The 101,432-nt window shown below is 44.6% G+C and overlaps 2 protein-coding genes across 3 annotated transcripts; both read right to left on the bottom strand.

Annotated features, from left to right (window-relative positions):
• Positions 1–42,923: 42,923 nt before the first annotated feature.
• Positions 42,924–48,644, bottom strand: RPS21 (ribosomal protein S21). 2 transcript variants are annotated; one of them, XM_054045628.1, is made up of 6 exons: positions 48,565–48,644; positions 46,822–46,918; positions 45,479–45,542; positions 44,343–44,414; positions 43,181–43,236; positions 42,924–42,989 (listed from the first exon to the last, which is right to left on the bottom strand). In XM_054045628.1, the coding sequence occupies exons 2-6, from the start codon at positions 46,869–46,871 to the stop codon at positions 42,980–42,982; spliced, it is 252 nt and encodes an 83-aa protein (XP_053901603.1). In that variant the 5' UTR covers positions 46,872–46,918; positions 48,565–48,644; the 3' UTR covers positions 42,924–42,979. The 2 variants fall into 2 exon arrangements, with proteins under 2 accessions (XP_053901603.1, XP_053901602.1); XM_054045627.1 differs by having other exon boundaries at positions 48,558–48,632.
• A 2,509-nt stretch (positions 48,645–51,153) lies between these two features.
• Positions 51,154–101,199, bottom strand: CABLES2 (Cdk5 and Abl enzyme substrate 2). The gene is made up of 9 exons (XM_054045894.1): positions 100,733–101,199; positions 68,840–68,932; positions 66,233–66,310; positions 62,544–62,652; positions 61,650–61,815; positions 58,891–58,994; positions 56,971–57,077; positions 55,082–55,286; positions 51,154–54,614 (listed from the first exon to the last, which is right to left on the bottom strand). The coding sequence occupies exons 1-9, from the start codon at positions 101,197–101,199 to the stop codon at positions 54,474–54,476; spliced, it is 1,470 nt and encodes a 489-aa protein (XP_053901869.1). The 3' UTR covers positions 51,154–54,473.
• Between the last annotated feature and the right edge of the window lie 233 nt (positions 101,200–101,432).

Below are 101,432 nucleotides of genomic sequence, written 5' to 3'. Positions count from 1 at the left end.
AATATTTGGAACTGCCAACACTCCCATGCCACCTCCCTGTGAGGAGTTAATCTGTACTTCAGGTTTTTTCCTTCTCCCATTTCCAGAGGCAGATACTTAGATGTGACACACAGAGGACAGTTTTGGGAAAAGAGTGTTTCAGGAATACGTCAAGACTGTAGTCCTCCACATCTAAGAGATAATCAGTCAAATTGACCCATTCCCTACTGCAACTCCTCTGAAAGCCAACGGAGTGCCCCTAAGAATGAGTTTGGCCCTATACTCTTTAGGGGCAATGGTGCAGCCTGGAATTGAAACCAGCGTTCCATCCTACTGAGTGAGCCAGCAAAACCAGGTGCATGCAAATGGCTGTTTGTGCATAAATGGCCTCCACCTGCTTTGTGGACACAAGCAAAGTGTCACAACACTGCTGATTGGACGCTCTCTGTCTCTTTAGGGTTGCTTCTCTCAAAACTGGGACACAAGCTGCAACATTGCTCTTGAGTAATCAACCCTTGCTTCCCTGAAATGAACCCTGTCACTAATAAACACATGCTATCACATTCCTCATGATATCTAGACACCACATTTCATCTTCGTCCGACCCTCCTACCTAACACCAAGTTTATTTCCAGGAGGACCCTGTCTTCATCGCCAGTGCCAAGTTCCAGGAGAAGGATTATGCTGGGGCAATGGCTGATGGATTTCCTGACACTATGTGGAAAGTCATCACCTCCAGTCATTTGCTTCCTTCCCAGACACTGAGGAATGTGATGCAACATTAACAAGACTGCAGGGTTATCTGCATGACTCCAAGTGCTTCAGGAACAGGTCTTTTTGTAGCTTGGCAAGTAACAAAAGAGGGCTGAAGCTACCATGGGCAAAGAGACTGTGGGTGTTTTTTATATCTTCATCCCGAGCAGAGATGGGGCTGGAGCAGCTCACCAAGTTTGAACCCCTTCAAACTTTGGGAAGCATTCAGAGCTGATCCTCCTCGGAGCAGCAGAGCTTGGGACCCTCGCTCGTACCAAGTAGCACTTGTTGAATCCAGACCATGGGTTCTTGTTCTTGTTGAATCCACACAGTGGCAGTCATAATGGAAAGGGAGAAGAATTCAGCCTGAGATTTTCAAAGCCATCTCCTGGAGATGGATGCTCAGTTCCCAATCATTTTAGTAGGGTTTGGGTGTCCATATACATCCCTTAGGCAAATCTCAGCGTGTTTTAAGTTTATTTGCTTCCGCCTTTGTCACGAGGCTTAATTTAAGACAGGGAGATTCGAAGGCGAATGGTGAATCCTTAGTGTCCCTGAGGCCAAAGGACTCTTCCCTCAACCTCGCTGCTATCCTCCCTCCCTGCTGCCAGCAGAGGGGGAAATGAACTGACCAGGTCTCCCTTCGCAGACAGTTCCCACTACTCTTCAATCAGGTGGGGCAGCTGCTGAGTGATGTGAAGCACACCGTCATTTCAAGGGTGGCATGCTGATCCCTGCCAGCCCATGGATCCGGGAGCCAGACTGGAGAGAGGGATCCCAGGTTTCCAGTTCTCGTGATTTTGTCCTGAGTATCATGATAATTGTTTTCCTTAAAGTCCCAGCTCCAGGGGTCAAGTGGAGATGTGATGACCTCAGCCTTCATTCTTGAAGAAAAAGTAAGTTTCTAGCCCTCGTGGCTGTGGAGAGCGCTTCAAAATGGGACCCCAGTGCACCCTAAAGGCTCACAAAGCAGAAGGCAACTAAAAAGAACACCCAATCTATTACTTTGACACAGTCTCCTGGTTTTAAAGCCAATCTCATGATTTTTGGGGAGCCTGATGTGATTTTTGAATATTTTCACTTGGCACTACTGGGTTACACTAGCACCAGCTCACCAACACTATTAGCCAATAGTCCTGAGCGAGGCAAGGGCAGTCAGTGCCTCTTAGGGTGACCAGATGTCGTGATTTTATAGGGACAGTCTCGATTTTTGGGTCTTTTTCTTATATAGGCTCCTATTACCCCCCACCCCCCGTCCCGATTTTTCACACTTGCTGTCTGGTCACCCTGGTGCCTCTACCTTACTGACAATGGTGCTCAGCTCATGGCTTAGCAGTGCACAGGTGACATGTGACATTCATAACTCCTTGCCTTGCCTTCCTGGTGAATCCTTCCCAGACCGGACTGTAATAATAGCCTTCGTTCTTCGCCATAGATCCTTTCAAAAGGCAGGTAAGTAACACGATCCCCATTTGACAGATGGGAAAAAACCAAGCCACAGAGAGAGGAAGCGCCTTGCTCAGTTCACACAGTAGGTCAGTGGTAGGAGGCCTGGATTCTGTTCCCAGCTCTGTCTCCCGTCCAGTGCTCTATCCACTAGACCACACTGCCTGTAGCCTGCTGGGGACTTTTTGGTCATGAGGAAACAAAAGCTGTTTGGCCAGGAAACAAACACAGGCCATAACACAAGAGCAGGGTCTCTCCTGAGCTTGGAGAGTTTGATGGATGTTTTGGTTCTATACTGCAGTAAGTCTCCCGGGGAAAATACCACATCACAGAAGAGAATATCCCTCTTTCCACTGAGCGGTGTTATCAGTAGCTACCGGTGTGGTGCTCTGCTCTTGTTCGATGATGATAACAGTCGGCTGCATGCGTGTTCCCTCTGTGTGCTGCCCCAGCTCTGGCGGATCGCTGACACAGCAGACCCCAAGAGAACCCCCAAAGCCCACAGACTCTCGTAAGGTACGAAGGAACCCGAGCCAGGTTTATTGTCAAACGAAGCACAGTAATAGTTTCCCATAGACTCTACAAGACATACTACGAATTTGTGCTCCCTGGCAATGGACCGGCTCAGTCAGTGGCGGGACTTTCCACTGCCCCCTCGGCCAGACAAAGATGTGCACTCCGAGACCTACTTTTATACAGTTACAGGACAGATTACTCATCCCTACTGACGTATTGAGGTACAGTTCCTTGGCTCATTAGGGTGCTGTCTCCTCCTTTGATCGTGTTGTTTCAAACAGATCTATCATCATGCTGTCCTTTTGACCCTGTCTTTAAGATGCACCTGCCTGTTCCTTGTTATCTCTGTGGGGTGTTCTGATGCCATCTTGGCACAAGTTCCTCTTATTAGCACTTATGTGTGGATGCACCTGCTTCTAGCAACCCTCTTCTCACCAACTTCTGTGAGTGGGGCCTGCCTCTGGCTCACAGCCCAGCTTTGTTTAGCAATGCCTGGAAGTACTTTGGTTCAGGCTTCAGGCCTCAGACTGGGCCTCTGACAAAAGAGTTTATGTTTCAGGGCCTCATCTTCATACAAGCGGAAGCATCAACTGCATCCCGAGGCTTGGTCAACACTACTAGCTTATGTCAGTATAACTCCGTCGCTCAGGGGTGTGGAAAATTTCCACCCTGAGCGATGCAATTATATTGACCTAACTCCATTGTAGACAATGATATGTCAATGGGAGGGCTTCACCTGTTGACATACCTACCATCTCTCAGGGAGATGGAGTACTTACGCCAACAGGAGAAGGTCTCCTGTTGGCATAGGCAGCATCTTCACTACAGCTGTACTGCGGTTAGTGTAGACAAGCCCCCAGTCTATTTCAAATGGCATAGGAAGGCAGCACACATTAGTCTCCTTATTTCAGCGCCTGACCAGCCTGAAGTAACCTGCCCACTAGATTCTGGCACTGTTTGGGGCTCCTCTTGGTGGATGAGGGACTTATACCCTCCATTAGCATCAATCCCCCGGGTGCAGCTACAGGAGTTGAGCCATCAGTACCATAGTTTTCACTTGTATTGGTGATAAGCCCCAGCTGCATTTGGTCTCCACACCAGGAAAGGATTTTACTTATTTCTATTGTCAACCAAGTTAATGTGAGATCTAAATGACTTCCTATTTGGGGAAGCATCAGAGCTTTTCCACCCAGACTTGTTTTTGCAGTAGCTTAGTATGAAATACTGGGTGTTCTGTATGGAAAAATAACCCAAACAAATGGGGAAAAAAACCCCAGAGAAAATTGGAAAATAGAATCTTTTCCCAGGGCAGAAGAGCTATTGGTCAGTGGCTACAAGAGGAGAACATGAAGAGAAAGGAAGGAAGGTCCAGTGTTAGAACACTTGCCTGGGACTGGGATTCAATTCCCTGCTCTGCCACAGACCCCCAAGTCACAGTCGCCCCGTGCCTCAGTTTCCCACTTGCACAATGGAGATAACAGCACTGCCCTGCTTCACAGGGGTTTGTGAAAATAAATACATTAAAGGTTATGAGGTGCTCAGATACTACAATGAACCATGTAATTACCTAAGCTACATTCTTAATCTGTTCAAAAATAGATCTCAACAGAATGGAAACTAGTCTTCAACCTAGACAGTAGATCGAATAAACCTCAGTCCACATCAGCCTCTCAGATATACTTTTTTCCAATCTTGGCCGGCACAAAACTGACTGGTTTGTCAGCATCTGGATGAGTTCAGAGATGTTGGGATCTCTCAGTTTCAGATGCTGACCAATGAAATCATCAGCTCTTATGCAATAAGAATATTTCATAGTTAGTGTGAGATTCCAACCCATATAGAGAGAGCGATAAAAAATACTGCAGTATTCTACAGGCCTAGCGCTAAACAGTGCAATGTCAGAGCTGTAAATTGGAGTGTCTAGGGCCATTATTGCACTACAGTTGTCTAAGGGAACACAACAGAAATGATCCTGTATATTTTGCATGAACAATATGCAAACAGTGATGTGTTCGGTAGTCTCACCCCTGAGGATGCAATGTGATGCTGTCATGTCTGCAGCAGTGCAACCTCAGGCTGTGGTTTCAGCAGACGAGAAAGACCAGACCTGGCTTGTAGATGTCTGAGCCCTACAAGGAAATCCCAGGTGCTGCAGAAGTGGTGTCGATGACTGAGCCAGGAGACACTCGTCCCGGCTATCTGGCACAGAACCGATGCCCCCCCATAGTGCTGGAGGGCGCGGTGTTACCCAAGGTGCAGTTCTTTTGATTAGAGGTCAAACCAAGCCACTGGCCATTTGGGGCCAACAGCACTTCTCAACTATGTCCTGGCCAAATAACAAATCAGGTAATTACCTGGGAAAACCAGACACAGCATGGTCGGATGGCTTACCTGAGCCAGAGGCAAAACCTAGATTAAAACCCACCTGTTTCTGTCTTCCAGTCTCACGTCTTATCCAAGTCGCTAGACTTATTCCTGCCATTTCAAGCTGGTAAATTTTTCTTCACTTCCTCTCCCCATTGTGTGGTGTTGCAAAATGGCTGGTGCGTTGCAGTGCTGGAGGACAGCAACCCCTGTTTATTCACTTTGGGATCCTTTGGTGTGAAAGGTGCTATACAAAACAAGGTTAGTGCTGTATGGACATAGTGCTTCCATTATGGTAGCTGGCAGTGCACTGGGCCCAGCACTGGAGTTGATTCTCCTCCTGGGATTTCGTCTCTGCCTACCTTAGCCTGCAGTTTCCCTAGCGCCTTTAAGAAAGGTTTATTACCTCATAGGATATCTCCCACCATGTAACCAAAAAACCCCCAACCCATTCTTAAAGCCTGAAATGACTGATCTGCCCCTGTTTGATGTGGTTACTGCATTTAATTACTGTGCATGAACGTGAAGAATGATATTTACATTGAAAACACCCAGAACGACAGTTGAGCTGTTCGTGGGAGGTTCCCCACCCCCATTATAAAAGTTAATTGAAAAGTTGGCAAGGAACAAAAGCTACTTTACCTACTTCAGAGAGGCGGGGGGGGGGAATAGGTACTTTGTGGATTAGAAGATTAAAATTAAGAATTCATTGTCTAGTAATTTTACAGTAATTAAAGCCATTCACGTCCACGTATGTGGAATTAGAGGATGAAAGGAATCCGCTGTGGACTGATCCATAACCCGCAACTTTAAGGATTCTGAAGATGAAAGCCATTTGGAAAATTCCTGAGTGATTTATATATAAAGTGACTGGCATCCTCTTCTTCATGCTCCGGGATTTATTTCTTCCCGAGTGAGGTGAAGGTCAGACACGCTGCTCTCCCTCTGGAAGCAGAGAGGGAATGGGTGTGTGCCCATTGGCATTCTTGCCTGGAGCTTCACACTGCAAGGCTGAGGGAAGCATAAAGGAATTTAATTAGTTCCAGCTTGCTTCTATTAAACCGCTTTAGAGGGAGGGACAGGAGAGAGAGTGTAATAAAGAGGGTATGTGATCAGCTTGCTAATAAAGACACGTGATCTTTTTCTTTGGACAAGACTGAACTCGATCCCAAGATCAGAACTTTATTCCACTATAAGCCTGCCCCACACAGCACCACGAGGCTTTCTAGTTAATTACAGTCTGTTGTGTTTTGGGTGTTTACTATGTTTTGCATTCTTTTCCACATTCTGCAGCAAAGATCAGGTCTTTACCAAACCCTCCCTACTACATGCACTTGATTGATGCGTAAGAAGAAACATAGTTATTGTTCCCTATTTGTTCCGTGCAGTAAAGGAGCGGAGGAGACATACTCTCTCCCACCAAGGGATAACTAAGATGATGGGCAAAAATAGTATTTTGTCCTTACATACCCCTTGTCAGCCCAGGCTCTTAAAACCCTTCACAGAGGTGGGTAGTATCCTCATTTAACATCTGGGGAAACTGAGGCACACAAAGGGGAAGCAACTGGCTCCCACTTACAGACTGAGTCAGTAGAAGAGCTAGGAATCAAACCCAGGTCTCCCAATTCACAGCCTACACTGGCTCACAAGACAAAGCACTGAGACCATGTGATCCAGATATATAACAGCACAGCTGTTTTTTCCTGAGTGGGTGGAACACAGGTAAGCAGAAGCTATCTGAAAGAGAAGGGGGTTGGATCTTGCTGCACTAGCAGAGAGAGGCTATTCCCAATATAAAGAGCAGTACTGAGGAGTGAAATATTTCCAGACTCCATTGGATCAGTGGTTCATCTTGTCTACTATCCTCGTCTCCACCAGTACCAGCGACTTCAGAGGAAGGGTAGAACACGCGTCTTAGGTAAAGGTACAGGAAATGGAACCTTTTTTGCACATCTGTCTGCTAACAGCCCCTCTCTCCTGGAAAAAAACATCCACAGTGACATGACCTTGAAAATCTTGCCATCTTCAATAGGGCAGCATCCTGAAGGTTTGCTAAAACGAGCTTCCAGTCCAGTTCAGCTGGAGTTTTGCTTAATAGACGGTACTTGTTTGGCCTTTCAAAAGCTGAACCTGTTTTATTCAGGCACCAGCAGAGAGAGGAGAGGAAAGATGATCAGTGGGTAGGCTGGTAGCCTGGCACGTGGGAGACAGAATTCAACTCCCTGCTCTGCCACAGACTTCCTTTGCGATCCTGGGCAAGTCATGTAGCCTCTCTGGGCCCCAGATCCTATCTGTCAACTGGGGCTAATAGCACTGCAGTACCTCACCAGGGTGATGTGAGCATGAATACAATAAACACGGTGAGGTGTGTGGTATCTTGGGTAGAGAAGATGGGTGAACCCTACTGGGAATCCAAAACATGCCTGGGAAGCCTTTCAGCCAGAACCCTGCTCCTGGCATTGCTGGGATGCAGGCAGTTCATTGAGAGCTCATCCCAGCAGTACCTTTCCCCTGCTGAGTGCACAGTGCAGCTTTGCAGGTGGGAAGAAATGCAGAAAGGACAGGACGGCCCAGCATGTGCCCAAGGCATCAGAGAAATAATGGCCCTGGTGTGGAGAGCCATCTCCTGAAGGAAAGATCCGGCTAAAGGCCTCACCTGACAAGAAGCACCCTGGAAGCAGTAGCCCGGACACACTGACATTAAGGGGATTGTTGGGCTAGATTCTGGATGTACAGTTTACATTCCCAGAGAGAGAGCAGGGTGGTCTGTGATACAGCTCAGACTGTTAATGCTGCAATAAAACTCCACAGCCACAGCATACCACAAGCGCCTTCCTACCGAATAAAGCTCAACCTCACCCGTTCAGCTTGTTGCGCTATCGGACACGGCTGTTCTGAGCGATTTACCAGGGGTGCTGGAAAAATTACAGGCACAAAGTTAAAGTTGCAGAGGCTGTAATTTTAAGGCCTCATCCCCGCCCCCGAAGAAAGTAAGTTTCCAACTTACTTTTCACAAAGAGCCTTCAGAGTCTGATCCACGCACGGCTGCTTGGCTAGGCCAGCATAGAGGAAATAGGCTCCGGTTAAACAATTGCAACAGCGAGACCGAAATGTCCACCTCCCACTGCCTCATTCACATCAAGACAGGCATTGACTTAAAAGGCTATGTGGGATCCTTTTAAGTGCTAAGACTAAGCATGGACAAAGCCACTCCACAGGAGTGAAGGCACTTTTACAACTGTGGGCCAAGTGTGACCCTGACTTCAGTGGGGTTGCACCGGCAGTATGTCTGGGCAGATTTGGTCCATTGTTTTGCAGGGAGGAAAAGGGAGGACAGTTTTCAGGGAAGAGCTCCTGACTGATTTATTCTTTCCAAGTGGGACTCTCCTGCCACGCTGTACCTCTGGAAGCCCCTAGTAATCAGGACCTGGCACTCACTTCCCCCTCCGTCCTGGAGGGTGAGCACATGGCTGTCTTGTTGAGCCGTCGTACAAACTTCCTGGTAATGGGGGCTGTGGAGTGACACACCTTGTGAATTAATGCTGGCGACTCGCCAAATACCTCTGCACTGCTTGGCCTCTGCCATGCCCAGGGTCCAGATGGGCGTTTAGCTCTCCCACTTTACCATCTGCTGTTGCATTAATGGTTAGACATAAACCTGCTAATACACCATTAGGGATGGAGCTCAAGCTTTGGAATGTCACGATCTGCAGGTCTGGGGCAAAACTCAAGAGAATTTGTAAGCATTTCCCTTTTTCCTTCCTCAGCTGCTGTTATGATTGTCATATTCGAGGGAAGCCTTTGTCACATAACATTTGTCATGTATGTCGTGGGCCAGATTTTCAAAGATCCCCAGCATCCGCAACTGGCACCAGATTTCCAAGAATGCTCAGCTCTTTTGAAGATCTAGCCTTCCATCCCAGAGTATTTCACTAACTATATAACATAGATAAGATTTGCCAAGAGTGGCAAGTGATTTGGGATGCCTCAAGTTCTGGGTGCCCGGCTTGGGACTGAGCATCCACCTTTTGAAAATCAGCCTCCTTTAAAGGAGTGTCAAGCTGGGCACCCAAAATTACTGGTTGCTTTTGAAAAATCTTGGGCTGTACAAAGAGCTGGACAGAATGGATCAGACCTGGGAGGAGTGAAAAGAGGCTGCTTTATGCACACACGGATGGTATTCTGTGTGTGTAACAAATTAACTTTACCTGTACGCTGCCTTCCATCAGAGGATCGCGAGCATCTTACAAACCACCCCATAAGCCTTAATACTCCCTGAGAGGTAGGCAAGGCTCATTGTCCTCAGTTTACAACTGGGGAAACTGAGGCAAAGGGCAGCTGTGTCATTTACATAAGGGACTCCCTTCAAATAATTGCCAGTCCTCTGTGAACGGATCTGCTGTCTTTACAGTCAGACAATAAGCGAGAAAGGAGATGAACTGTGGAACAGTGCGGGCTACGCTGTATAAAAGGCATCCCCGCAGCGTTCCTCAGGAATGCAGAAAATCTTTACAATTCTTACCAATATTTTCCCACTGCCCTCGGTGCTCACTAATCTTTATGGAGTTTACATTCCCTATATCATATTTATGACCAGAGATCAGGCGGGGATTAGAACCAGGGCTTGGGAGCTATTCACACAAGGCCTATGCTTATCTGAGCTAACAGAGCAGCTCCCCCACTGCGACCACGTAAGTGCTGTATCCCTGGCACCCAGGCTACCATTTAGCACGCCTGCTGGAAGTCAATGCACGGCCCTGCAGTAAAACGCATTTATGTGCTGTCCTTCACGTCACAAGAAGCCTCACGCTAAGAGCACCATTGAGAGGATCATTAACCAAGAGCAGTTATGGCAGCAAACGTATTTCTATAAGTTCACTTCTCCACTCCTTTCATTTTTCCTGGTACTTAACCTTCTCGTTTGCATTGGTGGCTCTGACAGAAGGTTTCTCAGACCGCGGGTTGTGACCCAAAATTGAGTTGCCAGAATGTTTCCAAGGGTTGTGTCTCGGCTCCGGTCCCACAGGGCTGGCTGGGCTCAGCTACCTGCTCCAGGTGTTGAAACCTCAGGTTTGGCCCAGCCGCCCCTCCGACATGACAAATTGACCGGGCTCAATTTGAGTGCATGGCCCGGTGATCCCATGTGACAGGTCGCATCCCTACTCACATAAATTTGGCCCAACTGGTCCCCCATGAGGAGGGCAGAGCCAAACCTGAGCAGCACTCCAACCCCGGAGGTCACCATGCCCGGAGCAGGGTGCAGACCCCAGCCAGCCCCCTGTGACGGAACCACCACTGCACGGCGGGCAGGGCCGGCTCTAGGATTTTTGCCGCCCAAAGCAAAAACAATTTTGGCCGCCCCCCGTCCCCGTTCTTTAATTACCCCACCCCCCAGCCCCGCCTCAACTCCGCCCCTTCCCCAAATCCCCAGCCCTGCCTCCTCCCCCCAGGCTCTCAAGCCTAGGAGGGAGGGAGGGGGATAAGCGGCGCCCGCGCCATGGCCACTCGGAGTCTCCCCCCCTCCCAGGTTTGAGAGCCTGGGAGGGAGGGGGAGACTCTGAGTGGTTGCGGCGCGGGTGCCGCTTCTCCCCCTGCCTCCCAGGTTCTCAAGCCTGGGAGGGAGGGGGAGCAGCGGCGTGCGAAACGGCTGCTTGGGATCTCCCCCTCCCTCCCAGGTTTGAGAGCCTGGGAGGGAGGGCGAGTAGCGGCGCGCGAATCAGCTGTTTCGCGCGCCCTGGCAGCAGCAGCGGAGGTGAGCTAGGGCGGCCGGGGCACATTTTTAGGGGCGGCATTCTGGCTTCCCACTCCCACGGGGCAGGGCAGGACCCGACTCCTCCTCCGGCTCCAGGGTCTCCGACTACCCTGGAGGCAGGACCAAAACCTCCCTCCCAGCCTATTTATTGGATTGCAATAGGCCATCCTCCACCTTAAGGGCAGGTCCCAAGAACCCCCCTTTCCTGAATACCTCCCCCCTGCTTGACCCTCCCCCCCTGACCTCTTGGCTGGGTTGCGACAGGCCATCAACATACCCTTACGCTTACCGCTCTAACTTACACTTCAGATCGAATTGTTCCCCAATTCTTCATTACTCATCCCATCTAGTGATTGACCAACGGCACAATAATCTTACATCATTGAATCTGGTTTACCTAATCTGCCGTGCAGGTTACACTGGATGCAATATATATTTAGAGGTGGCTATGGTTCAGTGGTGGTGCCCACTGGGATCCTCCAGGATGAAATGTGCTCTCGCTCTGAGAAATATTACAGCTCCTCTCTCAAATCAGACAATCGCATTAACCACAAACAGCAAGGGTGACATCCCAAAGGAGGCAATCAGCTCATTTTGGATCCTTTGTTGGGGGGGAAAAAAAAGCTCCCAAGTGAGAAAATGCCGTGTATGTGTGACAGTAAACAGACGTAAACATTCCGGGTAATGTGCAGTGAGCAAAGCAAAGCATTTTGCTGAAGATCAGAAAGAAGAGACCCCACCACATGGTTGCCTAGAAAAAGTTGTAAATACATTTAATGTGAACAAAGCAATTGCTGCAGTGAATGTAAAGGCGTTCAGGTGACTTGCTGGAAGAGGAGGGGAATCCAGGATATAGTGAAAAAGCAGGAAGTAGGATTAAAATTAACCAGTTTATACGGTTAAACTTTCCAGAGCAGGAGATCCTGTCTGTTTGTAAAGCACCCGACAGTGCTGTGAGCAGTATATAAATTATACAGTAACCACAATAGGGGTGGGGCAGGCTGGTTCTATGGCCTTGGCCTGTTCTGAAACTGGTTTATGTTACGCCTTGACCTTGATTTTAAAGAGAATTCTCTCAGTACATTTACTGCTAACATGACATCAAAGGACTTCTGGAATCCTACCTGCTCCTGAGGGACACGGTATAATGTCACACACTGACCCCTCTGTGTTTATTACATCTTGGATTGTCCCAGCTTGACTCTTCTGGAACAGGGCCATTGAAGAGTAACCTAGTGCCATGGATATGAGAGGTCCTATGGAACAGACTTTGTACATGCATGTAGGGGAGCTAAGTTACAGTGTTTTAAGAAATCAAGGGTCAGTCCTAGGACCAATCCTATTCAATTTATTCATAAATGATCTGGAGAAAGGGGTAAACAGTGAGGTGGCAAAGTTTGCAGATAATACTAAACTGCTCAAGATAGTTAAGACCGAAACAGACTGTGAAAAACTTCAAAAACATCTCACAAAACTATGTGATTGGGCAACAAAATGGCAAATTAAATTTGATGTGGATAATTGTAAAGTAATGCACATTGGGAAAAATAACCCCAACTATACATACAATATGATGGGGGCTAATTTAGCTACAACTAATCAGGAAAGAGATCTTGGAGTCATCATGGATAGTTCTAGGAAGACGTCCACGCAGTGTGCAGCGGCAGTCAAAAAAGCAAACAGGATGTTAGGTATCATTAAAAAAGGGATAGAGAATAAGATGGAGAATATCTTATTGCCCTTATATAAATCCATGGTACGCCCACATCTTGAATACTGTGTACAGATGTGGTCTCCTCATCTCAAAAAAGATATACTGACATTAGAAAAGGTTCAGAGAAGGGCAACTAAAATGATTAGGAGTTTGGAACGGGTCCCATATGAGGGGAGATTAAAGAGGCTAGGACTTTTCAGCTTGGAAAAGAGGAGACTAAGAGGGGATATGATAGAGGTATATAAAATCATGAGTGATGTGGAGAAAGTGGATAAGGAAAAGTTATTTACTTGTTCCCATAACATAAGAACTAGGGGCCACCAAATGAAATTAATGGGCAGCAGGCTTAAAACAAATAAAAGGAAGTTCTTCTTCACACAGCGCACAGTCAACCCGTGGAACTCCTTGCCTGAGGAGGTTGTGAAGGCTAGGACTATAACAGGGTTTAAAAGAGAACTGGATAAATTCATGGAGGTTAAGTCCATTAATGGCTAATAGCCGGGATGGGTAAGGAATGGTGTCCCCAGCCTCTGTTTGTCAGAAGGTGGGGATGGATGGCAGGAGAGAGATCACTTGATGATTACCTGTTAGGTTCACTCCCTCTGGGACACCTGGCATTGGTCAATGTCAGTAGACAGGATACTGGCTAGATGGACCTTTGGTCTGACCCAGTATGGCCATTCTTATGTAGGTCAGACACACAGTGGCCATGATAGTACAATTGATATGGCAGTATTCTCCATGTAGAGCGTCTTTCCAGTGCTTGGAGTCTGCTGGAGGCAGCTACCATTTTGTGAGGCATAATGAATGCAGCATGTTAGCGAGGAGACATGCTCTGTGCTCTCTTATGGAGGCTTTTCTTTTGTTCTTTCTTGCTGGCACCACCTAACTGCGTAAGCCATTCAAACAGTTGGGGTGGTGTATAGAAAAAACACTAATTTTTAAAACATCAGACCCAGTATCTCTGGATTTATCAGGCAGTGCTCCTTGGTTTGATGGGGATAGTGTTAAACTAAAATAAAACTGAACAGTCCAATGTCTACTAGGCAAGGGCTGATTGTTTACAGTACCGTCAGCTGCTGGTGTTCTACTGTCTAAAGGCAGTGGGTTAGGATGGCTCAGCCAATCGAATGCTGAGAACAAACAGATTAGCATTCATTGCTTGTGGTGAGGGTATCTACAGTACGTATATTTCTCAACTCTTTCCTGCCATTGGTAACACAGGTCCTGCTCAACCAGTGTGGGGAGCCCCAGTGTAGACAGGCTGCCGTCTTCAGCCTTTGCTGCTTGGATATGAAAGCTGCTGCGATGGAGAACAGAAAGGGGCGTGGACATTTCCCAGCATGCTTTCTTTTCAAAATTTGCTCCCCTCCCCCTTCCAGGTATAAGCAGCTATTACAACCCACAATGCCCTCTCCCTCTCCTCCCCCTCCCACCCAGGCTATTGTTTCATTTGTAGCAGGAAAGCAATGGGGACAGCTGCAAACAATTCTTCAGTGTAAAGGTTACAGGTGTGCCCTGACATTCCCCCTCCGCCCCTCCCAGCACGAGAGCTGATGTCGGCAAAAAAGGCCTCCAGGCCCTCAGGTGACAGACTGATGAATGACTTGCCCCATCAGGGCTGGCAGATCCTTTGCCCGGGAGGCAGCAATGAGAATCACATGCATTTTTGTGCTCTGAAATTACTCCTCCAACCTGGCTGCCACCAATGGCCCTGCAGCTCATGTTTTCCTAATAAACCACATTGTAAAGATGGGGGTATCAGGAAAGGACCCCTCCCCCGCCCTCGCTTTCTGTGTCTCTCCAAGATAAGGTGCATCAGACTCACCATGGAATTTCTTATTTCACGCCCAGAGGACTGGCACGTTTCCCAGCTATTTCCTGGTGTTATGAGCTAGTCGTTCAGGGGGGAGGAAGAAAATTGTCAAGTAGGAGTGGGAGCCCCTGGAATTAGTCACCGCTGCAGTCACAGATCCTGTGCAAGGCTGAGATAATAGCTCTTCTTTTTGCCTCAAACACACCTCAGAGGACTAAGTCCTGCAAGGTTGCTGAGCATCCTCCAGTCCTCAAAAAGTCAGTGGGTGGGGACAGCACCTGGCACCTGGCAGAACTGAGCTGCAAAAGCCCAAGGCCATGTCTGTATGTACAGCGCTCCATACAGACATGGTGAAGCTGCCCTGTGCCAATGGGAGAGAGTTTTCCAGTCAGCATAAAAAAAAAGCACCTCGGCAAGTGGCAGAAGGAATGTCGGCAGGAGATGCTCTCCTGATGCCATCGCGCTGTGCACACGAGCGCTTATGCCAGCATCATTCGTGTTGCTCCGGGGGATGGTTTATTCACCCCCTTGAATGGCATAAATGATGCCGGCATACGCTGCAGTGTAGACATTCCCATACCTCAAGCAGGGCTGAACCATCGAGTCCTCTCCCGTCTGAGTCCACTTGTAGATTGTAAACTACCCTTTGCTTAAAATAAAGGGGGCCTGATCCAGAGCGCACTGAAGTTGGGGGAGTCCTTCCAATAACTTCACAGTAGCGGGAGTATGGAGGTCCAATGATTTGAGCGTGGCTCTCGAGTTCTTTAAGCTATGCAGCCTTTTGTCCGTTTTCTCAGAAAAGAGAGCCGAACCCTCGAATGGGAGATCCTGAATAGTCTGTTGGACCTCATATGGCAGGCCCAAGACCCGGAGCCAGGAGCCCTTTCTGGTGACTCTGCCCGTAGCCAACATGTGGGTAGCCGCATCTGCTCCATCCAGTGTGGCTTGTAGTGAAGCTCACGAAATGAGCTTCCCCTCCTCCACCAGAGCCGAAAACTCGGTGCGGGCGTCCTGCGGCATCAGCTCCGCAAACTTTGCCACTGCCCCGCATGTGTTGTAGCAGTACCTGCTGACAATGGCCTGCTGATTAGAGATGCGGAGCTGCAATCCGCCAGTGGAATAGACCTTTCTCCCGTAAAGGTCGAGTTGTTTTGCCTCCTGATTCTTCCTGGAAGCCCCGGTGTTCACATTGGTTGAGGGATGGGTATACAAATGCTCGTAGCCCCTGGACGGTGCAAATTAGCACCTTTTGTTGCGCTTAGCCATAGGGGGCAATGAGGCTGGGGTCTGCCACAAAGTTTTTGTGGTGTCAGAGATGGTCTTTATAAGCGGCAAGGCAATTCCTGCAGGTCCGGAGCGGGCAAGGATGTCTACCATTGGATCTGCGTCCTCCACTACCTCCTCCGCCTGAATGCCCAGGCCCTGGGCAACCCACCGCAGCAATTGCTGTAGATCCCTGCTGTCCTCCAGGGCTGGGGTCGTCGCTGTGCCCACCAGCGTGGGCCACGGTGCTGGGTAAGGGTGCCAGTCCCATGCTGACGCGGACCGTCGGCTCCTACTCCTACGGGACTGATCGGAGTCCGACTCCGAAGTGTCTGAAAAAGAGGACCATGCAGAAGCGGTATTTCTAGGCACTGACCGTTCATGCCAAGGGCTCGGGGACTGGCGTGGCTGCTGAGTCTGTTCCGGTGTTGAAGAGTGGCGCACCGGGGTCGGAGATCGGCGGGGCATCATGGTGGGCTTTCCCCTTGAAGGTGCATGGGGAGCGACCGGTGCTGGTGACCTGTTCCGTCTAGGAGAGGAGAATGGTGCCTTGAGATGGAGCAGTTCTTGGGCTGCCTTGAACACCTCCGGTGTCAAAGGGAGGTGCAGCTTCCAGCTTGGCCTCAGCGAATGAGGAGGGTCCAAACTCAACCGCCCTTCCACGTGGGCAGGAGTCAGTGTGACCGTCACCGGTGGTGGAGCAGAAGTAGTGTGGCCCAACTTGGGTCTCACAACAGCTGGCTCCTTGGGCCTAACAGGGGGAGAACGACCCCTCTCCACCCTCTTCTTCTTCTGTGGCACCGGTGATTGAGAACGGTGCCGGCGTGCAAGCTGCAAGTGGAGCCAGGACGATGCCGTGAGTCCTTGTCCTTACTCGGTGCCAGTGCTCGTGCTGACAGTGCTGGAGTGCTCCGCACCGAGAAAGAGGAACTCCGCACAGGGGTTGGACTGGGGGTGGAGTGCAGCCTCCATTAACAGGACCTTCAGGCTCTGATCTCTATCCTTTAATGTCCTGGGCTGAAAGGTCTTGCAGGTGACACAACGATCCTTCTGATGGCTCTCTCCTAAACACTTCAAACACCAAGTGTGAGGATCACTTCTGGGCATACACTTGCCACAGGCTTTGAAGCCTGGAGACCCCAGCATGCCCCAGCGTTGAGAGAGGAACCCCCCTCCCAAAGGAAACTTAATAGAACACTAAGGGATACTAACTACTAACTATTTAATTAACACTACAGAGCTAATGAAAACTATGTATATAGATTGCTAAATGTGCTTGCCTGGACAAGAGCACAGGGAAGTCCTAGCTAACCGTCACTGGGGGTAAGAAGGATCTGAGGGGGTGGTGGGTTGGCAGGGCTCTATATTCAGGGGCGGCTCCAGGCACCAGCGCAGCAAGCGCGTGCCTGGGGCGGCAAGCCCGGGGGGCGGCCTGCCGGTCGCTCTGAGGGCGGCAGTCAGGCTGCCTTTGGCGGCGTTTGTGCGGGAGGTCCACCGGTCTTGCGGTTTCGGCGGAAATTCGGTGGTGAGTACGCCGAAGGCGCGGGATCGGTAGATCACCCGCAGAACCGCCGCCGAATCCGCGTGACCGGCGGACCTCCTGCAGAAACGCCGCCAAAGGCTGCCTGACTGCCGCGCTTGGGGCGGCAAAAAACATAGAGCCGCCCCTGTCTATACTGAGCACCATGAAGGCACGACTCCAGAGGGTGCCCGGACCAACCCGACGGACGCTGCTATGGGAAAATCTTCCGGCCACTGTGCACACACCTGCTTGGAATGAACATGAACAAAGCACTCGAAGAAGAACATCATTTCCTATCTGGCTGCGACTGCAGTTGCTTCTAGTCACTGGCAGCGGATGGTGATAGAAACACCACAGAAGAGACTAAAAACCTGTAGCTACAGAACACTGCCCACTGGCTGCATCCGTAGCAGGGGCCTACAGAGCATGGAAAGGTGCAGCCTGCTTTCCCTTCTGGTAAGGGATGACGCCCTTCCCCCTCTGCCATTTGCAGAAGGTTCCAGGGGATGCCTGTCCCACGTTTGGACAAAATGAGGCATGGATTTCTGCAGCTGGCAAGCTAGTGCTGTTCCTGCAGCTTCATGAGAGTGCATCGTATCTTGGCCCACAATGACATAAGCGGCACTTTAGCAATATGCTAAACTGGTCACGTTAAAGCCTATGGGGAGCACAAGCTTTAATTAACTCGCCCAGTTTAGCATGCATTAAAGTCTGCACTGCCCGGTCTACGCTAGACTTCTCAAGCGTGTTGGTTAGAATGCACGAGTGACACGTTCTAAAAGTCCCACCTTTAAACCCTAGGCAAACAAGACTAAGGAGTGCACAAATTGCCCCCTTGCGTGTTGTACGAGTGACATTTATTTTTTGCTTATGCACATGACAGTTTATCTTAACCACCATGCAAGACACTGGAAATATGACTCTAAAACACAGCTAGAGTAGATCACATCTCTGATGGTGCTTCTTGGGAAAGGGTTTAAATGAGTCCAAAACAGAGCAGCAACGATATTTGAATGTGCTGCCAGTTTTCAGTAAACCCCCACAATAAAAATCCCTCATGTTGTAAGGAGAATGCTAACTGGCTACAATGTTAGCTCATGACTCAAGCAGAATTTTAGAATTATTTTAAAAATAATAAAGTAAAAGACTTTAATTTCGTGGTTGATAAAGTGGAGATAGCACTTTTAGATTAACGAGGTAAAGTTTAAAGTGCTACCGAAAAGAGAAGTTGTCCTATAGAAAACAGCATTCTGTATGCTTAGATAACAGCTGGCACCATAAGACAAATACAGGACGGAGCAGATTCCCTGGTACTCGTGGGTTTTTGTGATGGCTCCAGGAGACAGGAGAGTGTAATGAGACATCACATGGGAAGACATCACATTAGGGCACAGATGAAAATTAATTGGGAGAAAAAACCCATTGAGTCAACATCTTGAAGAACTGTATATATAAATACATCATTGTGTACGTTAGTACCTCATCCTGAGCTTCATGCCTTAGGTATGTGACACGAATAGGAACGGAGAAGGGCTGAACCATGTGCCAAGTTCTATCAACTGCTGAGAAAACACAAGTTCTCCTTAATCCCTTTGAGAGCAAGCAAGCTAATAGGAGCCATTGTGGCATTTGCTCTGTCCTGTTCAGATAGATTGATGACCAAGACAAGACACTTCCTCTTCTGCCATCAAGTTTTAGACCTGAAATTATATTTTTTTTAAAACAGCTAATTTGGGTTTTGTTATATAAACTTTTCAGAGCCTGGGAGTTTTTAATTTTAAACAGAGGGCCACAGGCTCGGCTGGTATAATGGGTGTAGCTCCACTATTCCAATGGAGATAGCTGGGGAAAACTGAGGGTCTGCCCCCTTATCTGGATTTAAACATTTCCCCGTCCGGACAAGAAAACCTTTGGTTAGGACATGAGAACCAGAAAATGACACTGACTGCTCTATTTTCCTTCTCCAAATGGAGTGAAGCACAATCCAAACAAAATCTCCAGAATAAATAGTGAAAAGGAAGTTAGGTTTTTAGACCTTTCCATTTTAATACTTTCGATGTGTTCCTAGGAATAGGCAAGGATTTTTGCAAAAAATTGTAATTTTTAACCTAATTTTATCCTTTTAATGCAAATACAGCACAAAATGGGAAACAATTCCATTACACACATACCCTTTGTGTTAACTAATAGGGTTGGATTATGTTAACCCAGTGGCAGTGAATAAAGAAAGCTTGCCTTGTTTACTGATTGTCAATGTGGCAAAGGATAGGTCCTATTCAAAGGTCCTTACTCAGACAGTGGGAGTTTTGCCTGAGTAGGGATTATATGGTCAGGGATTAAATAAAGAATAGTTATTTTAACAGAAAGTCCTTTAGAGTCTTGGAAAAACCCTGGTTCTCTGTTTGTCCCAGATGAGTTTGGTCATTTTATAAATGTCACTGCTGTAATAAAGAATGAGACACTTCATTGAGTGGGTTAGTTGTTATTTCAAACAGTTATAAACATGCATAAGAGGCTAAAACATGCCTTGCATTAGAGGATCCTGGTTACCTCCCAGCATTGGAGACGTTCTATCCCAAGGTTTAAAAATGAGTTTCTATCCCCACAGGATCCTGGTTTAATCTTTTCAACAATGAATCTGCCCGGCTGGCAGTGGTGGCGAGGATTAGGTATTATGAGACATTTATGAATGGGGACGATTAGTCAGACAGCTACCAGAATGACTTTACATAGGATTATTAGGGCAATATCTAGGAATGGAGGAAACCAGGAAAAGCCAGATGCTATACACAGTAACATATTTAACAAAGCAAAACAACCTGCAAGCAAATAATGACCCATCATATGCTTGCAGAACAATGAAGAAATAGATAAACACCACTGTCCTGATTATGTTTTAATAGAATCATTAGAAATAATGGACCTGATTTTTCCTCTCAATGCCACTGCTTTTACACCAGTATAAGTCCATCGGCTTCAGTGCAGTCCCTCCAGGTTTACACTCGTGTAAGCAAGTGCAGAATCAGGCCCATGAAGCAATAAGGATCATTGTTGCTACTGTAATCACTTCAAGCTGTTTCAGTGGTTAGAGGAATTGTACTTGAGCAATAAGCTGTGTAAGAGTCTGTACCATACGGTTGCTTTTCTGCATATGCACTTCCTACAAGCATTGCAAATGGGAGATAGCGTCAGGGCCGGCTCCAGGCACCAGACGAGAAAGCACGTGCCTGGGGCGGCATATTGTAAGGGGCGGCATTCTGGCCAATTTTGGGGCGGCCAGCCGAGCCCTGCAGGGGCACGAACTAGCGATCCCCGCCGCTCACTGTGCCGCCGGGCTCCCTGGAATGCGCCACTCCCCACCTCCTGCACCGGCCTCCGCCTCCCGCAGCCTTTTTTTTGGCTTCGGCAGTCCGGCTGCCGTTTTTTTTTTTTTGCCTGGGGTGGCAAAAGAACTAGAGCCAGCCCTGGGTATAGTGCATTGTGCAACAATCTCTCAAGTAAGATGTGGCCTGTACTGGAAAGAGGGTGAGAACCCCGATCTCAAATATTTGAAAATGGTGTCCCCCAGATTGGACTGATCTGGACAGGAATTCTTGGGGGTACCTTCATCCCAGATTAGCTCCATGACAGTAACTTGTATTGAAACAGAGAGAACACCCAGGGTTGTCTTTGAGAAGGCAGGACTGAAATGATCACAGATGTTGCAAACAGGATGTTCCCAGTTGCCTTTGTGCGGAATGTGTGTCACGGCAGCATGAACACACAGGCATGTGAATGGGAATAAAGTGGGTGGACTCCGGCAGCCTCTATCTGTCATCAGCAGAGCAAATGACCCCTACAATTAAGAGCACAGAATCTGTCTAGTTTTGGCATCACTCATTCCTAATGGCTGCTGCCACACTGAGTATACAGACGTAGGTGAAATAAAACCTGCACTCAGCGTGATATATTATTTTATCCAAACTGCTGATTTGAGAGGTATGCTGCACTGGAATGTGACAATGGAAGTATCGCCCCTGTAAATCTTCAAAAGCTTTGGCAGTTGGAATGAGACTGGGTTAGGGTTTTTTTTAAGTAATGAAAATAGCTTTAGAGGGTGAGCAATAAAGATAGCCACAGCTCAGATGGCTAAGCAGCCAAACTCTTGGGTCCTTATCTAGACCTCTTCATCCTGCAAAGCTGGGCCAGCAATCCTGCAAGAACTGCTACGTGTAATATTGTAGCAGATCTGGGCCTGGTCCTAGGAGATCAGAGACGAAAGAAAACGGAGAGTGAAAAAAAACCCGATCTGAATAAGTTCAGGTCTAAAAATTTGGCAAAGGTTTGTTTGTTCGTTTTATACAGAGGAAGAGGAGCTCTTATTTTATCCAGTCTCAGTGGGTCTCTCCACTATGGGTCATGGAAAGAGCTGGCCTCCTCCAGATATATGCAGCCCTCATTAGCGTAGTACCCGAGCACCTCCCATTACTCACAAATCAGTCTCTTCCCTCCTCGACACCAGCTCCTTCAGACGTGGGCCTTGCAAATAATAGGTGGTGGGAGATATTTCAGTCACACCGCAAAAAATAATTATCCCCGCCCCCTGGCCTAGAACATTCATCCTAACAGGGTTTCCAGGAGTCTGAGCACAGGGGGCTTTTTAAAATTTAAATGTGTGTCACAGGGTCCCGCATCCAAGGACAGGATGAAAGTGGGACCAAAAGAAAGCATCCCGGGAGCACCATCTACATGTGCAAATACAGGAAAAGTATTCCCTAGTCACGTGTCCTGTAGCTGTAGGCAGAGAGTCCTGCAAAGAGCCTATTCTCCACTCCCCCCCGCACCTGGTTACTCCTTTGACACAGCATTTAATCAATCATAGATAGGAAGCAAATCAACCCCCTTTGCTGAAGCCCTGCAAGTGGACGAGATTATTCACACACCCGGTTTGCATTTACTGTGCTAGAATTAGGGCCAGACTCGCCTCTCGTTTACTTCTAAATTAGAGTTGCACCAGACCAGCGTAACTGAGAGAATAACTTGGCCCTCAGCGTACATTATTGGCAGCTGTGTCTTGCCCCACTTCCAGACACATGTATTAGGCCAAATTCCCTGGTGAAGGCACCAAGCAGCAGCTCTATTTACTTCAGTGACATTGAGCCTCTTATACTGTGAGCTATTAAGGAAAGCTGCAGATATCCAAAGTCCTTAGATGGCCCACACTACTGTAATATCCCATAGCCTTTAATGGATTTAAACACAAGGGAAGTGCTATTAGATGCATTTTAGAGATTGACTGTGGAGGTACAGCAAGAACTGAGCTGCCCAAGGCAACACAAGGTGTCTGTGGCAAAGAAGAGCATTGAACCTGGGTCTCCCGCGTCGCACGTGGGTACCCTAATCAATGAACCACCCTTCTTCTGTCATCCTGCTCTAATATATGCCCATGACAGCAGGGGCACGGAGTCCAGCAGATTAAACACTATACTAGGAGCCTGGAGGCCTTTATTATTTGTTAAGCACTTACAGTGGGCTTAGTCCCAGACACTCTGAACCCAGAAAGCTTCCAGTGCAGAGGAGACAGAACCCAGCAGTGTTCTTGGGCACGTCACTGCAGCTCCCCGCACCCCAGTTTTGCTATCTGATGCTTACTCACCTTTGGGATGTGCTTGGAGATCTGCAGATGAAGGGCTCTACATAAGTGCTACGTACAATTTGATATGATTTTGTTCGGCCATCTTGTCAAATCTCTATTAGCCCACCAGCATCAAAACATCTCAATGGCTCCTCAGACCCAGGCCAGTTCTCGGCAAGACTTAAAGAAAGGATTTATCGTCTTATCAGATTTATCGGAGGAGCCGGTTCGGAACCTCGGCTTGGCTTTACAAATGGCCTCAGGCAACCCAGAGTGGGCTGAATCACCAGCATCCCAAAACCTACAATGGGATCTAGATCAGCACAGGGGCAGAATTCCAAAACACACAACCGCACTCAAAATCAGTTAATATCATGGGAAAATACACCACTGAGTCCTGTGGGAATAGTGAGCTCATGTCCCTAGCAGGAGGCACAAAATAGATTCATCACACTTAAAAGTATCTCAAAGGATGCCTTCTTTGGTACTAAGAAAAGGAGTACTTGTGGCACCTTAGAGACTAACAAATTTATTAGAGCATAAGCTTTCGTGGACTACAGCCTTCTTCTTCGTAGTCCACGAAAGCTTATGCTCTAATAAATTTGTTAGTCTCTAAGGTGCCACAAGTACTCCTGTTCTTTTTGCGGATACAGACTAACACGGCTGCTACTCTGAAACCTGTTCTTTGGTACTGAAGATACTTAATTACTGAGGCTCTGAAATGTTTAAGACAAATGTCTGACCATAACAATGCAACATATTACACTGATCCTAATCATCAATAAATATACACTAACAGCCGGCTGTTTAATTAACCTACAGCACTCCTTGTGCCAAAGCTGGTTTTGTATCATCTCGTTCCCTCCTGCTCTATGTAAGCGCCTACAGGGCATTCCTGGTCAGCCTGGGGATGGAAAGGAGTGCTCTGCTCTGGTAATCCTAGGTGGGTGTCATGGTCTCTAGGGGAACACTGCAGCTGGGACGTCTGTGAACACAATATTCATATTATCATAGGACCACTTCAAAAATGACATCCGAGGTGCAGGACCGCTCTCTCATTTATAGTACTGCCACCCCAAAGCGCTAAAAAAAATCACGACTTGAGTACCCAAAAGTCATCAGATTGGCTTAAGAATCATGATTAAAAACCAAAACTCTGGAGCCTTTTTATTTACCTTTTGGTTTTTGAGCTTTAGGGTGCACTCTGGTCATGTTTTCAAGCTTTTCTCCACAACCGTGAGGACTTGAAACTTTCTTTTTAAAAATGGAAGCTGAGAGGCTCATATAATCACAGGCATCCAGGAGCTGGGGCTTTAAAAAAAAAAAGACAAATCCCAAATATCGCAAGATATGTGATAAAATCACAAGCATTGGCACCACTGGCAGGCTGCCCCCCTCTTCCTTTGCTCATCAGTTGAGCCTAAGCCTCCTTGTGAATTAGCTTTTGTTCACTACAGATTCACTCTAGTGCTTTCTCACACCAAAAATTAAACCCGATTTGGCCGTAGGGCCTTTGGCTCCTGGCCAGGACATGCATAGTGTTTCTCCTTCATTCACTCGTCCTTTCTCTGTTTCCCTCCCCTCAGGGAGAGCCGGCTGTTCCTTTTTTCTTTTAATCCTAGATTTTACTGATTACAATCATCTTCTTTCAAGTTGTTACATTGTGGCCTTAGGGATCAGAGAAAAGTACAAATTATTTTAGATTTAAGAGCGCGGGGATGGCTGGGGTGGGGAGGGACATTTTAAGGTGCTTTTGTTCTATTGAGACATGCGAAGCAAGATTAGCCTGGCAAGGACTTGGAGGGTGGGGGACGAGGGGGAATTGATATTTGGATACAATGGGTAGGGCCCTACCAAATTCATGGTCCATTTTGGTCAATTTCACAGTCATAGGATTAAAAAAATCGTAAATTACATTATTTCAGCTATTTAAACCTGAAATTTCAGGGTGTTGTAACTTTAGGGGTCTTGACCCCAAAAGAAGTTCTGGGCAGATCACAAGGTTACTGTAGCGGGGGTTGTGGTACTGCTCCCCTTACTTCTGCACTGCTGCTGGCGGTGGTGCTGCCTTCAGAGCTGGGCAGCTGGAAAGCAGCGGCTGCTGGCTGGGAGTCCAGCTCTGAAGGCAGCGCCGCCACCAGCAGCAGCGCAGAAGTAGGGAAATGCGTGGCATGGTATTGCCACCCTTACTTCTGCACTGCTGCCTGCAGAGCTGGGCCCTCAGTCAGCAGCTGCCACTCTCCGGCAGAAGGCAGCAACGCAGAAATAAGGGTGGCATGGTATGGTATTGCCAATCTTCCTTCTGTGCTGCTGCTGGCGGGGCGCTGTCTTCAGAGCTGGGTGCCCGGCCAACAGCCGCTGCTCTCCGGTCGCCCAGCTCTGAAGGCAGCACAGAAGCAAGGGTGGCAATACCGTAACCCCCCCTAAAATAACCTTGCAACCCCCCTGCAACTCCTTTTGGGTCAGGACACCCAATTTGAGAAACGCTGGTCTCCCCCGTGAAATCTGGTCTTTTGTGTGCTTTTACCCTATGCTATACAGATTTCACGGTCCATGGCACGTTTTTCATGGCTGTGAATTGGGTAGGGCCCTAACAATAGGAAAGCCCATGATTTTGGAGTCTAGGCTGAGTCCCGGGCAGGTGCCATAGTGCTATCTGAGGGGTTGATAGTGTAAGCGACCCCACAGCAGGGACAGGCTGTGAGGGCTATGGGACACCAGGCCCTACATGGCAGGTATGGGGCTGGGCATGCCATACACTCAGAGGCTGTGCTGTGAGTGCTCCATACATTAGGCCCTTCTCCCACTAGCTCCGAGCGGGGTCCCATCAACGCTCTCAGGGTGGCATGACTGACTAACTGTTGCTGTGCTCAGGCTGCTAGAAACAACCAGTGCAACTACCCTCAGCAGGGTGGCTTCAAAGATACTAACTAAGAGATAAACCCAACCCATGGGCAAGCCCAGGCAGGGGCATGGGGCTGTTCATAAATTACACAGTGCAGTAGGGGGTGGGTAGGTGGGTCCTTAATTCTGCATGTTTGTTTCACTGTTACCAGGGCAGATGTGTCTTGAAAATCACCCTAAAGTGTGTGATGTAATTTATGGGCAACCCCTATGAAGGTGGGGCTTTTCAGGCCTAGGGCCGGGGATAAACACTCTAAACCACCCCTTCCCCGGAGGCCATAGCATGCCGGCACGCAGCTCCACAGCTAGAGTCCAGTCCCTTTGGCCAGCACCCATCTCCTTCAGGCCAATCCACATGGTCCCCCTATTTGCAGGCCACTCCTGGCTATCACCTTGCTGCAGGAGGCTGCTTCCCAGCCCAATTCTCAGTCTCTGCACCAGTTCCTAAACTGCCTGGCCTCCACTCCACAACCATCCCCTGGGCTGCTGGGCATCCCCCTCCAGTCCTCACTTCCCTTCCTGTGCTGGGGATTATGGAGCTCTCTGCTAGCTGGCTGTTAACACCGTACCCAGTAAAGAGTCTGTCAGCTGGAAACGGTCCACTCTGGATCACCAGAGCCAATCCCCCCACGGCCCCATCTTGGCCTCGAACCAGAACTAGGTGTCTGAATACTGCCCAGCGCTGGGGAATTTTGGATTGAGATTGAAATCCACCCCTGAACTCCACAGCGTGGGCCTTTGTCTATACAAGGAGCTCCTGGCACCCTGAGCTCTGCTGAGATGAAAGACATTTCTGGTGACTAAAGGGACAGGTGTTAATGCTTACCCATTACAGGGGTTGATGGAGAAGAGGTTACGGTACCCAGACCTACCATCACAGGACTGGCTTCTCAAATCATTTAGGGCATATCTACATGACAATAAACAACCCATGGCTGGCCCGTGTCAGCTAACTCAAGCTGTGGGGCTATAACATTGCAGTGTAGATGGTCAGGCTTGGGCTGGGCCCCAGGCTCTGGGACCCTCCCCACTTCCAGGGTCTCAGAGCCCAGGTTCCAGCCTGACCCCAACCGTCTACACTGCAATTTTATAGCCCCACAGCCTGAATCAGCTAACACAGGCCAGCCGCTGGTGTTTGATTGCGGCATAGACACGCCCTTTATGTCCCCCAGCTGAAAACGATTCAGCTCTTCGGCCCTGGTCTGACTCTTGTGCAGCTTTTGGTTGGTATTTGCTCTTGAGCCTGTTACGCCGGGTTTACATGGCGGGGAGGGAATCCGTGCTGCCATGCGGGCAGCTGGCAATGGAGGAATGTCAGAATGTTTGGTACAGCTTGGAAGACCACACCAAGGTTTAAAGTCTCCCTTCCCATCTTCCTCTCATCCTTTCACCTCCATTTCTATTTGCTCAGTCACCAAAAGCCACCCACTGCACCTTCAAATTCTCTCTTGATCTCTAAGAGACCCCAGCGCCCCTCGCTCCCAATCTGCCAGCTCTGAGGGACAGCTAGGGATGGGGTCAGCACAGCTGAGTAGCCAACTGGCAAGAGATCGGGGGTCAGGGAAAAACCCATTCCCAAGGATGTGTATTTACACTATTCGTGTTCTCTAGTGATTCACATCCGGAAGAGTCTCATAGATCCAAGACACAGACCATATTCCCACTCTCCATACAAATGAAAATACACATCGTAGCCAGAACGCTCCCCATAAATCACCGACCTTCCTCCTCAAGCTCCTAGGAGCCTCTCAGGCGAGGCCCTGCGTTCTGCTTGTTACCAAGTCCAGTCACGGCTTCTTTACATTGTACCTACATTGATGTCTACTAAGGCCCCTGCCCAACGTAAATGAGTCGCCCCAAAACCTCAGCCCTTTTCCTTGAAAAGCTGGCAAGGGAGGAACTCCTTCCTACCTACCCACTCACCCTTCAGGAGTTCTGCTCCCGGGGAACCAACAGATCCACTGCCCAAGGATGCCTCATGGACCCTGTTGGTTTCTGGGAGCTGGCCAGTAACCTGTAAACACCCTAGTATATTTTACAGGAGGTCTGACCCCCTATCGAACACCCCCTTCTCAGTCTCACCTCCAGCAAGCAGCAGGAATCTCACGGCTGGTGCTAGCTCCAACAGACTCTGATTTGACTTTTTCAAATCGCACGACTTCAGGTCCCCGGCTGGGCGGCAGGCCCCAGAACACATTGCTCTCCCCTAACCTAGCGAAAGGCCTGGAACTTGTGGCATTTGGTAACAGCCCAGCATAAATAGCCCCGCTTGTGAAGACTCCAAGATAAATCTCAGCAGAGAAGAGAAGACAGATCTGCAGGGGTGGATGGGAGGCAGATAGAGGAACAGAGTTACTTTTGCAAACCTAAAGGCTTGGGTTCAGTGTTATTTGGGCTGAAGCATGTCCCATTTCTCCCCCGATCACATCCATGAACTGTGAAATCTGGTCTTTTGTGTGCTATTCCTAATCACAGGGAACACTTCCTGACCCCAGTACATTTCCTGGTCCCATGGAGGCTGTGGAATGGTCTTCTCTCCACCACTGCTGCTGTGGCACATTACTGCGTGATTTATCACAGCAGAATATGCCTGGGGAAGGATCCCCCGTGACTAGGGTTTATTAGGGCCAATTAAACAAAACCAACTTTTCCAACAAAGGAGAGGAGATTAAAAAGTGGTGTGATGACTCCGAACGACTCCTTTTCCTTCCTGTCTGTGCCTGCCAGTCCCTCAGGAGCTCTCTGCATTATTAACAGAGACGCCCAATTAGAGCCGCTTGGAAAAAAACAAACCAAAACAATAATCATTTTACAAAAGTTGTCTCCCTGTTTTGCAGTGACCTTTCACTGCACTGGACATTTTCTGACTAGCTCGGCTGTTAAGCCTTAAAGCTAACCTCCATAGGAAGTTGTCCTGAATGGGAGTTCTTACCCAAGGGATTCCAACGCTCCGTTCAGAGCAGCTGATTCGGCTTCTGCGTTGGTTTAGTTCATGCATTAAGTCTGAGATTTGTTCTTTGAAATTTACCACTGCTGGTTAACAAAAACGATGGCCCCGATGTTCAAAGTTTCATACGCATTCACTATGATTGCGTGCGCATTTACAACTTACAGGTGGAAGTGCACATCTATTGGTGCTTGCATAATTGCTTGCACACTGTTCTGAAAGTCTGGACCACAGAGTATAAATATTCTACCCATGTAGAAACATCTAAAGCTTTCATAAGACAGGTTTCAGAGGACGCCGCTACAGAGATGACTTTAGTTAGCCAGTCTGTAAAGCTGGTTCGCATCCTTCTCCCGCTGTACTCCATGGCTGGGCAACCCAGCGTGCATCCTCCCCATCAGTGGCAGCCAGCCTTGGGCAAGACAGCTGGCATTTTCACTGCACTCAGGACCAGGAGATAATTGGAAGAAATTTAGGGACTGTTCTCTCCTCCCTCCCAAGCCTCCAAATCAATCATCACTGGTTCCCAGAGGAGATGGATTGTGATGTGACAGTCAAACCATGTTCAAAATTGCCTTCTTGACGGGGTTCTAAAAGTCTCCGTGAACTCATTCCATCTGTCCTTATATTCCCCTACATCCCAGTCTGCGCTCCCAACTACCTTCCTCTCCATCCCCTCCCAGGGACTCCCCACGATAGGCAGGCTCTCTTTCAGCCGGCGACAATTCCTCTCTCCGATCCCAGCGTACCCTTCCTTGGAAATTTAGCCTACAGCAGTTCCCAACACCACTGATCATCCCCTTTCCCCCATTACTGCCATCTCCCACTCCACTCCAGAAACCAGTCTGCAAGAATGTTTCCATCTTTGCTGCTTTTCTACTTCTACAAAGGTGGAGCATCATCCCTCAGGCCACAAACAGAGAAACCGAGGCACAGGTTGGTTAACTGACTTGCCCAAGGACATGCAGCAAATCAGCAGCACAAGTGGGACTAGGCCTCCAGCCTCTACCCATCTACTGGAACACATCTCTTCAAATCTCACCGCTCTTGTGTACTATTATTGTCCTGCCCCTTTCTGGCTACAAAAAGAGGGCTATATCCAGCCCATAGAGCGTCCCCTCTTCTTCTCTTCCCACAGTGTGTTTTGATACCGTGGAGGAAGCTCAGCAGATCACAGCGCACTTTGGATTACACGACTCCAGGACCACGTGAAAGGAAGATCGCACGCTCAGCGTTTACGGACGCAGTTCAGTGCAGGCTGGTGAGGAGGGTTGTTATCTGACCCACCCCTCACCCCGATCTCAGCACTGAGAGCATTTCTCTCCGCTGCTTCCTTTCAAAGAGCCAGGACGTTTTACAACATTAACCCCCCCGCCCCCTCTGCCAAGGTCAATCATTCTTTCCCCTTCATCACAGTTCCCATCAACCCCTCCCTCCCCCGAAACCCAGTTGGCCGGTGCTGCAGCATTCCTGTTAGCATAGAACTGTGCTGTAAAATTGGGTCGCTGTTTACAGCCCTTCTCCAAATCGGTCTTAAAAAGTGCAAGCACAGAGCAGGCACAACTAGTGCAAACTGGCTCCCCCAGCCAGGAAGCCAGGGACCCAGTCTGATACACTTCTGAAAGTTGGGAATGGGTGTCACTTAGGGTCGTCATGGCTGTCACGGGACTAATGCCCCCTGGTAGCCCGGTGCCAAAGGAGCAGTCTCCCTTGACATCACATTGGAAGATTAGATATGAGCCTCTCTGTGGGGTGAGGCCAGGGTCTCGTTGTATGGGCTCCTCCGGAATGTCATGTCCTACGGAGTTAATCCCAGCATCCTGTTCTGTGCAATTATCCCAGCAGCCTGTGACATGGTGTTTTCCCAATGCCGTATTTTATGGGGTCATTCCATCAACTGGCCCTTGTTCTACGGGGTCATCCGAAAGTCAGGATTTAGAGGGTCTCATCCTGTCATCCTGCTCCAGTTGTTGGGCTGGAAACAGCAGTATCTCTAATGGACAAGAGAGGAGACAAAACTCAGCTTCAGTAAATACAAAGCAGGTTCTTCCTTGTGGCTGCGGGACAACGGCACATGTTGTGATTGTCCCTGCCTCTCTAGCTTGCAACCTGACACACTATCTGTTGCTTAGTGTCCCCACGCAGGCATTCCTATGTCCTGGCCTAGACACCATGCTGCTGGAACAGACGGCTGACCACAATACAAGAACCACGCAGATTCATTTCCCTTTCACCTGGCTGAGAGAAGCTGGCTACTGTTTGCCCTCTTTCCAAACAGTGGAAACACCAGGGAGGGAGAGGAATTGTTTAGGGGATTAACACAAGGGTAACAGTCATGGGATGAAAACTTTAAGCAGAAGATTTTGCTTGAATATCAGGGAAAGCTTCATAACAAGGTAATCTGTGTGTGCAGAATTAGCCTCCCAAAGGAAACGACTTTGCTTTGGCCATGTAAACGTATACTGGACAATGCACAAGAAGAGAGATGGTGGGGTGTGGGGAGCAGAACAATTCTGCAGTGGCCAAGGGAAGAGGGTGGGGGAAGGTGGACTAGGTCCTTTAATTAGCCTTTCCCATCCCTCACTGTTTTTTTGACAGAAAATAGGGTTCTTGATTAACATTTGTTCATGAAATGTAAGATTTTAGCCTAAACCAGGAATATTTCCTTTTGTGTATGCCCGTGTGGTGCCTTATGGGAGTTGTAGTTCAGTTGCCTCAAATCTCCATTCTCTGCTATGGGCTGGGCTCCACAGCTGAACTTCATCTCCCATGGTGCACATAGGATGTGGGACTCTGATGATGCACTGCTTCCCCTCAGAGAGGGAGATCATGATGCATCATGGGAGATGTAGTCTGACCCTATAGAGAATGGGAGCATGAGGCACCTGCTCTGCAGCTCCCACCAGGCACCACAGCAGTGGTTTCCAGCTGATGTATGATGATCTTTGATTTTTCAGTTAAAAAAAAAAAAAAATCAAAATTTTTCTTGGGGGAACAACCACCATTTTTCTGGCCAGCTCACTTATCTGATTCATTTTGTTTTATTCATTAAATCGATTCTTTCCTCCTCCAAGTGCTGCCAAGCAGTATCTAGGGAGTCTGTTTGTCAGTACAACATGTTTCACCACTGTTTACAAAGGCAGCGGCAAAGCTTGGAGTCAGCACCCGGCGAAACGATGCAGGAAATGGTGTCTTTTGCAAACCTGAGTTGTCGGGAATGGAATGGAAGCCGTTGATCCAAGCAAGCAGCTGTGGTTCCTTGAAGGACTCCGAAGCTACATCTGATGCAGAAATGGATGCTGCGTGACACTGTTTAAATCTGGTGGGATTTATGAGGGTCTCCAATAAAGATTTTATCTCCAGTTAAAATCAGTTACCACCCCCTTTGCTGGAATTTCACTTGGGTTGGTCTGGCTGTTCCCAGCTTTGTTTGCTTCTGGATGGTTTATGGGGTGGCTTTGGTACAGTGTTTTGTAAACATGTGGAGATGGGAATCTTTAGGGTCTAATGTTATCTTGTTAATTTATGTTTAAAACTCCACTGAATTGAGAGGGGCTGGTAACTCCCTAGCAGGGGCTACGGCTAGGAAGGAACAAGCAAAGAATAAGGCATTAGCCTTCTCCCCCACTGCCGTCACTAGCAAGGATGCCACTCTAGCAGTGGTAGCAATGGTGGTAGCACCAGTGTAGGCAATCACTCCAGGTAGCCACCACTGTGTGCTCTAGATACTTAAAGTTACATCATATCAAGTCCTTTCCTTTGGGCTTGGTTAGTTGTCAGTCACAGATTTCCAACATGGGTTCCAGCTATTTTAATATCAACTAAGGGTATGTCCATGCTACCCACCGCATCGGCGGGCAGCGATCGATCCAGCGGGGGTCGATTTATCGCATCTAGTCTAGACATGATAAATCGACCCCCGAGCGCTCTCCCGTCGACTCCTGTACTCCACCGCCGTGAGAGGCGCAAAGTCGACGGGGGAGCGGCAGCAGTTGATTCACCGCGCTGAAGACACCATAGTAAGTCGATCTAAGTACATCGACTTCAGCTCCGTTATTCACGTAGCTGAAGTTGCATAACTTAGATCAAACACCCCCACACCCCAGTGTAGACCAGGCCAAAGAAATAAAGGCATTGAAAATAGAGCAAGCGCATATTCCCCATTAGTACAATTAATTCCACATAGGATTTTCAAAATATCAGAGGCACTTCCTCCAGCTCTGTGAATTGTATATTGACCATAGAAACACAGGCCCTGTCACTTCCAGTGGGTTGTTCCTTCCAGCACAAATAATTCTGATATGACCATATACACACCATTCGTTTCTCTTTCATTGCCTATCCCATCTCAGCAAGCAAAAAAATCTCCGCAAGAAGGGAAAAAACAACAGATTATTTTACGCATGTGTCCAGCAGTTCAAAAATAGTGTAATCGCCAGTAACATCCTGATGGGCATATAATGAATTATTTACGGTTCAGTCAATACAAAGGCGCAGAATATAAATGGCTAAATAAGTGACTCAGGACCCTGGCCATGCCTGGTGCTACTCCACTGACTTCATGACAGTTACAGAAGAATCAGATTCATCCCAGATTTTGACTTTATCAATCCATTTCTTGTCCAGGTAATAATCTAAACAACAGCAGCTCTCTCTTATATAGAACTTTCTGACCACAGATCTCAAAGTGCTTTTCAAAGGAGGCAAATATAACTCCGATTTTACAGAATGGGAAACTTCAGCACAGGGAGTCACAATGAAGTGGCCAGGCCAGTTCAGTTCCTGCCTCTTCAGGATTGCGGTGAAATTTATTTAAAGGGCCAGCATGCCAAGGAACAGCTCTTGAATCAGGAGAAAGCGACAGCACCTTTTAAAGAAGTCAGCCATCAAACTAGATGAAGGCTGGACAATGGAACAAACAACATGCATTCAGTTAAGCGATACTGTGTGAAGATTTTACATTAGCATGTACAAAAAGAGTTCTACGTATCAGTTTATCAGCAATGCTTTAAATTAAAGGTTTCCAATTGCATTGTCTGTGTATTGGGACATGATAGTGATGGCACACTGCAAGTTACTTCCAACTGACTGTTCAGAACTGAGGATTAACCCTTTGAGCTAGGGCTTGTTGCCCATACCAACTATTGGGAAAGTAGTGCACAGGTCTCTGCGGACAGGAATCAAAACACTGCAACAATGGTGCCAAGCAACTGTAGCCTAAATCAGGATAAGCCAGGCCCTGCCATAGCCAAGATCACGTTGCGGTGACTGCCAAGACATTACGGACATACCCAAGCACACCTCTCTAGCAGCTGACAGATCTCTGGGACCACTCGGTGGCCAAGATGAATAACGCAAAGCTGAGTGCATTTGGGAAGAGAAGAACTGGAAATTCCAAAGGGGCAAAGCTGCTACTGGAAAGTGGATCACCCTCTCCGTGACTGAGCAGGACTCTGCGCTAGGTGCATCTTTGGGGAATATATTCAGTCATTGCCATTCACACCTTTCACCAAGACAGACCGAAAATATTAGGGTTTTTTGGACTTAATATAGATATGCTAGTATTGTTTGCACAGAAATTACAGAGCAGATGACCTAACTGGGGGGAACGCTAGTCCATCTCCCTCATTGCAGGTCATTCCCTACACTGTGAGCCAAGTAGAGGCTAGTGGACTCAGCTTCCTTTTGTGTTGGGGGTGGGGAATTAATCCTCATATGAAATGGACAGGGGACTGGCTCATCCATCCAAACCCACCCCTGTCCCAAGATGCTTCCAAGGTTGTAGAACTCCCTCAACAGCCTTGCTTCCAAGATCCATCAGCAGTCCGCTACCCCAGCCGCCCCTTGCTGGGGGCGTCACGAGGCACATGCTGGGTTAGGCTCCCCTTTGCTCCCTTTCAGGAGGGGAGTATGGGATTTCAGATTCTCTGAAGTGCTTGGGGTGGCCCAGGTAGAAACAATTCAGAGCATGAGGTTTCCCCTGCTCTTATCATGGTGGATTTCTAACATTTTGGAGAGCAGGTACAACCAAGTGAGAGGGGAAATGACCCATGGGAAGACAGTGAAGATAACTGCAGAGTCAGCTTTTTTACGGTCTGTTCATCAACACAAAGGATCTCTGGGGCTGTACAGTCAGATCTGGCTGCTGGGCAGGGCTGAGTAATCCAGCACAAATGCGCCTATTCTCCTACAAATGCTCAGGGAGTTAGTCACGTACTTGGGTCCCATTAGTCAGAATGGAGTCATGTGTATCGGCCTCCCTGAGAACTAAATGCACCACCTTTGCTTGCCCTTACCCAGGAGTGAAGAGGGGAAGACTGCGAAGGAAGCAGAGATGGAGGAGGAGAATGATTTGCTGCAACTCTCAAGGGAGCTGCTGGATTTATTTTTAAAAGCGCTTTTTATTAAACGATAAAGACATGAATCCCTTTTCTCGCAGCATAAAATATCCCATTTCCCCGTTTAAGAAAGATTCAGGGCTGTCAATCTCCACAAGCGAAGAGCTGTGCTAAATATTAACAGATTTTATGCAAAGCCTGCAAATTCTCACTGGTTTTGCTCAATGCCGATTGAGTGGCCATAGACACTGTTGCTCACTGAACGTGCCAACCGCCATGTTTTCTAATGGGAGTCGTGCTAAGATCATGTTTTTTTTTTTTTACGTGAAACTCATAGACTCATAGACTTTAAGGTCAGAAGGGACCATTATGATCATCTGGTCTGACCCCCTGCATGCTGCAGGCCATAAAACCTAGTTTGCTGTAGTGTGAAATTTCACAGAAAAGATAAAACTTTACAGCCAATACAGATATGGCAAAAGCGATCCTGAAAGTACCTGTTAGTGCAGCTCTCGTACACAACATCAGTAACAGTTTCCCCTACTGATAAGGTTTGGGAGATAAAACGAAACCAGGGCTCCCCTTCTAGGGCTTGATCCGATGCCCATTGCAGCTGGTGGAAAGACTCCCATTGATTTCAATGAGTGGAGGATCAGACCCTTATACAGGGAGCAGCCTCTGTTTCACAGAATCTGGCACGTTTCAGCTCTCAGCTTCTGATCAACACATCAAGATTGCAAGATGAAAAGTGAGACTTTTTTTTAATCCTCCAGTGGTTTACAACCCACTTTTCTCTCTACTCAGATGACAGTCTCAGATCTACACCCTGCATTCTTAGACCTAGTCTACACCAGCATTTTCCCTAAAACTTGTCTTAAAGGGGAGGCAGTGGACTCAGGAGACCTGGCTTCTAATCCTGACTCTGCTACTAGCCTGCTGGGTGACCTTGAGCATGTCACCGCACCTGTGCACCTCAGTTTCCCCATTTTACAAATGGAGATAATGATATTCACCTCCTTTGTAAATCCCTTTAAGATCTACTGATGAAAAGCACTAGATGAGATGGGTAATATTATTAGAATCTCCCACAAGTGCTAGCAGCGGTAGAAGTGCTAGTGTAGACAAGGCACAGGTGGCAACTGATATTTTTACCACCATGTCACACACACCTCTTGAGCAGAGTTAGAGGGTAAAAATCAGTGGAGTCCTGTCTACATTAGAGCTCCCAGATGTTGCCACCACTACTGGGGGATTTGCAAAGTAAGGGCTAGTGTAGACAAAGCCTGAGAAAAACCCTTCTTTCTGCCCCTAGCCTCCACCAACAATACACCTATACCCTGGATATCCAGCTACAAACACAGAGAGCGCACAATCACTATTCACAGTCCCAAACTCAGACCTCCAAATTATTGTGGAAGAAGCAGAAAAGTAATAAATAAGACATCAGAACAAAATGTCCAGAAAGACTAGAGTGCTACCGTGTGCCCTGGAAAATAATATTCAGTTATAACTCAGTCTCTTCACATTTGCTTGATTTCCTAATAGCCACGATCATCGGATGCCACAGTGATTAAAAACGGCCATTTCTTTCCAATATGTGTAAAAACCTCCCGTTGATCTTGCTAATAGCCCTCTTATTCAGCTCAGTGTTTATAGTTCCGCTTGGGGATTTAGGCAGGGGGAACTCCTGCCTGCTATTAAACAATAGTTTACTTCCTAGCAGGAAACGGTGGTAATTGGTTTGCCATTGTTTACTCTTGGCTGATTAGTCCTACATGGAAGTGGGTCGCCTGTTCTCCCTGGGATGCTAAAAGGCAAGCTGTTTCCATCACTAGTGGATTCACTGAATCCCCTAACTTGCCACCCAGACGTGAAGGATGCCCAGGAACTGGGAATGTTCTCCCCTTGGTGTGCTGGGATTAACGCTGCTGAGAATTACACACATGGGACAGGCAGCTTTCCCAGCTGGCAGAAAGAAAAACAAAAACCACTGCCAGGCCAAGCTTAATGGTTTGGTTCAAATACCTACCTAGATAGCCAATGACTTCATCTCCACTGTAGCTGTGGGCCTCAACATGCACTCAGAAGCTTCCTGAACTATCCCAACCTCCTGAGACTATTGGAAGTGCCACAAAAACACCCTCCCTCCTGAGATTCCTGTTACATCCTGCTTTCAGGTGGGCCAGAAATGCCAACAGAACAGCCACTGCCATATTTCTGCACCTCTGCTCCGTACCCCAGAGTTGTGTCCCTTTCTACGCCTTCCTCCCCCAACCCTAACTCAGCTGCAGCTACTAAAACCGCAGTATCCTCCTGAATCTGTCCCTCTGACCACAGAGCATTTATGGCCATGATCCTCCCAGCAGCTCTTCCACACAAATCACACTGTCACAAACTGGGAGAGTAACAAGCTCCTAGCAAGGAACGAGGTGTGTTAAAACGTGAGCAGCTACCGTCTGCCCGGGCAGAAACATTTTGGCCACAGATCCTGAAGTAGCCTCAGTTAACGCAGATGTCTTTAGGATGCCACTGCCAAGTCCTTGTAAGTAACAGCAAAGAATTTCACAACTTGGTGCAATGTAACCATGTAAGGGCAACACTGTCCATCTTGTACAGTACAAGTACAGTTCATTCCCTTTCATGGCTCTGTGGGATCTGAACTATTCTTGTCACAAGACAACAGAGGGCATTTTACTCTATACTGATACTAGAAAGTGCCTTAAGATGTGTCTCTAAAGGGACGCTGTCAAGTACTTAAGGCCCCATATTATGGTTCCGCAGAATAAAATTTTACAAGACCTGATACTAACCAATGTCGTCCCCAAACAAAAAGCTTGTTAGCGAATGAAGTTTGGATTTAAACATCTCTCTGTCCTAGTTGCAGAGTTGTGCTACTGTTGTAAGTTTCACTTCCTGGTTCTGATTAGAAACAAAAGTGAAAATGATTTGTCTGGTTTCATCATGGGATCTGAGGAAATGCAACATACAGAAACCAGCAAACAGCATAAGTAGTGGAGAATAAATTCCAAGAAATGTCAGTTTTAGTAATCTCGGATATTAAGAGAGGAAAGGACATATTTGAAAGCACGCATTTCAATTAATACAGATACAGATAGCGGAGAGCCCATGGTCTCCCTCACATGTACAATTCACAAAGCCATGTGTATAAAGGAGATGACAATGGGGCTTGTTTCCAGTAGTCTGTTGCAGTGAGCTACGTTGCTGTTTGTACATGTTCCCTAAAGCTTATGCACAGAGCTGCCCCCTCAACCCCCCCTCAGGGCAAAGCCACCTCATTGTTACCCCATCTAGCCGCTATTCCCACCTCTGGTCAGCTGTCACATTCCAACTGCCACAGAACCTCTGGACTCTGTCTGGTTCCCTGAGGGCCCAGCACTGATTGAAGTTGGGGATATTCGAAACAAAAAGGACTCTCAGCCATGCTCGTAGCTGTTTCCATCACTTTGCACTGACTCAGACGTGATAGGTTTCAAGATAGGGTTGCCAATTTTGGTTGCATGTATTCCTGGATGTTTCATCTCATGACATATTTAATTAAAAATAACCCTGGAGGGTTGGCAACCCTACTTCAAGGTGAGAACAATCCTGGAAGATTTGTGTTGAGTTGTGTGGGTGGCAAATGAGGGGGTGGTGGTGTCGTGAGGGGCTGTGCGCTTGGGGTTATTGTGCATGCTAGCTGTGCTGTTCCTGGGTTCTGTTGCGCTGGGAAAGTTGTGCAGGTGGCAAATGAGGGGTGTGTGCTGTAGTGAGGGGCTGGGATTGTGTATACAGATTGTGTTGATTTGTGTCTGGGGGGTTGTGTTGGGAGATTTGTGCAGGTGGCAGCTGGGCCAAGCATTCCACCATTTGTGCAGTTGCCCTTATAAGACCAATGAAATTGTTGCATGCAAACTATCTGTAGAATTAGGGTGGCGATTGGCTGAGTTACCTATGATATCACAATAGTCTAGGACTCCTGGCATGGCATAGATACATGCCTTGCTGTAGTTGCACACCATACACGTGTAATTCGTAAAGCTAAAATGACTGAGAACTTCAAAATTGGACAGTAACAGACCACGAAACCCAGCAATGAATTAATATGGTGATATTTTGAACATGCTTGTAGCTGCTTCCATTGCTTCACACTGGCTGTATGGACATTTTAGGCTTTGATACAGAGTGACATTCCTGGGATCTTATAGATTAATTAAAATATTTTTATCTGCTTTCAAAAGATGACATATAGGAGACCTCAAGTCTGTCTTGGGCTTTTATGTGTCCAGTTCATTTTCTGGGGGGCGTGGGGGTTCCCCACAGAAATCCATGTGGCTGACTACCTTAGCTGACTAGAGACAACTAAGTAAGATTTGGACTCTTTGGTACACTAGACATTTATCATCTCTAAACATTTCCTGATGCTGTTCTAACTTTTATCCTAATGCCAAGCCAGGAGTAACTAATTTAGGAGATCCCAGTAATCAGGAGAGATTCTCAGTGGATTAAAATTTATCTCGCTCTTATTCGGTACAAAAGAAAGTTGTTAATGAAGACTGGAATGGGCCAAGACTAAATCGGGCCAAGACTAAATCTTTGCTTCTGAGACTATTTGTCTTTCTGAAGAGTGATTTCTGAAATTTGACTGCTGGAGTATCTTAAAAAAATATGTGAGATGAAAGACTATTTGAGCTCAAGGTTCATGCTGTGTACTTTCATACATCCATGCAATAGCATATTCTGGGGATCCTATCACATTTCAGTGAGTTCAAAGATCAGATTGAATATACAGTATACCATTAGGGTCCGGTAACTAAACAATCTGCTTTACCTTACTTAGTATGAGTCCCCCACTTCAATTGGAGTCTCTGACCGCTATTATAAATGCAAGTAAAAAAGTATCCGACACAAAAAAACAACAACCCCATGCCATTTCAGGCTTTCTAAAAAATACAGATGAGGAGCAAGATATCCCGTATATTCTGCCAATAAAGACAATCCTTTACAAACAAAACAACGAGACAAGTTCCTTTCTCCAGATTGCCTGAGAAGAGTCCTAGGCTTCAGTTTCCCACACCCACATGAATCCTCAGCAATCTACAAACACACAAGCAGTCTCAATATACAGCTAGATACTAAATGTAAACAGCAGAACACCCCTAGAGAGCTGCTTATAAAACCTGGGAAAACTGCAAACATATAGTTTTGAATGGCATGATGTGTAGAATCAACATTCTGAAGCACAAAGGGTGCAAGTCTAAAGGAAACACTTAAAAATCCCACACGCTATAAAAAATACATCGAAATCTAACTATACTGGGAAATGCACAAAACAGGAGGTGATCCACGTAGGATCTGGATGTGTTCCACCATAATTTCTGGAAATATACTCAGGACAACAGGAGCCTTAATGGAACCTGAAATACCCGGTAATAATGAAGTTAATGTCTCCACTTACACACACTACATTGGTAGAAGATGGCAAACAATGGATTAAAAAAACACCTATAATGCCAAATATGACAACAGGGGAAATTATTGCAATACCAACCATCAAAAAACGGATGGCAAACAACTTCTGTATAGCACTTCTCACTGTTGTAACTGACCTATAGTAATATGATTATTGTTATGCAACACCAGATTGAAAGTTGAGAGACATTTTGTCCATAGGATTTTAAACCTTCCACTCAGTAACATAAGAGGACATCTGCAAATGTTGGTATAGCTATTTCTTTCTGATCCCCTTCTGCAAGTTCATTTCTTTTTCTTGTTGCAAGGGACAAGCCTCGCTGGTAAAGAGATATTCAACTGCTATACCAGCTTTTGTGCTTATAGCTTCCTATGGGGTTATAGCCAAAGTAAACCAGAGTCCAGACATCAGATTTTTCAGTACATTTGATATTCACTTTAGGTGGATATTCTTCAGCTATTGAATTACCCAAGCCACACACAGATTCCTTGGCCCAATTCACCTTCTAACCCGGTTCCCAGCACTCTAGCTCGAGATTTGAGACATGTGGTATTTGAAAGGAAGTAGGCCACTTTTAATCCCCATTATCCCGCCCCCTTCCTAATTCATCCACATCCTTCATTCCTTTCAGTGGCTTCTTTTGTAGTAACCATCTAGCTTGGTATAGTTCAGTGTTTCTCAAACTTGTCAGGTTGCTGAAGTCAACATTTTGTATGACCCCCCCTTACATTTAAAAGGTTTCAATGATAAACAATCTAATTTATCTGTATGTTTCATGGGACTGACTGAATATGGATCCTGAAGGGGAAGAGTGTACAAGTAATGGAGGAGCAAGATTTTCTTTCCTTTAGAAGCTAATCAAATTTTCCATGCCTCACAACTCCTTGATTGCTTTTCATAACCCCCCACCGCCCCTTCTCGGGGTTGAGAAACTGATGTAGTTTATTCGCTGTGAGGGCTCATGTTCTACAAGACAGGGTATGAAACTTGCTTTTTTAGGAACACTGACAAAAGTATTGGCTACTATTTTGATACCAGCATTACAGATACTAGTGAGTAGGGCCAGAATCTAGACGGATTTACTTTCTGTTTGGGATTTCATTTCTTTACCATCCTGTGTGACAATAGCACTTCACAGATAATTACCATACCAAGGCCTTATCCCCCAGATCTTAAAAATTAAGATTTTCTGAATCAGTAGGAGAAAGTAAAGTTGTATCTAATAATTAAAAAGTGCAGTGCATTAAGGAAGAGGAGGCTGAAGCAACTTCAGACACCTGAGAACCATGGCTGTCTTGTAAAACTGCATTTATCTTAGTGTATAAAGCGGTTTTGCTGTATTTCTACGATTTCAGATTTGCAGAACATTAGAAACTAGACTGGAAGTAGGGTTTTGCTTGTAGCCTAATACCCCACCCCTCTAGCTTGGACCCAAACTGCAAAGTCTGCTTCTATATCCATCGGATATTTGTACAGTCTGAACCTCAGTCAGCCAATCTCCCTTCACAAAGCCCATTTCATCAATTGAGTATTGAGTTTGCATGCTCTCCAGCCATTTACCATTGAAATAAAACACCTGAAGTAGGACAGATAAAACTTGGAAACAATTCTTCCAAAACCTAAAGGCAAGAACAGCTGTGAGCTTCAGGTCAAAAGTGCGATGTGGTGGATATTAGCCAGAGACAGGGAACTGACAGATAACAGAGGCAGTGTCAGCATGTGTATTCTCATTCCAACTGGCTGCACTCCCTATGGGCTCTGGTAGTGAGATAGCTAAAAATAACATGTCAGCAGGTAAAAAGTTTAATAGGCCATTAAAGGACCCGTAAGCTATGTATTAAAATATTGTTTAGATATTTTAAATGAGTTTCTCAGACAGCATAATGCCCTACTTTTTACCATCTGAGGTCATATGAAAAGTGAAGTTTTCCTGAATATTTTGTCTCTTGCAGAGTAATTAATATGGGTAAAGCATGTTAAGAAAATGTAAGCATTTCCTATAATGACACACGATAAGCTTTCAATAGACGAGCCAAGAGCGTGAGTGCATCGATGGCAAACACATACGGCACTGATATTAGCAGAAGAAAGCTGAGCCTATACTTTAATAGTCCCAGTCAAATTAACCCACAAGGACATATCCTACGTAAGCTTTCCTTCTCAAACACATTTCAATGGAACAGGCAGAATCAAACAATTTCTACGTGTTTCCAGATTCCTATACCTGCAAAACATTCAACTCTTGATCTATGCTGTAGAGAATTGAAGCAAGGGTAATACAAAGAGCTAAATTTGCAACATATACTAAATGTGGATGAGAAAGTTTGAAGTTAACAAAAATGCAGACCCAGGTTTTCAAACGAGGCATAGTTCTATATATTGGGTTATCAAAAGGTTTCATCTCTAGGTCCTCAGAATTAGTCAGTTCTGTAACTTTCCTGCACAAACATCTGAAGATATTTAGAGAACTTTAAAACTCACTGGCATTTATGGTTCTGAACTAAAATAAAACAGTGCACATCAAATATGTTCGAGCTGTTTATTTTACAACAAAACGTTCCATATCAGAGGGCAACTTCAGTTAGAAATTCCTGGAAAAGAAAACCAAACAAAATCGTTACAAACTCATAATCTGTTTCAGCAGCTTTAATAAATATTTTTGTAAAACTTCATAAACAGCCTGTAAATTCACAATACATGTTTTCATCAAGACCTAAAACTCTGGAACCTGGAAAGGAAATCACATTGATAACCTTTGCAAAGAGGAGATAAACATACTTACTTGGAAACAATCCCATCATTTTTTGCCAGACGCAGAATAGAATCATCAGATTCACCCTTAAATAGAAAAAAATGGAGTGCTGAAACACAGTCTGTAATCCCTGGTTTCTCATTTTTAAATGTAAAATAAGAGATGTGAGGTGCCCAGCTACCTAAAGACATTTTTGGAAGCATCAACGGCTTAGAGATGTATATAAATCTGTTGATAGAATGCTATTTGTGTGAATTAGCTTTTCCAAAAGTATTCATCAAATTCTTGGCCATCTTGCAGTACCAGAAAGTGTTTTTAACTTCATATGTTATGTCACTTGATGCTCCATGATATATCTTGTTATTACAAAGACACAGCACCCTGATGAAAGTGCAGAAAAAGCACCACACTGAGTTGGTTTAAAGAAATCTTAAAAGCTGGATTTTTGTGTTGCTTACAAACACCACAGATCCAACACTGCTCTAGAAATTGGTCACTCGGTATACTGGTTCACACACACACAGACACACACTTCAGCTATTTCTTGTACTGATTTCATTACTACAGATTTTTGGACAATTCAATTATACATGTTTTAACCAGAAAAAAAAATCAGAATAAATAAGTGGAGAAGTTGATTTGGTAATGGAATTTGTTCATGAAATTCACCTCTCAAATCTAAACAGAATGAATACAAGCTAGCTTTTTGTTTTACATTTAAAACTGATTAAGGTCTCATGAAAGGTACTGAATTGAGAACTTTAGAAACAGAAATCCTCTATCCAGTGAGCATGTAGAGTAGCACAGGAAGCAACAATACTAACATCCTTACATTCCTCTGACAGTGTGCCTCAGATATGTTCTGGAGGAAGAACAACTTGTGGATAAAGAACAGCAGTGTTTCTATGATGGACTGGCCCTGTACAAACTCCCACTAAAGTCAGCAGAGTTTTTCCATTTAAAGAGAAGTTGGATAGGGTTCACTGTCTTTGTTCCCTTTACTACTGAGTCTGCCAAATAGTGTGCCAGAGGAGAGGTATGGTTTTTGTGATAGACACACTAGTCCACTGGGAGCTGGACTGAGATCACAAACTTTTCACAAAGGCCAAACATGCATCACACGGGGATAAACAGTCCAACCAATCTAAGGTGGAGTAAACACATTTCCTAATTTTCAAGGAAACATTCTTACCATCCTACGAATTGCTCCACAAATGGCATAAGTTTTGAACTGGCCATTGACTCTGCCTGTGACCTTGTCAACCTACAATTATAATGAGAACATTTTGAGTAAGTAGACATGTTGGTAAACACACAATTCTTGTAATACGTTACCCTCTAAAAAATATCAAGTTTGCAAAGAAGAGGCTCAAAAGGTAAATTGTTTGCAGAGAAATGGGTCCTATGGTCAGACTATCACGAATCACAAAACCTAAGCCAAATGTCCACATTAAAAATGACAGGTTAGTTTCTTCACATACATAAAAGGACCATGGAGTCTGATGGATTTAGGATCAGACAACATAACAGGAATACAATTAACCAGTAACAAACTGGTGTATTAACAAAGGCCTGGGTAGAAGATAAAGTCGAAGTCTCTTTTGGGACACAAGTACATATCCAATTTAAAAGTCTGTGGATTTAGCTGCCTTAATGACAAGCGCACTTGTCTGGATTTAGGACTGTATCGAAATTTGGAAGAAGCAGTCTTGTTCGGTGGGCCACTAAATGCACAAGAAAAAGGACACAAATTATCTCACTTTTTCAAGTTGTAGGGAAGTTTCCCAGAAAGAGAACATTGAGCAGTGTAAGATTAAACCCCGCAGCGGCCCGTAAAATAGCACAAGGATTTGTTTTTCATTTCTGCTGATCCCCAATCCTTGAATAATGAAATATGGTAAGCAAGAGAATTTTTCTTAACATTAAAAGGGAAATAAAATCACTTAAAAAATGTGCATATTATGGTGATGTAAAAAGGATGAAGTAATTTGCCCAAATCCACACAGTAAGCAAATTGCAGAGACAAAATTGCAAGACTTCCAATTATCAGTCCCATACCTTAACTACGAAGCCACATTCCCTCCATGAATATTAAAAAATTACAAATCCTGTACACAGCACAACAAAGGCAGATTTGCCAAAGCAAGCTGCCAACATAAATTACATCCAATGCTGTTGAGATGGTATTAGACTTATTTGGAGATGTAATACAACATTCACGCTGACATATTGAGCACTTCATAAACGTTAGTGAAACTGAAGGTTCTAAACTTCACAAATAGTTACAACTCTCTAATTAAATCTACATCTGTCATGAGTTATACTTACCTCAGAAATATTCATTTGAATGGAAGCATGGTCCTTAGCACCGATTATTCGGTTGCTAGCAGAGCTGAGGAAAGAGGTAATATGAATTTAAAGTAAGAAGCATACAAGGAGGGTATTATACTAACCGAACAAAGCCTATTAAAGGCCTACCCACAGTATGAATACAGCTGGGCTAGCAGTTTGATGGTGATAGTCAAGGCATCAGAGAGCTCAATGACCATACAGTTAAAAGTAGGCCTGACACCAGATTTAAACCTGGCTCTTATTTGGCAGTATTACACTTAGCTATGGCAGCAAATTATCTTAATGTTGACCTATTTCATTATTTTTAGACTATGTTCACTGCACGTAAATGAAGATAACTCGCACCGGAAATATGCATTCCTATCTGCTCTGGAAAGCAACTATAAGAAACTGGAATGTAGCTACCTACTATGTCTGAGAGGAATGCTACTTATTTAGTAACAGAGCAGTGGTAGTGACTGAGTAGAATCAACTGGCCCTTCCAATAGCACCTCACACAAAATTATTTTTGCCTGCACTTCACATAGTTTATTTAAGGGGTTTACCGGGTTTATCTGAATTTCTTATAAAAAAACTCCCGGTATGTCTATTTAATTCTTTGCCTATCTTAATCCCAGGACTGCGACTTTTAGACTAAACATTGTGAATCCAGATGCAGTGAGAAATCATGAGTTCATTGTAAAAACTCCTAAGAACCCAGAAGGAGCTCACGAAACTGCTCCTGCAGGAAATAAACACATACTCACAAATGAGCAGTTCATTTTATAAGTTTTTGTTCCCCCTTGAAGAAGGTCGGAACAAAATGACTCCCAACACCAATCTGGCCACTTGCTAACGCCTATGTGCTTTTGTGAAAGTTGTGTTTTTCTCTTAACAGTGAAGGTAACTAACTACTGGAACACTTTATCAATTGTCATGGTGAAATTTCCATCAGTGACAAGTTTGAAGTCAAGAGTGGGTGTGTTTCTAGTTCAATAAAGGAATTATTTTGGAGAAGTTTTATGGCCTGTGTTACCCAGGTCAGATCAGATGATCACAATGGTCCTTTCTGGCCTTGGAATCTAAGAGGAAGTAGTAATGCAACTAAATTAATCCCATCATAGAATATAGTGAACTGGTGCTTTGGTTACCAAGTTTCATGCTTCAGGGCATAAACTGATCCTCACACAGGAACTGCCTTTCACACACCAGGGAGGTTTATTATGGGGACACTGACACTGCTGGATGCAGGAGGCTGCACAAGACTGACCACCTGAGTCAGCCTGGAAGACCCATACCCCTATATAATAGCACCAAGCACACCAAGGAAAGGCACTCACCATTTACGAGGCACATACAGGTCCACAAATTCCCCAGCGTCGTTCTGCATCTTATTTTTCTATGTGGTACCACACAGGGATGTGCAAGAGGAGATACCTAAGGGGACATAAATCACAGGGTCATACCCCACTAACCAAGTACTCAGATACATGTTCTAACAGCCCAGCCCACTGAGAATTGTCCTGCTCAGCTTAAGCACACCTCAGTCTATTAGGGTTACCATACGTCCGGATTTCCCCGGACATGTCCGGCTTTTTGGTGCTCAAATCCCCGTCCGGGGGGAATTTCCAAAGAGCCGGACATGTCCGGGGAAATAGGGAGGCATAAGCCAGGGTCCACGCAGCACGATCCGCCGGGTCCGCAGCGCAGCCCAGCTGCCCCAGCTACAATGCTCAGGCGGGGTACGGGGAGGCTCGGGCTTCCCTCGTGGGCGGGGACCCCCAGGCCACTGGGGGACCCTTCCTGTGGCCCCGTTGCCCCGTGCAGCTTGGAACCCAGCGCCACGGGAGCTGTTTCCGGCGGCGACAGACAGGCCGGGGAACATGCTCGGCGGCAGGAAGGAAGCTGTGGCCGGGGCTGCAGGGACGCGCGCTGCCGAGTGTCTGAAGCCCCCAGCAGGCAGAGGCTGCTGGGTGAGCGGGGGAGCAGGGCAGGCGGGGGCATAGAGGCTGCAGGGCGAGTGGGGAGCAGGGGTCACAGAGGCTGCAGGGGCGGGAGGGGTGCAGGGGCAAGGCAGGCGGGGGCGCAGAGGCTGCAGGGGCAGGGGGTGCAGGGCGAGTGGGGAGCAGGGAAGCACTTAGCAACCCCCAACCAAGATCAGAGCGGGAGGGAGGAGGGGGAATGCGGGGTGCTCATAGGAGGGGGCAGAGTTGGGGCAGGGGCGGAGTTGGGGGTGGGGAAGGGGCCAGGCCCCCGTGGAGTGTCCTCTTTTTTCAGTGTTGAAATATGGTAACCCTACAGTCTATCCACCTTAAATTTTATCCTGTAGTATCTCTGTGCCTTCCGCATAAAACCAATAGCCATAACCAAGTCCCTTGTGAGCTTAATGGAGTCTCTGGCATTTCTCCCTTTTCGCAACACACACAACTCTGCTTGTGGTCAAGTCTTTGTTGCTGGAGGATTTTGCTAGTTTTGGTGGGGATGGATTTCGGAGTACAGGGGCATGTCAGCGTTGTGTGATTTTTATGGTGGAAAGGCCTTTTCGAAAGGGAAGGTTTTGCAGCGTGGCCTAGAGACAAGCAGGCAGATTTGCCTGATCTAACCACCAGGGCCCCAGGACAAATGCTTCGCCCTCAACCCTCGTGTGCTGCGTCCTGGGCTGTGATCGGCGCGGTCCCAAACGTCACCCTCACGCACCGGGCCGGATTCTGATGTAACTGGGGCTGGAGCCATTAAACCCCAAACCCAAACCTGGGACTAACGGGCCCAAACGCGGCCCCGGCCCCGCGCGCTGCCGGAAACGCCTGGCCGCCCCGCACGTGGCGGGGATCGGGACGGGAAGACAAGCTCCCCCCGGCACAAGGGAGAAGAACCGGGGCTTGCTCCGCTGACGGCCGGCCCGGCGCGTGGGACCAGGCGGGAGAACCGAGGCCGGGCCAGGGGGGCAGAAGGAGGCCGGGCCCAGCCCGCCCCACTGCCCCCCCGGGGCCGGGAACCCGGCGCCGCCTCCCCCCCGGTGTCTCCCCAGCCCTAGCGGCCTGCAGCCCCCAGCCCCGCCAGCCCGGCCGCCCCTCGCCTCCTACCTCGCCGCCAGCCCAGACCGGAAAGGGCGTCACCCGCCACCCGGAAGCGATAAAACAAAGACGGGGAAAGACGCGAGCGCTTCCGGGGCAGCGGCCCTGACGTCACCGGCGGGCGGGGGCGGGAAGGTTCTTCTGCGCCTTGGCCTCGGGCTGCGGTCCGAGCCCAGGGGTCTCACGCGCCCCCCTAACAACAAACCCCTGCACGGCCCCGGGGCGGGGCCAAGCCTGGGCCCCAGGGCTTCAGCCCCGCCCCCAGCAAGGCTAAGCCCGCCCTGGCGGCCCCAGCTAGGGTGACCAGACAGCACGTGTGAAACATTGGGACGGGGGTGGGGGGTAATAGGAGCCTATATAAGAAAAAGACCCAAAAATCGGGACTGTCCCTATAAAATGGGGACATCTGGTCACCCTCGTTGTGGCCCACTTTGGGCTCCCAACCCACAGTGGGAGAACCGCTGTCCTAGCCCAGCACTGCAGCGGTTCGTCTACAGCCCACCTAGTTCAACGCCCTGGTACGAGGACATTTACTCCAACTGGAATGGGAGGGCTCCTGCCACTGCCCCTCCCCCGGCTCCCTCCCTCGGGGTTGGGAGAAAGCCTGGACGTGGTCTTGAAAAGCGGCGGCACATAAAGCAATAGGAATTGCGGGTGCTCAGCACCCCTGTGGCTCCGTGACGGCTCGCCCTTACCTAACTCTCCCCCACCCCTTTTCGTATGGAGAACAGTGTCTTCTTGGGAGTAGGTTGATACTGGTACAGCCTTTTAACTAAGCTAAAAAATGGGTCACTGTAGCAACAGAAAACAAGAGTGGGGGAAGGCCTTAGGTGGACATTCGCCTGGGTCAGATGCATGGTCCAGTGCCAATGGGCCAGGACTGGGACTTGGGCACACTTGTTTTAATCCCATTTCCATCAGTAACTTGACTTATGATCTTGTGAAATCACAACTTTCTGCCCCTCATTTCCTTTCCATCTGTAGAACATACTTTGTAAAGTGCTTTGAGATGCTGCACTTTTATATGAATGACAAGAGTGTCTCAGCTTTCTTGCTGGACAGCATGAATGCCTTAGCTTTTGGCCTTTACCTGGAGTCCTCACACTTGTACTTCACTCAGTGGATAAGAAACAAAATTAAAATGAAGGGGTAGCTGTTCTGAGCCTTGGCCTGTCTGTCTGATTCCCACACCTACGTTTCTCAGAGAACATGGTCTATTGTAACTCGCTTTAATCAAAGCAAAAATCCATATGGGATGAAGGAAAAGGGTAGGTTGGAACAGCTGCTGCACTCTACAAATAGTAATGAATGCATCAGAAGTCTAGAGGAAACTGACTTGTGTGCCCTCTCTCCCCCCGTTGGGCTGAAGCATAACTGGATACGGATTACTTTTTTTGCTTGATTGGGCTGTGATCCAAAAAAGGCTGCAGCATAGAAATCTCACTTCCTGACACTTTAGGATTCATTCTTTTTAAATGTGAGCTGCTATTAAAAGTAAGGCATTGAAACAAGTGTCTAGTTTGAACTGATTAGATTTGGAACTTCACTTTGGAGCCATTTGTGGATTGTTTCAGCACAATTGGTGATCAGCTGGCAGAGAACCAGGTTTTTTTGCCTTCCTCTGAAGCATGGGGCATGGGTCAGTTGCAGGTTGAAATTAGTGTAAATAGTGGATTCTCTGTAACTTGTCTTTAAAGCACAATTTGAGGACTTCAGTAACTGAGCCAGAGATTATGGGTCTATTACAGGAGAGGGTGGGCAAGGTTCTGTGGCCTGCAATGAGTAGGTCAGACTAGATCAGTGGTTCTCAACTAGGGGTCCAGGGCCCCTGGGGGGCTGCCAGCAGGCTTCCTGGGGTCCACTAAGCAGGGCCTGCATTAGATTTGCGGGGACCCAGGGCAGAAAGCTGAAGCCTCATTGTCTGGGGCTGAAGCCCAGGGCCCTGAGCTCTGCCACCCGAGGCTGAAGCTTGAGCAACTTAGCTACATGGTGGCCCCTGGGCAGGTGCCCTGCTTGCTACCCCCTAACTCTGGCCCTGGCTTTTATATGCAGAAAAATAGTTGCGACACAAGGGGGCTGTGGAGTTTTTACAGGAAAGAAAAAGGTTGAGAACCCCTGGACTAATGATCAGGATGGGCCCTTCTGGCCTTAAAGTCTATGAGGTAGTAAGTATCTGCCTTGTTAAATGAGCCTGTCCTAGAGTTAAAAAGATATATTAAATGAACAGTCTGCCATATAATCACATTTCAGTATGAAATTTTCCTGTGATTGCTGTAACTGAAAGACTAAATTACACAGCACTAGTTCCCATGTATGTTTAGTCAGTTTCTCCAGTTTGTGGTTCTGTCACAGTAATTTTTTTTTTTTTTTTTTAAATAGGGCATTATTGAAAACCCACAAACATGGGTTAAGGATTCAGGGGCAAGTGTAGTACATGAAACTATCAAGAATAGTTTTTTTTGAAAATTGACTTGGATTACCTCTTTCTGCCAGGTATTTAGAAGGAGGCAAAGGAAAGGCTCATACAGCTAGAGTGTTCTTAAAAGGAATATTTTCCAGACACAAGCCAAAGTATGTCAAACTTGATTGGTTACAAAATATGTATCAAAACAAATTTTATTTCACAGCTTCTCAATCCCACAATTTCATCAAAAGAATATTAGACAAATTACAAACAAGAGACTTTAATTTAATTTACTAAGACACAAAACTATAACAGTTTACATAAAAATGTACAAGCTCCTATCAAGAGTCTTTTCGTTGCGCTGAATCTAAGCAGCACCATATTTACATGTGATACATAATTAAACCACACCCCCAAATGTAAAGAGACCAGCATTTCTCTTTAAAGGAAAAAAGATTTTGTTTTTGCATGAAAAAGTGTAACCTCTCTCTCAGAATGTTATGTTGGGTCCCATTTTGGTTTAGACATTGATAACATTGCAGTAATAATTTTCTACCACACAGTGGCAGCTTTTCTATAACAAGATAAATACATCACAATGAGGCTTAACTGAAATAGGACTCTAAGCCAATTTAGGGTAGAGAATGCTAACTCCTATAAAACATTACACACACACACACTACTGCCTTTGCCAACAGGATCACCATTTCTGTACAGATAAGTCACAGAAAAAGGTACTCAACATACAAGTTGTAGACGGTTGGTTAAAATGACAATTTGGGATCAATAACCCATCTTCAGACTTGAAACAAGATTTCTATGGTGTTACAGAAGAGTTTCCTTCCATTTCTTATAGAAATTTACACACAGTGAACACTGTATATAAATAGACCATTCCCATGATACAATTTTCACCCATAATATCTAGGGCTTTAGAGCTTTGGATGTTCACAAACCGAGCTTTAAAATGAGCACCTATTACAGTAAAGCCTTTACTTAAAACACTGCTCTGAAGAATACATGCTTTATCTTAGGAAGGTGTAATTCTACATTTTGCTGGAAGAATAAACCCAACTTGCCCATTTACACACTGAAGCAACAACCTGCATCCTTACTCAGGCACAGCTTCCATTGCAGTCCATGTCTGATGAAGGATTGCAGGATTAGACTTTAAGGTTTACATTTCAGTCAGAGCATCTTTTCTCCGTTACATATTAGTTTAAAGCAATTTAACTCCTATAATTAACAGCAGGAGCACAAGTTGACTTGGAGCACTACAGTTTTAGACATTTATAGTAACATGACAAATGATCTTACATTTTTTGGACAAAAACTGTGAGAAGTTTTACTTTTACCACTTCCCCAAACACTAAAGTTCCATATTAAGTTTGTCAATATTTAGATAAAGAAAAGGTATTGACTGATTTGGAGAAAGCTGTAGCAGATAATGGTCCATTATAAATTGAGTGCACTGCATTAATTAAAAAAAAAAAAGTAAGTTGGCAACCCACAAGTGTTAGTCTAATACTTTAGTAAAATAGAACTTATAAAACTGGCACTAATTATTCAGTATAGAACTTTAGCAAACAACCGACAATTTTCTAACCTTTCTTTTGGAAAATAAATTCAGTTGGCAAGTTGGATGTTAGCTATCTTCCAATTTAGAAAGTTTGTAAAATTCTCCCAGATTAAGAAATTATCATGCATGTTAAACTTTACAGAGAAGCAGCTTTCTAAAATTCATGTCCTGCGCATTGACGAGAAGGTGCATATTTACTTGCACTCAAGTTGTTAAATAGAGCTACTAGGTTTAGGACTTGAGTAGTATTACTGAAGTTAGATGTATAAAATACCTTTCAAGTGCTGCTTAAAAAGAAAGGCTCTACTAAGTTTGCTTCAGTTTCACTGAAGTCAAACTGGACTTAGGTAAAATGTAGTTGAATAGCAAGACTTCAGTTTTATGTTTGTTCTTATTTAGTGGCCACCACAAACGCAGGTGGTGAACAAAGGAGTTGAAATTTACAGTACTCCATGTATCAGAGACCAGGTAGCCTTTTTACCTCAGGAAGAGATCTAGTATCTAAGTTAGTCACAAACAAATACTTGGACATTGAGAAATTGTGTATTATTTTTGTCCCTTGCAAACACATACGCAAACATTTATTTGTATCATAATATTGCTTAGAAAAAAACCCCAAGAGCAACTAACTGTATCGCTAAAGGTACAACATGTTTCAGAATTGTTTAAACCAAATGTCTGGGCAACAGTGGAAGAAGTTATTTAACCCTTGCATAAACAGAGTGCTGCTGAACATTAACCTCTAACTGAATGGCTGATCAAACAAATGTGCAACAAATGCCAGTTTCATAAGGCCCATCACAGTGGCACAATGTGTGGAAGAACTGAGTAAAAAGTAACAATTTAACAACTGGACATACTTTGTTTCATTGGCTTGGTTTGGAAGTGATAGCAGTACTGGCTGAAACACTTGTGTACAGAGCAGAGAAAGATCACTCATGATAGACATGGTCATGTTTAAAAAGGTGCTTAGTTTCAGACTATAGTAAACAGTGGCATAAATCAAAATTATAAACGATAATATGGTGATTTCCTCTCACCTGTAAGTCAATTTCTTATCTCCAATTGAACAATGAACTACAAGAATGAACTCCAAGCTGCTTTGCTGCAGCTAATGTGTTCAACAAGTGATATTTCATGACAGATTTCCAATCTCTTTCCTTTTTTAAAATAAAACCTTTATTCACATATTAATAGTTAAAGAAGTTGAACTAGAATAGTTTCAGACTTGCTACCTATAGATCTATAATACAAATCCCCTCTGTAATATTAGTGCAGATATACTGGAATTGTTTTCACTATATGCAAGGCAAATGCAGGTAAAGGATACATTGCTATTTAAATTCAGGATTCACTATTATGCAACGTAAGTAACTTGAAAAGTACTGGTACCAGACCAGTCAATTTTAGGCACATCTTTAAAAAAATAAAGTATGCATTTTATTAATGTAAAAATGCAAGAAAATTCTCAGATACACTATTTGAAGTTTATGATTTCTTTGAATGGAAGTGTTGCTCCCTTTAGTTTCAAGGAAGAAAATAAAGGTCGAAGCAATCTAAGAGAACAATAGCGTAGCATCCTTTGTAGGGAAGAACTGACCATTTCCTAGTAAAATTGAAAAGGAAAATACAGAATAACCAGCAGCCACAAAGGCAGCTAGTTTGTGAATCATTTGTGCTTTAATGTCCAAAGGAAAATAAAGTTCAAGACAACCCTTTCTGTACCATCTCCTGATACAGACTTGGTACCTGTATCGTTAATGTACATCTTGACTGTTTAAAAATCATGCTGCAGTCTTCAAACTAGCTGTAGGCATGAGCTGATGCACATTGTGACAGAGAAGGTCAGTGGCAAGTGTCAAATTCAGGAGCAAAATGTTCAGTAATGCTGTTAATCCCCAGAGCCACTGGTGAGCAGCTGGAATGTAGCTTTGGTCAGGCTTGCTGTGTGAGACGTCTATAATGAGGTAAAACTTGGTTTTCAGGAAGGTAGAGGACCAGCTCCAAAGCTACAAGCACTGTAAATTCAAATCCAATGAGATCTCGTCTGTTGAATCTGAATCTTTCTTCTAGTTTCTGCAATGGCATTTTTTGGGAGGGGGAAAAAGAGAAGAAGAGGAGAAAATTGGATCAGCAGTTTTCCTCAGGAGTGCTACTAGATTGTCACAGATCATACCAGCATAAGAAAGAAATCACGTTATGGCTTGAGCTGTACATACATACAGGATCAAATATGCAGTTGGCCTGCAAAACTAGAAACAATTTATGGGTTCCGCTCTGGTAACTGGGAGCCAAATTACCCAATTTGCATGCAAACAGTTTTTTGCATGCCCAAAAGTTTTAGGGGTGCGGTTTGGAGATCAAATAAAAACACAGGCCATTCCCCCCCCAAAAACAGGTGCCTAATTTTAGGATTGGAGCCTAAATTTGGTTACTCATTTTTGAAAAAGTCTTGGTCTTAGCTCATAAAATATAAGACTGCAACATTAATAAAAAGACAGCTTATTTATGACAGTGAATGAAAGAATTCAAACTATACTTACATCAATAAGGTGTTTAACTTCATGTTTCCTGAGATCACTGCTGATCTTGGCTGCAAGAAGCACACAAGCACCAGCGCACAGTTTGCGGTTCTGTTTGTTGAGCTTGCCTTGGAGAACAAGCTTCTCGAAGTAAACATATGCCATTGACACAGTAACTGGCTCTAGATTGCACTCTTCACTCAGGTTCCACATCTCTCTTTTTAAGCTGTGAGGGGACAAAATACCTTTATCACATGAAATGGTTTCTAAAAAAACATTGGAAACTCTGCAGTGTGAAGGAAGCAAGGATTGGTAAAGGGACTGAAGCCCTGAATTTATTAATCTGGTTCATATCTAATCCAGACTAGTTCTCAACAATGCTGTTACCATCTGAAGGCTGTTTGGTGGCACATGAAGTGAACTGGTATTCTCAGTACAGTTCCCAGTGGACAGGCCTCCACAATGCAGAAACTACATGATGGCTGGCATTAACTAGCACTTTCAGAGACCAAGGACACTGAAAACCTCCTTGTCATATGGAGGTGATCCCTCTATATCAGTTTTAAGGCAAACTGGCAGGGCAGTGTTGCAAACTCATAGTGCTATTGGTCATGCTGTATCTCTGAAAGCTCTCTCTAAACATGCAAGAGTAGGGAGTGGGAGCAGTTGAGGAGAAGAGGGGAACAGGACTTCAGGGCATGGTGTCTGCATGCAAATAAAGAACTACATTTTTCAAATTTAACATCTACGTCTGTAGTTCTCCACATACAAGACACTGTATATTAAACAAAAATTGATGTAATATCTCTGATTGTAAATATCTACAGTGGTTGTGCTAAGAAGATTAAGTCCCTAAAAAAATATTCAGTATGTAACTATAAGAATTAATAGCCAAACAGGAAACTGCCATTTTGACAGCTTCACGAAACAGATTAGGGCTGAGAAAATAAGAATTCAAGTCCCAATAAAACTCAGTTCCAAATTTTTTGAAGTGAACTGAAAACGCTGTTAAAGTTACTAAACTGATTTTCAGCGATTTCAAGTGGGGTCTGAATTTCCACAGGGCTCGATCCTGCCTACCCGCCATTCATGGGACTCCTATTGAAATTTATGCTCATGCACAGTCCCATTGAAGCGAATAGGATTAAAGCGCCTAAGGGTTTGCAGAGTCAGGGCCGAAGTTTGCTATTCACAGACGACAGTCTTCCCACTGGGACGTACAGTTCTGTATCATCAAGACAATGCCCCTCCCTGAAGACAGAAGTTAATGTGTTTATAGGGTATTTCTAAAAAGATCTGAAATTATATTTTGAATAAATTGTATTTCTTATGGGTATTTATTTTACTAAAAAGTACTATAAAAAAATCACTCTAGTTTTCTTTAAAGATAATATTGTGGCACAGAAAGGTGAAGTTGCCTGGATTTTTTTATTTAATTCTGCAGTTTCCTATAACAATCCAAGACGACAGGATATTTTCTTGTTACTCAAATAGAAATAGATAGCCATGTGGTCCCAGATGGAGGCACAGACTGCTTATAGGAAAGGTAGAGCACACTGTAGGCTGTGAAGTCCACTTATGTTTTGTTCCATAGTTTGCAGAAGGATTGTTGATTGTAATTTGCTAACATTATATTAGTACTAAGTCAACAAGAAAGCAGTATTAGTCTGAAAATAACTACTTTTAGGCTGAGTTATATGAGGACCATTCCCAGCATCCTAAGCATTCCTGTAATGGCTGCCATCCCACAGCCAGCTTAACTGGTAACAAGAGATTATCAGTATTTAATCATATATACTATTAATAGAATTAATACTTAATTCCATACAAGTGTTCGAGGAAGCGGCTTGTACAAGAGGCTTAAAGGACATTCACTCTCCCCTTTCTGTTCACAAGTGCTTGTTTCTTACCTTCTAATTTTGCTCAGCGTTAGCTTGATGTGAGGAAACTTCTCTTTAAAAGTTTCATTCATATCCTTTTTAAGGTCTGAGGGTTTCACATATTCGATTACTGTGGTCTGAAACACAAGAGGCAAATTTTCTATAACATTTGTGGTTTCACAGTCTACAATGCATTATAGGTGCCCTTCAAGCATACCCTCTGTTTGATACAAAGGCAAGACAGACATGTCTTCAATAATATTTTGCACTCCTGTAGTGCACACCCAGTACTTACAAAATATTAAAATAATCTCAGCAATTTGCAAGACAGACAATTATCCCCATTTTACAGACCGCAAAACTGAAACGGGGAGAGTCAGCAACTTGCCCAATAGATCAGGCTCCCTTTCTAGTATAAGCTTCTCAGAGCCTGACATACAGGCTTCATTAGCTACCCAATGCTTCACCTTTAACAAACACAGGGCAGTGTGGGGACACTCTTGTGAAGCTAGAGCTCAGCTGTCAGTGACACTGCTCTTCGTGAGAACTTCCCTACTAAACTATCATGATAGAGTCGTGCAAGCGACCAGTATGGAATGTTAGGTACTGTTATAGATGCCTGTTGTAGGCCACAACGCCAGTAGTCTGCTGTTAGTCTGTCCACATCTTCAGAGCATTATAAAGCTTGTGTATTCAAGTGCCAAGTATTATTTCATGGCCTATATGATGAGAGGGGAAAGAGTTCACTTCTTCCCCAAAACGTTAAGGGTCAATAAAGACGTGTGAGCAGGGCTATATGGTCTCATGACAAAGAGGTGCCAGAGAATGAAGTTTGTGCAGGGTAAAGTAAGCCTTCTGGCCTTAAGAGTGGTAACCTGCTATTACAAACATCAGCATTACCTGTTGAGGCACATAAGTTAGTGGAGTAGAGTAACCGCTAGACAAACAGTTGAAATAAGGCCATGTCAAGGGAAAGCTGTAGTAATCCCAATCTCACTGGGATGCTTTGGAAAAAAAAAAAAATAAATAAAAGGAGCCAAAGTGTGGCAAAATGAAGAAATCCTAATTCTCAGACATGGAGTAGACTATAGTTCCCAAATGAACCAAATACTGTCTTGCTGCTTTGAGTCAGTTTCTTCTGAGAGAAGTGGCAGGGAATCCTACAACTTCAGCTGACAGCGTTCCTGGGAACAGACATCAACAATCCTGAAATCAGCGCTCTCTTTGGTTGCTGGATCTACTCTCTGACCTTTATGCTGTTTCTCTCTGTGTAACTAGCAGCCATTGTTTTGCAAGATTTCCATGCTCTAAGAGTGCCTTCAAATTTAATAAAATAGGAGTTCACTCCTGGAACAAACTGTCAGGAAGACTAATTGCTTTAATGTGTTAAGCAAAGTAGCTGTGCATAAACTAATCCCAGAGGCTCATAAAATTAACTTTTTGTAGCTGCCACTGATCAGTGGTTATAGATAACAGACAAAATGTTGTTCTAAATTGACTGGATATCAGTCATCTCCACACAGTTCTAATAGACAAGCTTTTGCTGCAACATCTTTAAAACGTGCCTTTGTCCATAATATTATTTAGGAATACATTAACTAATTTATGCACTACTGAACATATATTCCTTGCATATTCACTACAATAGAGTCTACGCTTAATTGGGTCATCACCATCGAATCTCAGACAGAAGTTTAATCTCCCTGAGGACAGAAGGTCCTTAGCGCTCTCTGGTAATCTATTACTAATGTAGTGTTTGGCACTTCTCTCTAACTCAGTAGTGCTCAAGTTCAATGCACAACTATGTCTGTTTATAGTTTTCCCAATAAGTACTCAAACAGGGCACATTTTATCCAAGGTAGTTCTTTACTGACACTGAGCATCCATGCGCTGAGTACGTATGCACAGGGAGCCAGACAGCTGCTCAGTTAAAATATACCAATTTCTTACCATGTAAGATGCAAAGATGAGAACACGCTTGTGTTTCCCACAAGGCCATTGAGGATCATCCAGGAGATTCGGATTATACTCTGATGACTCACCAACTTCGTTTCCTGGATGAATGGGAGAAGTAAATACAGCATGAGTTGTAAGATGAACAAAAAAAATGAGCTTTAAGAAAGAGATTCCTGATGCATCTCTAAGATTAGAGACAATCTGCAAATGGGAGGATAAAATTCATTTAACTAAGAGAATTTTTCACTTGACCAGAGCTCAAAGAGAATGCCCCAAATTCTTGGATCTGCAAACTCTGAAGCTGTAGGTCACCTACTCATGCTCCAGGAAACACTATAGTACAGAATATACACCGACCACAAAGATAGTACTTGGAAGGCAGTGACAACAGGAGACAAAAGACAAGTGTTTTTTTTTTTAAATAAGCACATTATTGGTTTGCAATTTTTTTTTTGCTGCTTAAAAATAGTAATACATTGTATGTGACATACAGCATGTGAAAAAGCATGTAAGATCTACCAAGAACTCATCCATAATGCAAACTGAAAAGGAGGATGAAGCACTCACACATTGTTTTTAAATATTACAATACCCCATGATCTGAATCGAAAAATACTCAGTCCAGGGATATTACAAGGGTTCTAGTGAGAAGAACAATCTTATCTCCGACTGTCGAAGTCAAAGATTTCAATGGGATCAGGATCTCTCTTTGCACCTCCCATATTCTGGCTTCAACCAGGGACCTGCCTTGCACTTAGCGCAGTCTTGGAGCTGCTTTATGTTGTACTGGCTTGTAACAACCTCTTAGTGGCTATTACACCAGATGAGCATAGCTGGACTGCACAATATTCTGGCCACACCCTTTCCTTCCTATTTATGCTAGGGCAGGGGCGTAGTAGAAACAGAGGAGAAAAGAATTCTGCACTATCTAGGAACATGTTACACCAGGATTATTCTGCAAAGGCCACTTCCAGAGTGGCATAAAGGGGCTGGAGCACAAGAAAGAAGCTGGCTCCCTCTCTACATTTAGAAAGAACGTGAACAGTTGTGTGGATAGAGGAGTCAGCGGGATGTTTTCGTCATTAGTCCTTACACTGCTGAGTTAAAAGGATCCAGTTATTTTTGCCTACTGGCATTCTGCTGCACCTGGTGTTCTATTGTCATGCTACTTATGTTCCACTGAAGTCAGCAGACTGTCAGAGAACACCTCTGGTACATCAGCAGCACAGCAGGTTCATTCTAGCTGGAACATTCAAGCAGCAGAGGTAAAAGCCTGAAAGGAAGTTCTTTTTGTAAAAAAATGTTATTTATGGGTGTTGTGTAAGGATGCCAGAAATGGCACAGCATTGGAGGGTCTAGTTTAGTGGAGGGCGAGAGTAAAGTGGTTACATATGTTGGCCAGATACACAAAAGTCTATTTTATGTTCTCCCGTTAGAATATTGTTTTCAAGTGTGATTATAATCTGAAAAGTGACTAAAAATGATATCCATATGATTCCATATTTATATCTTTCCATGGTTCCAAATGTGCTTTTTGCAAGCAGAAAGATGAACACTTCAATAGCCAGTCATGCAGCTTTAAATCTGGATCTGAATGTTCAACTGAGTTCTTGCCAGCTCATGCATTACCACATGTGATAAAAGATTCTGCACTTCGAATCACTGATGCATGAGCCAAGCTCACTTTCACAAAGATGTATTGACTCTACAGTATGAACAAAAAGAACACATTTGTTTTGTAAAGTACATGCAGGTAGCAGATCTGTTGAATTAGCGGTGTCACTTTTACATGATTGCCTTTTTACCACTGAAGCACCGTAAGGTATATTAGTTTCTGGTTTGAACAGCAAGAGCTGGTGGGTTGGGGTGTTTAATTGCAAGAGAGGGACACTGGAAACATCTTCTGCAGGTAAGATGTCACTTAAATATCAGCGTGGAATAATTTAAATGCTGCTACTTTAGGGAATCTGATACTCTGGTAATTTGTTTCTCTATTTTGAGCAAAACTGTGACTAGATCTCTTATTCTGTAAGTGTGCAGAAGTTTATTCCCCTCCCTGCCTCTGGCATGACCAAAACTTGCACATGTGAAAATAGCAACAGCACCTCCTCACAAATGGCACAGACAAAATGAACTTGCTTATACTCTTAAAAAATAAAATCTTTTGGGCAGTCGGTTGGACACATGAAGTCAATGGTATTTAATCTGAATTTAAGAAAATCACTTATCAGTGTTCCTTTAGGTTAGGTCTTGTTATCATGCTGGAAGGGCAGGGAGAGTTCTTCCTTACATTTCCATGTGTTCCAAGTGTTCAAGTAATTCTTTGAAAGAGTTCAGGGCAAAAAAAATCTATCCTTTACAAAGCCTAGTGTTGTCTCTCCTGATAGGAAATGTAACTAAATTGATTACAAACAGGTAATAAAATAGCAATTCCAAAAATCAATGTTTTTTTGTTGTGTAGCCTTTTATCTCCTCTGAGCTTTTCATTCCTTTATGCTTAGTTATCTCTAGTCTACTCATCTGATCCCTTCACTAGTCTTTGGCCACTGCTTTAGGGAATGGCCTCCTGAAGAATTCTCAGCTTTATCAAATCCTTCCTAAAAGTGCTTTTTGCTGACAGCCTTCAGTTCCTACTGTTATTTAGCCTTGTTCCAGGCAAATTTATTCCTGCCATTTTAGAGCATCTTACAAGGAAAAAGGGTATTGCAGTTCCCCTTGCATGCAAGCAGTACAAAACCATAAGGAGTTTTTACCTATTTCTGTTCCTGGTGGTATTGTTTTAGTGGTTACAGTTTTATGTCTTGACCCCGTAAGGCTCCGTGAAGCACTGAATCGACATGAAGGAACAGCACCATGATTATCAATTTTGCGGCCAACAAGGGCATTGGTTGGATACAAGAACTTTGCATAGGACACAACCTAAATAAAGACAACGCGTATTAGTAATTATAGGAGGAGCTGTGAATTACCTCTATATTTAGGCTAACACTTTCCATTCTAAAAAAAATGCTTGCAACTGTTTTTGAGTAGTCTCCATTGTTTGCAACAGGCCTTGGGAAATTCAACAGGGAGAAAGCCAGGGGCCAGAAAAGTTTTATTTCTTTGTCCCATTAAATTTCATTCAGGTTTGGCACAAATATAAACATTTGAGGAGTCACTATTTCTCTTCCAACACTTGCATTGTCAGCAGAATTTTGGTAGCATGCCAAATAACTGAACATGAATTTTCTAATCTGAGGCTGAGCCCATATCTGCACCAAAGCAGCAGCATCAGTGCACTGCTCTGGGAACCCCAGGAGAAGACAGCTTCTTTGTCAGTGGGGAGAATGAACTGGACAGGGGCCTCCCTACCAGTCTCACCAGACCCAGCATGACCCTAGTGGCCCATCAGTGCCACCTAGGGAAGGAGCTCTTCTCCACCTCCCAGGACACCTCTTATGAAAGGACCTCCAAGTGCTTTATAAACAATAATTAAGCTTCAGCACCTCCAGTGGGATGGGGCAGGTCACTTAATGTCTACGCCTCATGGTTATATAGTGACAGAGCAGGGAATAACACTCAGACCCACCAATCTTCAATTTTCTACTCCACCCGCAGCTCCATTCATTAGTATGGTGGACTCTACAAGAAACAAAATATTTCCTTACCTTGCCATCAGCTCCAAGCTCCACTCCTTCCAATCCAAGAACCATCTCTGAAGAGACTGAAACACCACCAGAAGGATGTCGCTGTTTCTGCCCTTCCATTTTTAGATCACTGTAAATGAAGATGGATACTGAAGTGTACTATAAGAAACTGCATTACAAAGTCTAACTTCCTCTATAGTAAACACTAAACATGCCATAGCATCAACATTAACACCACTGGAAAAAAATTGCACTTCGTCTTCCCATTCCCCTTTTCAAGCAAGCATTACTTTTTAAATACCCTACTCAAAATGTAAGAGGTTCACTTAACTAGAGAACAATCTAACAGGACAGAAACTGGTTATTTTTAATTCAGCTCAGTATTATTATGCTTACTATCATTTAAACTGAGCCATATGTAATCTTTCTACACACATGTACAACCCTATACTGCACTAACAAATGTACACGTTTTGGGTAGCAAACAAGCTAAAAACCTGTTTTACATTACTAGTTTCCCTACACTATCAGCTTACCTTTCAGCTACACTTTACTGACTGGAGCCCGCATTCATAAACACCACACTGACTAAATAAATAGAGATTTCTAGCAGAACTCTATTTTAGTAACAGCAATTTTGCCACCTACTTCAGTCTAAATAAATAAATAAAGTTACTGTATTTTGGTCAAATCATCATCATCTGACAAGGAAAAGCTGAAAGAAGTGGTACTTTAGCAGCCAGCTATAGAATCCAACTCTTTCAAGTGACCTTGCTGCTTTCCCATCAAGTGAGAGAAACGTTTCCCATTGCCTATTTTTGTAGAAAGTATGTTTGCATACAATACAATTTCCACCACTAAACATCCGTTTCCTTCTTCCATAAGTTATGTACAGGACATAAGTGACAACACAATTGTTTTAGCAAAGGTGCATTAAGAGTAAATGCAATACTTTCTGTTGATTTACACAGTCTAACGTCCACAGAGCTAGCTCAAAGCTCACAAGAGAATCCTACATGGATTTTCCTCTAGTTCTCCTCACTTATTATTCCTCATGTGTGAGTATTTGCAATTGTATTGTGTACATTTGGAACACATTTCTTACATTTCCAAAATACATTGCATATAATTTGCCATAAATGGATTTTCAGTTCTTGGTAGTAGACAAAGTCACAGTGGCATTCAGCATTTAATGTTATTTTCAGGGCTTAATACATCTTTTTTTTTTTTTTTTAAAAAGAGTCAGAAGAGCATCTTAATTATGGTGGAGTTACAAATCCCTGAAAACGAGAGTCAGGAAAGACAGCACTTGCCTTTACCTCTAGTGGTATATTAGAGCTAAGTGCAAAATAATGAACAGTCTGACAAAAATATTTAAAAAAAAAAGTTAATAGGGCACTCAGCACTACCTCAAAACTTCAAAGAGAACCAACTGCAAACAGTGCAATAAGGTGGGCAAGGATGACCAACCCAATGGAGTTATCCAGTTTCTCTTATCAGGACTGGCAAGTTTCCGTTCCCTTTAACTTAATAAAGGACTGAAACTTCCCAACTCAAGTTGTTTGGTGTCAGTGATAGCTGGCCAAGGTGGTAGCAAATGCCCTTCTCACATTATATAAAGGAAAAAACCTTTAAAAACCACACACACACACACACACACAGAGCCCAAACAAAAGCACAACTGGTGACAAATACCTATTGCACTCCATCTTTCTCAATTAGATTATTTTTTTTTTTTGCCCAAGAAAAGTAAACTCAAGACTCCTAGCTCCAATCTTTTACTATTACTATTGGAGTGGTGGCGGAAGGAGAGGTAGTTTGACTTTGTTTTCAATAAAAGATTCAAATATTGTGTAAAACCCCTAAAAGTGTAGCATAACTGGTTACCTTAAAAAAAAAAAAAAAAAAAAAAAAAAAGGGAGGTTCTATCTTAACACCACAACCTTTATTCATTGTCAGGTTTTTGCATCAAGCAAGAGGTCTTAGGCCTTGATATTGCAAACACTTAGGCACTTGCTAATTCTGCACACGAGTAGTCTCATGATAAAATGAGACTACTCGTGTACCTATGCCCATGCTTAACTTCACATACATGAAGTTAAGCATGGGCATAGGTGTCTCCAGGAACAGGGCCCTATTTCCCTTTTAAATCTCAAAGCATACACCTCATAAGAGCATAAGAATGGCCATAGTGGGTCAGACCAATGGTCCATCTAGCCAAGTATCCTGTCTTCAAACACTGCCTGGTGACATGCTTCAGAGCAGGGCCAGCTCCAGGCAGCAGCCCACCAAGCATGTGCTTCCCCCGGCGCTCTGGCCGCCGGGGGCTCTCCGCCCTCCCCCCGGTCTGCCATTTTGTTGCCCAGTTACAAAGGGATCTCACAAAACTGGGTAACTCTTTGCAGTCAGCTTTGGACTTAACTATCTTGAATAATTTTTTATCATCTATAAACTTTGCTACCTCACTGTTTACTACTTTTTCCAGATCATTTATGAATATGTTGAACAGCACTGGTCCCTGTATAGATCCTTGGGGGACTCTGCTAGTTACTTCTCCACTGTGAAAACTGACCGTTTATTCCTAACCTCCGTTTCCTATCTTTTAACCAGTTACTGATCCATGAGAGGACATTCCCTCTTATCCCATAACTCCTTACTTTGCTTGAGAGCCTTTGGTGAAGGATCTTGTCAAAGGCTTTCTGAAAGTCCAAGTACGCTATATCCACTGGATTGTTTATTGACACCCTCAAAGAATTCTAATAGATTGGTGAGGCATGATTTTCCTATATAAAAGCAGTGCTGACTCTTCCCCAACACATCGTGTTCATCTGTGTGCCTGATAATTTGGTTCTTTACTATAGTTTCAACCAATCTGCCTGATACTGAAGTTTGGCTCACCAGCCTGTAATTGCTGGGATTGCGTCTTGACCCTTTTAAAAAACACAATTAGTAGTTCTGCAATTTCATATCTGAGTTCCTTCAGAACTCTTGGTGAATACATTCTGGTCCTGGTGACTTATTACTGTTTAATACATCAATTTATTCCAAAATCTCCTCTACTGATCTCAATCTGGGACAGCTCCTGAGATCTGTCACCTAAAAAGAATGGCTTAAGTGTGGGAATCTCCCTCACATTCTCTGCAGTGAAGACTGACGCAAAGAATTCATTTGGCTTTTCTGCAACAGTCTTGTCTTACTTGAGTGCTCCTTTAGCACCTTGATCATCCAGTGGCCCCAGTGATGGCTTGGTAGGCTTCCTGCTTCTGATGTACTGAAAAATGTTGCTGTTACTTTGTGTGTCTTTCACTAGTTGCTCTTCAAATTCTTTTTTGGCTTGCCTAATTATACTTTTACACTTGACTACTATGCATTGGCTTTTGGCTGATGAATGGGGGGGGGGGGTAGGGGGAGAATTAACTGACTCTCTATGGTCTGGTTCAGTACTTTAATTGACATTGAATCAATTTGATTTTTATATTTATTTTACTACTCAATGAGTGCATTGCTATTTTGTGCATTCCTTAAGTCTGATAAGAACATTTAAAATATGCATTTTCTTTGTTTCAGGGTATACTAAAACGGGCTATGGTATATTACAGTTACACTCACTTATGAGGCTACGTCATTTCATAAATTAGGCTGTTATATATGGTAACGGACTGGACACTTTAGAGCAGTGCAGATATGTCAAGTTACAAATATAGACTCACCTGATTCGTAAGCTCTCCCCATACGGCAGGATAGAAAAAGCCACACATAAGGTTCGTTTAGCACAGATTAATACTATCCTGAAAGCAGACAAGAAAAGATTAAAGTGAGAACTGAAACAAAAGTTTTCTGCAGCTATAAAACAGCAGCCTTGCTAGCAACCCTGTAGTTTCCTATGAAGTGTTCACACACAAGGTTTTTCTTAAACGGCTTCTCTAAAGAACCTAGGATGGTTGTGGAGTTTATATTAAAGAAAGCACCACAAAACCAAAGGGCATTCACATAAGGCTGAGGCCCCATACAATCAAGTGCAGGTGTGTAAAGTTCTCAGGAGAGCCCAGAGTGACTCCCATCTTGCAGCTGCTCAGAGTGTTTTGCAGCATGAGTCAGCTACTGTACATGGACTTTTAAAATAGGAAGATAATTTTGTAAACAATATTTGTAGTCTTGCATGCCGAGGTAGTGGTAGCAAGCCTATACTTCAGAACCTATGCTGAGCACCTGCTGTTGGCAGGAAACAATCCATCCTCAAATAAAGCATCACACAACCGGCCTTAACCCCCAGAAATAGCCATTAGGCATTAAGTAAGTAATAGCCAACATGGATTTGTTGAGAACAAATCATGACAAACCAACCTCATTTCCTCCTTTGACTTGGTTACTGACCTAGTGGATGGGAGGAAAGCAGTACATGAGATATATCTTGATTTTAATAAGGCCCACAGTCCCACATGACACTCTCATAAGTCAATTAGGGAAATGTGGTCTTGACGAAATTACTGTAAAGTGGGTGCACAATGGCTTGAAAGACTGTACTCAGGGTCGTTATCAATGGTTCGCTGTCAAACTGGTGGGATGTATATTGAAGGACCTGCAGGGATCTGTCTTGGATCTGGTAATATTCAATATTTTCATTAATGATTTGGATAATGGAGTGGAGGGTATGCTTATAAAATGGGTGGATGACATCACGCTGGGATGGGCTGCAAGCACTTTGGAGGACAGGAATAGAATTCAGGATAGCCTTGACAAATTAGAGAATTGGAACAAAATCAACAGAATTAAATAAAGAATATTACGCTTCGGAAGGAAAAAAAATGAAATGCATAGATACAAAATGGGAAATAAATGGCTAGGTGGAAGTACTACTGAAAAGGATCAGAGGGGTATAGTGGATCACAAAATGAATGAGTGAACAGTGTGATGCAGTTGTGAAAAAGACTAATATTCTGTATTAACATGAGTGTTGTATGTACTAGACAGGAGGATATTTCTCCCACTCTGGCACTGGTGAGGCCTCAGTGGGAGTATTGTGTCCAGTTTTGGGCACCACACTGTAAGAAAGATGGGGACAAACTGAAGAGAGTTCAGAGGAGAACAAAAAAATGCTAAAAGGTTTAGAAACGCTGACCTAAAAAACTGGCATGTTTAGTTTTGAGAAAAGATGACTGAGGGTTGGACTCGACCGCAACCTTCCAATGTGTTAAGGTCTGTTATAAAGAGGACAATGAGCAATTGTTCTCCATGTCCCCTAAAGATAGGGCAAGAAGTAAAATGGCTTAATTTGCAGCAAGGGAGATTTAGATTAGATATTAGAAAAATCTTTCTAACTCTAAGGATAGTTAAGCAATAAATAGGCTTCCAAGGGAGGTTGTAGAATCCCCGTCATTGGAGGTTTTTAAGATGAGGACTGGACAAAACACTTAAGGGTTGGCATAGGTATACTTGGTCCATCCTCTGTGCAGGGGGCTGGACTAGATGACCTCTTGAGGTCCCTTCCAACCCTACATTTCTAAGGTTCTATTGACAGGGGATACTTGGCTCCTACATCAATCACTTTTTTCCCCCCCAGTTGTGAGAGCTTTACAAGAAGTGAGTACAGATTATTCTCTTCATTTTACTGCCCAGGAAACTCAGACATGGAGAGGTTACATGACTTGTACAAGGTCATGCAACAAACTGATGGAACAGCCAGGAGCACAACTCAGGTCTCCAGACTTCCATTCCATTCCCTAACCCGTGGAGCATACAGCCTCTCTAATTAGCTGGAGCTAAGGACAACAGTCTAGTATTAAAATCTGTAAAATAGAACCATAGAGTTTACTCAAATTTCACAAATAAGAACGATCAGATTTTTTTTGCATTCATTCTCTCCACCTCAAGAGCTGAAGTCACGAAGTTCTTTTCCAACCCAAACAATTCCCCAAGTGTCACACTGCTCAATCATCTGAGGCTCCTTGTTGGCTTTTACCCTCACATGTCTTAGCAAATGTATCTGTACGGATACATTTTACGCTTAGAAATACATGTATATAAAATTTTATAAAATCTCATTCCTCCCCTCCCCCCCCAAATATATTTTAGATGAACATTCCATTTACCGCAGTGTCCAAGAATCAAATCTTTGGATAAGCCAGTCCGACTCCAACATTCGTGTTAAGCTGTAATTATTTGTGACCCAAATCTGCCAGCTTTACTCATGTAAACTGGTACTTATTCACATAGATGGATAGCCCAGCTAAACTCAGAAAGACTATTCACATGAGTTAAGTCCTACTTCATGCAAATAAGGGTGTCAGAATCAGACCCCAGTGAATATAAAACATTACCTGCTATTCTTTGTATCATATTGTCTCATATTCTTGATGAAGTGCATCTTCTTCAAGCTTTTGTGTCTTGGCGATCCAGATATGTGCTTAGTTCTGCAATTAAAAAGAATTATTCAGTGATCTAAAACAAAGATGTAGGTGTTATGATCAGATGGCGGCACTAGCATGCAGGACCTCAGATATTCAGCTTTGAGGCGGGTGGAGGGAGGAGAGGACTTGCATGCAACGAGTTAAGATTAATGCTGCTTTTGAAAAAGTACCTTCGTACACTGGCACATTCCACTATGTCTTCTAAAAATTCTAGAGAGCAGCGCTGGGAGATAAAACGCCTTCTGTAAAAATGTACAACACCATGAAGAGTGAACAATATTAGTTCATGGCCTTTGAGATCAGAAACTGCAACAGAGATTTATGAAGTCTTAAGATATTGTACTGCTCACAAAAGATAGCTGAAATATTCAAACCTCGGCATCTTCAAACTTCTGAAGAGGCCAAGAACCTTAGTAGTTCCCAAAGCAAGCAGTTTATACTGAGTAAAGGATCTCATCTTTTTAAGAAGTTGGCTCTCTTAACAAAGAGGTCATTTGACTAATCAAAATAGATTATGTAGAACAGAAAAGCCTGCCTGCAAGTTACCACTCTTCAGGAATCTTTGCAATACAAGTTTAAAAGACCCAATGAGAGGTGTGGGAAAATCCCTCACCTGGGGTAGAAGGGGGGAAATAAATCTTATTTTATAGCTTGTGCGCTTTCCTCAAGTCGGAAAATTGGACTAGTTACTTTTCCTGCGATACGAGTTTAGACAAACTAAAAAAAGCCTTCTTAAAACAGTTCTGGATCAATAAAAGCAACAGAAGGACTAAGAAAACTATAGAAAGGGCTATTAAAGAGGAAGCTTGGGGTACTACATGCTGATGTAAAATCCTAAAATGGAAGACATGGGGGGAAAAAAATCCACAAGAAACTGAGATGGTGTAATGTTAATGGTGAATCACATTAACGTGCGGAAAATGGACCTTGCCCAGAGGAATAGATTCCTATTGTCAAAGGCTTAGATCATTCATTAACCAGTGAAAATGTAAATGTGAAGAAGGATTTTGAAGCTATGTACTCCATAAGAATGTGTTCAGACCCAATCGGCACTAAGAAGCCACCTCCATGTAATAGTACTTCACTGTAACTATTCATATTCTAAATCTTGTCCCTTTGTCTTGGTAGCCATAAACACCCCATGTACTCAGCGATCTGAGTTTTTCTTCTGTTATTCTTGATAGATGTCTGTTAATCCTGTAATATGCACTGTCAGAACTGGACTACTTATATCAATAGAAGCCAGTTCAGAGACTGTACTAGACAAGTAAGAGGGCTTTGGTTTAAAAAAAGAAAAGAAAAGAAAAAAAGATTTGTAAGATTTTAAAGACCAAGACAATGGAGTTTCTTTAAAATATAAGCAAATATCCCTATATCCCAGGGGAAACAAAATAACAGCAGTGTTTACGTTAAAAACTATGAGAAACAGCAACCATTTTTATTTTATCAAGAATAATTATGTAATTGGAACTACAGAAGCTAGATATTCTCTTGCACAGCTCGCTCTTATTGACTAAGGATTTTCAGTTAGTCTCCTAGGAATTCCATCAAGCACTTAAAAAATAAGCAGCTACACACATTGGTAAATAAACTGGAAAAAAAGACTAAAGACGGAAAAAAAAGTCAGCCTGCTTTATTATTTGGGTGCCTAAACAGATTCATAGGTAAGGCCAGAAGGGACTACTGTAGTCATCTAATCTGATCTCCTGTACAGTAGTCCATAGGACTTCCCCAAATTAAAAACTACAGCATATGTTTTAGAAAGACATCCAATCTTGATTTTAAAATTGCCAGTCATGGGGATGCCATCACAGCTCTTGGTAAATTGTTCCAATGATTAATTACCCTCACTGTTAAAAATGTGCACTCTGTCTTCCATTGAATCTTGTTATACCTCTGTCTGCTAGACTGAAGAACCCATTATCAATTCCCCCTCTTCCCCCCAAATAGGTACTTATTGACTGTAATAAAAATCACCTTTAAACCTTCAGTGTGCTAAGTTTAGCTTCTTGAATCTATTGCTATAAGGGTCTTTTTCCAATCCTTTAATCGTTCTTGTGGCTCTTCTCTGAAATCTCTCCAATTTCTCAATATCTATCTTGAATTGTGGACACCAGAACTGGACATGGTATTCCAGTAGCTGTCAGACCCAATGCCAAAGACAGAAGAACCTCCCTACTCATACTTGAGATTCCCATTTATACATCCAAATATGGCTTTACACGTCTAACTTTAGGCACTTAACTTTAGAAGTAAAAATTTACTTTTTTAGATAGCTATTATAAAAAGATTAAGATGACAAATGTTTATTTCCTTTTCCCCACCCTTGTAGTTACTTTTCTCAACTTCTCTAAAGATACTGTCAGAGCTGCCTAAAAAATGTTAGTCCAGTCACACTTTAAAATAGTAAATAATTATCATGTAAGAGTTGCAACTATACAGTACTTTTCCTGCAAATGCAGGATCTACAGTTTGCATGGTAAGCAAAGACCCTTTATGAGGATATCTGCACCTCTAAGTTAAATCCTTACCAGTTTTTCCTACTAAACTTAAAGTAAAAAAAGTGTCACTTTTAATAACTGTAAAAAGAGAGTCTCCAGGAACAGCTCTGCCTACATATTAAGATGCCCTGGGATAAGGATTTTAAAATTAGATGATTTATTTTTTGTAGTAAGAATTCCAATTAGTATTTTGCACTTCACTATAAAATGCATCTATCCAGTTTGTCCAAATTATTAGAAAAATAAATGCCTTCATACATTCTTGAAACCCAGTTACAAATAAAAAAAAAAATCATGATTTACCATTCTTGTCTACTTTTTGTAAGTGTGTGTCAGGAAACCCAAGACAAACTACGTTACTGAATGCTTTTTTCTCCCTTGGCAGGAAAGGGCATCAAAAGCAACCGTCAAAAGCAAATATGATTAACAACTAGTTATGGCTTAAGGGAATATGTAGCAACATTCTCCAATACAGAACTTGGCATTTTCTCTAGAAAGCAAATTTGACATCTTTAATTTCTCTTACTGGAGTTGTTCAGGTGTTCTCTGGAAAGAGCAAAGCTCAAGCAAGCACTCAGCTGGAAAATTTGAGTTGCTCCTTGTATACAAGAATGGAGAGAATGCTAAATCTTCCCATTTGTGAGTTAATTAATGTTAGAAACTGTCTTTGGTAGTGTTCTATGGAACAGCCGGTCAAATGGCTAGAAACTTGGTACATCCATGGGGAATGGATCACCTATAGTCCCCAATGTCCACTGCCAAAATTGCAGTTTTAAAACATTTCTTTGCATAGCTCTTTTTCAGGTAGTTTCAATCCTACTCATGGTTATTTTGGAGCCATCACAGCCACAAGCATGGCTACTGCAGTGGTATTTCAGCATGCAACATCATCCAAGATAGACAGGTGTCCACATAAATCAAACAATTCCTGGTGTGCTGAGAAGGCTATTAGTCATGATGCAACATTCTCAGATCTGGAATGCAGCCCCTGACCTACATTTAGGAAACGTCACAGGACTCATGTATTAGGGTCTACAGCAGCAGTTCTCAAACTGTGGGTCAGGACACCAAAGTGGGTTTCGACCCCATTTTAATGGGGTTGCCAGCACTAGTATTAGACTTGCTGGGGCTTGGGGCCGAAACTGAAGCCTGAGCCCCACTGCCCAGGGACAAAGCCCGAAGGCTTCAGCTTTGGGTGGCAGGGCTCAGATTACAGGTCGTCCCCCCCACAGGGCAGGCTCAGGCTTCAGTCCCTCCTTGTGGGGTTGTGTAGTATTGTCAGAAGGGGGTCGCAGTGCAATGAAGTTTGAGAACTCTTGGGTCTACAGCATCAAGCCCATCAGGATGTGATGAAACACTATTAGCCCCTTCCCCCATTACTTTGGTTTTCTCCATGTCTAACAAAGCTCGCACAGACGTGGATTGCTGATTCTATCTCTGTGTGTGTGTGTGTGTGTGTGTGTGTGTGTGTGCGCGCGCGCGCATGCAGATGCATGTGTGGTGGTGGTAGGGGAATAGTTGCATAAAAGGGTGTTGGTTTAGCCAAATAATAGAGGTAGATAGAATCCCTACCTGTAGGAATCCCTGGGCAAAGCCACTTTGCTGAAAGTGTAGAGTACCACAGGGATATGCAAATACAAGTTCTCCTTGCTTGGCTGCATGAATCCCACTTAGAAGGCAGGCACCAGGAAGGAAAGAGTTTGTTCTTTATTCCAGGAAGGTCTGTAAAATTAACTCTCTAGGATTATGAAGTACAGTGAGAATATCTGCTTCCTGGAGCTAGGACCTGTACTTATTGTTCTGAACTTTATGGGAGGATTCAAGGTTTTGGGGGGTGTGATATATTCAGCATGTTTAGGAGGGTAGCACTAAATTCACTGTATTGTCTTTAAAAACATCAACAGATGTTAGTTAGAATCAGCCAGTCTAAGTGTCTCCATAACGTATTTATTTGGATGCTTAGTAAAAGGTATTCTTCATCACTAGTTACGCTAGGGCAGAACAAAAAAGGTCTTGGGCTCACTTTTGGATTGAGTACTTGCATTCATGTCCAAGTGGTGGCTGGGGAGCAAATGCAAGTCCCACTTGCCATGTCCAACTCCAGCCAGAAGAGGAAAACCACCTGTTAGGAAGCAGTCAGCCCTCCTTGGAAGGTGCATTTTCGGAGCCCGTGCAGGATAACAGGAAGCATTACAATAGTGACGCATACTGCTCTGGAAAAACTGGCCAAGTCCACTGATGTTTAGATGTATTTGAAAGGAGAAGGGCCTCACGCTCATTGTCTGAAATTGGACCATATAATTCACAGGAAATCAGATCTGCTGACAGCCTGCTTCTGCGCTAGGAGCAAAAACCCAGACACTACAATAAGAATTTCTAGTCAGATTTGCTTGGTTCTATCTTCCAAACCTCTGGCTTCTGCCCTTAGCCCATACTTCAGTTTGCTGGGCTTGCTCTGAGCGCTTATTTGCTGTTTGACACATTAGACATGAAAATTAAACAAAGAGGAACCTCACTCTAGGGCCAGGGGAAGCTTACGTAACTGAAGTTTATTTTTTCCTAAATAAAATAATTAATCCCAGTCCATTTGACTCAATGTTAGGAATGGAGAGAGCACGTGTCTAGGTGATCCACTTTAAAAGATTGCATTTTGACAAGAAATGAAAAAGGTGTTTGCATTAATACCTTCCTCTGTCACTCCCAACTCAGGCACTTGATGATGTGCTTTGCCTGCACACTGAAGAGGTGTCAGGAATATTATCCATTCCTGAATATCACAAAGCTTTGCTTCCCACAATTGCAGTGTCTTGAAGTTGAGAAGGTCAGGAAGAGATATCTGAAGCAGTACACACAGAGAAACACTACAGCATAGGAAGATTCCACCCCACACTTTGAACTACAAACAATACACCCTAGTGCGTAAACAGAAAACTTCACTCCATTTTAGCTGCATTAACAGAGTTAAGATTTTTCTACCAAAGCAGGAGAAGTGTTTTCCCTTTGGAAGTCTAAGGCATTGAATAAGATATATTCCTATGGAATAAGGGTGCCACAGAGTTTTACTAATCTATATATGCCATAATTTGCGCACACAAAAATTGTGCAGAAATTTAATAGAATGTAGTGAGGTGGTATTTTACTATGCTAAGACTGATTCTATTTTAGATATTCATGAACCTATCAGCAGAGTTTTAAAGAATAACAGTTTTACTATTGTTATGGTTTATTTTTAACAATGTATTTTTACAGAGTATACTATAGTACCATAACACTTTCCACCATTGTCAAAATAAGTGTAAGAACATTTTGCAATTTGTTAGCTTGTTTTTTATGGTTTCCCCCATACCCATTATCATAGTGTGAATTAGTGAGGCTCTGTTATAGTAAGAAACCTTGGATTACATGGACGAGCTGACCACTTGTCAGGTTCTGCCTGATGAAACCAATTTTAAAATGGATTTATTCTGTTCTAAGCAGATTTATCTAGGATGAAGTTCCTGCCTCTAGCTTTATGAACTGGACTATAAAGGATTATAATTAGAGGGGTTTCCAGAGCTCTCAGTGCTGTGTGTAATTTAAAGACAAAGAAAATTCATCTGTAAGACAACTACCTACTGTAGCACATTTACAAATATGTTTAAACTGTCTTAAAGACAAATACCACAAAGATTTGACAGTTAGGAGCTCAAGCAGTACTTTACTTCATCCAAAATCCTATCTGGGCTAACATTTTATGCACCAACTACAGCACTCTTAAGAAAAGTAATTCAGTTCAAGCGAATAAAATCTGTGAGCTATATACCAGGGGAAACTGGCTGTTTGCTCCTACCTACTGTAGGTTCCTAAGGAGTAAATTCCCTATTACAATAAAATAAAGTATCCTTGCCAAGAAAGCAGCTAAGGATAGAAAAACCCTTTAAGAAGAGTTTATGTAACACAAATACTACCCTTAATTTGACATTGAGTTTCAATTAGTGAGCATCCCCTCTTTTTCTGAAGGAGTACAAGACCTGAGAGGGCCTTTACCTTATGTTGTTACGAGAATAGAGGCTGACTGCAGCTGATAAGTTGGGCCCTTTGATGCTGGGACCTTTGCTTGGAGTAAAGGCTCCCCAGCTGTGTCTCTGCTCAAAAGAAAGCTCCAGCAAAGGGTTGCAGGAAAACAGAAGATGAAGATGCTCCCACCAAATCCCAGTGTGGAAGGGAAGATGGCGGTCTAGCGGACCAGTACTCTGTCCATGAAAGAGGAAGAGATAGAACAGTGGTAGCCATTCCAAATGCAAGAGCAAGGATTGGGTTAGTCACTGCAGACCATTAGTGCCTCAAATCTACACCCAACTCACCTGAGCAAGGAGGGAAGAGGTCACTGGGGGCGTGAAAAGAAGCTAGTTAAGAACAGATCAAAAAGTGGAAACCCAACTCTCATTCTTAAAGTAGCAGGAACACATCTCCTCCCATTCCCTCTCATTTTAAGAATGGGTGTATTTACGTTGAAGATTCATAGTTTGTTCTTTAAGCTGTAGATGTTTGATAACCAAATCATGTTTAAGCTGGTGAATGCAGCTGTCATCTTGACAATTTATGACATTATTTCCTTCCAGATATCCCCACTGGCTTGCATATTACCGCCAAGGTATGTGAATTGATTCACCTCCTGTATTCCTTTGCCCTCCAATGTAATGTCTCAATTGAGTTGGGAGTTGTTGGAGATCTCATTGGATTTATTTTTTTGTAACTGATTAACCTCATCTTTCTTGCAATGCTGTTCAGTCTTTATTTGCATGTTGGTTGAACAGTCACTTAGAAGACAGTTATATCAGCAGAAGTATACTAAAAAAAAATTTAGATTCTGTTAAACCATGGCCATGTTGGATCCATCTACACTTGTTCTCATAATGAAGTCAATGGCAAAGCCAAACAGGAGAGGAAAGGATGCATTCTTTGTTTGACACCAGTGTCCACGTTAAATCATTCCCTCAAGTCTGTGTTCACTTTAACTGTGCATGTTGCATCCTGATATGAAGACTTGATTATGATAATTATTTCTATTGGCATACCATAATACAGATGTGCCAGAGTGAACAGCAATGGAGGCTGTCAAATGCTCTCTTAAATATCTATGAAGTTTATGAGGAGTGGGTTTTACTACTTGATGCTCTCCTTCAATGATTATTCTTAGGGTGAAAATGTGGTTGAGACATGATCTTCCGGGTGGAAATCCAGCCTGCTCTTCCCTTAGCTTTGCCTCAACGGCTTCCTTTATTCTGCAGAAGCCTCAAGGGAGTCAAACCATCACTCTGGTGCTGTGCCAAAGTGATGGTGCTTCTATAGGGAGCTGGATGCCATTCTCAGTGGCAACCCCACCTCCAGACCTCCAAGAGTTCCCTGGATACTTCCAATTGTTGCTCGGTTATATGAGGTACAGCTGTCCTTTGCTTTGTGTATTCTAGAAGTGGGTGAAGGGGATAGAAATGTACAAGACGAGCTGTGTTTGTGTGTGCTCCACATTCCCTTGTGCAGCTAAGCCAGGGATCCTTCAGGGGGTCACAAGGTTATTACATGGGGGATCGCGAGCTGCCAGCCTCCACCCCAAACCCTGCTTTGCCTCCAGCATTTATAATGGTGTTAAATATATAAAAAAGTGTTTTTAATTGATAAGGGGGGGGAGGTTGCACTCAGAGATGTGCTATGTGAAAGGGGTCACCAGTAGAAAAAAGTTTGAGAGCCACTGACTAAGCAGAGCACACAGATTTCACAGGAATTCTCCAGAGAGATCTCTAGGAAACTTTTCTGGAGGTTTCTGCCAGTCCTCTGCCAAAGCTTCCTTGGCAGAGCTGCTCTCTTCCTTCCCCCATTGAAGGAAGCTTTCCAACACCAATCAGCAATCACTTGTGCAGGGACCAAAGCAGCACCCAGGCGAGCAACACAGGGACCTGGTCTGAAGCCACATGCATGCAGAAGATGTATCCTTGCATACCCTCAGGATTGAGATATCAAGTTCAATGACCCCCACCTGTGAAAAATGCTGGCAGAATTTACAATATTGTCCTTAATCACCTGCAGTGATCCCCTTAAAAAAAAAAAACCAAACCACGGAGAACCTTTGCCCCATCTTGAGCACCCCCATTCCCCTGGGTTCAACTCAATATAGTTTGTTCGCCAAGCTGTGTGCTTGCCAAGAGATAGTGAGAAACCTGATTCTTTAAAAAAGGTGCATTTTACTATAATGATTCGATGCTGTGTGTGCACAATCATGCTTCTGTTTATTGTTTCTTGAGCTTCTGCAGATGCGGACTTCAGGGGAACCCCCTACACACCGTCAGTGTGTCTCCACCAGATAAGGAAGCAACCAAGGAGGACATGTTTCGAGAGGTGCTCAGAGGCCAAAAAACTAGAAGGCAGGGCATGGAGAGAGACTTTAAAAGAAAATTATAAAATAGGCGGGACAGAAAAGAGCCAGGAGCAGATTTTACTGGGCCTGGAACGGATGATACAAGTGATGGAGGAGCAAATGGAGATGCTGAAATCCCAAATCACACTGCAGGCAGAATTCATGCATGCTCAGACCCCCTGCAGCCAATACAGAACTGCTTTCCATGCCCTCCGCAAACTCCAGGACCAAAATTGGGATATATCTACCCTCTGTCGCCCCGCTGCAGTTAGGAATCCTATTGCCACAAAGCCATCCACTATTTTATGCACACTGCCAAGAGTTACAGTCCTTCATAACAGGATGCGATTAATGGCCCTGCACACTTGTGTTAACACAGTCCCTACAGTGGGCTTCCCGACTCCAAATTATTTCACGACTGACCAGTTCAGTCTGGAGTTGCCAGCTTCCACACAGACAGACATCGCCACACGCTTCTCCGCCGAGAGGGCAGCTCTTGTTTTGGTGTCCTTGTGTCATAGTGCTGGGACGAGCGCCGCACATAGTTCCAGAAAGGTGGAACTTTTTTTTTGCATCCGAAAGTTCTGCAGACACTGCTAGTCATACCAGACCTACATAATGATGCAATCCCATCACTCAGCGCTTGTTTCCAAGCCCAAAAACAACGGTCCACCATGTGCAGCTGCTCCTTGAATACCAAAAGTAACCCGGTTTTGTTTCTTTCCATGGCACACAACAGGCTGATTCCTGTTCAGATTGGGTGCTAATGATATACTCCAGGGGTCGGCAACGTTCGGCACGCGGCTCGCCAGGGTAAGCACCCTAGCGGGCCGGGCCAGTTCATTTACCTGCTGACGTAAACATCCCTCGGCCCGCGCTGCTTCCCGCCGCCCCCATTGGCCCGGGACGGCGGACCGCGGCGAGTGGGGGCCGCGATCGGCCGAACCTGCCACGTTAGCAGGTAAATAAACTGGCCCGGCCCGCTAGGGTGCTTACCCTGGCGAGCCGCATGCCAAACATTGCCGACCCTGATATACTGCATGGCCAGCCGTGATGTGTTCATAACAGCGACCACAACAGTAGAGAGCAGTGCAGGATACATCCTTTCAGACAGAGCTAGCGGGCGCACAGTAAACAGGCCATTGAAAAATGCCACAAAATGCAGTTGGAAGGCAATTAACTTAGGAGGAAAAGCTTTTTGGCACATTGCCTAAATATTAATTGCTTTGTTCAACATTGTTCCTCCTTGAAGAGCAGTGGATTTTTCTCTTTAATCAAGGAAGATGCATCAAATTAGCACAAAGGAATGAACTACAAGTTTCTCTACAAAGTAGAAAACTGGATTAGAAACTAGTGTTAAAATGAATAATAAAAGGGTAAAAGGGACTGAACTGGTTGTAGGAGATATACACACACACACCTCTAAAAATTCCAGTTGGGCATATGCTGTTAGGGTCTTGTCAACATAGCAATGACATGGACCAACCATATAATCTGACAGCTATTTTTGAGGGGTGAATTGGGGAAGAGAATGAGGGCGAATGGGTAAATGTGTATTAATTAGTGCTGTGAGATGCTATATTTAAGTCATGGTTATGACTATAAAGTTCTGACAAGCAAAGCATTAAAATGAACACAGATTTTCTAGGACATAGAAATCCATATACATAATGAAGTCTTAGCCCATGAAATTTAATGCCATGTTATACATTGGATATAAATGTCTAACTTCATGAAAAATAAGACTTCAACAGTAGTTCAATATCAGCCAAGACCAGCTACCAACAATTTTCCATATTCAATGGGTTGAAGCTACCACCTCTCCCGCTTTTTTAAAAATGGTCCCCACGTAGTCCTTCAAAAACATGTCTAGTTCAGAGAAACAGTTAACTTCATTTAAGAGTGTTATAGTCTGCAGCCAATGCGTAGTTCAACTATTTTAGAAGTCACTTCTTAGAGTTACCGTACGTACAGTTAAATACCCATTAGGGTATCTTTTATAAACTCTTTGCTAAGGATGTGCTGATGGAGCAAGTTCTCTTGAGTTACTACTATTGTGAGGGACATATCATTGGTAGAGACCAGTGGAATGGCAGTGATTTGAGATGCTGCAGCTGCCACACTCAGGGTACATCTACACTACAGCGGGGCGTCGATTTAAGATACGCAAATTCAGCTACGTGAATAGCGTAGCTGAATTCGACGTATCGCAGCCGACTTACCCCGTTGTGAGGACAGCGGCAAAATCGACTTCTGTGGCTTTCTGTCGGCGGCGCTTACTACCACCTCCGCTAGTGGAGTAAGAGCGCCGATTTGGGGATCGATTGTCGCGTCCCGATGGGACGCGATAAATCGATCCCCGAGAGGTCGATTTCTACCTGCCGATTCAGGCGGGTAGTATAGACCTAGCCTCATACAGTTTCTAGAATCTGAACTGCACCAGGTTCTTGACTTCCTTTCATGTTGTGTCACATTAGCTTTTAGTTTATCATGCCATGTATTGGAGAGACACTGTTCAAAGGATAAGGGCAGAGGGGGCTCATCCACCATCCCGGAAGAATGTTAAATGTTAATGCAGCCAATATTTCATCACCTCTCTAACATGCCAGGCCCTTTTTGAGGATGCTCTAACAAATTTGTATTCCGAAAACCCATTTGTGGCTAATTTACTTATTATCTGGTCAGAATTAATCTACATTTAAACACTTTTTCCACACAAGAATTCAGCTTCTTAGAAAACACTACAAATTAACTGCCATAAAAGGAAAGCAAATTATTAGTTTGTTCTTGCTTCCATCACTGTGGAAGCTTAACTTGTGACAAATTAATGTTTGACATTTTTAAACCATCCATAACAGATCGGAGAAAATCCACATAGAACTTCATAGGATTGTAGGACTGGAAGGGCCCTCGAGAGGACATCTCGTCCAATACTCTGCACTCATGGCAGGACTAAGTATTATCTAGATCAGGGGTAGGCAACCTATGGCACGTGTGCCGAAGGCGGCACGCGAGCTGATTTTCAGTGGCCCTCACACTGCCCGGATCCTGGCCACTGGTCCGGGGGGCTCTGCATTTTAATTTATTTTTAAATGAAGCTGCGTAAACATTTTAAAAACCTTATTTATTTTACACGCAACAATGGTTTAGTTATATATTATAGACTTCTAGAAAGAGACCTTCTAAAAACGTTAAAATGTATTACTGGCACGCGAAACCTTAAATTAGAGTGAATAAATGAAAGACTTGGAACACCACTTCTGAAAGTTTACCAGCCCCTGATCTAGATCATCATCATTATATCCATTAACTATAATAATTTAGCAAAGTTCCATCAACCACCAAATGCTTTATCAAAGAGATGGGAAGTTTTTGCATTACAATAGGAAGTTCGACAAACTTGGGGTCTGGTGAACCATCAGATGGCAACTTCTACAGTCATGGACTCTACTATGAAAATACCCTATCTTCAGTTCAGAAAATTACTTTCAGTCTCAGTTCTTCAGTGATACAGCAAATGGATTTAAACACACTCTCCCTACCTCCCCCAAACCATGATTACCTTTTCACTGTTTGGCAGAACCTACGGCAGGATTATCAAGAAATTAAGGTGTGAAATTACCATGATTATGCATGCACAAACTGGTTAATTACACGCATTTACCGACAAAAAAAAAAAAAAAAAAAAAAAAAAAAATTCACCTAGCAGTTTGTGCCTATGATTGCTCAATTCTGTCTGCTATTTAGATTGGCCTAATCACTTGGTAACCAAGCACAATTTGCACAGCTAACTGCAAGCCCAAGTCATGTATCCAATGAAACTCCCAGTTTTAAATTCTGACAGTCATGATACAATAACATAGTGAAGAAATCAATTTTAGTGACCATATTGACACTCACTTTTAGTCAAGTTTCACTAACTGTTTACAGCTCAATATTTGTATCATATGCCATTCAAATTGGATGTACAACACTGAGAACTAGACCAACCATGTGCATCTCAACCTGTATTATTATGAGACTGATTACAGCCTTCACAGGCAACCTTTAAAATTGTATGAATGATATGAATTGGTTCATACAGACAGCTATGTATTTAAATAGTCAAGCTTCTCTCTTCACCAGTCTTTTCTACTTAGCTTCTATACCACTTCATCACTGTAATATTGAAGCACCTTCCACTGTTATTGATTAAAAAAAAAAAAAAAAAAAGACTCCTTTTGTATCTGATCACCTGAGTATTCACTCAAAAACATTTGTAAAAGCTATCCCCTAGAAAGCTTCTTACCTATTCAACAACTGAATTTTTTTTGTGGGATGTATACTCAATATTCCAAGGCCCAGATTTTCAATAAACCAAGATGTCCATTTCCAATAACGGCACATAAATCAGATTGCAAATTGGCCATGCAGATGTCTTGCTTATGAAACTGCAGTTCTTGTATACACAAATCAGTCAATTATCACATGGTTTGGCAGAATTTGTGAGTTTTTTTTTAAATAATTCAACAGATAATATTGATGCTTATCTATGCATTTTTTCAATTGTTATCAATTTAAATTTGCACAGTTGCACAAAATTATGGGGGGGTTAGACAATACTGTAATTGGAGTAAGAATTTAATGACAGTAGATGTCAAGATTCAAAAAGTTAAAAGCTTGATAACTGTTAAAATACGAATTGGCAATATCATGTCAAAATATACAAATAAAGATCCTTAAATCAAACTCTGGGTAAGTTCCCAAGCAGCATTTCTTACTTTGCCCATTTGTAAATTTTGATTATTATTGATGAAAATATTTTCTTGTCTATTTGTGTTTATATGGTGAAATGAACATTTCACAATAAAAATATAACCCTTCAAAGCCTATTTAACACACACTTATTGCATAATCATGTCCAGGATAGCTGAAAAACAGGGCTTATCTGTAGTATGGAAGTTAATAGTTACCACCACTGCAAACGCTTAATGTAAAGTGGATTTATATTGCTGTCTATACTGGTGTAGCTACAGGATCTCAATGTCCATATAAGGAATCAATATTCTCTCATTCTGCTCAGATTTAACGATTACACACACTGAAAAGTTTGCCACCCTCCTGAAAAGGTGCTAGATTAGTAATGGATATTACCCCTTAATAATAGCTCCAGGTCATTTGTAGCAACTTAAGGCCTAAATGTTCTGAATACTGCATACCCACTTGTACATACAGTAACTACCCATTTAACCTCCTCTCGGTTAATGTTGTTTCGATCTTATGTCCCTGCTCAATTACAGAACATGCTCGTTTAAAGTTGTGCAATGCTCTGCTATAACGTCTTTGGCTGCCTGCTTTGTCCACAGCTGGCAGCCCCCCCACACACACATCAGCTCCGCTACGCTCCCCCTCCCCCAGTGCCTCCCACCCGCCGGCGGACCCTGCGGATCAGCACGTTCCCCCTGCCTGCGCAATCAGCTGGTTTGCGGCATTCAGGAGGCAGGAGAGAGGGGAGAGGACTCGACACTCAGGCTCCCCCCTCCCTCCCCTGCCCGTGGCAATCAGCTGGTTTGTGGCGTTCAGGAGGCAGGGGAGGGAGGGGGAGCCTGTGCGCCGCGTCCTTGCTCCTCCCCCCTCCCTCCTGAACACCGCAAACCAGCTGATTGCTGCGGGCAGGAGGAGGGGAGGGAAGGGGAGGAGTGAGGATGTGGCGTGTGGAGTAAACAGGGAGGTGGTGTGGGGGAGAAGAGGCAGGTTAAAGGTGGGGGCTTGGGAAAGGGATGGAATGGGCTGGCCGAGGGTTGAGCCCCCCGCCCCTGGTGCTTGCACAGTAGGGGAGGCTGCAGCTGCGCAACATGCTTCTCCTAGCCTACGAACCTTCAGCCTCCTTGCCTGCCTCATTGTCTGCAGTGCCAGTGGGCTGTGCCTGCGTGGGGTAATGCGGGGGGCACCTCCCACTGCTGCATACTCAGCAATGATGACTGTAGTATTAAATTGTTTCTTTAAAATTGTTTAAAACTTATACCTGTATTAAATTGCCTGTTTAAAATGTATATAATGCCTTTTGTCTGGCAAAAAAAGATTTCCCTGGAACCTAACCCCCCCGATTTACATTAATTCTTATGGGAAAATTGGATTCGCTTAACATTGTTTTGCTTAAAGTCGCATTTTTCAGGAACATAACTACAACGTTAAGTGAGGAGTTACTGTACAATGTTCCTGAAACTTTGATGTAGGCAACTTGTGCATTGGGGACTAGTCTGACATGCTACGTGACTAACAGCAACTAAACATACCACAGTTGAAATTATAGTAATAAAAAAAAAAATCCACTTCTTCTAATCTCTAGTTTAAGGATTCCCAGCTGCCTTTTTTCAGACAGACCGTGAGATAATATGTTCGTTTGCCTGTTAATAGACTCAACCTCCTTTTCCCCTTCCCATTCTCACACAGAGAGAATGAGGTGGGGTGTTTTCATCAATGAGCCTCATACTACTCAATAATAGATGGATTAAAAAGCATTAGTGGCTTCATTTTGGCTCCATATATTTAACCAAGACAATTAAAAATAGGAACCTCATCTTCAGTTGTAGTGAACCATGTCTGAAATATCCTGTCGTAACCACAACACGGTTAGTGCAAGAGACTCACTTCGTAAGGGAGAATCTTTCTATGCCAGTAAGTATCAGGCAGTTCAGTGCAGCCTGTAGGAATGCATTGCCCAGAAGCTTCCACAAAGACAGCCTTATAACAAAACTCAGCCATCTAATGTCTGCCTCTCAACAAAACCATTGGGCACAAGACTCCAGGCAATTTTAACAACACATTTAAAAATCACTTTTAGCCCATGAAAGCTTATGCTCAACTAAATTTGTTAGTCTCTAAAGGTGCCACAAGTACTCCTCGTTCTTTTAACTATTCCTCAGAGAGCCACCATCACACGCTGGGAGAGATACATCCTATCACTAAAACTCCATTAAAATGCGGTGTGCTTTTTTTTTTCCTTTCCCATTTCTGCCAATTTCCATATATGCATAACTGAAAATTCTCATCAGGCTGACTCCTCCTCTACTGTACATCCATTCAGTCTGTGTCGAAGACACAGGATTGAGGCATCTTTGACCAAAACAAGCAGCAGCAAGTCAGTTATAAGGGGAAAGTCTTGTGGTCAGTTGGCAGTGACAGGAAATGAAATACAAAGAAAGCATATTCTATTTTAGTGAAATGCATATTTGCCAGAATGGATATTTGTTTTGATTACCAGAGACACAATTCATATGCATACACTACTGTGAAAGCCAACTTGCACTCCGCTGGCAGAATAAATGGTCACTCATTCACATGTGTCATTAAACTAAAAGCACCCAATAGAACTGCAGCATCTCCAAGCATTTGACCGAGAAAGGCGCGTGTACGTAACACATTTGTAAAGAGGTTTCATTCTAGTTATTTTATACACAACCCCATCTTTCCATCAAACCAATATCATCTAACCTCTAGACCAGCGGTTCTCAAACTTTAACACCACGAGGACCCCCATTTTTATTTTAAATTTTTCAGGGACCCCAAGCCCGGCTCCCACTCTACCTCTTCTGCCAATGCCCCACTTCTTCCTACCCACCCCTGCTTACTCCATCACCCCTCCCTCAGTCGCTCACTCTCCCCCACCCTCACCAGGCTGAGCACGGGGTTGGGGTGCAGGAGGAGGTGCGGAGTCTGGGAGGGAGTTTGGGTGCGGACTCTGGGCTGGGGTGCAGGCTCTGGCCGGGCGGCGCTTACCTCGGGCGGCTCCCAAAAGTGACCGGCACCTCTCTCTGGCAGCGCGCGCGTGTGTGGTCGCCGCATGCTGCCCTGCCAGACTTTTAGCGCCTAAAATCTCCCGGTTTGACTTCAATAGCCTCCGGGAGATAGAGGAAGGAGGAGGAGTTGATCAGCAGGTCCTGCAGATCCCCTGGAGACTTCCCGGAGTCTGGGGACCCCAGTTTGAGAAATGCTGCTCTAAATCCACACAAACACAAGGTTCTAGCCTCACCACCAACCCTGGTTCTTTTCAAACTCAAGTCCAGATCCCACCTTTTACCTGCTAGCACCTAGAAATATTGCTGGGCGCCAGTATTTCCTCAGACTAACACTGGGCATTGGTGCTCTTGCAAAAATTGTTCTTGCACCGGTGCAATTGCAAAAATGGGATTTACAAGGGCTATTTAGATTGCACTGATTCCTCTGAACAACACTGGATGAAAGACAATGTTAGAACCTTCTCTCCAAACCCCACTTCACCCCAAACTGGCACCTATGTAGGTCTGTCCATACACAAAGCATAGGAGACATTGTCACATTATTTGGGTCGCTCAAGATGCAAAACACAAATTACATTTAGAAAACTTAAAAAAAAATTATGGCTTCAGCGTGGGATATGTTGAGAATAGTGCTTGATGTATGTGTTACATTAAAAAACTATGTTAAAAGGATGTTATTTAGGATTAAGGTTGCATGGCAACTGTACTTCTGACATTTCCCCAACTTTCAAATACTTGACCTTCTTTTCAACCTAAATATTCTTTTACCTTGTTCTGAATGCAGTTTCCTAGGGTTTTTTTTTTTTTTAAGTGAAGGAAAATGATTTACAATTGTGTATAACCTTGTTTTTAATCTCCCCATCATGTAGCATAAGCAGCATTTGAACTCTGAATTCTGCAACTGAGGGCTGGTCTTCACTACGGGGTAGATCAACACTGCTGCAGCAGGGATCGTTTTAGTGGGTCTTCAGACCCACTAAATCGAAAGCAGAGCTCTCTCTCTGGTTGACCCCGGTACTCCAGCTCTCCAAGAGGAATAAGGGAAGTCGACTGTAGAGCGTCTCCCGTCGATGCAGCGCAGTGAAGACACGGGGTAAGTCGACTTAAGCTACGTCAACTCCAACTACCTTATTCACTTAGCCAGAGTAGCGTAACTTAGGTTGACTTACCCCCGTAGTGAAGACAAGCCCATAGACCTCTACCACTTAAGCCACAGGACTATCTATGTCCACTAGCAACTTTGCTTTCCCAGAGATGGAAATGGGCTGCTGTGATCATGTGCTGGATCTGAAGAGAGGTGCATCCATCCCAACTCTCTTCCCCCACTACTGTGCTAGCAGCTCCCAATGAAATGTGCGCTACTGCCTTGGCAGCAGTGCGAGCCAGGCCTTAGAATGTGAAGCTCAGTTATCACCTTGGCTTGCTGTTAAAGCTTTCTAGAGGAACACAAGCCACACAAGTGTTTTAAAACCCAAGTTTACCTCTCACCCAAACTTGAATGGAATTTCACAGGACAAAGAAACAGCACTTCTCTAGCCCACAGCCTCCCCTCCCGGCTGGATTTTGAAGGCCTGCTGTAAACAATGAATGTGTTAAAACTTCCCAGGAAAAGATTACCAAAATCTTTTATAATGAAAAGTGTTAGGCAACCTAAATATAGGGATTGTTACCACCGCACCCAGTGGCAGACTAACACATGGGCCCCGTCCAATTTGGGAGCCCCCACAGGAGTGCCGGAACCTGGGCAGAAGTGTGGGAGGGGGACCCACCTGTGCCAGAACTGTGGCCCCGCCCCTGGCCAGGCTGGAAACCAGAGCCAGGCAGTGGTCAGAGCTGGCGAGGGAGCCCGGCCACTGTGAAGAGCCCCAGATCCCCTGCCTGCCCTAGGTGGGGACCAGGGGCCTGAGAGCAGCCCCCACTTTCCAGGGTGTGCTGCTGCTTTTGGGATCCAAGGGCAGAGGATCCAGTCTGGCTTCCTGCCCCCTCCTTTGGGCCTGCAGACACCCTCTGCGGGGAGAGGAGGCCCTGCCCCGGCTGGGAGGCAGCAAGGAGCCCTGGGAGGATCACAGGCAACGAGGAGCCAGGCAGGGAGGGCTCCTCTAGTGCAGCTCCTATTGCTCCTGGCCCAGCCTCAGCGGCTGCTGCACTCTCCTCAGGCTCGCTCAGTGCCTGCACCCAGCTCCAAGGCTGCTCCTGCTGCCACCTGGGCTTTGTGCCTGTCATGAACATACAGCGAAGGGTAGCATAAAATCCCTCTTTACGCTGTAAAGGGTTAAGAAGCTCAGAAAACCTGGTTGGCACCTGACCAAAAGGACCAATAAGGGGAGAAGATACTTTCAAATCTGTGAGGGAAGGTTTTTGTTTTCGTGTTCCTTTGTTCTCTCCCGGTCAGCGAGGAGCCTGGGCAGGGAAAATACATCTCCCTAAGCCAGGAGTTCTCAAACTGGGGGTTGGACCCCTCAGTGGATCATGAGGTCATTACATGGGGGGTTGCGAGCTGTCAATCTCCACTCCAAGACCCGCTTGCCACCAGCATTTATAATGGTGTTAAATATATTAAAACGTGTGTTTAATTTATTGGGGGGGGGTTGCACTCAGAGGCTTGTGATGTGAAAGGGGTTGCCAGTAAAAAAGTTTGAGACCCACTGCCCTAAGCCATATCTGAACTAAGCATCTAATATTACAGAAATAGTAAGTAATAGCAAGGAAATGCGTTAAATTATCTTTTGTTTTAGCTTGTGAATTTTCCCTGTGCTAAGAGGGAGGTTTATCCCTGTTTTTGTAACTTTAAAGTTTTGCCTAGAGGGGAAATCCTCTGTGTTTTGAATCTTTTTGTTACCCTGTAAAGTTAATCTTCCATCCTGATTTTACAGAGGTGATTCTTTTATCTTTTTTTAAATAAAAACTTATTTTAAGAACCTGATTGTTTTTCAGTGTCCTAAAGACCCAGGGGGTTTGATCTGTGCTCACTCTGTAACCAATTGGTTAGGATATTATTCTCAAGCCTCCCCAGGAAAGGAGGTGTAGGAGCTTGGGGGGATATTTTGGGGGAGGTAGGGCTCCAAGTGGCCCTCCCTGAATGTTTGTTTAAATCACTTGGTGGTGGCAGCAATACTAAGGGCAAGGAAGGAATTTGTGCCTTGGGGAAGTTTTTAATCTAAGCTGGTAGAAATAAACTTAGGGGGTCTTTTATGCAGGTCCCCACATCTGTACCCTAGAGTTTAGAGTGGGGAGGGAACCCTGACAGTGCCCAAGGTAACAACCACGTGTAGCACCGCTCCTCCTATCACCTCTGGCCTAACTGGCTTGCAGTTTGGGAGGCAACACCTCTATGCCCCCTACAAACTATGCCGTGGCCACTCTGCCTGATGCTACTACGCCCACATTAAAAAGTGGGGGGCATGGCCCTCCCACCTCTTAAAAGAGTGGGGAGGCCTGGCCCCCTTAACCCCCCTGGTTCTGGCACTCCTGGGCCCCCCAGAGTGTGGGGGGCCCAAATTTTTTTTGTGCCCAGGGCCATAATAAATCTTAATCCACTTCTGAGTGCACCCTATAATTTTTTAAGGGCACAGATTTGGGGGATGAGTGTCCCTCTAATATAATTGTTACCTTGTAAGCAAAGTAAAGACTTCAATTTAACATCTGCTTTCTGAAGGTAAAACTGTAATAGTAGTTTGCAATAGATCATAAACACAATAGCCAGAAGCCAAAGATTAGCTATGTAGGCGTTTAAGAGCTCTACATTTGAAGAATGTCAGAATGTTTTTAGCTCAGGGCAATCAGTACGTAGTTACCTGCTTTATCAGAAATACTCCATGTTTGTTACACAATCTAAATTTCATTATGTTTGCTTGTGTGACTGAGTACTAAGCATTTTTAAACTCTGAATAAACCACAGAGCCAAAATATTTCTATGAAGGATCACAGGCATCTCCAGGCATGCTTACCTTTCCCAAAGAGTTAAAGCTATGAAACTGTAAAAAGATATACAGGGTAGATACTGAAGTTTTATTCCAGCTAACCAAACAATAAAACCATTTATTCAGGGGAAATTTATAGAGCTACAAAAAAGTCAGTCACTGGCTAGCTGCTGCTCTTACTGCAAAAAAGGTCAGAAAGCCAATTTATCTCTGTAGTTTGAAGGAGCTCTCTGAACTTGTGGTAAATAACTTGCACTACCTGCCTCATCCCCCTATTAGTGAATAGCTTGCAACAAATGAAATACACATCCCAGTGCTATTAAGCTAACACTTCACATGGACTGGTTCTATGATCGCCCACAATAACTTCCCTAATCCTATGTCAACAGTATACAGCAGCACTGGGGCATGCGATTCAAATACAGACACGGTAGAATGGCCATCAGTTCAATCAGCTAAGCAGCTGTAAGTCTGAACAGTCCACTTATCTGCAGTTATTGAGAAGAGAGACTCCTGCTCCGAGACTTGTTATGGTAAAAAGCATCTGACAGTCCAAACATTGACTCATCACACACACTCACAGCTCTCAGAAATGGTACAGCTGTTGCACACTATGAGCTCTCTGAACTCTTGAGTGCCAAAACCTGAGGGAAGACACTCGTTCACTACCTCAGTTTTTGGGGGAAAAGATATGATTTTAAAAGGTGAATTGCACAGATTTTGTTTTAAAAAATAAACAGAAATCCCAAATAAATTTCAAAGCTAGAGGATGCATTTTAAAACAAAATGCAGTAAAAACCTCACTAGTTTGCTGGGTGGGGATGGGGGAAGAACAATGAAAATCACTGAATGCTGTAAGTTCTCAAGTAAGCTATTAACCTCCCCATGAATACTGCATCACTACATATATATTGGACAACTATAATTTATGGTATTTCAACAAGTATATTTATAGTAGACTACTGTGAAAATGATGAAGTCCTGGTCACATGAGACCTTGCTACAGAATCTGCTAGGATATTTTTGCTAAGAAGTTGGGACAAAAACACCCCCATTTTTTGTTGTGAGTTATAAAGTGTTTAGATTAATATTGCGCAGAAGTACATCTCAACTGGCAGCGTTCATTTTTTACTGTCTCAGAAACAGGCAAGGATTTCACTTGTATTGGTTTCACTTCTAGCAGTGGTTTCTCCAGAACAGGGGTGATGCAAGCTGGCATGAGTGAGTTACAGGCAGGGCATGTGGGGTAAAAATGACAGAAAAGGCACTGCTGTGTCTTTTCTAGCACATACTTGATTCTAATGCACTTGTCAATGACATTTTCACAAGCAATTAATTGCTCTGAAAAATTACAGCAATTGCATGAAGATAAGAACAATTGCAAGTATAATTAAGTCTACACAGAGATTTCCCTTGATTGGGATCTTAAAAGATATTTTTAAAAGCTGCTGGTCCCCTTTAGAAGATGATGTCAAATGATCTCATAGGTCAGTCACAATGGAAATTTTGCCTAAGGACTCTTTGGCCAGAGTGTAGTGTACATCAAGGCATATTTTTTTCTACAGACCAGGCAGCCTCTCTTTTATGGACATATATTACACAGTGGGTTTTTGTTGTTGTTTTGTTTGGCGAATTGTGAACATGAATATTAGGATGATTGATGGGTACAATGGAAGCTAGTCATGCAAACATTAACCTTTACACCCGCAATTCCTTTGTTGCTGCAAAGAAGGCAGGTACAAGTTATGTGCGTGAAAACGGTACTTGCTAAACAGGGACTGGGCTAATGTCTAGCTAACATTTAGACAAATGAACAAGGTTTAAATTGTGAATTTATTCATTTCAGCGCTACAAAGCATATGCCACTATTGTACTTGCGCCTGCAAGCTCTTCAAAAGCTGGGGACGACTTCTTTGTTTAGTATCTTCTGCTTCTTGTAAAGTACTGAGTGCACATTTGAAGTCTTACAAAATTAAAACTAAATGGCATAGAAAGCGTCTATATAATGATTTTAAGATCTGCTTGAGTCTCAGTAATGACCTCATATCAAACATTTTTCAAAAGATATGTTAACAAAATGTTGTCCCAGCCACATGGATCAAACACGTACGTTTGCAGAAATGGCTTAAAGATAAAATGTTTCTTCAAGTATAAATGATGGTGCTGCAAAGCACGACATCAACAGTCAGAGATATAGATGCTTGGTGGGATATTTCTCCCCCCTTACATACTGAATTAATTTCACAGTGACTATATCAACATGACACACAATTAATAGCAGCTATTTAAAAAAAATGTCAGCCTTAACTATAAATCATATTTTAATATCACCCACCTATAAAGATGATCTAAATCAATTTAAGCCGTTTCTGATTTATTAGCAACCACACATCATTATTATGAACAGTTCCTCCAATTGCTAAGCCAAAAACAGCTTAATTTGGGAAAGTAAGTGACTGCATGCAGAATGCGAAATGGCATTGTGACTGCTGAGGTTTTGATCTGGCCAGATATTTGTTTGCAGGCTAAACTAAATGCACCGTGGATATATTTCACTGTTATTCCCTGCATTAGTGCCATACCAAAACCTCACAAGTGCATAATAAACAATGTCATGTATAGTTGTTGCTCCCATTCTTCACGCTTTCATAACTTGGCTATTTTCAGAGCCCTCAGTTATCTGATTCCATGGCAAACTGTGCCAATTTCAGGCCCAGCTGCAGAAATTCATTAAGATCCGGCAATGCTGCTCTGTTCCCTATTCACCTCCTCCCTCCACCCTCTTTTGTTAGCCTTATTCTTTGAAAGAACAAAAGAACGGAGTAAGATGGAAAAGGAGAGAGGGAGGAGGGATGACAGGCAGAAAAAGAAAGGTGGTGAAAAAGCATATTTGTAATTTTAGATATTCTACCAGCCTATCTGCACAAAAGACAAAGGCTTTCAACCTTCAATCTTTCTTTTAAATGTACAATGTATAGCCAGCAGCACTTTAAAATTGGGTATTGAGATTTATAAAGCAGCTCAAGAAAGAAAGCGCTGTTAGCATATTCTCTCAGGCTAAATATTAATAAGGGGTATATGTTGGAACTTTCCACCCTACGGGCTTGTCTTTACTAGACAACTGGATAGCAACTGTGAGTAATTGAGCATCACGTCACTGACTAGTCAAGTTGGACCTGAGCAAACTGTGTTCAGCATAATGTTAGTCAATATTCATTAAACCCTCCACCTAGTAGAGTTTAATCATGATTTACCCTGGTCTATATTGACCAGACACGTCAGCTACCTTCTGTTTGCCAGAAGCTGGGAATGGGCAAGAGGGGATGGATCACTTGAGGATTACCTGTTCTGTTCATTCCCTCTGAAGCACCTGGCATTGGCCACTGTTGGAAGACAGGATATTGGGCTAGATGGACTTTGGTCTGACCCAGTATGGCCACTCTTATGTTCTTATCTTGGCTCTTCCCAATAGCATCCAAACATTACAAGTTCTTCAGTGAAACCACATCCTAGTTAGCAACACTGTACAAATAAATTTAGAATGTTCTCTGTAATTATATGGGTGTCAGTGCCATCAAATCAACAGCTGTGCCACAGTATTACAGGGGAATTGGACAGGTTATGAATACATCAATTTGGAGCTTATTTACATGACAAAAATAGTTTAACCCATTTGAGTGAGCACCACCATACAGCAAAAACTGAGTATCTACTATTTAAATTCCAGAGTCCCACTAAAAGCGGCACCGGAGGCAGCAAACAGGGCGGCTAACAGGGGAGTTTGAGAGGGAGTTTGCAGGGGGAGGTAAGGGGGGAGGCAGGAGGGCAAGGTGTGGTGTGTGCTCTGAGTCCACAGGCACCGTGGGCAGGGAGCCCAGCAGGCATGAGCCAAGCAGCAGCAGCAGACAGAATGCAGATGGCTGCATGTGGAAGCTGTGGTATGTATATGGTCCTAGCAGGGGAGCCGGAACACAGGTATGTGTGTATGAAGTGTCGCCTGATAGTGTTACTGGAGGAAAAGATTAAGGGGCTAGAGATGCAGGTAGATACCCTGGTGGAGTTTAGGCGGGGGTTTGAGCAGCTGATGGAGGACAGGCAAGGAGGGGCTGAAGGAGAACGCCCTGCGGCGCAGGTAGAGGCAGAGGAGGGTGATAGGGGAATGGAAGGGGGAGAGCATGGGAGGTGGAACCATGTGACTGTCAGAAGCAGGCCAAGGAAAAGAAGGGCCAGTGAGGGGGGAATAGAACTCAGGAATAGGTTCGAGTGTTTGGATAGCGAGGTGGAGGGGCAGCAGGTGGCGGCTGAAGGTGGGAGAGTGAGGAAGAAGAGAAGAGCGACTAGTCCGAGAGAGAGAGGGGAGGAGTTGATGGAGACAGCACCAATTCTGGGCCCCGGGAGGATTCAGGAAGGCATAAGGGGGAGCATTAGGGAAGATAGGAACAGGCTCAGGTCAGGACTAGAGGGATTAGAGACTAGATTACTAGATGGCACTGTTGCCAGGCGAAGGCAGGTGTATGTAATTGGAGACTCATTACTGAGGAGATTGGACAGGCCTGTGACCAGGGCGGACCCGGAGAACAGAAGGGTGTGCTGTCTCCCGGGCGCAAAGATACGCGATGTGGACCTGCGGTTGAAAAGGATCCTAAAAGGAGCAGGTAAGAACCCCTTGATAATCCTTCATGTAGGAACGAATGACACGGCTAGGTTCTCGTTAGAGAGAATCAAGGGAGATTATGCCAGGCTGGGGAAGACGCTCAAGGAGATAGAGGCTCAGATTATCTTTAGTGGGATTCTGCCCGTTCCGAGGGAAGGGCAGCAAAGGGCTGATAGGATTGTGAGAATAAATACTTGGCTAAGGGAGTGGTGCTATAAGGAGGGCTTTGGGATGTATGGCCACTGGGAGGCTTTTGGGGACAGACACCTGTTCTCGCGGGATGGGCTTCACCTGAGTAGGGAAGGAAATAGACTTCTGGGAGGGAGGCTGGCTCATCTTATCAAAAGAGCTTTAAACTAGGAAGTTTGGGGAGAAGGTTGGGAGATGCACAGTTAATCTCCACGCCAGATTCCAGTATGGAAAAGGTGAGTAAAATGAGAGGAGACATAGCCGGGGAGACGAGATTGGACATAGGAAGGACAGGGGGGACGGGCGCAAGGAGGCCCGCAACATATAGTGCTACTAATGGGAGACAGGCTAAACGACATACATTAGGGTGTTTATACACCAATGCGAGAAGCCTAGGTAATAAAATGGAGGAATTGGAGCTCTTGGTCCAAGAGCTGAAACCGGATATCGTAGGAATAACAGAAACGTGGTGGAATGACGGTCACGACTGGAACACAGGTATGGAGGGGTATACGCTGTTTAGGAAAGACCGGAACAAAGGTAAAGGTGGGGGGGTGGCATTGTATGTCAACAGTGAAATAAGCTGTAAAGAAATAATAGTGGATGGATTAGATAACACAGAGTCCGTCTGGGCAATACTCACACTGGGTAAAAGGACTACTAGAGCCTCTCCGGGGATAGTGCTTGGAGTGTGCTATAGACCGCCGGGATCGACCCAGGATATGGATAAGGAACTATTTAATGTGTTTAGAGAAGTAATTACTAATAGAAACTGTGTAATTATGGGGGACTTTAACTTCCCGGATATAGATTGGGGCACAAACGCTAGTAGTAATAATAGGGCTCAGATGTTCCTAGATGTGCTTGCTGATCAATTCCTTCATCAAGTGGTAGCTGAACCGACGAGGGGGGAGGCCACTTTAGATTTGATTCTGGTAAGCAGTGAGGACCTCGTTGAGGAAGTGCTAGTGGGGGACAATTTGGGCTCCAGTGATCATGAGCTAATTCGGTTTAAAATACATGGAAGGAGTAACAGAATTAAGTCAAAGACTAGGGTTTATAATTTTAAAAAGGCCAATTTTAACAAATTAAGGGGACTGGTAAGGGAAGTGGATTGGGCAAACGTATTAAGGGATCTAAAGGCAGAAGAAGCCTGGGATTACTTCAAGTTAAAGATGCATGAGCTGTCGGAGGCCTGCATTCCAAAAAAGGGAAAAAGATTACAAAGCAGGAGATTTAGACCGAGCTGGATGAGCGACCGACTCAAAGGGGTGATTAGGAAAAAACAGAAAGCGTACAAACAGTGGAAGAGGGGAGGGATTAGTAAAGAAACTTACCTTAGTGAAGTCCGAGAATGTAGAGATAGAGTGAGAAAGGCCAAAGGCCATGTAGAGTTGGACCTAGCGAGGGGAATTAAAAGCAATAGTAAGAGGTTTTACAGCCACATAAATAGGAAGAAAGCAAAGAAAGAAGAAGTGGGACCGCTGAAGACTATTGCCGGAGAGGAGATTAAAGACAATCTAGGCATGGCGCAATATCTCAATGAATATTTTGCATCGGTGTTTAATGAGGCCAATGAAGGTATTAGGGATACTAGCACCACTACAGAGGGGCATTCGGGATGGGGGATTACCGTATTCGAGGTAGAAACAAAACTTGATTGCCTTAATGGGGCTAAGTCGGGAGGACCGGACGATCTTCATCCGAGAATATTGAAGGAATTGGCGCGGGAAATAGCAGGCCCGTTAGCGATAATATTTAATGAATCTGTAAATTCGGGGGTGGTCCCGTTAGACTGGAGAATAGCTAATGTGGTTCCTATTTTCAAGAAAGGGAAAAAAAGTGATCCGGGTAACTACAGGCCTGTTAGTTTAACATCTGTAGTGTGCAAGGTGTTAGAGAAAATTCTGAAAGAGAAACTAGTTGAGGACCTGGAGGTTAGTGGCAATTGCGATAAATTACAACATGGTTTTACGAAGGGCAGATCGTGCCAAACGAATCTGATCTCCTTCTTTGAGAAAGTAACGGACTTATTAGATAAGGGAAATGCGGTGGACCTAATATACCTGGATTTCAGTAAAGCGTTTGATACAGTACCCCATGAGGAACTATTGGTTAAACTGAAAAACATGGGGATCGATATGAAAATCCAGAGGTGGATAAGGAATTGGTTAATGGGGAGAATGCAGCGGGTCGTATTAAAGGGTGAACTGTCGGGTTGGAGGGAGGTTACTAGTGGAGTGCCTCAAGGTTCGGTTTTGGGACCCATTTTATTTAATCTATTTATAACTGACCTCGGGACCGATTGCAGGAGTGGGCTGATAAAGTTTGCGGATGATACGAAGGTGGGAGGCGTTGTAAATTCGGAGGAGGATAGGGATATCCTGCAGGGAGACTTGAATGAGCTTGTGAATTGGAGTATCAGAAATAGGATGAAATTTAATAGTAAAAAGTGTAAGGTAATGCATTTGGGGATGACTAATAACAATTTTAGTTACAAGATGGGGACGCATTGGTTAGAAGTAACGGAAGAGGAGAAGGACCTAGGGGTCCTCGTAGACCGCAGGATGACTATGAGTCGACAATGCGACGTGGCGGTGAAAAAAGCCAATGCTGTCTTGGGATGCATTAGGCGAGGTATATCTAGTAGGGATAAGGAGGTCCTGCTCCCGTTGTACAAGGCGCTGGTGAGACCTCACTTGGAGTACTGTGTGCAGTTCTGGTCTCCCATGTTTAAAAAAGATGAACTCAAACTGGAACGGGTGCAGAGAAGGGCCACTAGGATGATCAGAGGAATGGAAAACCTGTCGTATGAAAAGAGACTAGAGGAGCTTGGGTTGTTTAGTCTGACAAAGCGAAGGCTGAGGGGGGATATGATTGCTATCTTTAAATATATTAGAGGGATTAATACAAGGGAGGGAGAAGAATTATTCCAGCTTAGTACTAATGTGGATACGAGAACGAATGGATATAAACTGGCCGTGGGGAAGTTCAGGCTTGAAATTAGACGAAGGTTTTTGACCGTCAGAGGGGTGAAATATTGGAACGGCCTTCCGAGGGAAACGGTGGGGGCGACGGACCTGTCTGGTTTTAAGATTAAGTTAGATAAATTTATGGAGGGAATGGTTTAATGGTAAAACATAGTAGTCAAGGAAAACCAAACAATGGTAGGTAAATCGTATAATGGCTGACAGGGGTCAGGCTGGTGACTCTTGCCTATATGCTCGGGGTCTGACTGATCGCCATTTTTGGGGTCGGGAAGGAATTTTCCTCCAGGGCAGATTGGCCGAGCCTCTGGAGGTTTTTCGCCTTCCTCCGCAGCATGGGGCAGGGATCTCTAGCAGGAGGGTCTCTGCCGATTGAAGTCACCTAAAACAGGATTGGGGACTTCAACAGCAGAGTCCAGGGAAGGGGTAGGGACGGTTTTATGGCCTGCAGCATGCAGGGGGTCAGACTAGATGATCATAATGGTCCCTTCTGACCTTAAAGTCTATGAGTCTATGAGTAAAATGACAATTGTTTTCCCCATTGTTTTGTAGAAGATTTGGGATGATAGCAAAACACACAGCCATTATGAAACATTTTCTGTTCCATATTATACAGAGGATACAGTGGCTGGTGCATATGATGGAATAAAAAAAAAAAAACAACAACAACATTCTATATGGATAATAAAAACCTGTTCCACTGAAAATACAGAGCAGAAAATTTTTACCCTTTGCAGACACACGGACTACTACTCAAGACACAAGGCTGAACCTAGTTATTTTATTACAGCACCGTAGATGTGCATGGTGCCGTACAGACAAAAAAATGTGACGAGTCACTGACCTAAGAAGATTACCATCTAAATTAGATACTGAATAGGGAGAAATGACCTCAAACAAGAGGACTGAGATGTGATAAGGAAAGGAATGTTTACATACTATAAAGTCACATGGTTGTTTGTGTAATACACATTGTGTTAGCCCCTTATAAGTAACTTGGCACATGAAGGGGAGGAGTCACACTGAACAGTTAATTTACATATCCAGTTATATTTCTTCAGCCTCCATTGGTGTACATATGCGAAACTTCATGCACACAATTTTGCTCCTGTGTCTGTAGCATGCAAGACACCTACGGGTACATAGGTGTCTATACTGCTAAGTGTAGGGGCACTTTAGTGCTTATACAAGCAGAGATCCAGATGGAAATTTCCCTCAAGAGATTTAATTATGATTTTAAAAGTCAAAAGGAAGTGCACCCAACCAAAACATCTCCTGTTACTTATGTCTTCCTTGAAAAATGAAGAACTGCTTGTTATTAATGTGCACCTTCAAGGAAAAAAAAAATACTGTTGATCAATACTGTTGTTTCCAGATCGCTAACATGGAGAGGGCAGCCTGGGTCTACATATAAAGACTTTGTGGACCATACATGGTATACAGGTCTGCTGTGCAGGAAGATGTTGCAGAGCAACACTGTTTCTTTAGATTTTATGCAACAACAATATTTTGTACATTACTCTGCAATGTGTAAAAAGCTAAACATGACACTTCTCTCCCTCTTCCTAAGGGAACTGAGACAGGACCAGTCACTATTTGGGGGGGGGGGGGGGGAGTGGAGGAGTAAAGAAAGGACAGGACAACTGACATGGGTCACTCATCATAAAAGGATTTGTGTAGCCATCTTCATTGATGCTGGAGCCTTCACGTGTCCTGGTAACAGTGTCCTATGGATTATAGGACATATCCATTACTTTCAGCTGCACTGAACAAGTACATTGGTCAGATGCATCGGAGAAGCTGCCTGGCATTACAACTTGAGTAACAACATTCCTATTTAAGCACTGCAATCATCTTCTGAAGTTAGCAAACCACTGACCATGACTAAGGGGCGCATATCTCTTTGTACTATTGTTTCCGCCCCTCTGTAGACTCAGTGGGGCAGTTAACATTGTATGGCTATTTTTGTGAGCAAGATGAGTAGAATAATCATTAATTAGATAAACAATAATTAGATAATCCACATTTCAGACCAGTAAGAGTTCTCCTAAACACAGTCCAGTCATATTTCTTCACTGAAACACAATGTACCCATCTCTGAAGTTCACCCAAGGATGCCTCTAGCATACAAGCCATTGATTAATATTGCTCACGAAACAATAGTGTAAACAAGAAGTAGACAATTAAAAAAAAGTACAGAGAATTGAGATTAAGGGGAGCAAATTATAGCTCTATCTAGGACACATTCACTGGCACAAAGTTGTGTTTAATTAATTGAATCAGCATGATCTGAGGGGGAAAAAAAACATGCTTCTGAACAGTTGAAAATCTATGATCACTAATACCATACAGTACAGGATTTGTATTACTTCAAACTCTAACAGCTTGTTTTCTGACAGAAATATGTTGCAAAACAGCCCTTTTCCCCACAAAAATGCTTTTTAAGAGTCTGACCACTTATTACATCTTTATCAGTGTGCTACCAAATTACTAAGCATTAGCCACTTACAGACTTTTGTAAGGCTCAAAGAAAAAAGTTTTTCTGCAAGGCGCATGCCTGCTAGTATCAACATATCAAGTCAGCTAAGAGTAGAGAAACAGAAACACAGACCAGCCGGTTTGTGCCCAGCCTTAAGGAAGACAGATGTCAAAATGACCTCCTAGATCTCAGGCTCATGAGAAACCCCCCAAAGTTCACTGACTGGCTCCGATGAAGAGAGACAGGAAGGGAAACACTCGCCTAAAAATAAACATGCAGGAGTACAAAGGGATTAGTAGTACTGAACCGAACCAAAACCCCCAATACACTTCCTCTGGCTTTTATAAAGACAGGACACCCAGCTAAGGGTTTTCTCCTAACGCACCTCAACAAAAGACAGGTGGATACGATCTAGGCGCTAATACCAGCCTAAGAAGGCGCTATACCTTTGGCGCACCCCTCATCTCTCCCCCTCCACCCCCCATAGGTGCTCCCAACTTTCCCAGGCTGGCTCTCAGCCCCCTCACCCCATGCTTTCCATAGCATGGACATTCCTCCTACTTGCTCTTAGGCTGGGGATTAGTCCACGGCGGGGGGGGGGGTCCGGGGAAAAGGGTCGCAGCTAAGCCCCCCTTCGGGGCTGGACTCTCCCAGGCCCATGCCTTGGCCGGGGGTGAGCGCCTGGCTGATGGGGGGCGAGGCTAGGGGCTCACCCCACATTCTCCTTCGGGGGAATGAAGTGTCCCCTGCTCGGTCTCAGCCCAGAGCAGAGACCCGGGGGGGGGGGGGGGGCTGCCTGCTCCGACGCTCTGCCCAGGGCAGGCGAGCGCGGAGGGGACACGGCCACCCCCACCCTGAGAGAGAGGGGCGGGACCCAGGCGTCCGGGACCCGCCGCGCGCTCACCTTTGCCGCTGCACCTCCAGCGTGAATCCGCCGCCGCCCCCTCCTGGGACGAGCTGCGTGGGGCTGAGCAGCCCCGGGGGGCCCGGCAGGGCGGGCGGCGTGGGGGGCGGGGGCCCGACCTGGCCGCCCAGGAGCAGCGGGGGCAGGAAGGCGGCCAGCCGGGCCGGCTCCGCCTCGCCCTTGGCCCCCACGGCGTGGGCCGGGGGGGGCCCGCCGGCGGGCAGCGGGGCGGGAAGGAGCCGGGTGAGGGCTCCGGCCGGCTCTGCCGCCTCCTCCCCCGCCGCCGCCGGGGCCGAGGGGGGCGGCGGCTTCTGCGGGGCCAGGCCGGGGGGGCGCCCGTCGAGGGAGATGTTGTTGAGGAAGTAGAGGGCGGCCTGCCTGCGCCGGGAGTCGCCCCGCTTCCGCGGCGGGGGCTGCTCCCGGGACGGCCGGCCGGCGGGGGACCCGCACGCCGCGGCCGCCGCCATCCTCTTCCTCCGCCGCTGGCTGCGCGGCCGCCTCAGCCAGCCGCCGCCCCATTGGCCGCTCCGCGCCCGTATGCAAATGAGCAACGGGCCGAGGCGTGCGCTCATTGGCTCGGCCTGCCCCCCTTCCCATTGTCGAGGCCGCCCCACCGGCTCCGGGGTGTCTACTGGGTCCTAAAGCCGGCAATAGCGCAGGGCGCACAAAGGGGGAGCCGGGGGGAGGAACAAGGAACAGC

The sequence above is a fragment of the Malaclemys terrapin genome, chromosome 12 (genome assembly GCF_027887155.1).
Source record: "Malaclemys terrapin pileata isolate rMalTer1 chromosome 12, rMalTer1.hap1, whole genome shotgun sequence".
NCBI classification, from domain to species: domain Eukaryota; kingdom Metazoa; phylum Chordata; order Testudines; family Emydidae; genus Malaclemys; species Malaclemys terrapin.
The sequence above is the reverse complement of the archived record's forward strand: the minus strand, read 5'-3'. Positions and strand labels throughout refer to the sequence as shown.

What these genes read in the sequence shown, in the direction of transcription:
- RPS21 (XM_054045628.1), bottom strand. Translation starts at nt 46,871, where the DNA reads ATGCAGAACGACGCTGGGGAATTTGTGGACCTGTATGTGCCTCGTAAA. An exon ending in CTGTATGTGCCTCGTAAATG is followed by an intron (nt 45,543 to 46,821) that starts GTGAGTGCCTTT and finishes CTCTTTCCTCAG; the next exon opens with CTCTGCTAGCAACCGAATAA. An exon ending in TTCAAATGAATATTTCTGAG is followed by an intron (nt 44,415 to 45,478) that starts GTAAGTATAACT and finishes TTATAATTGTAG; the next exon opens with GTTGACAAGGTCACAGGCAG.
- CABLES2 (XM_054045894.1), bottom strand. Translation starts at nt 101,199, where the DNA reads ATGGCGGCGGCCGCGGCGTGCGGGTCCCCCGCCGGCCGGCCGTCCCGG. An exon ending in GGGGAGAGCTTACGAATCAG is followed by an intron (nt 62,653 to 66,232) that starts GTGAGTCTATAT and finishes CTTCATTTACAG; the next exon opens with TGATCTAAAAATGGAAGGGC. An exon ending in TCATCTTTGCATCTTACATG is followed by an intron (nt 57,078 to 58,890) that starts GTAAGAAATTGG and finishes CTTGTGTTTCAG; the next exon opens with ACCACAGTAATCGAATATGT.